The sequence below is a fragment of the Lithobates pipiens genome, unplaced genomic scaffold (genome assembly GCF_037356315.1).
Source record: "Lithobates pipiens isolate NorthernLeopardFrog02 unplaced genomic scaffold, aLitPip1_a1.2 Scaffold_16, whole genome shotgun sequence".
Classification (NCBI taxonomy): Eukaryota; Metazoa; Chordata; class Amphibia; order Anura; family Ranidae; genus Lithobates; species Lithobates pipiens.
Window position 1 is genome coordinate 375238259 of NW_027507748.1, and position 117094 is coordinate 375355352.

General features: G+C 44.6%; 1 protein-coding gene across 2 annotated transcripts; it reads right to left on the reverse strand.

Annotated features, from left to right (window-relative positions):
* Nucleotides 1-5487: 5487 nt before the first annotated feature.
* LOC143982972 (multidrug and toxin extrusion protein 1-like) lies at nt 5488-104198 on the reverse strand. 2 transcript variants are annotated; one of them, XM_077482155.1, is made up of 17 exons: nt 103898-104198; nt 82869-82970; nt 82618-82686; nt 73523-73671; nt 59613-59655; nt 55870-55914; nt 52685-52782; nt 47955-48052; nt 43896-44009; nt 43727-43794; nt 43521-43629; nt 36279-36354; nt 24474-24543; nt 21684-21816; nt 18028-18122; nt 8300-8363; nt 5488-5926 (listed from the first exon to the last, which is right to left on the reverse strand). In XM_077482155.1, the coding sequence occupies exons 1-17, from the start codon at nt 104009-104011 to the stop codon at nt 5724-5726; spliced, it is 1650 nt and encodes a 549-aa protein (XP_077338281.1). In that variant the 5' UTR covers nt 104012-104198; the 3' UTR covers nt 5488-5723. The 2 variants fall into 2 exon arrangements, with proteins under 2 accessions (XP_077338281.1, XP_077338282.1); XM_077482156.1 differs by lacking the exon at nt 103898-104198 and having other exon boundaries at nt 82618-82710.
* Nucleotides 104199-117094: the final 12896 nt, after the last annotated feature.

Genomic DNA, 117094 nt, shown 5'->3' on the forward strand with positions numbered 1-117094 from the left:
TTTGAATGACAATTGCACGGTCATGCAACACTATACTCAAACTACATTTTTAGCATTTTTTTTTTTCTCACAATTCAAGCTTTCTTTTGGTGGTATTTAATCACCGCTGGGGTTTTTTTTTTTTGCCAAATAAAGACCAAAAATTTTGGAGGAAAAAATGCCTATAACCGGCTTCTGTCGACATCCGTGATCCGCTGTGATTGGACACACCTGATCACGTGGTAAAAAGCCACTGATTGCTGATCACATATTGAGGTAAAGAGCCATTGTCCTCCAGATTACGTAGGCGTCATATGACGGTGTCACAGAACTAGCATGCGGCTCTGTAGCCGTCATTCAGCTATAGCGCAGTCAGCAATTGGTTAACCACTTAAGGACCGCCGTATTGCCATTATACGTCATCAGAATGGCACAGGCAGGCACAAGCACGTAGATGTACGTGCCTGCCTTCCAGCGGGTGGGGGGTCCGATCGGACCCCCTCCCGCTGGATACGGCGGTCCGTTTCCCTCCGGGAGCGATCCGTGATGAGGGGATGGCCGTTGGTTTCTGGCCACCCCCTCTCGATCGCTCCTGGCCAATGACGAACTTCCTCCCACTGTGTATTGTTTACACAGGAAGGAGGAAGTGATGTCATTCTCCTCGGGGCGGTCTTTTTGACCGGACTACGAGGAGAAGACTAAAAGTAAGTGCACCAAAACACTACACTGACTCATAGGTACACAAACCCCCCCCCCCCCGATCGCCCCCCCGATCCCCCCCAGTCACAGTGTCACTGATTGCATTGATCATTTCTTTACTGATCAATGCATTCAGTGTCAGTTGTAAAAGTAAAAACTGTCAGGGCAGTTAGTGTTAGGTCCAGGGTAGCCCCCTATCACCCCCCAATAAAGATTTAACCCCCTGATTGCCCCTAGAGTTAACCCTTTCACCCCCTTTTGCCAGTGTCACTAAGCGATCATTTTTCTGATCGCTGCATCAGTGTCGCTAGGTAGCTAGTTATTTTTTTAGGTTCACCGCCAGGTTTTTATATCGCTAGGTACCCCGATATACTACCCAATAATGGTTTTAACATCCTGATTGCCCCTAGTTAACCCTTTCACCCCCTTTTGCCACTGTCACTAAGCGATCATTTTTCTGATCGCTGCATCAGTGTCGCTACTGTCGCTAGGTAGCTAGTTATTTTTTTAGGTTCACCGCCAGGTTTTTATAGCGCTAGGTACCCCGATATACTACCCAATAATGGTTTTAACCCCCTGATTGCCCCTAAACCCTTTCACCAGCGATCACAGTAGAAGTGTCACTGGTGACACTGGTTAGCCAGTTAGTTATTTAGGTTCCCCGTCAGGTTTTTATATAGCGCCAGGGACCCCCATATACTACCTAATAAAAATTTGAACCCCCTGATTGCCCCTAGTTAACCCTTTCACCACTGATCACCGTATAAGTGTTACGGGTGACTCTGGTTAGTTTGCTTTTTATAGCATCAGGGCACCCACCATTTATTACCCAATAAAGGTTTAACCCCCTGATCACCCGGCGGGTGATATCAATTAGGTTTTAGGGTCAGGGTCTGCGTCGCCCCAGGCAGCGCTAGGTTAGTGCCAGTACCGCTAACACCCACGCGCAAAGCATACACCTCCCGTAGTGGTATAGAATCTGAACAGATCAATATCTGATCTAATCAGATCTATACTAGCGTCCCCAGCAGTTCAGGGTTCCAAAAAAACGCATTGTTAGCGGGATCAGCCCAGATACCTGCTAGCACCTGCGTTTTGCCCCTCTGCCCAGCCCACCCAAGTGCAGTATCGATCGATCACTGTCACTTACAAAACACTAAACACATAACTGCAGCGATCGCAGAGTCAGGCCTGATCCCTGCGATCGCTAACAGTTTTTTTGGTAGCATTTTATATTTAAATCCGGAAGGCGGTGATTGGATTTCGGGGTCCCGTACGCGGCTAGGCTCCCAAAAAGTCCCACACATGTGGTATCCCCGTACTCAGGAGAAGCAGCAGAATGTATTTTGGGGTGTCATTTCACATATAACTATGGCATGTGTGAGCAATATATCATTTAGTGACAACTTTGTGCAAAAAAAAAAAAGTTTGTAATATTCCCGCAACTTGTGGCAAAATATAAAATATTCCATGGACTCCGCATGTCTCTCAGTAAATAGCTTGGGGTGTCTTCTTTCCAAAATGGGGTCATTTTGGGGGGTTTTGTGCTATTTTGGCATTTTATGGCCTCCGAAACTGTGATAGGTAGTGAGGAGTTAAATCAAAAATTTGCACCCTTAGAAATCCTGAAGGTGGTGATTGGTTTTCGGGGTGCCGTGCGCGACTAGACTCCCAAAAAGTCCCACACATGTGGTATCCCCATACTCGGGAGAAGTAGCGGAATATATTTTGGGGTGCAATTCCACATATAACCATGGCATGTGTGAGCAATATATCATTTAGTGACAACTTTTTGTAAAATTTTTTTTTTTTTTGTCATTATTCAATCCCTTAGGACAAAAAAAATAAATATTCAATGGGCTCAACATACCCATCAGCAATTTCCTTGGGGTGTCTACTTTCCAAAATGGGGTCATTTGGGGGGGGGGGGGGTTGTACTGCCCTGCCATTTTAGCACCTCAAGAAATGAGATAGGCAGTCATAAATTAAAAGCTGTGTAAATTCCAGAAAATGTACTCTAGTTTGTAGACGCTATAACTTTTGCGCAAACCAAAAAATATACGCTTATTGACATTTTTTTTTTACTAAAGACATGTGGCTGAATAAATTTTGCCCTCAATGTATGACTAAAATTTAGTTTATTCGATTTTTCTTATAACAAAAAGAAGAAAATATCATTTTTTTTCGAAATTTTCGCTCTTTTTCCATTTATATCGCAAAAAAAAAAAAAAAAACGCAGAGGCAATCAAATACCATCAAAGGAAAGCTCTATTTGTGGGAAGAAAAGGACGCAAATTTCGTTTGGGTGCAATATTGCATGACCGCGCAATTACCAGTTAAAGCAGCGCAGTGCGAAATTGGAAAAAGACCTCTGGTCCTTAAGGTGTTTATTGGTCCGGAGCTGAAGTGGTTAAAATGGTTGTAAACGTTTTTATTTATTTATTTTTTCAAATAACAAAGGTGCCTATACTTACCTGCTCTGTGCAATAGTTTTGCACAGAGAAGCCCTGATCCTCTTCTTCTGGAGTCCCCTGCCGGCGCTTCAGGCCCCGTCTCTTTATCTGGTGCCCCCCCTCAGAAAGCTGCTTTCCATGGGGGCATCTGTGAGGGCTCACTCCCTAGCCCCGCTGCTGCGTTGTAGGACAAAGGCAGCGGGACTCTGCCCTGCCCCCTGCTTCTGTGGCACAGCTTTTTATTGACAGCAGCAGGCACTGTTATCAATCTGTACAGTAAGGAGAGGGACAGTGGCTGGAGCCACTGCGCTTGTGCACATCACTGGATTGGATCAGTGTCAGGTAATAAAAAGAGGGGGGAGAGGAAAGATCCCTGGTGCCACACATCCACAGACTCCTATGGTGGTATATGAGAGAACCTGAGCCTTGGCGCCTGCCAGGCCATGCCCTCAGCGTGTTTCACTCTTCCCCCAGGAGCTTAGTCATGGGGAGGCAAATTCTGGGACCCACACAAGGCTATGCGCTATGTTAATGTTGGGCAGTTCTGCCTATATGCGATCCTTGTGAGTGATTTTAAAAAAGAAAAGGGTTTCCCCTCACCATTTGGACAGTGCTTACAAGTCAGCCACTTTTCCTTTCGATTGGGTCCTAGGAAACAAATCACCATTCCACGCTTATGGACATGGGTGGCTCATCTATGGTTACTGGTGTGAGAGGGTGCATGGGTATGGGTATGAGTCATTTGCCATTTCTACTTGCTAAGCAACCATACACTGCGATTTTACTCTGTCTCTATTATACTTGACGAAGGAATCTACCCTGCACCTCCGAAACATGTTGGGAATCGCTGGGTGACCCTTTATGTATCTCGGGTTCATATCCACGTGAGACCGACCTATGGTTCCCTGTTGGAGTTCAGAGTATTGTATATCGTTTTCTGTATGATGATTCTTTATTTTTATTTACCATTGTACAAACTGACTACTCTTTTTTAACCTTTTGTAATGAAATTTGATTTTTTTTTTTACACTGATTACCTGGTTACCTACTGCCTTTAAAGTCCCATCGGGAGTCTTTCTTCTCTATATCTCATACCACCATAGGACTCTGTGGATGTGCATCACCAGGGATCTTTCCTCTCTTCCTTCCAGTGACTATAGGAGCTGGGACAAGCTCCATCCTTTGCTGGCACTCCTGCAGTGGTTGTAGCATCACTCACACTATTCCCCATAGTGATTGAGCCTGAGAGGCATACTAAACAAACCGTGGGTCACAAGAAAAAAAAGTGGGGGGGGGGGGGAGCTGCAGCACAGAAGGTTTTTCACCCTAATGCATTGAAGTGAAAAACCCATCCATAAAACAGTTTAATGTCCGTGCCGGAAATGTAACACTCCCATTGGTTACACTCTCAACCAAACTGTCATACTTACACTTTAAGGCTTTAGAGCCAATTTAACAGTCCCAATAGGTTTTGCTCAAGCGAACACCCTGTCAAGCTTCAACTAAACAGTTGATCATCAGCATGAAGTGATGGAGTGTATACCTCAAGTTTATGCAAGGGAGTGGTTCTCTAGTGATCGCAGGAGGCACTAAAGGACCTGAAAAGTGTGTAGTTTAGAAGACAGCCACAAGGGGGAACTCGGTCATAAGCAGTAAGGGTATTCCAACACTATGGTACAATAATGCTGATTGGCTAGTATTAAAATGAGAAGCACTTGCACACTGCTGCATTTTTCATATTGTACTGCATTTTAAATATATGACTAGTCACCTCTATGGAATAAGCTATTGCTGGAAACTGCAACAAAAATCATCTTTATTAGACCCCTTTTTACACTGAGGCAGTTTTCAGGCATTTTAGTGCAAGAAATGACGCGTGTAAAGCACCTCAAAACTGCCTCCCATTCATTGCAATGGGTCCTGCAAGCAGCATCTTTGGGGCGGTTTGGAAGTGCTGTATACAACACTCCTAAATTGTCCCTGCCCATTCCAATGAATGGACAGCACTTCTGTAGCACCTGGAAAGTGATTCGGAAACGCCGCAACACAGGAGTCTTTAACAACTTTTTTTTTTTTTTAGTTTAGTGAGTTAAAAGCACCACTTAAGCAGTGGTAAAGTGCTGCTGAAACGAGCAGTGCCTTACCATGAACACAAGGGTGGCCCCAGTGTGAAAGGGGTCTTAAGCAAAGAAGCACACAAGTTTCTGCAGTTAGCTTTACAAAGTCAATATTATTCTAAGTGTACAATGAATTAAATGGGGGGGGGGGGGGTCTATATTAGCCAAGTGCATAGAGTAGGCGTATATAGAATCATAGTTCATGTAGGCATTAGTGAAGAGCAGCAGGCAAAAATGTGTAAGGTTCCCAAACTTTTTTATTTTATTTGGCCATTGGTGCCTCAGAGTTTTGCTGTTATTTCTTCATTGGGTAGCGTCTAAGAGAGCCTAGTTTTGTTCCCAGACACCAAGAATTTTAGACAGCCAAGCTTTAGCTGTTATATATCCCATGGCTTTAATGCATAGCACTAGTATAAAAAGACCCTTACTATACAGTATGGCATGCATAACTACACTGTTGCTGGTGGAATTGCAGCTAGTGCTGTTTAACAGTGAATTTTATAATAAGTCCAATAAACAAAGTTGAAATAACCGCAAGTGCCTCTAAACTCCGTCGGATGATGAGCCACTTCAAAGCTTGCCGGTCCTCTTCTGCCACATCTGACGTATCTTTTTGTTGGAGCTCAGTTTCACTACTGCTGGAATGTAGGGCAGCATAGTTGGTCAGTTCCCTGTCATCTATCAGAAATAATGGAGACCATTAACTATATAATCTATGATGGTATTAAAGACTAAGCAGAAGGCATAATTACATACTTATTGTTTGCATGACTTCCACTACCAAAGCTGGACTGTGTATGCAGATCATGGATTTCTGTGACCTGGCAAATTTTCTATTGAATATCGTTGGACTGCAATCACATATTCAAACAATAGAATTGCCAACAAGTCAATTTAAATTTCTGTCCCTAATAGTTACAAAGTTATCTACCATAATATGTTTAGACTAGCACAACAAAGTCCAAATTGGGTGCAAAAACCACACTAAAATTTGCAAATCTTTACTTCAGAGGCAGCTCACAATATAGTTAGTATAAAAATCCTCAATATTGGAATGGCACTATATATCATGTTCGTTAGGCATTAATTAAAAGGAAACTGTTTTTTTTAACACCTTGAATAGTTACCAATAGGCCAGGTAGGTATGAGGATGCTTCCTCAGGGATGTGTCCATGATAACTTGGGCTCATTGAAAGGAAATCAAAGACACTGCATGCAGGGCCAGATTTGCCAAGAAAATATAAAAGGATTGATCCCAACTCGGTTGTTAAGGACAAAAAGTTGTGTGCCTCTAGGTTCCAGTGATGAAAATTCACCTCTGACTTGGTGGCATTCAACCAGAAAGAGGAGTGGTGCTGGAGCTTGGAAGGATGGGTCTGAAGAGGACAGCACCAGCAAAAAAAAAATAGTTTTCCAATGAAAGCTGTATCTTTTAAAGGCCAGATTCATCTTTATAAAAACACCACAAAAGACAAAACAATAAATGTACATGTTTTTGCAAGAAAAAGAATGTGCATTTATTTTCTTTTTCATAGGAGCCTGCAAAGCATTGTACCCACAATCAGTAGATCATGGGTGCAACATCAGGCTCCAGCAAACATCCTCCTGCTTTCTGTCCATGCCTCTGTATAGGTTTCCAATTGGAGAGCTGGAGGACGTGTCAATGGACTGGGTGCAGTGATCATTGCACTCCAGTCGCATTGAGTACTATTCTGTCCCGCATTGTGGCAGACGGGACTTGCAATTCATTCATTCACTCTGAGACCCCTTTCACACCAAGGGCGTTTTGCAGGCGCTATAGCATTAGAAATAGCGCCTGCAATCCGCCCTAAAACAGCTGCACCATTGTAGTGTGAAAGCCCGAGGGCTTTCACGCTGCAGCGGTGCGCTGGCCCGGACGTCAGGAAAAGTCCTGCCAGCAGCTTCTTTGGAGCGGTGTGTTTACTGCTCCTTCACTGCTGCTCCCCATTGAAATCAACGGGGCAGTGCTGTAATACCGCTGGCAAAATGCCACTATTGCGGCGTATTGCCAGGAGTTTTAACCCTTTCTCAGCTGCTATCTGGGGGTAAAAGCGTCCCACTAGTGGCCGAAATGCACCACAAACCCACAAATTATTGAATGCCTTTTTTTGTTGTTAATTGTTACTACTACCCAAACTCCATTTGCTTCTCTCTTTGAAATTCTACAAGGTGTTTTTTTTTCCAAGACAGGAGGCACTGGCATTTTACCACAAACAATACAATATTCTTTTTAAATTGACTTTTACATACAAAATCGATAATAAAGCAAGTGGGCTTGTACATATAGGGCTCACTGCTTGTGCTTTAACACAAACATTGTCCTGTATTTAGGAGCACTACATTTTCGCTGCGGATGCAGTGCACCACAATCCACAGAGCATTTACATCTGTGTGTTGTGGACATTGTTTCTACAGTAAATGTGTGCTGGGGTTCCCTTTAAAATAAATGGCAATACAATGCACTATATAATATTGAGTTGGCCCACCTTTTGCAACTATAACAGCTTCAACTCTTCTGGAAAGGCTGTCCACAAGGTTTAGGAGTGTGAGTCTATGGGAATGTTTGACCATTCTTCCAGAAGCACATTTGTGAGGTCAGGCACTGATGCTGCCACCCCTTCTTGTCTAAATCAGTGCCTGACCTCACAAAAGTGCTTCTGGATTAGGGTGCGCCCATGCACACCCCGTACACACACCTATACTGTTTGTCCTGCTTACCATTATATTCAAAAGTAAAAATAAAATAAAATCCCACATTTTGGGTTGCCCCCGGAAAAGCAATAGAGGACAAAATGTCCACTTGTGATGCTAGTTCTTTTGACAACCAGGGATTCCATCACTTTGGAGGATTTCCTCTCACTTCCTATTTGGCTTTGAGAAATGAAGGGAAATCTCCCCGATGAGACACAGATGGCAAAAAAAATCCTGACTGGGGTTATAACCCTCTGCTACTGCCTTTAGTTCTACTTTGAGTGCTTTGTTATGTATATTTTTGTTTGGCCCGTGTCAAAATATTACAAAGTTACATACCTGGGGCATCAATACTATGCTCAAAAAATCCAAGGTTCTTTCTCAAGCCTACACGTTCCTTAGCCTAAAAAGCAAAGAATGTATGCTATAGTAAAATATAAACTGACAATAATATTCCACATCAAGAAAGAAAGCTACAATGACAAGTCAGCCTATGGTTGAAATGATATTCGTTCTGGACCATACCATACTCCATCATGAAGTATGGTAGCAAAACAAGTCAAAAGGTGAGGTGAATACATTGAAATTGAAATTGGTGATGTGTGATTAATAAAGCATGTCTAAATGCAAGAACACAATTTAAATATATTGTAGTTTAACAGTCAAATAATATGGTGGATGCATTTATTTTATTTCTTCAGTTTTTTATTTTCACCTGGTGATCCTGCTAATAACACATTTCTTGTCCTGTACTGTATCTTTCACCCTAGGACATTACTACAGAACACCTATTCTCATAATTTCCATCTCTAGGGGGAAAGGTTCTGTATTCCTCAGAGATAGCTGTGAATAATATAAATGATGTGTAGCCTCACATGTTATAAACTCACAAGATTTCTGTAAGGTATTTTTCTGCATTAGGAAACAGAAATAATAAAACACTTTCCATAGTATATTTAACAGACCAATAAAAGGAGCAAATAAGAGAAGTTTAGTATTAAGATATGCATTTCATTTTGAAATTGCAGTGTAGGCCCTAGCCAGCCACACCAGCCATGCATTGGTGTGGCTTAGGTATATGGATAATATATTATTGTATGGACCAGCACACAACAAGCATTGGACAGATTTGTTGATCTCCTTAACAATACATACAATCTCAAATTTACTGTAAACAGTGATTTGCGTAAAATTTCATTTCTTCTAATTCTCAAAGACCATGACAACTGTCTAGCCTTTACACTCTACAGGAAGGAGACTGCTGGGAACACCATCCTCCGTGCCTGAAGTGCACACCCTACTACACTCATCCGTAGCATTCCCTGTGTCCAATACATCAGACTTAGTAGGAATTGTACCCGTGACAGCGATTTCACGCAGATCTACTGAGGGGGGCAACTCCTACTGCGTGGTTATTCAAAATTGCTCTTACACAAGGCATTTAATAAGGCACTTCAACAATCTAGAAATGCATTACTCTACAAAACTAGGGCCAAATCGCAATCTAACCCAACGGTAAAATGTATTACTCAATACTCCTATCAGCAGCATCAACTGAGAGAAGTCTTGGCCAAACATTGGCATATCTTACATGATGATCCAACTCTTAATAAATACATCTGTGATCGCCCTGAGATTGTTTTCAAACGCGCTGTCTCTTTACGCAACAAACTTACCAAGAGCCATTATGCCCCTACCTGCAGGCAGGGTACCCAGGAAAAAGGGATCCACCGATGTGGGTATCTACAGGCTTTAGATTTAAACTGCCCAATAGGGAACTTTTCTATCCCCATTTTTGGGCTGATTGTAGTACTCAGGGGGTTGTGTATCTCATGACATGTAAATGCAGGGTGTTTATTCTTTGGCGTAGTTGGCAGATAGTCTTACCAACGTTAAACAACCACATTTATTCTTCTACAAATGGTAAGATGCTGACCCCTATAAGCAGACATTTGGATCTATACCATACATTTAACACATCTCTGGTCACCTTTATAGTCCTAGCAGTTATACAGCAGGATCCCAGGGGAGTGGATTAGGATAAAAGAATATTGCAACAAGAAACTAAATGGATAGAACGTTTAAATGCTACACACCTGCTTGGAATTAATGAATTACAATGTTATAAATCATTCCTGTAAAGGCATTGGGTAGCTTTACCAGCAGTGATTGCTTTTTCTAGATACTGTGTATGCAATCCTGTATTGTTGCTCTATATACTGTATATATACATAGTTCTTGATTCATTCCCTCTGATGCGATTTCTGCTGTTGCAGCTGTTTCTGTTTGATGCTAAAAATCAATGTAATAATGTCCTTCTCTCTATGGCATTCCCTGCCTATGTACATTCAATGTCCGAATTTTATTTCAAATGTTTTTTCTGTATCAAGTTATTTACATTATGCATATGTTAAATTTTATTATATCTGCAGTTTCCACTTCTTTAAATTGTTCTCTAGTTAATTGGTCTCTACTATGCACGGGATTACCTGATGGCACCGATGGGCTGGCTCTGCATGGTGTGCTAGTGCCGCGGGTCATATGTGCGGCCAGTAAGCCGCAGTCTCTTCTCATCCCATGGGATGGTTCTGTGGCGTTTGTGGGCCTGGGCTTGTTTCTTCCCCTCAGCTGTTATTCCTGGCTTGCCACTATTCCACCCAGCAGTCCAGGGCATTTCCATGCTGACCCATGCAGTGCATTATTTGCACTGCTATTTCCAGAGGTCACACTGAGGGGAGCTCTCAGCCCTGTGGTTCCCACTAGGACACTCGCTGGAGCGATGTTGCGCACGCACCCTGTTATGGACGGTGATGCGGAAGTCCCACCACACACCTGATTGGGATGTGCATATAAGGCAACCATCTGAGCCTTATATCATGGCAACCACCCCAAACGCTGATCCCATTCTGGAATCATCCATACTCTATAATCCTATCTAGTCTGGTATGTACCCATGTTGTATACTTAGTATCTGATGGCACTTTTTATGACTTTTGAAGGACCTATGGGCGATACTCCTATTTTTTCAGATGGTATGGATTTGAAGCTCTTTTTGTGCTTTCTGTGCCGCTACAGCAACACAGTTTTTATTACTCCCTTATGATGTCATCTCTTTGGGTCTAATATTGGTCCATTTTTTGGTCCTGGCATCTCTTTTCTATACCAAATATAAGTATCAGGTGAGACTACATGATAAGATTTCCCTTAGTTATCATCTTTTGTGAACTTCTTTTGTATTGAGCTATTCCCAATGATACCTTTATATTTTTTTGGTGGCAATTTATTGCCACTAAGCACAGTTTAAGCCAAAAGTAAAGATCTCAGTCATACTTCATAGATACAACTTCTATTTAACCATGTCTTGTGCTAAGGTAGGCCTAGCTAGGATCCCTGTGCTTTTCAATTACTGTATTTGCTGGCGTATAAGACTACCTTTTACACTTAAAAAAAATGCCCAAAAATCGGGGGTCGTCTTATACTCCGGGTATACAGGTATACAATGCTGCCCGATGGATGTCAGCCCCCAAATGTCTGCTAATACTGTATGTGGCTTCAGCTACAAACTGTATACGCCGTTGAGCCTGGCTTTTAGGAAAAAACTCAAGACCTTCCTCTTTTAGCAGATGATCAAAGCTCGCCACAGCGCCTAGAGGCGATTCAGTTCGCATTGTGCGCTATACAAATATTTAATTCACTCATTCATTCATTCAATCCTGGCGAGCGATGTATTCTATTAATGAATACAGAGCCTGCTTGGATTGGAGTAACAACCTCTGCCAATCCGAGCAAGCTACATAGAGTAGCCTGCTCGGATTGGCTTTGAGAGAGAGAGAGGCAAGGGCTGATGATGCTACAGCCTCTGCCAATCCAAGCAGGCATTGTATTCATTAAAATAATACACTGCTCACCATACTTCCCTGGGTAAATCCATTCACTGATCTCCTACTACTATACATCCTGCTATTTGCCTTTGAGGTCCCAGGCACCCAAGAGGGACAGGTAAATCTGGGACATATGACAGGGGGGTTATTAAATGCATTTTGGTGGACAATTCCCATAGAATGTAACCCAAAAGTGGTATAGGTTTGGTTAGTGAAAAATTCTACTTTCCAGAGTTGTGGCATTCAATAGATCTCTGTTTGTGTTATTATTGTTTGATTTACTTTATGACATAACACAGCATGGCGGATGAGTAGTTGGCATTCTTGCTTTGTTTTTTTTAATCGTTCTAATGTTTTTTTTAAATGGTGTTGCCTCAGAAGGGGGGTAGTCTTATACCGTGAGTATTGCCCAAAACCTATGTTTTCACTTGAAAAATAGGGGGTTGTCTTATACGCCCAGTCGTCTTATACGCCGGCAAATACGGTACACAATACCATTCTGTTGTGGTGCTGATTGCCTAATTAATGTGTATAGTCTACACTCTTTTCTTCCTTATGCCTATTTAATTTGGGTATTGCACTCCTCTTTCTTGGTGCTTCTATATAGATACACATTTATAGTTTTCTATCTGGCACGTCCCTGCATATTGTCTGCTACGCACATTGCATGCCCTGTGGTTGGCCGCCCCTGGGTGCAGTCTTGGTGTTCTACACATATTTTGAGACTTTATACCCATGTTATACATCATTATAATTGTTACAATTACTGATTGCTTCTTTCTCTCCTTAGAATGTTTATCAATCTCCTGAAGAAGCGATTTTCGCAAAACATGTAGAGCTTATTTGAATGTTATAATCTATTGTAGTCATACATGTCTATTATGGCATGATTCTGACATTCATGATCCATATTGGAGAGGTTTAGTTGCTACTGCAATTATTTTGCAGTATTTTAAATGTTTTTTTTATTATCTCTATGTATTAATTTTTAATAAAAAGTTAGTTTATTTTCTATGATTGGTACCTGGAAAGTCCATTTTCCACTTTCTTTATTTAATTAATTGACGTTTAGGACGTGACACTGCGCTACCTTAGGCTCCCACAGTTCCATCCTGTGTTGGTGCTTTGCTAACTCTTTGATTCGTGACTGCACATTTTCATTCTTGAGGAGGGGGACTTGCTGTGTTTGAGGAAGAAAAATGCTGACCCTGATGCTAGGAACACCATCCCTACAGTCAAACACGCAGATGGAAACCTCATTCTTCAGGGCTGTTTCTCTTCTTAAGGTACAGACTGACTTTACTGACATTAATGGCTGTGTGTTGAGTTATTCTGAGGGGACAGCAAATTTACACTGTTATACAAGTTGTACACTACTTTAAAGTGTAGCAAAGTGTAATTTCTTCAGTGTTGTCACATGAAAAGATATAATAAAATATTTACAAAAATGTGAGGGGTGTACTCACTTTTGTGAGATACTGTGTATGTGTGTATAATATAAAATCTCTTATGGCTCATGAAGTTCTTGTGGGACTGATAGGATTTGTGCAATATGGAAGAAAAGGGTTGCCTAAGATTTGTTCTTGACCTGACTGGTGTTTCATAAATTTTACTATCAAAGTCATTAATAAAATTTAAAGGATAATAGCACTTTTATTATAACTAATGCATTTTTAGCCTAAAAAAAAATTAAATATAGTGGCTTAGCTTTACTGAAGTCCAGTGGTGGCCTGTCCATTGCCCCCCCCCCCCCCCCCATCTATGCGTCTGACCCCCCTGATCTACATACAGGGTGCCAGATTATGGATTTCAATGGGAGGGGGGGGGTGTTTTTTTGAATCACGTGAGTAGAGCCAGAGACTCTAATAGGCTTTAAAAAATGGTGGGCTCGGGGGGGGGGGGGGGGGGGGAAGAGCACTGCATCCTGACCCCACCCAGTTGTGTGATGATAGTAAATGAATAGTCGCTATTTTCACACTAAATTTCCTCCCCACTAATTAGGAGGCAGGTTTAAAACCCATTTCCTGATTGGCCAAAATATCAGGTGATCCTATTGGATGCCTAGTGCTTAGGAGGAAGAGAGTGTTAACAGCAGCTGGAGCCAATGAGGAAAGAGTGATCGGTGAGGGGTTCTGCTCTCATGCACAGTGCTGGATCGAGAGTTAGGCTCAGGTGTGTTCAATAATGATACAATGTTACAAATACAAAAATACATTGCTTACCTTAGTGATCTGTAAAGAGTTTCAGTGCAGTAAACTTATCAAACAACAGTGTTCCTTTACCTTAAACATTAGCTTCAGTGAGAAACTTGGTATTCACTTTCATTCACTTTTTTTTTCAGGCCTGGGGAGTAATTGATTACCCCTTACAAGTCTGGAGTTCTTTATGAAAGCAGAACATCTGGTACTGCAGGCTGATTTTCTTGACATGTTTCAGGCCTGGCTAGCTGCTCTAATTTCTGGTCAATATAAGCAATATGTAGGGCAGGGTCAACGGTGCATTAGTAGCTAGGGCAGTGTGCAGAGGTCAGTAGTATATAGGGTAGCGTACAAAGGTCAGTAGGATGTAGAGTAGCGTACAGAGGTCAGTAGGATGTAGGATAGCGTACAGAGGTCAGTAGGATGTAGGGCAGCGTACAGAGGTCAGTAGGATGTAGGGCAGCGTACAGAGGTCAGTAGGATGTAGGGCAGCGTACAGAGGTCAGTAGGATGTAGGGCAGCGTACAGAGGTCAGTAGAATGTAGGGCCGCGTACAGAGGACCGTAGTATGTAAGGCAGCATACATAGGTCAGTAGAATGTATGGCAGCATACAGAGGTCAGTAGGATGTAGGGCAGTGTGCAGGGGTCAGTAGGATGTAGAGTAGCGTATAGAGGTCAGTAGGATGTAGGGTAGTATACAGAGGTCAGTGGGATGTAGGGCAGTGTGCAGGGGTCAGTAGGATGTATGGCAGCATACAGAGGTCAGAAGGATGTAGGGCAGTGTGCAGGGGTCAGTAGGATGTAGGGTAGCGTACAGAGGTCAGTAGGGTGTAGAGCAGTGTACAGAGGTCAGTAGGGTGTCGGGCAGCGTACAGAGGTCATTAGGGTTGTAGAGTAGTGTACAGAGGTCAGTAGGATGTAGGGCAGCGTACAGAGGTCAGTAGGGTGTAGAGTAGTGTACAGAGGTCAGTAAAATGTAGGGCAGCGTACAGAGGTCAGTTGGGTGTAGAGTAGTGTACAGAAGTCAGCAGGATGTAGGGTAGCGTACAGAGGTCAGTAGGATGTAGGGCAGTGTACAAAGGTCAGTAGGGTGTAGAGTAGTGTACAGAGGTCAGCAGGATGTAGGGCAACATACAGAGGTCAGTAGGGTGTAGAGTAGTGTACAGAGGTCAGTAGGATGCCCTACAACAAGTATGAACTGACATTTCACACATATTACAAACTTTACGGGTATTATTTGTGATTTTTGCTCAAATACTGAGATATTCACAATACTTTCTTATATATAGACCCCTAAGTTAATAAAGATTGCAGTTATAGTGCTGGATATGTAATTACTTAACAATTTTACTTCATTTGGCACTCATTTTTGCATTACAGTGCTATTGATCTCCTTAAGTTTCTTTGCAGTTTCTTCCTGTATACATGCATACACTCTCTCAATGGCTGTATTGTGTTTCTGAAGGCAAGTTTCTTTATGGTGACAGCAGTGGACCATGCTTGCACAGTAAGCATTGGCATGACTGATTATGGTCACCACTGGGAGTGCACATGACAGGTGGACAGTGCATCAGAACAAATGGCAGACAGGAACAAGGACCTTAACTGCAGGATCACAAGATATTATGTTAATGAAAGCTGCAGATTTAACAATATTCAAAACGATTTTTGTAATGTAATGTATAAGTGTGGCCAATACGGCAATTGTATTTATAAATTATAACCCAGGGCACTGCAGAAACTTACACAAGTCACTGTAGGAATACAAAATGGACGCAGCCAGGGTTTTGCTTAATAATTATTGAGCCTATTTATTTGGAAAGAGCATTGGTAGGAGAAATACAATGATGCTGAAGTAGTCACATGTATATTTATTTTATCGTACTCTACAAAACATATGAATATTTTTTTTTTTTTACACTGCTGGTATTTAAAGAATTCATCTTATATACAGTGCCTTGAAAAATTATTCATACCCCTTGAAATTTTCCACATTTTGCAATGTTGCAACCAAAAACATAAATGTATTTTTTGGGGATTCTATGTGATAGACCAACACAAAGTGGCACATAATTGTGAAGTGAAAGGAAAATGATAAATGGTTTTCAATTTTTTTTTTTTTTTTTTTTACAAATAAATAACTGAAAGTGCGGTGTGCATTTGTATTCTGCCACCTTTACTCTGATACCCCATAACTAAAATCTAGTGGAGCCAATTGTCTTCAGAAGTCACCTAATTAGTAAATAGAGTCCAGAGTACACCTGTGTGTAATTCAATCTCAGTATATATACAGCTGTTCTGTGAATCCCTCAGAGGTTTGTTAGAGAACCTTAGTGAACAAACAGCATCATGAAGGCCAATGAACACACCAGACAAGTCAGGGATAAAACTGTGGAGAAGTTTAAAGTAGGGTAAGCTTATAAAACCACCAATCACAGGCTTTGAACATCTCACGTAGCAATGTTAAATCCATCATCCAAAAAAATGGAAAGAGAATGGCGCAACTGCAAACCTACCAAGACATGGCCGTCCACCTAAACTGACAGGTTGGACAAGGAGAGCTTTAATCAGAGAAGCAGCCAAGAGGCCCATGGTAACTCTGGAGGAGCTACAGAGACCCACAGCTCAGGCGGAAGAATCTGTCCACAGGAAAACTATTAGTTGTGCACTCCACAAATCTGGCCTTTATGAAAGAAAGAGTGGCAAGAAGAAAGCGATTGTTGAAAGAAAGCCATAAGAAGTCCTATTTTCAGTCTGCGAGAAGCCATGTGGAAGAAGGTGCTCTGGTCAGATGAGAGTAAAATTTAACCTTTTGGCCTAAAAGCAAAATTCTATGTGTGGCGGAAAACTAAAACTGCACATCAGCCTAAACACCAAACATGGTGGTGGCAGCATTATGTTGTGGGGATGCTTTTCTTCAGCAGGGACAAGGAAGCTGGTCAGAGTTGATGGGAAGATGGATGGAACCAAATGCAGGCCAATCTTAGAAGAAAACCTGTTAGAGTCTGAAAAAGACTTGAAGCTGGGGCAGAGGTTCACCTTCCAACAGAACAACGACCCTAAACATACAGCCAGAGCTACAATGTTATCATTTAGATCAAAGCATATTCATGTGTTAGAATGACCCAGTCAAAGTCCAGACCTAAATCCAATTGAGAATCTGTGGCAAGACTTGAAAATTGCTGTTCACAGACCCTCTCCATCCAATCTGATAGAGCTTGAGATATTTTGCAAAGAAGGATGGGCAAAAATGTCACTCTCTAGATGTGCAAAGCTGGTAGAGACATACCTAAAAGACTTGCAGCTGTAATTGCAGCGAAAGGTGGTTGTACAAAGTATTGACTCAGGAGGCTGAATACAAATGCACACCACACTTTTCACATATTTATTTGTAAAAAAAATTCAAACAAACATTTATCATTTTCCTTCCACTTCACAATTATGTGCCACTTTGTGTTGATCTATCACATAAAATCCCAATAAAATAGATTTACATATTTGGTTGTAACATGACAAAATGATACCCAAATAAGCACATTGGAAGTCCACTGTGATTTGTTAAAAACAGTGCGGCTGTGTGGGCAGAGCAATCCGTGAAAGAGAGAACTACAAGTCCTGTCTGTTACCATAGCAGACAGCATGTGGTTCGCAATAAATTGTGAGGCCACTGATGAGTGCTTCCGTAGTTCATTGACAAGGCTTCAGCTTTCAAACAGACAGCCAGTACAGAGTTACAGGCTGAAAGTTGTAGTGGTTGTCTGCAGGAGCCTGACATTGCACCAGGCTATGTTCCACTGATCACAGGTGCAATGCTCTGCATGCCCCTTTGTGGGAGGGGGGGTTAATAAAAAAAACAAATATTTTTTTTCTGCAAAAATATGTGCATTATTATTTTTTACCAAAAAGTGAACTTATCCTTTAAGAGACTGGAAGGTCTCTAATACAAAGTTTCTCTAAATACCATGTAAAGATATAAAATATAAATACCTTTTCTGTCGCAAGGTTCCAGTTTACTTTCCAGAAATATATAGAAAAGAAGAGATCAATACAAGCAAACCCAGAAATCATTCCAATCCAAAAACCTGTTGAAGCAAATGTTAACCTTTATTTTTATAATTTAAAAAAGGGAATTTGCAGTTATATTTCTGAATACATAACATATATAATAGACAAAAAATAGCAATACAACATGCTTGACCTCTTCATTTGGACTAAAACAAGTAAATACCACATTTTCACAGTCCATTAACCACTTCGGGCACTTATACACCGTCCTGCCCAGACCAATTTTCAGCTTTCAGTGCTGTCGCACTTTGAATGACAATTGTGCGGTCATACAAGGCTGTACCTAAACCATAAATAGAGCTTTCTTTTGGTGGTATTTGATCACCTCTGGGGTTTTTATTTTCTGCTAAACAAATAAAAAAAGAAAAGAAAGAAAGAAAGAAAAGAAAGAACATTTTGAAAAAAAAATGTTTTTTTTTGTTTTTGTTACAAAACTTTGCAAATAAGTACGTTTTCTCCTTCACTGATGGGCACTGATAAGGTGGCACTGATGGGCACCAATGAGGTGGCACCAATGAGGTAGCACTGATGAGGTGGCACTTATGAGGTGGCACTTATGGGCACCGATGATGGACACTAATATGAGGCACTGATGGTGCACTGATATGCAGAACTGCTGGGTACACATAGGTGCCATTGATGGGCACTGAAAGGTGGCACAGATGGGCACTGATAGATGGAATGGATGAGCACTGATAGGTGGCACGAATGGCACTGATAGGATGCCACTGATGTACAGTAATTGATGGTACGGATGGATGCCAATCAGTGCCAAATAATAATGCCTGCCAATCAGTGATGTCCATTGTGGGAACTGATTGGCATCCATTGTGGGCACTGATTGGCATTGCTGGTGGTCTAGGGTGGCATACCTGGTGGTCCTAGTGGCATCCCCAGGGTGGTCCAGTGTGGGCATCCTTGGGGGGGGGGGGGCTGCACTGATAATCAAGCTCTCCTTGCGTCTGACAGACGCGAGTGAGGAAAAGCCGATCAACGGCTCTTCCTATCTACACTGTGATCAGCCGTGACTGGACACGGCTGATCACTTGTAAAGAGTCTCCGTCAGAGACTCTTTACCTAGATCGGTGTTGCAGTGTGTCTGACTGACTTTCACACTGACTGTCAGACAGACTGTCACACCACCGATCGCCGCGATGCGCACCCCCACGGGCGCGTGCCAGTGGTTATCCTGCTGGACGTTATATGACGCCCAGTCGGCATATTGAAACCACTTTGCAGCCATCATTCTTCTAGATGGCGGGCGGCAAGTGGTTAATGTCCGTTTTTTATTGTACATAGTGATAAATGATCCATCGACCATAGATTTTATTTTTATGAGCAATCTTTCACTTGGAAATGATTAATCAACACAGAAGAAAAAGGCCGATTTGTTGAATTCTGATGCATTTTTCACAAAGACCAATTTAGTCCTTTTAAGTGAAAACAATAATTTACTGATTGAAATGATCATTAGTGCAACCAATTTTTGAAAGTAAGAAAGCACATTATGGGGTTTATTTACTAAAACTAGAAATTAGTCAAATTTCTGTATAGTGTATGTAATCGGCTTCTAACTTCAGCTTGTATAATTAAGCTTTGGCGATAAAACCTGGAAGCTGATTGGATTCTATGCAGAATTGTGACAAATTTTGCATTCTCTAGCTTTTGTAAATAAACCCCTATGTGTATCCAATTAATGCAGTAAGGCACATTCCTCATTTAGGAAAAGTACTGCATGTCCCGAGTCGTGCATGATTTCTTCTCTTTGAAGTTAAACATGCTGCACTACATCTAAATTCTTAATCAACTCTTGGCTGGAAATAAACTTCATAATTCCTATTGTCAGTGTTGTAGTCAAACTTTTATAGCTGTAAATAAGTCTTTCTTAAAGCCAATATGCTATCCAAGACACTTAATTAATTTCTTTGAATTTGAGAGCTATGGAACCTCTCGCCCATTTCTGGGTGAGAAAGGCTATGTAAAATGTTTGCTTTAGAAGGCTGTAGAGAAGAGATCATAGCAGATAAACAGGTACAGCGTATGTAAGCAGATTTGCTTTAACTCTGTTTATCACCGGAGGCTAGTCACTTCAATGGGTATATGCAAGGGTTTACAGTAAAACCTTGGATTGTGAGCATAATTCATTCTAGAAACATGCTTGTAATCCAAAGCACTTGTATATAAAAGCGAATCTCCCCATAAGACATAATGGAAACTCAGATGATTCGTTCCACAACCATTTATTCATAGGTCCTTCAGTTTATAGACCATAAAAAAAGATTTCAGCAATGTGATAGTTGTGTAACCATAAAATGTCCATCCACAAATAGCAGCCTCAACAAGGGGATTAGAAGCAAAATCCAGCAGGATCTACAGGGTATAAAAGAGAAGAGAGGCGCCTCTAAGTGTAGCAATATGGTTACATTTAATGAAGGTACAACATTTAGCAACTCACATGGTTGATAATTAAAAAAGGCACATCTAAGTATGCAGACATCCGGGGTAAAGCTGTCCACACAGACCATCCTCCTCACTGTCACCTCTGTCAGTCTGCAATCATGACAGGGAAGACTACCCTGCAGTAGAGCGTTCTGAAAGCGAGGCTTGAAGTGCTTGTGGAGCGCAGCGTGGAAGGAACAATGTCGACGGTGTGGGGGGAGGATGATCTATGTGGATATCTTTATCCCAGATGTCTGCATACTTAGATGTGCCTCTTTGAATCATCAATCATGTGAGTTTTTGTACCTTCATTAAATGTAACCATATTGCTACACTTAGAGACACCTCTCTTCTCTTTATTATATATAGTTGTGACATGATGCTACTCTTATATCAAGACATTGCTTGTATATCAAGTCAAAATTTATTAAAAAATGTTGCTTGTCTTGCAAAACACTCTGAAACTAAGTTACTCTCAAACCAAGGTTTTACTGTACAATGAATTTAATAAGGAATAAGTATACTCATTTAATGCTGTTGGTCTGTATCTTTACACTGCCATTCTACATTTACCTGGGTGTCACTTTAAGGCCTCATGCACACTGGACGTTAAAATAACGTTATAAAAATGCCAGTAGCTTTGCAGTGAGTTTTTCAACTTTTTTCAAAGTTTTTGCAATAGCGTTTTTAGCGCTTATTGGCGTTTTCTAGCGTTTTTCCGTGTTCGCAGGTTTTTTTTAACCGCTGGTGAGCGAAGTTGGAGCGTTTATCAATGTTTATCAGCGTTAGAGTGCTTTTACAGCTGAAAAAAGTCTCTTAGAACCCACTAGGTTTGGGGGGTTTTTTACTGCTCAAAAACGCCACTGCCCAAAATTGCCCAAATGATAACAGCCTATGTGTGCATGGACACATAGGATAACATGATGGAGAGTTTAACGACTGTAGAAAAAAAGGTCTACTGCCAAAAAAAGCTGCTGTAAAAACGTCCAAAAACGTCCTAAACGTTTTGTTCTGATCAGTAAAACCAAATGTTAATAAAAGAACATGAGCAATACCAGTTTACAGTTTCAAGTCACGTAAATACTGTTGCAAGTTACAGTAAAATGGTAATAGAATTAATAAAATTACTTTTTAATTACCTTTTATACCTAGTTTCAATGCAAACATGAGGGGTACACCAACTGTAAAACTGATAAGGCAGTAACCTACAGTAAGTGCAAATGCCCCAATCTCTGGCTTCCCGATGCCTCTAAGCAGTCCATTGAAAACAGTCTGTACAAAAGAGAACATACAGAGTTGAAAGAATGCTATATCAGGGAATATATATTATACATTATGGTTTTTGCAGTGGCCATAAAATACATATACAAGTGGCACATTCAAAGTGATACTATACACACACTGTTTAATTTACACTGTCCCTTCCATTTCTGTATGTGGATAATGGCACTGTAGTTATTTTAACAAAAAAAACCCCCATCTAAGTACCTTTTTAATAATTGACATACAGCTTTCACATGACCCAACTATTTCCCAGCCTGTCTGCTGGAAAAAAAAAAAAGCAAGAGGAGCTTCTAGTTCTCTGCTGCTGGTCACATGTTAAAAAAAAACAAAACAGCCTTTAGTCCTGGTTCACAACGATGTTACTTTGAAATCGTGCATCTTCACTTGAAGTAGCACGATTTCAACGTAGCAGGCCAACGTGATTTCAGGTACTACTTGAAAGACATCTGTGTGGCTTCATGCACAGATGTCTATTGAAGTCACACCCGAAATTGGCAAAAGTAGTGCAGGAACTACTTTTGCAAATTGGTGCGGTTCTGCAAAGTCAGCATTGCAACGATTTGGAACAGTGAAACAGGCCATTGTAATGCTTCAAAAATAAAACATCCATCAGAGAGATAGCAGCAAAATTAGGAGTGGCCAAATCAACAGTTTGGTACATGCTGAGGAAAGAAGAAAGCACTGGTGAGCTGAGCAACATTAAAAGGCCTGGCCATCCAAGTAAGACAACAGTGGTGGATGATCACAAAAAAAAAAAAAAAAAGACAGATCAGTTCTGGAAAAGCATTCTTTGGATGGATATAACTAAGATGAATCTGTACCAGAATGACGGGAAGAAAAAAAGTGTGAAGGCTTGGAACAGCTCATGATCCAAAGCACACGTCATCTGTAAAACATGGTGGAGGCAGTGTGATGGCATGGGCATGCTTGGCTTTCAGTTGCATTGAGTCATTGGTGTTTATTGATGATGTGACAGAAGACAGATGCAGCCGGATGAATTTTGCAGTGAGATATACTGTCAGCCCAGATTCAGTCAAATGTAGCAAAGTTGATTGGACGGTGCTTCACGGTACAGATGGACAATGATCCAAAATACACTGCAAAAGCAACACATAGGCTTTTGAAAGAAAAGAAGTGGAATATTCTGTAATGGTCAAGTTAACCACTTACGGACCACCCGCCACAGTTTTACTTCAACTGTTTGAATTTGGATATCGTTGTTATGGCAGCAGCTAGCTGCCATAACCCCGGTATCCTCTTCTTCAGTGGGCGGTCTGCTACAAGATAAAAGTGGTCTCTTTGGCGGATTCGCCACAAGATCACTTTTATCAGCAGCAGGAGAGGGCCCCCTCTCCCACCGCGATCTGGTGCCCACCGCCGCCGGCAGCGGTGGAGGCAAAACGCGTTTTGTCTCCTGCTTGGTATGGAGATGAGTGAGGGGAAGATGCCCCCCCCCCCCGTCTCCAAACATCTGCTGGGTGGAAGGGACTTCAAAACGTCACTTATATGTGAGGTTAAAATTTTTTACAGGTTGCTTGTTTTGAGGAGAAGGTCTAGGGCTAGAATTATTGCTCTCTCTCTAACGATCGTGGCGATAGCTCACATGTGTGGTTTGAAAACTGTTTTCACGTATGGCATTTGCTTCTGCATGCGAGCTCGTCTGGACAGGGTGCGTTTAAAAAAAAAATGTTCTTCTTATTTATTTTACCTTTTATTTTTTTTATTTATTTATTTTTTTAAATTTCACTTTTATTCCTATTACAAGGAATGTAAACATCTCTTGTAGTAGAAAAAAAAGCATGATAGTACCTCTTAAATATGAGACCTCAGATCTCATATTTACACTAAAATGCAATCAGAAAAAAAAAAAATTCTAATTTAAAAAAAAAACTTAAAAAAATGAAATTTGTTAACATTAGCATTTTCCCGTTCTTCCTCTCGTGAGGCGATCACTGGTATCCCCACAGACATGGAGTCTGCAAAACCCGCAGTCGGACTCACCGAGCTCGCGGCGGGCACGCGCACCTGCTATCCAGGCCTCGCAAGATCACGTACAATAATGTGATTTCGTGCAGCAGAGCCAACCTGCCGCTGGTCTGCAAGCGGTTAAACGTCGCCTATGGAGATTTTTAAGGGTAAAAGTTTGTCGCCATTCCACGAGCGGGTGCAATTTTGAAGCGTGACATGTTGGGTATTAATTTACTTGGTGCAACATTATCTTTCACAATATAAAAAAAAAATGGGCTAACTTTACTGTTGTCTTATTTTTAAATTTAAAAAGTGTCTTTTTTTCCCCAAAAAAAGTCCGCTTATAAGATCGCTGCGCAAATATGGTGTGACAGAAAGTATTGCAAGGACCGCCATTTAATTTTCTAGGGCGATAGAAAAAAAATTATAATGTTTGGGGGTTCTAAGTAATTTTCTAGCAAACAAAAAAAGTTTTTAACTTGTAAACACCAAATCTCAGAAAGAGGCTCGGTCCTTAATTGGTTAATCACCTAATCTCAACCCAATTGAGCGTGCATTTCACTTGCTAAAGGCAAAACTAAAGGCAGAAAGACCCACAACTGAAGACAGAAGAGAGAAGTGCATCTCACTCGTATGTACCCTAGAGGTAAAAATGTCAAAAATAAATATATACTTACAGCCGGTGAACAAATAACATAAAAGAAGGCACAGATAGGCATGGTTTGGGACACCAGAATAATAATAGCCCTACAAAATAAATACATGAAATAATGAAACCAGTATAATTTCAGGTCAAGGCAGGACAGATCAATTGTAAAAAAGGAAATATTTGTTATTTACAGGCAAAAAGTAAGAGTGGACAAATGTTTTAGAAAGACAACGACCAGTATATAAAGACACAGCTTAATAAACAGTGCTCTAATGCAATCTAACAGAGCATGGTATGAATTTCTCTATGGTAAATAGTATTTATAGTTGCACAAAGTGCAGGTCGGAACTTTACAGATATAGAGACAAATTTCTCTTCATGCTGAATCTACTGCAGTGTACTACAGTACTGACCTGAGGTACAATGTATTCATCCACCAGATACAATAGGTGAATAGAGGCTGTTTTTTATCTGCTGGCGTGCACCTAAGCACTAATTGTTGAGCTGTGTCACTTCACTCAAATATTTGCTTTCCCCAACATTTAATATTCCTGATATGTGTCTGTTGTACCATGTACTTGTGTTAAAAGTATCTCACACTTTATCTATTGATTTTTTTGCTTGAAATACCTAGTGTTCCTGCCAGTCCCCCTGTCTTCCTATTTCAAACTGGCCACACTAGGCATGACAGCGTATTCATTCATCTCAGCGTGGGCAGTTTTCTGGCTGCACAGAGAGAACAGTCTGCCTGTCCTCCAATGATTAGACTTGTGCTGATATGCCCCCACTGCACAGCCATTCACTGGGAAGATCAATGTGCTGCTGTTTATCCACCCTCACCTCTCCAAGCCCCATATGCAGCTGAGAACAGGGATTATGTGATTACTTAAAAAAAAGTGTTAGGCAGTTGTGAAGAAATGCAGTAAACTTACAATACTTAAAGAAATATATATTTTAATTGTAAATTTTTTTATCAATTTAGAAAAAGCAAAGTGAGTAAACAGAATAAAAATCTAAATCAAACCAATATTTGGTGTGACTACCCTTTGGCTTCAAACAAGCATCTGTTCTTACACTTGCACACCCTGTACATGTGCACAAAGTCAGGGATTTTGTTGGATTAGAGTCAGGTGCTTAATTAACCAATTATACCAATTGGTGCTAATGATTATCAATGTCATATGTTGGTTGAAACATAGTCATTAACTGAAACAGAAACAGGGTGCGAAACAGCCAAACTCTGCTACTAAGGTGAGGCTGTGGAAGACAGTTTCATGTCATAGGTCATACACCATGGCAAGACTGAGCACAGCAACAAGACACAAGATAGTTATCAGCAAGGTCTCTCCCAGGCAAAGATTTTAAAGCAGACTGGGGTTTCAAGAGGTGCTGTTCTAGCACAAAGAAATGGGCAATATTGAGGACTGTAGACACAGTGGTTGACCAAGGAAACTTAATGGAGCAGATGAAATGCGGACTTTCCTTCAACATTGGAAGATGTACAGCAGTGCCATCAACACAGAAGTAGGGCAAAACGGTGTGACTCAGGTACACCCAATTACTGTCCAGAGAAGTCTGGCTAGAAGTAGTCTTTATGACCCAGGTACACCCATCTATGTCCAAAGAAGTCTGGCCAGAAGTGGTCTTCATGACCCAGGTACACCCATCTACTGTCCAGAGAATTCTGGCCAGAAGTGGTCTTCATGGAAGAATTGTAACCGAAAAGCCATACCTCTGATGTGGAAAGATAGCTAAGCAACTCAACTATGCATGAAAACATAGGAACTGGGGTGCAGAAAAATGGCAGCAGGTGCTCTGGACTGATGAGTCAAAATTTGAACTATTTGGCTGTAGCAGAAAGCTGTTTTTTTTTTTGTCCAAGGGCTGGAGAGCAATAATGAGTGTCTGCAGGCAACAGTGAAGCATGGTGGAGATTCCTTGCAAGTTTGGGGCTACATTTCTGCAAATAGAGTTGTAGATTTGGTCATGATCAATGCTGTCCTCAATGCTAAGAAATAGAGGCAGATACTTAACCATCATGCAATACCATCGGGCCGGCGCGTGATTTGCCCCAAATTTATTCTGCAGCAAGACAACGACCCCAAATATACAACCAATGCCATCAAGAACTATCTTCAGTGTAAAGAAGAACAAGGAGTCCTGGAAGTTATAGTTTGGCCCCCACAGGGCCCTAATCTCAACATCAAGTCTGTCTGGAATTACATGAAGAGACACAAGGATTTGAGGCAGTCTACAGCCACAGAACATCTGTGGTTAGTTCTCTGAGATGTTTGGGACAACCTACCTGCCGAGTTCCTTCAAAAACTGTGTATATATGTACCTAGAAGAATTGATACTCTATCAAAGGCAAAGTAAGGTCACACTAAATATTGATTTGATTTCTCTTCTGTTACTTTCCATTTTGCTGATAAAAATAGACTATTAACACTTCTATTTCTGAAAGAATTTGTAATCGCTTGCCAACTGCATAACTTAGTTATACAATGGCTAGTACATGATCTGGCACTTCCAGTTATAGGACGTGCACACCGCTGGTGCCACAGCTGGGATTAGACACAGCATAAGCCGATCAGCGGGTGTCGGCCAATGGCTGTCCACCAGCACTCACTGATCGGACACAGACCTCTGAAAATAAGGCAGAGCTCTGTCCTGTCAGAAGAGATGTGATAGATTTTATTTCCCTGCTAAGCAGGGAATAAAATCCACCAGCTCTCTTAGTGAAAACAGCACATAGTAACCACAAAAACACTGGTTAGGTACACAGTTAACTCTTTGATCACCATAAATGTTTACTCCTTCCCAGCCAGTATCATTAGTGCAGTGACAGTGCATATTTTTAGCACTGATCACTGTATTAGTGTCACTGGTTCCCACAAAGTGTCACTTAGGGTCAGATTGTCCACCGCAATATCGCTGACCCACTATAAGTCGCTAATCGCCGCTATTACTAGTATAAAATAAATAAATAAATAAAAATTCCAGTATATATACCATATTTTGTAGACAATATAACTTTTGCGCAAACCAATCAATATACGCTTATTGTGATTTTTTCTTTTTCAAAAACATGTAGCAGAATACATATTGGCCTAAATGTATGAAGAAATTCGATTTTTAAATTGTTTTATTGGATATGATTATAGCAAAATGCAAAAAAAAAAGAAATATTTTTTAAACATTATCTGTATTTTTTTGTTAATAGCGGAAAAAATAAAAAAACTCAGAGATGCTCAAATACCACTAAAAGAAAGCTCTGCAAGTCTATCTATCTATCTATCTATCTATCTATCTATCTATCTATCTATCTCTATTTTCTATTTTAAACTGAATGGATTGTTGTACAAGGCAAGGGTTCACATACAGAATAGTTTAGGTCTAACTTGGAGATGAAAGACAATTCTTAAAAAAGAAAAGACAAAGGGGTCTCTTTATAAAAGGTTTGATGACTAATTTTGCCTGACATTCAACCAGAATTTTCAACCAGAATTCTTTGAGCAACTTTTTTTTTTGCGAAGCAAGATTTGTGAACATTCGTTTAGTGAAAATTAAATTCAGTGACATTCATCAACATCTGTTTGTCGACAGGAAAAGGCCTGTAACATTCACCCTCAACCTGTTTGGAAATAAAATAAATAAAATATAACCTGGTCAAGCTGCTGAAATATTTTATTTTCTACTTCTTGCTTTGGGGTCACCAGCCTGTATGCCTGGTGCATTAAGCTGGCTAGCTGTGGAAAGTGGGTCATGGTATTGATTTTTCTATTTCTTTTTTCTCTTTTTGCTTCCTTGATATTTTTATATGTTTGTTGTCCTAGGACAAAAACTGTTCTCAGTTATTGCATGTTGAAGAGTTACAATGAGCAAATTCATTTGCTGTCTTAAAAGCTGTGTACTTATGAAATTTGATGTCTGGCCATTCACCAGCTGCATGTTTTGTAAATGGAGCAAATGTCTCGTGGTATGCCAAGTAAATACCATTTGAATGTCACTTGGGTAAATAGCAGTAAGAGACTCACTGTGTGAACTTGTCAGTAAATCCTTTATAAATATACCCCAAAATGTCAACAAGGAAATCACATTTTTAAGGCTAAAATCTTTTAGAATGGCTTGGCTTTTGAGACATAATGCTGAATAATAAACATTATTTCTGTTTGAACTTTAGTTGATATAAAAGGGATCAGAAGCTTGGCAACAAAGGCTCCATTTACACCTGGTGTTTTTTGGGGTGTTTTTGTAAACTTTTTCTGCAGCTTTGTACAAGCTTATTTAAATCGTTTTAGAAGTGTAAGGCGCGATTCACATCTATGCATGTTGCTTTTGAGCGTTTCTGCAGTGCTTTTTGCTGTGCTTGCCGCGTTTTTGCCACGATTTGCATTTTTTTAGACTGTATATAACTGGTTGCTAAGGAGGGGGCCAGAAAGCCAATGCATCATCAGCTGTGGGCGGGCTTCCCCATTGTAAAAGAAAATAATTGCCGGCTAAAAAAAAATTGTGAAAAAAAACAAAACAGCATTGGGTCCCCCCCAGGTCCATACCAGGCCCTTGAGTCTAGTATGGATTCAGAGGGGACCCCCCATGCCAACATTTTTTAAAAAATGGCGTGGGGGCCCCCCCATCATATTTTTTACAAAAAATACCAGACCTTTATCCGAGTATGCAGCCAGGCAGGTCAGGAAAGGGAGGGGGGAGGGCGCATGCGCGAGGCTGTGGATGGCGGACGCCTGACTCTGCAGCTCCGCTCCACGCTGGCATAACTCCGCCGATCCCGGAACACAACAACCCTGTCTACGCTCGCAATAGCTCCGCAACGGCCCCCCGCACGATCGGGACCCGCCGAACCTGCTAAACGGGCAGTTTCTGTCCCTCCAGCACCCCTGGCAGGAAGTTTTCGGAGCATCCACGGGAGGCAAAGATGGCGCCGGCACCTCCGCTACCGCAACCTGCGCAGTCAGTGACACAGAAGGGAGGGAAGCTGGCAGTCACTGAGACAGGTGAGCTGGTGCACTACACCGCCCAGTATTCGGCACCATCCCCTACGGGAGACCTATTTTCATCCCAGAGCTCTGATTTGGATAAAGCACTGTGTGAGGCACTGCTCAGTCAGGGGAACGTGGAAGATAGCCCTCCCTCGCACCCCATCTCTCCACAGCTTCACCTATAGACTATCCCGGGGACCAAACCATAATAGCACGTTTCTCCTCGCTATTGGATCAGGGGCTAGAGAAGGCGACTAAACGCATTACGGTCGACTTGAAAAGTGAATTTCATGAGCTGGGCACCCGTATAGGGACTATAGAGACCAAGCTGGACGAGACCATCTCCAGGACCAACCAGAATACTAACTGTATTGAGGAGGTACAACAGCGACTAGACGAAGCCCTAAATAAACTTGACGATTTGGAAAATCGCTCACGGCGCTACAATTTTAGGGTACGGGGGATCCCCGAATCCTTTGCAGATGCAACGGCAGTGAGTAAAGAACTGATCTCTCATCTCCTACCAGACCTCCCCTCTCATAAACTAGAGCTGGATAGGGCCCACAGGGCTTTGGCTGCACCCCGCGCCGATGGCTTACCACGGGACATCATCGTGAAACCACACTATTATTCAGTTAAGGAGCAGGTGATGCTCAAAGCTAGAGAAATAACTGATCTACACCTTCGGGATCACCCTATCCAGATTTTCGCGGACATCTCTCCTGCTACTGTTCAAAAACGTAGGGCTCTTAAACCACTACTACAACCCCTCATAGCGAATGACATCAGATACCGTTGGGCTTTCCCGTTCCACCTAGTGTTTACTCACCAGCGTAAGAAATATTCTTTTGCAACCTTTCATGAGGGCGAAACATTACTGAAAAAGCTGGGCCTGATTTCCGTGGAGAATGTGGATTCTCCGCGCCCAACACAACAACGTACCCCTCCTGCCAAGTCACCTCAGTGTCCTCTTTCGCCAATCTGGCGCTCAACCAGAAGCAAGGCCAAGTTGAAACCCAAAAACTCTTGAAGTGATGGATGCCCTTCCGTTTTCTTTTACCATTGTGACGGCTGTCACCCTCCGAAACCTTTTGTCGTCCCGTAGGCGGGATCAAGAACTGGAACTTTTCAGTGGTTTTCGCTATAATGCCTGAGACTTTATAGTTATGGTTTTCTCTTAGTTTGATGGGAGGCTAACTTACCGGGAAGACCCCAAGAAAGTACTTTTACCCTACTTATGCAAGTAATAAGTTGAACTTCTTTATGCAACACTGATAGTTTACTACTTTGATGTTGGGGGCTCCCTCCCCTACCGTTACCACATGTTATGTTCATTTGTGTGATAGTTCTGTAGGGATTGGCAGAGGCCAGTAGTGGCGGTCATTCGCCCAGTTTGCTTTCGGCCCTCTCACGGTGTGACGGGACCGAAATCAGACGGAGTGCAGTGTCTTCCGACACTGTACCATTTCCGAAAGGAATTGGGGTAATTATCCCCTTTGATTTATGATGTTTCTACTGTTAAAACTGGTACAGTTTTACACAAACCTTTTGATTTTGTTAGGTGGCTCTCCCTTGGGCCACTTATTCTTCACTATTTCTTTTTCTAACCTCTTTACTGATCCTTTTGTGTTTGTTCCCCACTATGTTACGGCTCCGCGGCTCCGGGCTCTGGCCCCCCCATGGACTCCTCCTCACGGGAAATGCTGCCCCCTGCTCCTTGGGGATCAAGTAAGTGACAGTTTTTTTTTCCCTTGTGCACCATGGTGACCACTAATAGAAGTCAACCTTATGGATTCGTCTCCCACAATGTCCAGGGTATAAATGCCCCGGTTAAACGCAGAATGGCCTTCCAATATTACAAATCGTTAAAGGCTGATGTGCTGTTTCACCAAGAAACGCACTTTTCATCAACCTATAATCCCACCTTTTTGCACCACTATTACCCTCAATTTTATTTAGCAAATGGCCCGGGAAAGACGGGAGGGGTGGCCATTTGTTTTTCTAAACGGGTGACCTTTTCACTGGAAAAGCTTGTGACCGATCCGGAAGGTCGCTACCTGATGGTGGTGGGTAAATTAGATGGTAGCATGGTTTCATTACTATCATACTATGCCCCGAACAAGGGACAATTGCCCTTTTTCCGGAAACTCTTACACAAGATGACCCCAGACCTACAGGGTGCTGTTCTGTTTGGAGGGGATTCTAACGTAGCCCTAGATTCCATACTGGATAGAACGGGACGACCCTCGACCCCTCGGAGACACTTTCCAAAAATCGGTTGTAAATTGGCTAAAATGTTGCATTATCATAACCTGATTGACCTGTGGCGAGAGCTTAACCCATCCAGGAAAGATTATACATTTTACTCCCACGTCCATAATACCTATTCTAGAATAGATCACTTTTTCACGGTCCCAGCGACAACTTCTCTGTTCCAAGCAAGTAAGATTATAGACGTGACTTGGTCTGACCACTCAGCCGTTTGGACAGCTAGTGACTCTTTACAACGCTATTCAGGCCCGGCCCCTTGGAGATTAAATGACTCACTACTTAGCAACCCCTTGATCTGCTTTGAAATTGAACAAAAGCTCAAGGAGTATTTTGCTCAGAATGATCCTAGGGATACTTCTGTGGCGAATACTTGGGCGCCACATAAAGCGACCATTCGGGGGTATTTCATTCAGATCGCATCGAGGTTGAAAAGAACCTCTGAGTCACTGATCAACCAAAAGGATCGCAAACTGTCCAACCTGCTCGCCCAACACAAAGACAATCCTGACATGGACCTGAGGGCACAGATTAATTCGGTTAGACTGGAACTAAACCTTTGTCTTACAACCAAGGCGGAAAAAAATGTCAGATGGACACAGGCAAAATTGTACACACAAGTAGACAGACCGGGAACACTGTTGGCACGTAAGCTGACCCCCAGACCCCGCTGTAGGATGGTCCCAAAGATTAGGCAGCCTGATGGGTCCCTCACGCAGAGCCCACAAAAGATATTAAAACTCTTCCATTCCTATTTTACCTCCTTATACAAGGAGCCGGAGACTCTATCACCTGGTGCCATAAATGACTTTATCAGGGACTTGCCTCTACCGTCCCTTGCTGATCACCACAAGGAAATACTAGATGGTGCTATCACCACAGAAGAGGTATTGTCTGCAATAAAGCAAGCCCACGCCGCTAAAACACCGGGCCCTGATGGTTTCTCCGCCTCTTATTATAAGAAGTTTGCCCAAACCCTAGCGCCCCACCTATTGGAATTTTTCATGGACTTAAGAGAAGGAGATCATCTGGGGGGAGATCTAAATAGAGCTAATATATGTTTAATACCAAAGCCTGCCAAAGACCATAGTGACATAACAAATTATCGCCCTATATCACTTATTAATGTGGATTTGAAATTGTTAACCAAAATTTATGCTAATAGACTCAACACCTTCCTAGCACAATACATCCATGTGGATCAAGTGGGATTTGTCCCGGGTTGTCAGGCAGCGGATCAAATCCGTAGGGCAGTAGACATAATATCTTTGCTCCATTCTAATTGGGATGGCCTGGGAACAAGAAGAGGCATGCTGTTGTCATTGGACCTTCACTAGGCCTTTGATTCCCTTTCTTGGCCCTTTCTGTTCCACATTCTGAGACAATGGAATTTTGGACCTAAATTTCTCTCTTTACTATCCAAATTATATTCTACCCCTTCGGCTAACATCGTCGCCTTTGGGCACAAATCAGATTTAATACAAATAAGAACAGGAACCAGACAAGGCTGTCCCTTGTCGCCACTTCTATTAATAATTGCAATAGAGACATTGGCAATTGCTATCAGAGCCAATCACAACATACATGGGGTGACTAGCGGAGGCAGGGATCATAAATGTGCATTGTTTGCAGACGATCTCCTGCTGTTCGTTACAGACCCCATCACGACATTACCTAATTTGGCATCGCTCCTCTCGGAGTTTGGAACAGTATCGGGCCTGAAGGTCAATCAGTCCAAATCGGAGGCCATGAACATTAATCTAGCTGTTTCAACCCAGACCACTGTACAGGCCTCTTTCCCATTTCGATGGAGCAAACAGGCTCTCCCCTATCTTGGCATTAAACTCACTACAAATGTATCCACCTTGTACAAGGCTAATTACGCCCCTCTTCTCTCTTCCACATCAGAGGATCTACAGAATTGGCAGAACCATGGTCTTTCCTGGATGGGTAGGATAGGCACTGTTAAAATGATGACCCTCCCTAGGATTCTTTACTATTTTAGGTCCCTCCCGGTCCCAGTCCCCGCAACATTTTTTAAACAACTCCAATCACTAATCTTTCAATTTATTTGGAGCAGAGGGGGTTGCAGGGTGGCCCGATCTTCCCTGTATGCCGCAAAGGGGCAGGGGGGACTAGGGGTTCCACACTTCTTACACTACTATAGAGCGGCCCAACTGACACAGCTTTACCACATCTACTCTACCACCTACCGACCGGACTGGGTTAATTTAGAGGCTCAGGCGTGTTCTCCCCTCCCCATAGATCTTTTAATGTGGTTACCTTCTAGATAGCGTAGGGCCATTCTGAGCCCTTCCCTCTCCCACTCTTTGGACCTCTGGGATAGGATGTGCAAAGTATACCCTTTACGGTCACCGCATATCCCAGTGGCTCCTATTTTTGGTAACCCGCACTTTCCCCCAGGACAACACCCGCAACAGTTTTCTTGGTGGACCAATAAAGGCCTGTTCAGGATAGCACATTTCATAGACCATAGAGGCATCAAAAAACTTTCTTATTTTTGGGACACTCTTGAAATGCCTTTGACGGAGACATTTCGATTCTCTCAAATTATTCACTATATTCAATCACTTGGTCAAAGTCAGGGAGATATTAACGCTAGAACACTTTATGAAAATAAATGCCTCAAAGCACCTGGGGCACGGGGAAGCATCTCAGAGTTGTACGCCTTGCTAACAGTCTGAATTACAAAGTACTGTCGCAATGGTATCTGGTTCCGGCGCGGATAGCCAAAATACACCCAGAGGCTTCGCCCCTCTGCTTCAGAGGGTGCGGTGAAGAGGGAACAATGTTCCACATATGGTGGTCCTGTCCAAAAGTCAACAGATTCTGGATAAGAATTTTTAATTTGGTGTATTCGGTGACCGGAGCGAATATACCTAAAAATGTTAAAACAGCGCTATTTTCTGACCTCTCAAGTGACCTGTCTAAACACCTCAGATCCCTCATTTCTTAAATTTTTTTGGCAGCTAGGATTGCCATAGCGTGTGCATGGAAAACTCCTCAAATAAACCTAGCGCTTGTCAAAAATAAAATTTCCTGGATCATGATTAATGAAAAATTGACTAGTATTCTCCGAGACCAACAAAACCGATTTGAAAAGATATGGAATCCCTGGGTTAGATATCTTCAGTCACCGTGAGGAGGGGGGGGGGGGGTTAGTGGGCTGGAGCGTGGGGATCGTCTATACACTCTCTCTTTTCCCCCCTTTTACTCCCTTTTCTTTTCCCTTCTTCTTCTGTTCTACTTTTTTTTCTTTTCTTGTCTCCTTTGTTTCTTTTCTTCTTTTACTCTATCTTTTACGAAAAGGGCCACTTTGCTCCCATAGTTTGGATCTCAAATGTGTGAAAGTGGACTTTATGGAGCGTCTAAAACAGCAAGCGCTCACTATTACATGACTGTTACAACTCAGAGCTGGCTTACAGATCTCTAACTCACGACAATTTTCTATGGTAAACCACAAAGGCTTTTGTTAGTATTGTCTGATATTCATTGAATAGTCCTGGCAGGTGAAGGTTGGTTATTCTATAATTTTCCAATTTGTTGATATGTGTTTTAATATGAATACTTATGGCTTACCGTATTTTTCGGACTATAAGGCGCACCGGATTATAAGGCGCACTAGCAACGACCGGCTGATAAAATGGATATTTCCATATATAAGGCGCATCGGACTATAAGGCGCACCGGATTATAAGGCGCACTAGCAACGACCGGCTGATAAAATGGATATTTCCATATATATAAAGCGCATCGGACTATAAGGCGCACGGTCGATTTTGGGAGAAAATTTAGGCTTTTACGTGCGCCTTATAGTCCGAAGGTTTACGTCAAGATGACAGATACTGTTAACAAAGAACTCCAGCGATGTCAACAGGTCATATATAAGGCGCACCGGACTATAAGGCGCACGGTCGTTTTTGGGAGAAAATTTAGGCTTTTACGTGCGCCTTATAGTCCGAAAAATACGGTATTTCGTACGGATCTGAGACTCACAACTGTACTATGAACGTGAACTAAATATGTATAGAAGTGAACCCTTGTTATTGATGGAAAAAAAATAACTTCAATAAAAATCTTTGAAAGAGGAAAGGGAGGGGGTAAGAGCACCCCACCCCCCCCCCCCCCCCCCGAACCATACCAGAACGCATGTTCTCAACATGGGGAAATGGGTGCTTTGCATTAGTGTGAATCGAGCCTCACGAGCATTCTACAGCTGTTTTTGGAGGAGGAGAGGGACAGGAAATTAGTGGTGGAGAGCATTTTACGAGCGTTTTTCTGTTCAAGTCTGGCATTTCTATTGAAGTCTATGGGGCCAAAAAGAAGCTTACAGCGTTTTACTTGGGTGACAAAACACTCATATGTGAACAGGGTCCATTGAAATGAATGGGATTTTGCTTGTTGGCCGTTTTGGAGCTTCAGAGCTAAGCATTTTACAAACTGAAAAGCCCTCGGGTGTGAACAGGGCCGTGTTATTAAAACAAAAATAATAAAAACGCACTTAAAAACAGTATTCCTTTTTCTAAAATGATACCAGTATCACATACTTATCATTGGTAAATATTTCTCCAAGTGGTTTCTTCAGGACAAGGAGCAAAGTGAAGATTATCAGTGTAAATAAGGCTGGAAGAAACAGAAATTATACATATACATGAAGAGCTGGATTCTACACAGTCAAACAAGGATACACAAAATCTATAATATACAGCAGAGTTTAAGATGATCTGCCACAACAGAACTTTATAGAATTACAATTATTTCAGCATTTTATATATTGCTAAATGTATAGTTTTTTTTATTTCTTACCCACATAAAGACTAAGGCCTGGTTCACACCTATGCATTTTTTTGTGCGTTTTCAGTTTTTCAGAAACACACTACAGTCCATTTAACATGGTTTCCCAGGGGTCATGTTCACATCTGTGCATTTTATTGAACAGCCCAGGGACTGCTTTCTGGTTTTGGATTCCGTAGACTTTAATTGATCAAAAACTAATAGATTGTTACTTGCTGGGACCATACTTCATCTATTTGCACTTTGAAAAGGAGGTCATATTTTATGCTAGTATACTTTATTTTGGAGGTCAGTACTGTATGCAAAGTATAAGTGGCAGAATGTGGCAATCAGGGCTATTTAAATCCCAAATCCAGATAAAACATTTTATTTTTATTTTGTGAGGAAGAGGGTGGATTAGAGCCTCTGTTTGGTTTGTATTGCTCAAAAACACAAAGAATCCTGCGAGCCACCACTAGACAGATGCCCAGTAAATATATAGAGAAAGAAAAGCTGCTGGCGTTAAACACATCTTACAAATTGTGCAAACATAAATGAGTAAATACTACGCCGCACTATAAATATGATCTCATTAAAAATAAAATAAATATAAAAGGTTTAAAATACAGCAGCTAAAATCAAAATAAATAATTAAACTGGAAAGTGCTGTGCTAGTTATTATGCACGATACACCCAATAATTGGATACCAAATGCATACATAACATAAAAATACACAAATATTGACCAATGGTGAAGTGCCTGTAAATAATAATAAAAAAAAAAATGCTCATGTGAGAAAACATAAATTCATAAGATTCATAAAAGTCCATATAATGTATGTGAAAAAAAAAATTTGACAAGTATTAAAGTGCTCATGTGCAGACAAAGTGTCTTGCTGTGCTTCTAATCAATACGCTGAGTAGTCCAGGCAATCACAAAAACAACTTGGAAGGTGTTCAAATGTGCCAAGGTGCCTTCCCTTCAGTGATCCTCTAGGTCATTGATATGCAATTAGCGGACCTCCAGCTGTTGCAGAACTACAATTCCCATGAGACATAGCAAGATCTGACAGCCACAAGCATGACACCCAGAGGCAGAGGCATGATGGGACTTGTAGTTTTGCAACAGCTGGAGGTCCGCTAATTGCATATCCCTGCCCTAGGTAGTGAACGCTCACTTTAGCTTAATCACTAAGTCGCAAGCTCTAAGTCTAAACATGCATTGTACCTATAACATTTTTTCATTTTCGATAGAGCAAGGGAGGGTTATCACGTTTTTTGTTTTTGCTATCTGTGTCTGATAGGGGAGATTTTCCTTCACTTCCTTTTTCATAGTCAAAACAGAAAATAGAGAAAATCCCTTCAAAGTGAGGAAGTCCCAAGTTGTCACCAGAACAATTGTCCCCATTGGAAGCTTTCCCCTCTATTTTTCATTTACTGTATTTATTGGCGTATAATACGCACTTTTTGCAAATAGTGTGTATGTGTGCATTGATCAAGCTGCATTGATGGGCAATTGTGAGGCTGCAGATGGACATTGATTAAGCTGCATTGATGAGCATTTGGGAGGATGCAGATGGCATTGATCAGGCTGCAGATGGGCAATGGTGAGGCTGCATTGGTAGGCACTGACCGTTATTTTTCTTAAAAGTTCTTTATTCAAAATTATTTTTTTTCCCTGAAACTTCCCTCCTAAAATGATGGTGCGTGATATATGCCTGTGCATGTTATATGTACAGTATTTACGGTAAAATACATTATTTAAAAAAAAACTAGACTAAAGGTATAAAGTTAAAAAAAAAGAAAGCCAAGGGCGGCAAAAAGGGTAGAGAAATAGCGGGAGAGGAGAAAAAAATGGGTGGGGGAAGGAACTGGAGAGGGCTTCGGTCGTAGGATGTGCAAATGGGAGCCAGTCTAACATCCAGTACCTAAACTATGCCAGTAGATAACAATCCAAATAGGGATGAGCTTTATGTTTGGGTCGAACATGAGTTTGACTCGAACATTGGCTGTTCGCCCGTTCAACGAAAAATGAACATTATGGGGTCGTTCGTGCCAAATTCAAGTGCGGCATAACGCCCCATAATGCACTGCGGGAGCGCAGTGCATTTCTGTATGATGATTGGCCAAAGCATGCGCCATGACGTCAGCTAAGAGAGCCATAATTTGGCCAATCATGGCTCAGGGGGACTTAGTCCACACCCCACACTATATAAGGCTGCCTGCACGTCGACCCTGTGTAGTGTGTTGTTGGCGTGGAAGAAGAGAGTGTCATTTAGATTGAGCAGGCAGGCAGGTTATTCAGTTAGCTGCAGTGTATTTAATATATATATATATATGTATATATATATATATATATATATATATATATATATATATATATATATATATATATATATATATATACAGTGCCTTGCGAAAGTATTTGGCCCCCTTGAACTTTTCAACCTTTTGCCACATTTCAGGCTTCAAACATAAAGATATAACATTTAAATTTTTTGTGAAGAATCACCAACAAGTGGGACACAATTGTGAAGTGGAACGAAATCTATTGGATAATTTAAACGTTTTTAGCAAATAAAAAACGGAAAAGTGGTGCGCGCAAAATTATTCGGCCCCTTTAGTTTCAGTGCAGCAAACTCACTCCAGAAGTTCATCAGGATCTCTGAATGATCCAATGTTGTCCTAAATGACTGATGGTGATAAATAGAATCCACCTGTGTGTAATCAAGTCTCTGTATAAATGCACCTGCTCTGTGATAGTCTCAGGGTTCTGTTGAAAGCGCAGAGAGCATCATGAAGACCAAGGAACACACCAGGCAGGTCCGTAATACTGTTGTGGAGAAGTTTAAAGCCGGATTTGGATACAAAAAGATTTCCCAAGCTTTAAACATCCCAAGGAGCACTGTGCAAGCGATCATTTTGAAATGAAAGGAGTATCAGACCACTGCAAATCTACCAAGACCTGGCCGTCCCTCTAAGCTTTCAGCTCAGACAAGGAGAAGACTGATCAGAGATGCAGCCAAGAGGCCCATGATCACTCTGGATGAACTGCAGAGAACTGCAGCTGAGGTGGGAGAGTCTGTCCATAGGACAACAATCAGTCGTACACTGCACAAATCTGGCCTTTATGGAAGAGTGGCAAGAAGAAAGCCATTTCTCAAAGATATCCATAAAAAGTCTTGTCTAAAGTTTGCCACAACCCACCTGGGAGACACACCAAACATGTAGAAGAAGGTGCTCTGGTCAGATGAAACCAAAATCAAACTTTTTGCCCACAATGCAAAACGATATGTTTGGCGTAAAAGCAACACAGCTCATCACCCTCAACACACCATCCCCACTGTCAAACAAGGTGGTGGCAGCATCATGGTTTGGGCCTGCTTTTCTTCAGCAGGGACAGGAAAGATGGTTAAAATTGAGGGGAAGATGGATGCAGCCAAATACAGGACCATTCTGGATGAAAACCTGTTGGGAGTCTGCAAAAGACCTGAAACTGGGACGGAGATTTATCTTCCAACAAGACAATGATCCCAAACATACAGCAAAATCTACAAAGGAATGGTTCACAAATAAACGTATCCAGGTGTTAGAATGGCCAAGTCAAAGTCCAGACCTGAATCCAATCGAGAATCTGTGGAAAGAGCTGAAAACTGCTGTTCACAAACACTCTCCATCCAACCTCACTGAGCTCGAGCTGTTTTGCAAGGAAGAATGGGCAAGAATTTCAGTCTCTCGATGTGCAAAACTGATAGAGACATACCCCAAGCGACTTGCAGCTGTAAACGCAGCAAAAGGTGGCTCTACAAAGTATTAACGCAAGGGGGCCGAATAATTTTGCACGCCCCACTTTTCATTTTTTTATTAGTTAAAAAAGTTTCAAAAATCCAATAGATTTCGTTCCACTTCACAATTGTGTCCCACTTGTTGGTGATTCTTCACAAAAAATAAAAATTTTATGTCTTTATGTTTGAAGCCTGAAATGTGGCAAAAGGTTGAAAAATTCAAGGGGCCGAATACTTTCACAAGGCACTGTATATCCACATATATATCCACTGCATCCAGTTTAGCTAGATCTGACTGCAGGCCATTCCTGGTGTACTTTTTCAAATATACTTCAGGCAGGCAGATTATTCAGTTAGCTGCAGTGCCATAGTGCCAAAGCGGCCTATTCCATAGGCTCCAGTCACTCCTAGCCCCACCATCATGCACGGAGGTGTCCCCCAAACTATTCGGCCAGGTTGGGTACATGCTGCAGGAGGATGTGCAGCGATTTGAAGGCTCCGATGAAGGTACCCAGGATGAGGAAGGGAGTAACATGAACCTAGAGAGAGGGGTTGCCCAAGAAGGTCAAGAAACTGGAAGTCATGTTCCCCCAGTTTCGCAGAGGGAGCAGAGGATGAAACATCTTTGGGAGGCCTTGCAGAAAAGTTTGTCCAATGCGTTTCCAGAGCCTGGGAGGTTACAGTTTCCTTGTACTGGACAACGGGTTGCTGAGGCTTCATTCAGTCACAGAAAGAGTGGTGGAGAAGGTGGCCAGCTGACCGATGCCTTCAGACATTTCTTCAGTCCTCAGCACCAAGGTCTAATCAGTTCCAGCAACCATCGCCAGCATCTGAATTACATGGTGCAGGAATATCTAAGGCAGTGGTCATCAACCCTGTCCTCAGGGCCCACTATGCAGACTAGAATACTGCAATCCCTGAGCAGCAAATTATATCACCTGTGATGTATTTCAGTTATTTTGCAAACCTGGCCTGTTAGTGGGCCCTGAAGACAGGGTTGATGACCACTGATCTAGGGGCAAGATCAGACTTGGAGACCTTTACAACAGAACATCCACTGGGTTACTGGGTCTTGAGGATGGACCACTGGCCAGAGCTTGCTCAATATGCAATTGAGCTGCTGGCCTGTCCTGCATCCAGAATTCTTTCTGAACACACATTCAGTGCTGCTGGAGGCTTTGTAACTGATCACACAGTGCGTCTTTCCATAGACTCTGTTGATCAGCTCACATTCATAAAAATGAATCAATCTTGGATCACCAGCTACCAAGCACCTGATGTTGATGTAATGGATTGATTTTTCTATGGATGTGGGATCCCTTGAAAACTGCATATGCTGAGTGACCATCCTATTATTCTGAGTGACTATCCTATTCCTCCTCAAGCTTCATGATCATAGCTTCTAAGAATATGTTTGGTTCAGGGCACCACCACCACCAATGCCCAAGGCCCAAGGCCCAATTTTTCTGCCCCTGTTTAACAGGGGCATGCAATTACAATTTTTGAACAAATATTTAACATCAGGGCTCGTTCCTGTGCTCAACAACAGTATCTGTGAGGGGTTGCAGTGTTGTGGCACCACCACCACTACCTAAGGCCCAATTTTTCTGCCCCTGTTTAACAGGGGCATGTAATTAACATTTTTTAACAAATATTTAACAGCAGGGCTTGTTCCTGTGCTCAACAAGAGTATCTGTGAGGCTTTACAGCGTTGTGCCACCACCACTACCGGCTAAGGCCCAATTTTTATGCCCCTGTTTAACAAGGGCATGTAATTACAATTCTTGATATAATATTTCACAGCACATTCCAGTGCCCACCAAGAGTAACTGTGAGTGCTTACAGTGTTCTGGTACCACCAACACCTAAGGCCCAATTTTCTGCAGAGTGTATAGGGCAGGCCGTATAGTATATACAGATGGTCCCCGATTTTCAAACATCCGACTTACAAACGACTCCTACTTACAAACGGAGGGAGACAACAGGAAGTGAGAGGAAATCTATGGCCGCTTTTAAAACTTTTGTTTGCATTGATACATGTCCCCTGGGGCAGGACCCGGGTCCCCAAATACTTTTTATGACAACAACTTGCATATTAGCCTTTAAAATGAGAACTTTTGATTTTTCACATTCGAGTCCTATAGACTTTAACAGCGTTTGCAGAACTTTTTTGCCTGTTCGCATGTTCTGCAGCGAACCAAACCGAGGGGTGTTCGGCTCATCCCTATTTCCAAATAACCATAGGCATTTCACTGGGAAGATACCTGTGGAATGTATGAAGCGTAATCCCATGAGCACTATAAATCATGCCAATAAATCTATGTTTTATTAAATATATTTACTTTATGTTTCATAGCCACCAACAGGCGCTCCATTGTCATTGATTTTGTTTACCACTGCAAGCCACTAGGCAATAGTAGGGGGGTCAGTACTTTCCCCTTTATTACTGTTCCAGTGGCCATTCCAAAATTTGGGACTTTCTTTTACATTCAATTTCAATGATAACGGTAAACAGGACAATGAGGAGGGGTGAAACCCACTGCAATAAAAACTAAAAGGTGTTCTAATCACTCTCTGCTCTATCCAAAACTAAAAAGAAAATTACCTTTCATTACACTTTAATGGCCTTTCATTACACTTTAATGGAATGGGTAGTAACAAACAGGGAGGCACTGCCACTGGAGATAAATAACATAAATTTGTATTTTTAGCAGCAGCAATGTTAGCACATACTTTTTTTTTCAAAAAAGTCATGCTGAAGTTACACTGTTGTTCCATGTGCATGCAGCCCACATGCTAACAGATGGGTGTGAGGGTGAATGGGCCCATATAGCAGGGATATGCAATTAGCGGACCCCCAGCTGTTGCAAAACTACAAGTCCCATCATGCCTCTGCCTCTGGGTGTCATGCTTGTGGCTGTCATAGTCTTGCTATGCCTTATGGGACTTGTAGTTCTGCAACTGCTGGAGGTCCACTAATTGCATATCCCTGCCATATAGTTTAATATAGGTAGGTATAATAACTTGTTTACAGGCTGTATATATACATATGGCTGTCCGCAAGTGGTTACAGCCCAGTCTATGAAGATGACTGTTAATGGAACACTCCATCCATTTATTGCAATCGATTTCTGAAAGGTATAAGTGATTTGTAGAAATGATTATTATATCAAATTGCTACATCACTTCATACAGTGTATGGTCAACATAAGGACCATCATAAAAACATACCTACTAAAACCATGCTCAATTTAGCAGACCTCTTTGCTTGATCCGTTTCTCCAGCTCCTAAGAAAATGCCAATCCTGATGCTTGCAGCCATCCCAACAGAAATTGGAATCTGAAAAGTGCTATATATTAATATATATATTGTATAGAAATAGGCAATATGAACACAGACTTCACCGTTCAGATTTACATAAATGTAGGTATTTTACCTTGTGGATTAGGCATATTAACTGAGACAGAATGGATTGTCCTCCAAGTTCCACTAAATTAATAAGACCTAGATGTATAGAGAAAATAAGGATAACGTATCTTCATCTCTGTAAGGGATTGTGTTATCTTCATCACAAAGCATGCAAGTGAACAAAACTGTTTGGTTACCTGCTAATATCATTGCAATTTGATAAGCCCAGAATTCAAAGCCCATTACCAGAATACCAGGGATGCCCAATGCTAGGAAAGGCCACCAGTCTTTCAAACATTCTGTTGTCCAACCTGTAAATAAAAATAAAACACGAAAATGTAAATCCTGCTTATGAAGTAATGAAGATGATACACATACAAAAGAAACTCAGTGTATGATTAAATACAGTGTCTTGAGAAAGTATTCATACCCCTTGACATTTTCCACATTTTGTCATCTTACATTAAAAAATGTAAATGTATTGTATTGGGATTTTATGTGATAGACCAACACAATGTGGCACATACTGTAATTGTGAAGTGGAAGGAAAATGACAAATGGTTTTCATTTTTTTTTTTTACAAATAAATATCTGTGCAATTGTATTCAGCCCCTTACTCTGATCTCCCTAACTAAAATTGAGTGCCTTTAGAATTGCCTTCAGAATCAACTGCCTTCAGAAATCACCTAATTAGTAAATACAGTCCACCTGTATGTAATTTAATCTCAGTATAAATACAGCTGTTCTGTGAAGCCCTCAGAGGGTTGTTAGAGAATCTTATTGAACAAAGAGCACCATGAAGGACAAGAAACACACAAGACAGGTCAGGGATAAAGTTGTGGAGAAGATTAAAGCAGGGTTATGTTATGAAAAAATATCCCAAGCTTTGAACATCCAACAGAGCACTGTTTAATCCATCAGCTGGAAATGGAAAGAGTATGGCATAACTGCAAATTTACCAAAACTTGGCTGTCCACCTAAACTGACAGGCCGAGCAAGGAAAGCATTAATCAGAGAAGGAGCCAGGAGGCCTATGCTAACTCTGGAGATCCACAGCTCAGGTGGGAGATTCTTGTCCACAGGACAACTATTAGTCGTGTACTCCACAAATCTGGCCTTTATGGAAGAGTCGCAAGACGAAAGCCATTACTGAAAGAAAGCCATAGGAAGTCCTGTTTGCAGTTTAGGAGAAGCCACGTGGGGGACAGAGCCAACATGTGGGAAAAGGTGCTCTGGTCAGATGAGACCAAAAATTAACTTTTTGGCCTAAAAGCAAAACTCCATGAGTGGCAGAAAACTAACATTACACATCACCCTGAACACACCATCCCCACCGTAAATCATGGTGGTGGCAGCATCATGTTGTGGGAATGCTTTTCTTCAGCAGGGACAAAGAAGCTGGTCAGAGTTGATGAAAAGATGAATGAAGCCAAATACAGGGCAATCTTAGAATAAAACCTGTTAGGGACTACAAAAGACTTGAGACTGGGGCAGGATTTCACCTTCCATAAGGACAACAACCCTAAACATACAGAGAGAGCTACAATAAAATGGTTTAGATCAAAGCATATTCATGTGTTAGAATGGCCTAGTCAAAGCCTGGACCTAAATCCAATTGAGAATCTGTGGCAAGACTTGAAAAATTGCTGTTCACAAACGCGCTCTATCCCATCTGTCAAAGCTTAAGCAAATTTGCAGTAGTATACACTTGGAAAATGGGCAAAGAAATTATCACATCACAACACAAAGAAGAATGGGCAAAATGTCACTCTCTAGATGTGCAAAGCTGGTAGAGACATATCTAAAAAAAACTTGCAGCTGTAATTGCAGTGAAAGGTGGTTCTACACAGTATTGACTCGGGGGGCTGTCAGGGAATCCCTGTGAGACATCTGGCACATAAATATGCGCATAGAGTTTCCCAAAGAATGGCGCGCGCATGAGTCCACGATCTCAGGCTCAAATCCTCTTGGCGCCAGATGGCCTATTTAACCACTTGCTTACTGGGCACTTAAACCCCCCTCTTGTCCAGACCAATTCTCAACTTTCAGCGCTGATGCACTTTGAATGACAATTGCACGGTCATACAACACTGTACCCAAATGAAAGTTTTATAATTTTTTCCCAAAATTTAAATAGACCAAATCTTTAAAAAAAAAAAAAAAAGATTTTTTTTATATTTTGTTATAAAATTTTGCAAACAGGTAATTTTTCTCTTTCATTGATGTACGCTGATGGGGCTGCACTAATGGGCACCGATGGGCTGCACTGGTGGGCACTGATAGGCAGCACTGAGAGATGGCACTGAAGGGCATTGATAGGTGGTATTGGTGGGCACTGAGAAGGGGCACTAATAGGTGGCATTGATAGGTGTCACTGATAGCTGGCAGTGATGGGCACTGATCGGTGGCAGTGATGGACACTGATAGGTTAAACTGAAAGGCAGCACTGCTAGGTGGCACTGATGAGGCACTGATTAGCACCACTGGTGGGCATTGATAGGTGGCACTTGTGAGCTTTGATAGGTGGCAAACATTCATGGGCACTGATAGGTGGCAGTGGTGGGCACTGTGGGAAATGGCAGGTAGCACTTGCAGGCACAGAGGAGGAGGCAGATGTGCATCCTTCCTCTTCGGGACCGATGTCCCTTGAGCTTAAGCCAGTGATCGGCTTTTTTTTCTCCTCACGCTGTCAGTGTGAGGAGAAAAAAAGCAGATTACCGAGCTTTTGTTTACACATGTGATCAGCTGTCATTGGCTGGCAGCTGATCACGTGGTGACTCGGAGATCACAGCCCACATCATGCGCGCTCTGCAGGGGGTGCCCAAGGATCGCGCAAAGTGAAGGACGTCCTATGACGGCCTCCTGGAAATTCAGGTCCGCACTGTGGCCGTCATTCGGCTATAGGGCAGACCTCAAGTGGTTAAAGCGAGTCTAGCCTCCTATCCTTTGCTGACTGATCTTCAGCTGTGTTCTGTATCCTGATCTGATCATGTGTGCTCTCCTAGTTGCTGACCTGGCTTGTTCTTTGACCTTGGCTGTGTATCCTGTTCCTGTTTTGCTGCTCACCTCTGACCCGGCTCCATTCCTGACTCTGGCTCTGTTTATGATTTAGTACCCCGCTGCACGCCTGCTGATGACCCTCTTCCTGAGACTCTGCTTCTGTCTATGATCCTGGCTTCTGTTAACCCTCGGATGCCTGCCTGGCTGTCTCCTGCTTCCGTTCTGCACACCGATGCATACTCCAGTCTCCATAACCCTGACAAGCTGCCGGCCTGGAATCATCCACATCAGGCACTCTGTCCCTCTTGTCCTTCGGCTTCCTCTGTCTCAGCCTTAGTGGGGCCAGCATAGGAGATATAAGGGAGGCCGACCTCATTAACTCAGTCTCCTATCAGATACATGACAAGGGCTGAATAAAAATTGACTTGAGGGGCTGAATACAAATTCATACTTTCACACTGGGGCAGAGGGGCATTAGCGGTAAAGTGGAGTGAAGAAGGTTATCGCCGTGAAGGGATGGGTGCCACAACTAAAACTGATCCCCTATGGCGATCCCAGCAGCATCTGCAGCTGGCAGGAGGGAGAGGAGAAGAAGGGAACACTGCAGGGGGGGACACATGGGGGATCAGAGGACAAGGAGGGTGGCAGTAATCTGAGCGGCAGAGGGAGGGTGCTGTGTGCAGATACAGGAACTGATCCCCCTGCAGTGCAGCCAGCAGGTGGAAGACGAGGAAAAGCCAGCTGCACTGCAGGAGGATTAGTGAAGCCTGGTGCTGGAACTCATTCAGTCACTGGGCTCCAGAATTCAGCTTGTATGTATCCGTGGGACACTAAGATTTCAATTAAATCTCTGAACAGGCTAGCCCATTTCTGGATGGTTGGGAGGTATGCATTAACATGTACTTTTTATTTTTTTCAAAGAATGCTTACTTTTTCTGATGCTCATTTCATTGGCTTTTTATTTCTCTCCTGCAGATGGCAGGATTTACCCAGCATTGGATGCATGGCCACAGAAACGCATACAGTCCACTCTCTCTTGCAGCTCTGCATTCTGTGAGAGTGAAAGACTGTGCATGTGTTGGTAGGAAACAAAGCTAAGTGCTTGTTTGTGAGTTTTTGGGGTTACAGATTCCATCATGTTAATTTATTTATGATGCTGTAATGCATAGGGAGCTTTTGGGCAAGAATCAGCAGAACTAACCCTTTCATTTTTATTAATATAATATAACTGTGTACATATATGAGACATGGCTTACCTGGCCAGGATTCAACATGCAGCTTTTTTACTTGAATATAGATAAACAACAAGATGCATTCAAGAAATGCTCCTATAGTTAGTGTCAAAGCAGCACCCCTAAAAGATTGGAATCACAAACAGGAAGTAAGCTTTCGCTGTGAAAAAAATAATTTTATAATAAAATCCATTGTTAAATAAGTGCCAAACCTTTTGGTTTTACTAGTCTGTGGATGTATAGCCAACAAATGATATTTGATTGTATACAGTAATGTGATTTCCAAAAATGTGAGAGGGAGTCCAGTTGCCTTTCTAGTGTATTTACCCCACCCAGAAAGCCTAAGCCCTTGTACACATGGTCGGAGAATCTGTCGGAATGAGTCTTATCGAACGGTGTCGTCAGATAATCCGACTGTGTGTGGTATGCATCGGACTGATTCCGTCCGAATCTCCGTCCGACCCAATTTTCCAACATGTTGGAAATATTTTCCGACCAACTGGGCCGGACGGACCTAATCCGATCATGTGTAGAGCATTTTCATCGGACCAAGTGCCACGCATGCTCAGATCAAATTCCTACATCAAAGCTATTGGCTACTAGCCTGAATGTAGTCCCATCGTAACGAAATTACGTCATCACGTTCTGAAAGATCCGATTTTTCGCCAACTTGGCCCGACCGTGTGTATGTAACAGTTTCGGACACAATCCGTCGGACTAAATCTGACGGGCAAAATCCGGCGGATTTGGTTGGCAAAATCTCCGACCGTGTGTACGTGGGCTAAGAGCCGTGTGCCTATGCCAATACATTGCTGTGAACCCTTGTACTTGGGTATATGCCAGTGTTTGTGTAGACATGAATACAGTATACAGGCATATGCAAAAAAATTGAAAATTCTCTATTTTATGCATACTACTGTACGCTATACTTATCTGTACATGAGCACTAGCATATACCCAAGTACAGCTAAGTACAGCTATTCATATCCATGGGTGGGTGTGCACAGCACCCAAGCTTTCTGGGAGGGAAATGCATCAGCATTTACATTGCACAGGCTCACTCGCCCATGTGCAAGAGGCTTAAAGGAACAGTAGCATACTGGTATACTTGTAATCTTAAAATAGGTGTAACACAATCAGCGCAACCTTTTCCACTCAAATAATAAATCAATATGTGACTCCCAATTGAACCAAATGACAATAACATAGCAAAAACAATACAAATAAATAAAGTGCCTATTACTAAAAAAGGGGGAGAACCATAGTGAACCCTGTATAACCTTTTTATTCATGTAAAACCAGGGGATAAACACACTTACAAAAAGACTTTTAAAACTCACTTTACAAATCCTCATCTCACTGCTGATGCTGGAATAACATTGGTATGATGTCACGGGCTCAGCTCCTCCCACCTGTATGTGTTATGCCCTCCTATTGGGCTTCCTCAGTAGGCCTGCTAGTGAATAAAAATGTATACAGAGAGCACCATTGTTCTCCCCTTTTTTTATTCCATGGCACATTCTATGGAGGATAAGTAGGAGTATACTCTGACTACTCAAAATTAAATCACGGAGAAGGAAGAGAGACACGGATATACCCAAAGGAGGAGTGCAAAAGGCATATTAGACTCTGCAGTGGGGTCTGATGCAAGAGGTGAGCTGGCACTTCATATAGAGGTGGAGGTTCACTTAACACAGTTGGGAAGATTGCTTGATTTGTCACAAGTTTTATGCATATTGCTGTTACACAGGACGCTCTCATCAGGACCGCCAGACATTTTGGGGCCCCTTACACAGATTTAGCACTGGGCCCCCCCCCCCCCCCCCGGGCCTGACCTCAAACATTCTCCAAGATCCACCCACTGGCCATCCCACCGAATCCACTGTAAATTGAGAGGGATAGAATTTACAGCTTACCAATACTTAGATGTGGTGCCTGCATTCATTTTATTTTATTTTAGGCTTTTTTTATTTTCTGTTTTCCCCTTTTGATCTGGTCAGTAACACACTTGTATTAGAGTGCCCCCACTCTGGATGGAGGAGCAAGAGACACCTTTGGACAGCAGTCTGAGGGGCAGGGGGAGGAGAGTATTAGATGGTCTAGCAGAGTTAGGTAAACTAAACAAATAAAGCCAAACTCCAACTCACACTTTATAATCAGTTACAGCAAACATTTTTTTTCCTTTTGGGATAAAGGTGAATACATGGAAACTGATTATTGTAAGCACCTCTCCCAGTATTAAATGTTTTATCTCCAAGACAGCTTGTTCTTTAAAAAAAAACAACAGACTTGCTAGCAGGATCACCAGGTGAAAAAAAAAAAAAAGGAAACCCCTAAAAAGAAAACGAATGCGGCCATCACATCTAAGAATTGGTAAGCTGCTATATAATAAATGTTAGCTTTGGGGTTTAATACTGCTTTAAATGGATAAAGTTCATAAAGTGCTGACAGGGAGAGAGAGAAGGGGGGTATAGAGAGAGTTAGAGGGGAGGGCATAGAGAGAAAGGAGGGGTGGTCAGGGGGTTAGAGAGGGGGGGGGGATCAGCGAGAGAGAGGGGGGTCAGGGTGAGAGAGAGAGAGGGGGGTCAGTGTGAGAGAGAGAGGGGGGTCAATGGGAGAAAGAGAGGGGGGTCAAGGGGAGAGAGAGGGGGGTCAGGGTGGTCAAGGAGAGAGAGAGGGGGTCAGAGAAAGAGAGAGAGGGGGGTCAGGGAGAGAGAGAGGGGGGTCAGGGAGAGAGGGGGCCAGGGAGACAGGGAGAGGGGGGCTCAGGGAAAGAGGGGGGCCAGGCAGAGTGAGAGGGGGTCAGGGGGAGAGAGAGAGGGGGTCAGGGGGAGAGAGAGAGGGGGTCAGGGAGAGAGAGAGGGGGTTCAGGGGGAGAGAGGGGAGGGTCAGGGGGAGTGAGGGGAGGGTCAGGGAGAGAGAGGGGAGGGTCAGGGAGAGAGAGGGGAGGGTCAGGGAGAGAGGGGGGCCAGGGAGAGAGGGGGCTCAGGGAGAGAGAAAGAGGTGGGCCAGGCAGAGAGAGAGGGGGTCAGGGAGAGAGAGAAGGTCAGGGAGAGAGAGAGGGGGTCAGGGAGAGACAGAGAGGGGGGGTCAGGGATAGAGAGAGAGAGGGGGGTCAGGGAGAGAGAGAGAGGGGGGGTCAGGGAGAGAGAGAGAGGGGGGTCAGGGAGAGAGAGAGGGGGGGTCAGGGATAGAGAGAGAGAGGGGGGGGGTCAGGGATAGAGAGAGGACAGGGTCTGGTCACAGTGCTCACTTACTTGGAAGGTCCCTGGGGACCCTCGGTCAGCGGCTTCTTTCACTGTGGCTGTCGGCTACTCAATCTTCTCTCCCCCACATCCCCTTAACAGATACATTAGCACATGAGCAGGGAGAGAGGGTTGGGAGAATGTCTGTATGTGTGAAGCTCAGGCATGCTGGACGGGTCAGAGCAGTGTTTAATTCCAGGAAAGCCGAACCTCCCAAGCTGCCTGTCACTAAACACTGAGGCCAGAAAATGGTTAGGAGGACGGAGCATCTTAGCGGCCATCAAAGGAGGGGGAGAAGAGGATCAGGTGGATGGAACCACGGAATTCTGGGGGGTGGGCACTCATTTCTGCACCCCTCGAGCACATCGGCTAACTGTGAGTCAGAAGCTAGTGCAGTGGGCAGCACCAACGGGAGTTGGGACTAGTGTAGGGAGGGCAAAAGAACAAAGGGGAGGTGCCAACTTGGAGCCCGAGACTCATACATAATATAGTCAAGAGACTCATGCCGCATACACACGATCGGACTATCCGGCGGACGACCTGCTGGACTTTGCAGTGGAGGTCCGTCGACTGCCAAGTCCTGTGGACAATTTTGAGTCAAAACTTCTTTCTAAGCCCACACACGGGCGGATAATTTGATCGTGTGTACGCGGAATCAGAGAGACTTTTATTATCTATTAGGTGTATGTTATTTTGTTCAAAGGATATATAAGTTATGTTACATATATGAATTGCGCTGCACTGTTTTATATATATATATATATATATACATATATATATATATATATAAAATCTTCTAATCATGTCATCTTGTAAGCATGTTTAGACTGCCCCAAGCTAAGCAACAGCGCCCTGATTGGTTAAACCCGTTAACCCTTCCTTTTCCACTCTGAGTGCTGTTGTGCAGAGGAGCTCAAATAGCTGAAGCTAAAGCTAAACTCCAGGCAGATTTGAAATACATACTTACCTTTTATAAATGTATGGAGTCCCCCCCTGTGTTTGTCACAACCACAGAGGGTGCATTTTTAGTAATGAATTCTCCCTCACCATTCCTCCTAAAGATGTGGATTATCCACAAAATGTATCAAAGTGTTTAGTGGCCCAATAGAGGTCCACATATTGTAATTATACTGTTTGGATTTGTATAATCATTATAGTGTAGGTGTGGCCAGGTCTAATTTTGAGGTAGTAGCATTGTGTTCCTTGTTATACGATTATATAGGTATAATGCACTAATTTATGTGTTTTTTTATATATATAAAACATTTTTTTTCATGTACTTAATAAAAATCTTGAATTTTAATATTCAAATATCTATTATTGTTTATATACCTAAAAAGGCCAATTGAATGGTTTGTTTTTTCTGTTGGGAAAAAATTTACAAATAGCATGATATATTGCAATATTTCATTACATAACTATACAAACCAGCGTTCTTTTCTGGCTATGTAAGCCTCACATTTTTGTACGCTATAATGAACTGCAGAAAACAGTAGTAAAAGCACTTACATGACTCCAATATTTAGAACAAAAAGCATCAGGTAATTCAGAATGGCATTGACAATAACTCCCAATAAGCTTATTAGGATTTGAGGCCACATGATCTCCTATAAAAAGAGTAAGAAAAACAGAATCATATACATTAGAAATAATCCTAATGCAAGCAATATTACAATACTATGCAGGAGAACTTGTCTGTGTTTAGAACAAAGCCATATTTGTAGTACATAGCAATCCTTATATCAAGACTGTAGTAACGGCACCTTATTAAAGGTCCTGCTTGCTACCTACAGTAAATGCCTCATCCCTTGTCTATAATAACACTACATTTGATCAGCCCATCCCTGGGTCGTATGCTGTCCCTCTCTTTCAGGTGTGTGCAGATGGGCTCTCTATGGAAGTCCAAATTACAGACTCAAACATGCACAGTACAGTGACTGTAGAAAGAGGTGACCAAAACTGGACCAAGTAGTAGATTACAGCATTGGGACACAATGATCAAATGACCTGAGGAAAACAGAATTGCTCAGAATGATGGGGGGCTTGCATGAAAGTTGCACCAAATTATACTGTAACTATCAATGTTGTTTTTGCAATTTACAACTTGCTATTTCACATTCTTGGGAGGACACTTGTGTGCCTAAGTTTCAGTTTCAGCTATTGATCTCTGTAAACCAACTTTTTACAACAGCAGGTAAAGAGATACAGTTAAACATGTTCTCACAACCTAAAGCAATAGTTTATGTTTAAAGTGATTCTAAAGTCTCAATATTTTTCCTATAAACATAACAAACATGTTATACTTACCTGCTCCGTTGCAGTGGATTTGCACAGCACAGCCCAGATCCTCCTCTTCTCTGTTCCCTCTTCTGTGATCCTGTCCCCTCCCTCCTGTTCAGTGACCCCACAGCAAGCAGCTTGTTATGGGGGCACCCAAGCTGAGTCACAGCTCCCTGTGTCCATTCAGACATGGAGCCCCAGCTCAACCCCACCCCCTCTCTCCCCTGATTGGCTAGCTGACTTTGATTGGCAGCCACGTGAGCCAATGGCACCGCTGCTGTGTCTCAGCCCAACAAGAAGGAGAATCTCAGACAGCTGAGACACTCGTGGACATCGCTGGACAGAGGGGCCTCGGGTAAGTGTTAGGGGGCTGAAGGGGGATGCTGCACACAGAAGGCTTTTTATCTTAATGCATAGAATGCATTAAGATAAAAAAATCTGCTGTTTCAACTCCTTTACATATAAGAAAGTGAACTGTAAATAAACAACGTATCCTCTTTCCCTCAACGCTCAGAGATAACTCAAAAAAGCTAAAAGACCCATTAGCTGCTGCTATAAAATAAACATTATAATAACGATGCTAGAACCTCCAAAGGAAATACCCTCATTAGCAGTGTTATACAGTTTAATAATGTAATAAAGCCACAATGTCCTTTGGATCTAAACCAGGAAAGGTGAGTGATAAATAATATGGCAAATCATCCAGGAAACCAAGGTTTTGTAGAGTGATCCTCCTATCACCACACCTCGTGCAGCACCGCTCCTTTAGACGCCCTTGAAGTTGTTGAAAAACACATTAGGGCATGTCTACCTATCTACACAGCTACTCTGCCCGTCTATCAAGCGTGGAACTCGACCCAGATATCACCGCTATCTTTCAATCCAGAGGAGCGATGAGTGTTACACACGCTAGCAGACGTTTATCTGTTACATGCTTTTGCTTTTTATTCAGTTTGTAAGTGCAATATGTAGGGTTTTTTTATGGACAATAAATCTTTTTTAAATCAACAGGTTTTATTTTGTTTACAGTGCATACATGCTACAGTGTACATTTTCAGGTATGGATACATTTCATACATAACTTCAAACAACAGTAGTGTCCACATCTCAGGTCTTTATCATCACACCATGGCATATCCATGGAATACATGGAATAAATAAGTACATGGTTTAAGTATTTTGTGACTCGCTTTGTTACCCATGGGCTTGGTGATCCACATGCCATCGACCTAACCGTGCGTAGTGCGAGGGTCAAGTTATGAGCAAGTGTCTGACTCCTGCAGCCACCTGTCCCAAATTTTATAGTATTTCTCAGGACATCCTCTATTGGTGTATATAAATTTTTTTATATGGGAGGGTATTGTTTATTTCGGACTTCCAGTCTGCTAAGTTTGGGGGGCAAATCCTCATCCATTTCGTAGCTATTACCTTACGCGCTATGAATGGTGTCTCATGCAGAAATACCTTTGTGTACCTGTCAGTCGAGTCTGGCATGAGTCCTAGGAGGCACATTTTTGGGTCAAGTGTGGCTGGAGAGCCCATATCGCCATGAAGGAATCTCACTGTGTCCAAAGTCCCTGTATTTTGGAGCATGACCATAAGAGGTGGATGAACGTGCCCGTCTCCCTCCCACACATTTGGCACAGAGTGGACTGAGAGTTTCTGTATCTGGCTACCCTAAGAGGTGTAAGGTATGCCCGATGGATGATATAGGTTTGGGTCAGTATGTCCGAGAGCTTTGGCGAAACCTCCTTGCAAAGTTCCAAGGCTTCCCCCATTCCTCGTCCTCTATGGGTCCCACAGCCCTTTCCTAGCGAGGTTTAAGGCAACAATAAATCTTTTAAATGGAATTATGCTATGAAATCAATCCTTTCCTTTGGTATCACCATTGATGAGTTGGATCTGCACTAGTTTTCAACCTTGGAGTTTAAGAGGTAGTCCTTGGAGCTTAAGAGGTAGCATTAATCTGAAGGCTTGCTTACATTTGAATTTGGTGAGTTTAATATCCTAAGGGAGCGGTGCTGCACAAGGTGTGGCGATGGGAGGATCATTATACAACCTTGGTTTCCTGGATGATTTGCCGTATTATTTATCACTCAACTTTCCTGAATATTGTGGCTGTCACAAAGATTTTATACCCAAGGACTTTATTGAACTGCATTTATTTTTAGTGCTGCTAATGCGAGTATTTCCTTTGGAGGTTCTAGCATCTTTATTATAATAGTTCATGTTACATGACCCAAAAAAAGGTTAAAATTAATTTGCAGTCATGACCTTAGTAAAGTAAGGAAATATGATAGGCAATTCTTCACAAATTCCTTATGAATTGCAGTGGAATTATTTTTTGTACTCTGTTAAGATGCGAACCGTACTTGGTGGCATCAGGAAAAAATAAATCTACTTTATACATTTACCTGGTTTTGCAAGTAACGTAGCTCAAGTTGTACAAAGAAGAATGCCTGCATTAAAAAAAAAACAACAGGTAAGTGTTGTCTAAACATACAGTATTCTTATGAAAGGTATAGTCAAGACCAATGGTACTCAACTTTATTGAGACTAGGGCCCAGTTCTTCCAAAAAAAATAAAATAAATATGTGGATGCTAAATATGTATTGAAATGCTGGAAGGCTCTGGATTTGACTATATGGGGATGAAGGTTCTAGAGGGGGTTAGGGGACTCTGCAGCAGACTTAGTGGTCCTGTAGGGGGTGATGATTCTGGGGGGGGGGGGTAGCTGGGGGCAACTGTGGGGGATAGGATACCTAGATGGAACATGGGTTCTCTCCAAGAGGCTGTGGGATTTGCAGGTGCAATGTGGGATACTAGAAGGCACTTCTAGGAGGAGGCTTGGGGACACTGTTGTGGACACTATAGTGGGTTGGAGGCTCTGCAGTCAGCTAGGGAGTGCTGAGGGGGGTACTTTGTGGCATTGGTGGGCACTGGGAAAAATCAATGACAAAAATACATTTTTAGTAGAAAGAGAAAGAGTTAGAATTTCTGGCAATTTTTAATTGTCACCTGTGTCTTCTCATCCCAGTAACTATCAAAGCCCCAATTCACTGTACAGACCTCACAGGGACAGGAGCTAAGGAACAATGGAGTCACTCACAGTGTAACGTGAATGGAGACGTAACATATAAATGTAAGAGCAAGATAGTTTTGCCAGTAGCTGAGATGTGAGGTGATCTGTAGAAGTATTGTACACATAGTTTAATTCTGGGTTATTAAAGATATAGGAGGTTCTTTACAAAAGGCAAATCCACTTTGCACTACAAGTGGAAATCACAAGTGCAAAGTGCACTTGAAATTGTACTGAAAGTGCACTTGGAAGTGCAGTAGCTGTAAATCTGAGGGGTAGATCTGAAATGAGGGGAAGCTCTGTTGATTTTATTATCTAAAACGTTGTTTTTTATTTTCTTTGCATGTCCCCCTCAGATCTACAACGACTGCACTTCCAAGTGCACTTTCAGTGCAATTTCGAGGGCACTTTGCACTTGTAGTGCAAAGTGAATTTGCCTTTGGTAAATAACTCCCATAGTATTCACAGTAATCAGTCAAACACATATGTCCCTCTATTAGCATGTGAAAAGGACAGGGCCAGCTTTTAGGATAAAGGTGACACCTAGATGCCAATAAACATCCCCCATCCGAGTTAACAAAAATTGTCAACTTTCTGAAGCCTCAAAGAAGAGTCCTAGCCATGTTGGCTACAAGGATCCAAAGGGGGCATTCACAAGGCAAGCTTTGATTGGTATGAACAGATCTAAGGAATCTATTTTATTTCTCATAAAAGCTAAAATATTGGTGCCAGAGAGATGAAAATGATGCCTTCTGATTGTACACTCGTTGGGCTACAAGTACATGAAAATCTGTACTTGTAGAGTGTGTAGAATCCTAGAAAACACACAAAACCGTTATATGGCACCTGATTGTGGCTGGCAGGCAGTGATTGGTACTTTATCGATTGGACCCATGCGCTGGTGTCAGAAATCTTATCCATGACTTAGCGATCGGCGCCGTTCTGGAGAAATTCGACTCTCAAGACTGAGATATGGGTGCTAATTTTCCAGCAAAGCCGGTTCAAAACTGGGGATTCCCACATGGTTTTCGACATGCTTCTGTCAAAGGATAAACTTCAGTAAAGTTTATTTCTTTTTTTTATCCCTTTTTATTTTAATAGCTTATAGCCAATTGTTTGTCTTTTTGTTTATTTTTTATTTTTTTGTAACTCCTTTTCCTTTGTATATATTTTATGCAGTGCCCACTTTTGGGATATTAAATTATAAAATTAATACATGACTAAGCTAGGGCTCATATATCTGGAGAGATTGTTGCATTTTTGTGCCTTGGTGCTTGGTCTAAGTTACGTTCCCATCTGTATGTAATTGCACTGTGTGTTGGCAGATTGCATGCAGATTGTAAACTAGCAGATCTGCCAAAGATGTGCGTGTGTGGTGGCTCAGCAGACCAGTCTGCGGACAAACTGTTGGGTAGTGGCAGGCTATAGTTTTTGGGTCTGGTGTGTGGACAGTGGGAAGAGTAATTAACACCGGGGTTCTAGCTTGTAGGATAGGAGGAACCCTAGAAGTGTGTGCTAATTGCTAGACTGCTCCCCAACCATTAGAGTGCACCATATTGTATGTAAGATTTGTATCTAATTGTGTGGTCGGCCATCTGGATTGGAGTGGAGTCTCTCTCTAGTGATGACCAGAAGAAGTGCCAGCTGTGAAAGAGTATCACAGCCAGTCTTTTTTGCTTAGTATAAGTTCCCCCTTATTCCTTTATACCTCCAGTCACAGAACCATGTCCCGGTTAGCTAGACAAATAAAAAAGCTTACATTTCTGCCCATCACATGCAGCCTCTGTTCCCATCATACAGCATGTGTGCCCATAAGATGCAGCCACTGTGCCCATCAGATGCAGCCGCTGTGCCCATCAGATGCAGCCGCTGTGCCCATCAGATACAGCCGCTGTGCCCATCAGATACAGCCACTGTGCCCATCATATGCAGCCACTGTGCCCATCATATGCAGCCACTGTGCCCATCGTACAGCCTCTGTGCCCATAATATGCAGCCTCTGTGCCCATAATATGCAGCCTCTGTGCCCATAATATACAGCCTGTGCCCAAATGTGTTGGAGGCGCTTGGGGGGGTCAGATATGTGCTGGGGGGGCACTTTGTGAGAGAAGAGTGCCAGATGCAAGGGGGAGGGGTAGAGGGGGTAAGATATGTGCTGGAAGGGTCCTTTGGGAAGGAAGAGAGATAGTGCGGGGAAAGGTTGTCAGATTTCAAATCCAATCCACAGTTCTAGCATTGTCTTCCCCCTGCCAAATTCCCCCCCCCCCCCAGCACCCCTTGATCACTCCACATATTTTCCACCTTGTCCTCCATTCCAGCTGCTCTGACCCCTCCCTTCACAGAGCATAATAAAAACTTTCTACAGACCTGATATCACTAGTCCCTGCTCCTCCTGTGTGTACAGAACTGAGAAGGAGGAGGAGGGGAGGACCTTTGATACACTAACACTCTGCTCTGCTGAACCAAGTTGCTGTCAGGGAGAGCGGAGACATGTCACTCTCGGTGCAGTCCTTGTGAATGATGTGTCTGGGTCTGGGGCAGAAGTAAACCCAAAAACATCATTCAAAAACTGTACTGTCCAGGAGACCGTATAGGTGGCAACCCTTCATATGAGTAAAAGTCCTGATTTTTAAGCATCAAAGGGCCAATCAAAAATGCATCAGGGTATATTTATAAAGCAGTGAATGTGACATTAATCAAGCATTTATTGTAGGTATATCTTCCTGATACATGTGGTTTCTTCCTACAATCCAAAGACATGCTGGTAGGGCAATTGCCTTCTAACTTATCCCTAGCGTATGTGTTTGTGTATGTACATTGTAAGCATGTGAGATAGGGACCTTGACTGTGCTTGAGGGCAGGGACTGATGCCAATATCCTGTATATAAAGTGCAGCATCAATGCCAAAAAATGCCTGCAATAATAAATGTTTGTCACATTTACTGCTTCATAAATATTCCCCCAGGTCTTGCTGAAATATAAAATTTTGGGCCAAGTCTTGGAAAGATTTTGGAAGGTGTAATTGTTAACAGCCTTTATGTCAGTATTTAAATATAAATGATATCAATTGATACTTACTGGAAGGGCTGGAATTAGAACCAAAACACACAATTCAGTCTCCCTGTTAGGATAAAGATGTATTAAATAGTTTATATTCAAATATTCAAAAAGTTTAGTTTCAAGAGCAAAAACTAACCCCAGCAGATGTAATTAAGAACATAGAAATCTCACCCTCAACTTTCAAATGTGTTAAAAAAAAAAAAAAAGAAACTACTGAGTATTCTATCTGGCTGATGTCACATTGGCTAACCCTACTTAAAGGCCAAGTTCAACTTTTCCAGAAATAGCCTATGCAGTCAAAGGGCCTCAGTAAATAATTAAAATCTGTGCAGCTTTGTAAAATGATCATTCATTCATTGTTTTATCTGTAGGCCATTTGGGTCCCCTCAGAAGCGTGGCTTATTAAGTCCTAGTTATCAACCGCCACGCATCCAACAGTTTTCACATCCTAGCAACAAGTCGTGATGCAAGGGTTGGCAACAAGGAGTTTATAAGCTCGGCTTCTGAGGGGATCAAAATGACCTGCAGGTAAACCAATGAAATTGATGATCCTTTTTTGCTGCACAGATTTTTAACATTTACTGGGACCCCTTAAAAGTATAGGCTATTTTCTGGAAAAGTTGAAACTAGCCTTTAAAGCTTAATTAGTTTATTCTATTTACTTAAAGGAGTTGTAAAGTAAGAAGGTTTTTTTATCCTGATGCATTCTATACATTAAGAGAAAAAGCTTTTTTGTATAGCAGCCACTCCAGCACCCCCTACCTGAGCTCCATCTCTCTCCGGCGATGTCTTGAGTGTCTTAGTCATCTGGGACTCTCCTCCTGATTGGTTGAGACAGCAGCGGCTCCATTGGCTCCTGCGGCTGTCAATTAAAGTCAGCCAATCAGGGGAGAGAGGGGACGGGCCAGGCCGGGGCTCCATGTCTGAATGGACCCAGGGAGCTGTGACTCAGCTTGGGTGCTCCCATAGCAAGCGGCTTGCTGTGGGGGCACTCGATATGCCTGAGAAGAGGAGGATCCGGGCTGCTCTGTGAAAAAACCAACTGCACAGAGCAGGTAAGTATAACATATTTGTTTTTTTTTTTTAAAAAGTGAGATTTTACAATCACTTTAAGTCAGAGATGCCCAAACTTTTGAGGAGCGAGGGCCACTAAAGTGACTTGGGAACCAGTTGCTGGCCACAATGAGCAGAGCGGGTAGATGACAGGTTTGTGTCCACTTTGCATATGCAGAGCAGACAGGGACACAGCCCCCTCTACTCTATGGGCCCTCTGATCCGATCTTCCCAGACAGAAGGGGGCAGATCACCTTCTGTTTTTTTAAGTGGATCGAATTGGAGATAGGTGGTTGCAGGGGCGTTACTAGGTCTTCAAAAGATCTGGGGCTAGAGCCCACAGCAGCGACGTAAAGAAAGTCATACGCTTGGGTGGCCATACACATGTATATAATATAAGCGAGTGTGTGTGTGTGTATATATATGCACGGCCACATTAACAATTAATTTATTCCCCTTTATAATTTTTTAACTTTGACTTATTCTAGTGTGAATTTTGATTGTTTATGTATAGAAATAATCAATTGGATACTATATTCCCCTTTTTCTTGCTAGTTTGATCATTTGCATTATATGTGTGCATTGGTGGCATTGGACGTTGTTTGTCCTGTGGCTGTGCTCTTCTTTGTCATGTCCCTAGGTTGCGATGCGCACTGGGGATTTCCCCCCGCCTGTTTTGACGTAGGGTGGGCGGGGTCTCCTCTACTGTGCATTGACGCCATGTTTCTGGCGCCAGATATTTGCCGTCCTCGTGGCGTGCATGTACTGGCTGCCGGGTCTTTCATCTCCGACCATCGGGGGGCTCGGTCTGATGCTTGCACCGGCTTAGCTTGGTTGGTATGGCAGGCAGCTGTGTGGTGCCTTCCTCACCTCCTTGGATTCTCGGGTTCATGACGTTGTGGGCAGGTCTATGGCGGCGCCCTCCGAATGAGTTTTCCCCCCTCTGTAGGGTCTCATATCCCGGTTTCCTTTTATCACTCCCCCATTGCAACCACATGCTTATTGGCTTCCTTGCCTTCATCCACGTATTTTTAGGTACTCATACATTTGCATCTCCTTTCTCTTTTTTATTGTTATTATTTCATTTCTTTTTCTTGCTCTTTGTTTTTTCTCACTGGCTGTTTTTTCTATCACTGTGATTTTGTTTTCTTTTCTATTAGTTTTTTTATTCTTTCTTCTCTTATTTTTCAGCCTTTCCTCGCACTTTCGTTACTCTTTTCTCCTCCTTAGTTCTACACTTTCCTCACCTTTGCATTCATTTTTTACACTCAGACTTTTGTTTGTTTATTTCTTAGAGGTCCCTTCATTATGAGCCACTCCACTTTCAACACTGAATTAGTGTCACATCCCACACTCTGACCTCCTTGGGGTGTTATTTGTGCTCTCTGGGTGTCGCCTGGGCTGTGCCCCCTCAACCCCGGTTTATGGCATTTTTGGCTGGCCTTTCAATGTGCTGTACCACTTATGCGCAGATATACATGTAAGTCTGTGGGTCAAGTGTACATATGTGGGGGTTTTTCATATTGTACATTTGTCCACCTCTTCCCAGACCATTCAAAATATGGTTGTTTTTTCCTTGTTGGAATGTATATCTCAATGAAATTGAAAATATTAATATATAGTTATGTGCAATAACATGTAAATATATGACTATTTGAATTTATTAAACCTGTTTTTTACCTAAATTTATGCTTCTGCTTCCGTGTGCCTCATATAAAGTCCCGCCCCTTGCTCTCTTTTATATATATATATATATATATATATATATATATATATATATATATATATATATATATTATCATTACATCAGGGTTCCCAGAGAGCCACCCCCTTTCATCATGGTCCCCAGAGAGCCTCCCCCTTTCATCATGGTCCCCAGAGAGCCCCTTCCTTACATCAGGGTTCCCAGGGAGCCCCCACTTACATCAGGGTTCCCAGGGAGCCTCCCCCTTACATCAGAGTCCCCAGAGAGCCTACCCCCTTACAGCAGGGTCCCCAGAGAGCCTCCCCCTTACATAAGGGTCCCCAGAGAGTCTCCCCCAGAGAGCCTCCCCACTTGCATCAGGGTCCCCAGAGAGCCCCTTCCTTACATCAGGGTCCACAGAGAGCCCCTTCCTTACATTAGGGTCTACTGCGAGCCTCTTTCTTACATCAGGATCACCAGAGAGCCTCCCCTTGCACCAGGATCCCCAGAGAGCCCCCTTACATCAGGGTCCACAGAGAACCCCCCACCTATGTCAGGGTCCCCAGAGAGTGCCCCCACTTACATCAGGCTTCCCAGAGAGCCCCCCCACTTACATTAGGGTCCCCAGAGAGCCCCTCCTTACCTCAGAGCCTCCCCCACTTACATTAGGGTCCCCCAAAAAAAACTCCTTACCTCAGAGTCGCCAGACAGCCCCCCTTGCCTCAGTGTCCCCAGAGAGCCCCCCCACTTACATCAGGGTCCCCAGAGACCCCCCTTACATCAGGGTCCCCAGAAAGCCCCCCCTTACATCAGGGTCCCCAGAGAGACCCTCCTATTTACATTGGGGTCCCCAGAAAGCCTCCTATTTACATTAGGGTCCCCAGAAAGCCTCCTTACATTAGGGTCCCCAGAAAGCCTCCCCCTTACATCAGGGTCCCCAGAGAACCCCCTTACATCAGGGTCCCCAGAGAGCCTCCCCCTTACAACAAGGTCCCCAGAGAGCCTCCCCCTTACATCAGGGTCCCTAGAGAGCCCCTTCCTTACATCTTTCAGCTCTCTCACCCGCCCGGCTCTCCCATACTGCCTACCCACTCTCTGGTGCTGCCCGCCGCACTTGCAGCCCGGCTGCAGAGAGGTCACGACCATGGCCGTCTCTGAGAGACTCGGGGCTATGGGCCCCAAATTCGGGGCAATAACCCCAAAAGCCATCCCCTAGCAACACCCCGGGCGGGTGTAAACAGACATCAGTCCGTTTACATCTGCCATTTAACAGAGCAGCCTGAGTTAGGAATTAGGGATGTAGGAAAAAACAATTTCTTGTGTAGCGCCCTGGAGTTTAGTCAGGAAGCTCCTCACTAAATTCCTTGTCAGGAGTAGCTACTGTAGTTAATTACTGGGGATCCATTGACATCTCCCTATTTTTGTGCTGGTTGTACTTTCCTCTTCTACCATCAGGTGGCTGGGCACTTGGAGGTATTAGATTGAGAAAGACCTCAAAGTCAGGTTATGGGTATATGGGTTATCTCAGCCAATGGGCAGGGATTTTGTTGAATCTCTTGGCCTGCTGGGAGAGCCAATATATTTGGGTGAGGTCAGGTGATCCAGGTTCTTGTACATGTGTCATCTGCCCCGGGCTGCTAGGCCAGAGATTGGGTCTATCCCAGGGGCATCAGGCTGCCAGGCTGTGTGAGGGCCTATCCAGAAGTAAGAGGGCAGCGCAGGGTTGGGACTGCGGCTTGCTGCCCAACCAAAAGTGATAGTTCTGACGGTCAGAGAATCTGTCGTGGACAGAGGTAGAGGGGAAGCTGTCGCCACGAAGAGACCAATCACCTTTACCAGGGACCACAGTGAGTAACTGAGGCAAGTACCAGAGCAGTATTCTCCCCGAACAATCACAGTGGAGAATCGGGAAACTTCAGGCGGGGATCAAGTCAGGGACCCAACCAGTGGAGGTGACGCTTGCAGAGCAGCCTTGTGTGCCAAGCTAGAGAACGAGCCGGTCAGCAGGGGTAAAGCTTGAAGGTATCTAAAGTACCAAGCTAAGGACCCAGCAGGGAAGCGTGGGTGACGCTTGAGGGAGATACCACCGGAAAAGCCTTGAGGAGCTCACGGGATACAGAGTCAGTGAATCAGAGAGTCCATTCAGAGACCAGGAGCTCAAGAGGCTGAAGAACTACAATGAGAAGTTGTAGTACAGCTGAGAGAACTGTTACTTTGAGTTAGGAACTGTTTAAGTACTGTTGCCATAGGAGACCTCAATCCTGCATGTGCAGAAGTGGCGCCTTGCTGGGGCCTTTCCCTGTACGGCTGTGTTCCTGTTGAAGTCTCTGAGTCTGCCATTTGAAATTGCAACTGTAAGGGTGTACTGGCCCTAACCCTCTTCCCCTTGCAAAATATTAAAAGGACTGTCAAAGAAATAAAACCTCTTTTACATCCAAGAAGTGTCTGGCACCCCATGACTTTTAGCACCTTTGCACCCACTATGCCTCACAACCCACCACATACAGTATTGAAGGATGTCAGCTATTCTTGGCCCTGGAGGTTTTCATTAGATCAAAGGAGGCCTTGGACCTTGCTACACTTGTGCATGGGAACTTTGTCATGGTTGCACCTTTTTCTAAGTAAAGCTTTGAAAGTTTGCCTTCTGTCTGGTCTGAAGTTATTAAAGGAGTGTAATGCAATTAACCGGCACACATAGACTCCAGCTTTGGGTCACTAGACACATACGGGTATGACGATAGCACTTAAAGGGATATTCTTTTGCAGTACTACATGTGTTTGTCATGGGCAATGGAAGTCTAGAGTCAGTAAAAGCAGCCTGTCGGTAGCAAGTACCTGTGTCAAGTAGGACAGCCTCTAACTGCGAGGGAGATGTCTGTACTCCTTCTGCAAGCGGTCCGTCTCCCATAGCAACAGAAGCAGACTCGCACCGCCAAGGCCCCCATGCTGTACTGTGGTACAGGAAGTCAAGAGTTAAGTGAGTGCACCTGCTAGCCACATGGCGGGGACCCATTTTGCTACCGAGAAGAGGTAACGGCAAACGCTGAACAGGTGGATGTGGACATAAGGGGCCAGTAGAAGGAGCTGTATGCTCCGAGCATGTAGTTTTGCTTCCTGTCTTTCCTGTCCTCCCTATACCCAGGTCGGCCCTCTGGGTGACATCATTTCCCTGCATGTGGTCCACCTTAAGCTGCCTGAATCTTCTTCACCTCCTGGTTTGGAATCAGCGCCCTACACAGTTCCTGACATCATCTGGATGCCTGGGAAACTGGATTGCTAGCACTCCTCGAGGGGGGACATCTTTTATCAAGAAATTCCCTTGATTTTTGCTTTTATCTAAGTGCATTACTTTGCACATTAAAAATGCTATTCTAATACTACACTTAGGTGCGCCTCCCTCCTTTTTTCTTTTTGCATTCTCACTGAGTTCTGGCATCTGAATTATTTGTTACACACCTAAGTTGGCATGGACTAGTTCCACCATACTAAGGACCAATACCACGCATATATATATATAGAGATATATATATATATATTTTTAACTAATTGTGCAGACTCAGTATTGTTGTGCACTAAGTGACTTTCTTCTTTGGACATCAGTTCAGTGTGTCCCTCCTAAATGCAAGCTACAGTGAGAGGTGTACGTCCATCTCTGGGAGTGGAGGCCCACTTTAAGGTTAAGTATTCTCCCATGGCAGCTTCAGCCTTGTCCCATAGCATTGATGGAAACGCCGCAGAGTAAAATGTACAAGGGATCGTGGTGATGCTTAATACATCAAGAGAGTTTGCTAGAGTTGGTTCATGTTTATCATCTGCTGGGTCGTTAGCGTGGCTCAAGTAAAGGTACCCCATGTGTGAGGAGAGTGACCCTGGTACAGGTGTCTAGAGTAGCCCAGAAGAACGCACCCCAGGGGTAGTCCTCTCATGTGACCCAGAACTTGGTGCCCAACATGTTAATGGGAAATATTGATGAAGGTCCGCCATCGCTTGCCTACACCTTACATACTCACAATTTATTGCATAGGGAAAATTTAAAATCTAAGGTAGTAAATGAGTTGGGCTCTTCACAAAGTACAGTAAGTTTACAAACATCACAGTAAGTTTACAAAAACTTTCTAAACAAATGGCCAGTTTACTGTCATTCAGACTTTAGGGTGGGGCCAGTCTGTGCCCAGTGAGAATAAAACAATGCCCCATTTTTGGTATTAGGAGGAGAAATAGTGGGTGTCAGTGGGAGGAATAATTCCCCCGTTGTTGGTGTCAGTGGGAGGAATAGTACCCCATTGTTGGTGTCAGTGAAAAGGAATTTTGCCCCATTGTTTGTGTCAGTGGAAGGAATAGTGCCCTGTTGTTGGTGTTAGTGCTGGAATTGTGCCATATTGTTGGTGTCTGTGGCAGGAACATTGGCTCAAGGGCTGGATAAAGGCAAGCGATCTGGCCCCAGGTCAAGATCATTCAGATTAATAGAAGAAGGCTAGAAATAATCGTACACTTTGGAAAATAATATATGATTGTACAGTTTGACACCATAAATATGCTTTAATTACTTATTGCGCATTTTCCTATACTGGAGGATACCCTCCATGTAGCAAAATTAGGGAACTGTGTAAATTAGATTAGATTGGTGTGCTATTTAGACTGGAAACTAAAGTCATGACTCATATTCTTCAAAATCAGGAGGGGTCCAACCTTTTAACTTTCCTGGACCACATTGAAGGTAGAGGAATTGTCTTTGGCCACACATAAGATACACTAACAATAAGAGTAGCTCACGGCAAGAAAAAGTTGGGCAGATGACAAGTTAATTATCACTGATATAGATAATGTACCTATCATCAGTAATAAAACTTCGTTTTTTTTTTTTTTTTTTTATATTTTTTTATTATAAAAGTAAAAGAGGGCAACAAAAAACTAGATAATAAAATATTTGACACTGTTTTTTTTTATAGACTAACACATCAATATCCGCTCTGATGGATGTAATAGAAATTCTCTATGATCTCATAAGGTGTTCATCAGATATTTTGGTTTTAATTTTGCTCTTCATGTGCATTATCCTTGGAAATAGTTGCTCACAAATATAAATGCTGCTGAAAACAAATGACGAGTGATTGTAAAGAGTGGGATGTTTTTCTTTGGGATGATAAAACTCCGGTAAAGAGACTCTTCAGCCACATGTTTGCTAAGTGTAAAACGGAAAATTTATGTCAAATACTTACCGTAATTTTCCTTTCCTGATGGACTCCATGGCAGCCTACGTGTGGGTTTAGTCCCGCCTCCATTACCCTATAGGACGATACTCCCATAAATCTTTGCTCCCTGCCAGAGGCCGTGTTCGGTAACTATCCTACTCCAGCCATTTGGGAGGGAACTCCTGCTGCCATGGAGTCCATCAGGAAAGGAAAATTACAGTAAGTATTTGACATACATTTTCCGTTTTCCTGACAGACTCCATGGCAGCCTACGTGTGGGAAATAACTCGCCAAGACACAGCCGGGTGGGCAAAAAATGCTGCTTAACAAAGATTTATTTGACACCATCAACTGACAAAACTCTAACTCCAAAGTCAACTGAGGATAGAGCCGCCGGCTCAACACAATAATGAGACATAAAGGTGTGAATTGAAGACCATGAGGCCGCCCTGCATATCACGTCAGGAGCCACATGGCGAGATGCCGCCCACGAGGTAGAAAGACTTCTGGTCGAATGCGCCGTCACCGCCTGAGGAGGAGCCAAGCCCTTTTCTCTGTATGCCCACTGGATCGCTTGAACTATCCATGCTGCAATTGACCAGACTGATGCTCTAGTGCCCTTGTTATTCCCACAGAACAGAACGAACAGAAAGTCCGACTGCTGGAATGGAGCTGTAGCTTCCAAGTAGAGCTTTAATGAGCGTCCAACGTCAAGAGGATGAATTTCCGAGGAATCCGAGGATCTGAATAAGGGTAGAGAGATTTTCAGATTTTCATGAAAAACCGAAGTGACCTTAGGGTTTGACCCCAACATTGGAACTAGGACCACTCTGTCCGGAAAAAAGTTAGAAAAGGCTCCTTGACTCCTAGAGCTTGAATCTCTAACACTCGTTTCGCCGAGGTGACCACCACCAGGAATGCAGTTTTCAGGGTGAGTTCTCTGATGGAAAGAGCCTTACTGAGAAGAGAAAAGAAGTCCAGAACTAGAGGCAGATCCCATTTAGGGAATCTGTTTTTTTTCTGGGGTCTCAATCTTACTGCGCCCTTGAAGAACTGCTGGATAAGGGCATGCTTGGCCCACTGAACCCCTGTAAATGCGGAAATAGCCGAGACCTGAACCCGAAGGGAGCTAACTGACAAGGGTAAATCCAAGCCTGATTGCAGGAACCCCAAAACGTCTTGAACTGTGGGTGAAACGTAGGAACTGGTTCTGGAGGACACATAAGATACAAATTTGGCCCAGATCCGTTCATACACCTTATTAGTGCTTCTTCTCCTCGCACTTAAGAGGGTGGAAATGGCTTCCTTAGGACACCCTAGTGCTTCCAGCCTTCCCCTCTCAAGAACCAGACCTTCAACTGAAGGTGAGCCGGACATGGATGGAGAATCGACCCCTGGGAGAGCAGGTCCCGTCTGGATGAAAGAGGAAACCAGGGCCTGTTGGGCCAATGCGGAATTATTGCCAACACTTCTACTTCTTCCCATCTGAGTCTCTTCAGGAACTGGAAGATAATTGGAATTGGAGGGAAGGCGTATGCCTTGTGGAACCGCCACTGCTCTGTTAGGGTGTCTATCCCGTAGGCCTGCGGATCCTTGAACCTTGAATAGAACCTGTTGAAATGGGAGGCGAATAGATCAACTTCTGGAGACATCCCCAGGGATAGAACCCACTGAAACACATCTTCGTGAGGGGTCCACTCGTTGTTGTCCAAGTGGACTCGTGATAGAAAGTCCGCTTGGACATTGAGGACTCCAGGAACATAGGCTGCTGTTAGGTTGGCCAGATTCCTCTGGGCCCAACGCATTATTGGATCCACTTCCCTCAGCAGAGACTGACTTCTGGTGCCCCCTTGCTTCCTTACGTATGCAACCGCAGTCATATTGTCCAGCCTGAGGACTACGGATGCACCCACTATCAGATGCGGAAATGCCAACAGCGCTAGGAAGGCTGCTCGTAGTTCTAACACATTTGAAACTATTCCCCGAGAGGGAAAGTCCCAAATGCCCTGAGCCACTTCCGATAGACAATGTGCCCCCCAGCCCTTGTTGCTGGCATCTGACGTCACTGAGATCCATTTGATTGGAAGAAAAGAGTGGCAATTCAATAGGTTCTCCCGACGAAGCCACCAGAGGAGGGAACCTTCTCATGGTCTGAGTAATCTCGATGGACTGGGCCTTTTCTCCCGACCATTGGCGAAGAAAACCCATTTGAAAGGGGCGCATCCTCCACTGTGCCCACTTCACCATCGGTATAGTAGACACCATGGTGCCTATGATCTTTAGGCAATGAAGAGCACTGAGACGAGATGAAGAGAGAGCAAGGTGGATCCTGTCCCGTACTACTGCAATCTTCTCCTCGGGCAGAGAGATGGTACCTTTTGCCATATTGAACAGGGCACCGAGGAACACGAGAGACTGTGTAGGAACTAACTGGCTTTTCTCTAAATTCAGGAGCCACCCGAATTCCTTGAGGGTTGCGATGACTTGATCCCTGTGATTCAAGAGACAATCCTTGTCCTGAGCGAGAAGAAGCAAATCGTCCAGATAATGATGAATCCGGATTTTTCTGACTCTCAACAATGCTACGACTGCTAGAAGGACCTTCGAGAATGTGCGAGGGGAGGTTGACAGACCGAAAGGAAGGCAAGTAAACTGTAAATGAAGCTGGCCAATGGAAAAACGAAGAAACTGTTGGAACTCTGTGGCCACTGGGACGTGAAAATAGGCGTCTTTGAGGTCTATTGAGACAAGCCAGTCCCCTGGCTGCACTGATTGTTGAATCGTGGACAGCGTTTCCATTTTGAATTTTTTCTTTCTTATGAAGCAATTTAGACGCGTCAAGTCTATTACGGGTCTCTATGTACCGTTCTTTTTCTGGACCAGGAAAAGAGGAGAATACATTCCCATGCCGCGTTGATTGTCTGGAACAGGAATAGGATTTTATGTAGGTTAGAAGAATTTGTCTTTTTTCTTCCGACTTTGGAATGGATGTGGGAACACACTTGAGTTTGGGGACACTGCTGAACGACCAAGTGTGCCCGGAGGAAACCGTCTTGACGGTCCAAAAGTCCTGGATCAAGGCCACCCAAACGTGCCGAAAGTGGAACAAATGTGCTCCTACCCGGACCGCCTGGACGGGCTCGATCTCAAAAGGACTTAGTAGGCTCCTTTTCCCCCATCGCACTGCCCTTTGCAGATTTTTTGAGAGATGTCTGTCTGGACCTCCAAGATCTGGAAAATTCCCGTCCAGGCCTGTAAGTGCGTGCCTCCCTGGCACGATCTTGACCCTGCTTTCTTGGGAACGATCTTCTTTGATTCTGCAGGCGTCTATCCTGGGGGAGAAACCCCGACTTACCCCCGGTGGCTCGAGTTATAGCACTATCCAGCTTATTGCCGAAAAGGGAAGAACCATCAAAAGGAATATGGCACCAAACCTGCTTAGAAGAGGGATCGGCTAGCCAAGGACGGAGCCACAGGGCATGCTTGGCAGTTACAGACGAGAGCATAACTCGAGCCACCAGACGGATAATATCGATCGAGGCCTCTCCTAAGAAGGCTGAAGCCAGTCTTAGTTCTTGAATGGGAGAACTCTTGGCCAGATCTTCAGAAACATTCCTGAGTGTTTCATCAACACTATCGGACCAAACTTCCATCGCTCTAGATAGAGCCGCTAAGGCCAGGGCCGGCTTACAGGCCATGCCAGCTGTAAGATAGATCCTCTTCAGGTCAGAATCAATTCTCCTATCCAGAGCGTCCTTAAAAGAGACTGTGTCTTTAAGAGGAAGGGTCACATGTCTGACCAATCTCATTACCGCTGCATCCACTAGAGGGGAAGACTCCAAGTTTTTAACTTCTTCCTCCTTAAAAGGGTAAAGTCTCTGAATCTTAGATAGAAGAGAATTCTTTTTCTTTACCTTACTCCACTCATCCGAGATCACTTCTCCCAACTCTGAGAGGAAAGGGAAGCTAATACGCTCTTTCTTCAATTGCTTAAAAAACTTTCTTTGTTTTGCCGGGGCCACTACCAGCTCTTCTCAGTTCAGTGTTTCCTTAATGGCTTTGACCAAGGGAGGGAGCAGGGCAAAGGCAAAACCCGAACCAGACTCTTCTTCCTCAGACTCACTCTCTGAGAGGACAGCAGACGGATGGCTAGGCAACGAGGAATCCCATGTGTCCTGGGCCTGAGCATCCCTCCCCGGAGACCTTGGAGACTCTATGGGGGACAACTGGGGGGCTTCAAATTTCTTAAGACTGTCCTTGACCAATCTTTCCACCATAGACTTCAGCTGTTGGTCAGAGTCACTCATTTCACCCGTTGCTTTAACATAACAGGCATCACAAAGGGACTTGTCAGCAGGAACCTGCGTCCTGCACCCCCAGCATAAACCTTCAGCTACGTGACTTGGGCAAGCTGTTGAAGGGCGGGAAGATTCCCAGCTACGGAGACTGGTTCTCGCAGGAGAATCATGTCGTCTGGATCTGGAAGAGGAATGCCGGCGGTGGGACTTAGACGAGTCACTTCCTCGGTGAGAACTATGTCGCTGAGTAGGCCTAGAAGGGCTGAAAAGGGAGAAAATCCAGCAGTGTTAGTGGAACATTCCCTAATGTTCCACTGCCCCCCCCCCCCCCCCGGCAGGTAACCCAAAAAAAGTACCTTCTCCGAGAGGGCTGGCCACTAGCAGGCGGTGAGGCATCCAAAGGATCCATCAGGGCTGGAGATAAAACAGCCTCAATTAAACACAGAAAACAGCTAAGGAGGCAGAGATAAACAGACCTTATCAAAGACACATACCTAATGCTGAAGAACCAGGGCTCAGGAATGGCGCTGCAGGCTTTACAAGCATCCCAGAAACACTGCAAGCTGTTTTCTGTTTTTAAAATTGCCGCCTTAATGATGTCACGAATTTCGTCATGAAAATGCTAGTGCGCATGCGCAAAGCCCGCAACGCGCATGCGCGAACCAAGCCTCGTCCTCGCGCCAGTCTCGTGCATACGCAGAACGACCGAGCGGCGAACGAGGAAGTAACTGTGCGGTGTATCTGGCTTGCTGGGCGGCTGGTTTCCTTGCGTTCCAGCCACCCAGCAAGCCAGATACACCGCACAGCGCTGTATGGGGAACGAAAAGGCACTGCAAAAGAAAGAAAACACACAGAAATGACACAGAAAGGCTGCCATGGAAAAGAAACAGCTCACCACTCCTGTAGACGGACATCAGCCGAGGTAGGTCCCCAAACACATGCCGGGCTTCTGGGAGGAGGGGGGGGGGGGCGAAAGTCACTTGCTAGTAGCTAGGCTCACGACTAATCACCCGGCTTCACCTGTCAGTGACCAGGCATACACCTCTTCAGCGCCTCTTCCATATGCCCCTTTTCCATACTCCGCTAGTAGCTAGAGCTTATTGGAAATATGCGACTCCAAGTCGCTCGGCCGGTCACAGAAAAAAATGCAAGTCTTCAGGGTAAAAAGACACATGCTAGGTCCTATGGAGGAGGACAAAAAAAGAACATGGCCTACTGGCAGGGAGCAAAGATTTATGGGAGTATCGTCCTATAGGGTAATGGAGGCGGGACTAAACCCACACGTAGGCTGCCATGAAGTCTGTCAGGAAACACATTTTTACACATTTTTACAAAAAATTCCCCCCCAAAAAATCAAAAATTTTTAAGTAAGTTTACAATTTTGTGTTGCGCCACATTTATAACCATCTTGGGCCATCTGCAGCACTCAGGCTGAAGGTTATACAACTTTGCTTATACTGTATAACATCAGAAGCTGTTTCAGGACACTCACTTTTATTCTACCTCTAATTCCTTTTTATATATGAACACTAATAGATCCTTTTATATAAAGCTCATTTATGCAACATTTGAGTAAGCCTATGAGGGCATAACATTTTTCCAGCCAACTTATGCTATATTGGAGATGTTTTTAAAGAAATAAAGCATGTATTGTTATATTTGTAATACTCTACCATGCCCTTCTAAAGTAAATGACAGTACCTTGCTACGTCTTTGTCCTGTCCACAAAGCAGAAGGATGTTCTCGGTATTGATATAGAAGGCCCAGCACGGAAAACATGCCAGAGACAAGATGAGAATTGCTCGCTGGACTATGACCCCAATGTCTTTCATTTTTTTTCCTCCATAAATCTTAAAGACAGTTAAAAGGTTAGTTGTATAAAAATGTTATGCACAAACAGTTCATGTTTTAATTTAGAACACAAGATGGGCATCTTGAGGTGTTATTTGCATTTATTTTCTTTATATGAATGCCAAGGGTACCTGTATTATCAGGCCTTTCGGGATTCATAAAAAGCAAAGTGTTGAGATGGGAAGTACCTGGTAAACTGTATTACTGTACTCAGTTGGAAATGATTAATTCATAGTCCACAGGAAACTGCTATCAGTAAAAAATATTTTCTTTGACCAGCTGCAGGTGTAAAGCTCTGACGGGGCCAGACCTTTTTCTATAGAGGGTCCAACCAGTGTGCAGGTGAAGGAGTGAAGTAAAAGTCAGGATAAATTATAAATTATAAATATATATAATTATAAGGTCAAAAAATTTCTGTCACTGACTGCCCCCCCCATTTTACTCATCGGAGTCCTGCAATTTACACACCAGAGACACACTCTTCCCCTCTGCCCATTGTCTTGGCTCTTGATTAGATAGATTGACAGCAGCGCAGCCATCGGCTCCCGCTGCTGTCAATTAAATCCAATGACGCAGGCGCCGGGAAGCGGGGCCGAGTCTGGCATTCTGCATCTATGGACACAAATGCTGGACTCGGGAGCATGCCCGCAAGGTAACCCCCCGGAGGAGCGATTCTCCTAGGGGGTTATAAGATGCAGGGAGGAACTACCAGCGCCGCCGGGGGACCCCTGAAGTCAAGGATCAAGGCCACTCTGTGCAAAACGAACTGCACAGTGGAGGTAAGTTTGACATCTTTGTTCTTTAAAAAAAAAAAAAAAGTCTTACAATCACTTTAAGTGAAGTAAAATTGGTCTCAAGTTTTTTTAAAGCCCGACTTCAGCTAAATGTTTTAGGGATATAATTGAGTGGGTAATGCCCCGTACACACGATCGGAAATTCCGCCAGCAAAAGTCCGATGTGAGCTTTTGGTCGGAAATTCCGACCGTGTGCATGCTCCGTCGCACTTTTGCTGGTGGAATTCCTGCCAGCAAAAGATAGAGAGCAGGTTCTCAATTTTTCGGTCGGAAAAAGTTCTGATCGGAAATTCCGTTCATCTGCACCAATTCCATGAAAAATTAATACGCATGCTCTGAAGCATTGAACTTCATTTTCTCGGCTTGTTGTAGTGTTTTACATGGCCGCGTTCTTGACAGTCAAAAGTTCAGAGAACTTTTGTGTGACCGTGTGTATGCAAGCCAAGCTGGAGGGGAAATCCGTTGGAAAAAACCATCCAAGTTTTTTCCGACGGAAAACCCGCTCGTGTGTACGGGGCATTAGAGTAAGCCCTTGTACACACGGTTGGACATTCCGACAACAAAATCCGTTGGATTTTGTCCGACGGATTTTGTCCGAAACTTGTGTTGCATACACGCGGTCGGACAAAGTTGTCGGAAAATCCAATCGTACGTAACGTGACAAAGTTATTTCGTTACGACGGGACTACGTTCAGGCTAGTAGTCAATAGCTTTGGTCTAGGTATTTGATCTGAGCATGTGTGCCACAAAAGTCCGATCGGATCATGTTGTCGGAAAGTTTTATAGCCCAGCTCTAAAACTTTGTCCGTCGGATATTCTGACGGAAACAGTCCGATGGAGCCCACACACAGTCGGATTATCTGACAACACAGTCCGATCGGACATTTTCCGTCGGAATGTCCGACCGTGTGTAGAAGGGCTAAGAGAGCAATTTAAAGCCCAACTCCAGCTTTGCTATCATTTTAAATAGTTTGGGCCAACTTTTTCCTTTACTAAGTTATGTGACCTTGTCAGCGCTGTATAAACTGTATATAGCATCCACTACATACAGTATACATTGCTGTGTTCTGGCAGCAGAACAGAGACTTTCCATCTGCTGCTGGAGCAAAAGCAAGTCAGGCTCAGCCAAGTTTTCTTTTTTTGTCTCTTTAGTAACTTTGGAATGTATGGCAGATGTCCCTGTGTGGGCTTATTGCATGTGCCACAGTTTTTGTATTGTATTACATTGCAAAATGAAATAAAAAAGATAAAAAAAACAAAGCAAAAAAACCCCCTCTAATTGGTTGAGGTGGAGATCGTGATGTCATCTGTCAGCCTCTCCACCTGCGCAGTGCTCATCCCGACTCAATATTTTGTTCAGGGAATTTGGATGGGAAGTCCCTGCACTGCTGCAAGAACACACCACTGAATATCTTATATAGCTGATGCTACATACTGTTTATACAGCACTGACAAGGAATGCAACATTTACCAAAGGTAGTGTTTTGTTTGGACCACCTTGACCCAAATGAACTATTAAAATAATAGCTAACTGGAGTTCAGCTTTACATTGTTGGTGTCCATGTCTTTATTTAACCACTTGCCGCCCACGCACCGTCAAATGACAGCTGGGCGGCGCGGCGCTCGATCGGGGTGGACATCATATGACGGCCTCTCAGAACGACCGCTCTCATGCATCCCCGGGGGAACGTAGTGTGGCGATCGTGGCTGCGTCATGTTGCTTTAACACGGCACCACACCGATCTATGTAAAGAGCCACGGCTCTTTAACTATGTGATCGGCTGTGTCCAATCACAGCCGTTCACCTGTAAACACAGATGCCAGTAATCGGCTCTCCTTGCCTCACTCTGACAGAGTGTGAGGAGATGAGAGCCAATTCGGCGGCATCTCTACAGCTAGGTATGTAATCAGGGCACTGGTCATAAGTGCCCTGATAACAATTAAGTGCCCACCAGTGCCAGCAATGATTGCCCACCAGTGCAGGAGAACTTGCCATAATATGACATTATAAATGATATTGCAAGTTTAACCACTTGCCGACCGCCGCACGACGATATACGTCGGCAGAATGGCACGGGCAGGCATATGGGCGTATATATAAGTCCCTGCCTGCCCGCGGGTGGGGGGCCCGATAGGGCCCCCCCCCGGTGCCTGCGGCGGTCGGCATTTCTTCGAGAGCGATCCGGGATGAGGGGGCGGCCATTCATTCATGGCCACCCCCTCGCGATCGCTCTCGACGAATGGAAATCCCCCGTGACATCACTTCCTCTCCTGTAATGTAAACACAGGAGAGGAAGTGATGTATTCTCTCCTCCGTGTCGGTATTTTCCGTTCCGACACGGAGGAGAGCGGATCGGTGAGTTGCACCAACACTCTACACACACAGTAGAACATGCCAGGCACACTCACACCCCCCCTTTACCCCCCGATCACCCCCCCAATTACCCCTGCCCCCCAGTCACAGTGACACCAATGTCATTTTTTTTTTTTTTTTGCATTGGTGTCATTTGTGACTGTAATAACTGTTAGGGCAGTTAGAGTTAGCCCCCTTTAGTTCTAATGTACCCCCCTAACCCCCCCAATAAAGGTTTAACCCCGTGATCACCCCCCGTCGCCAGTGTCACTAAGGCTGGGTTCACATTGCAGCGGTTTATGAGAACGAATGTGATTCGCACCGCACTGCAGTGCAAATCACATCCGATCTCTGTGCGATTCGAGTTCAGCCATTCGCCGCACCCGCCGCACCCGCCACACCCGCCGCACCCGCCGCAAATTCGCACGGGACCCTTTTTTTGGCCCGCAGCAGAATCGGATCGCATGGGTGTTCACACCATGCGATCCGAGTTTGCAGATCGCACTGCGATATGCGAACTGATCTGGGGGTGTCAGTAACATTTCACTGACACTCCCAGCAGTTCGCATAGGGCAGTGTGAACTGCCGCCGGGAGGCATGCGATGCGGGAACCCGCCGCGGATTCGCGGCGTTTCCGCATCGCTCCAGTGTGAACCCAGCCTAATAAGCGATCATTTTTCTGATCGCCGTATTAGTGTCACAGGTGACGCTAGTTAGGCAGGTAGGTATTTAGGTTCGCCGCAGCTTTTTATAGCGCCAGGGACCCCCATATACTACCGCATAAAGCCCCCTGATTGCCCCCTAGTTAACCCTTTCACCAGTGATCACCATATAACTGTTACAGGTGACGCTGGTTGGTTAGTTATTTTTTTATAGTTTCAGGGCACCCGCCATTTATTACCTAATAAAGGTTTAACCCCCTGATCACCCGGCGGGTGTCATTTGTGACTAATAACTGTTAGGGCAGTTAGGGTTAGCCCCCTTTAGTTCTAAGGTACCCCCCTAACCCCCCCAATAAAGGTTTAACCCCGTGATCACCCCCCGTCGCCAGTGTCACTAAGGCTGGGTTCAGATTGCAGCGGTTTGAGAACGGATGTGATTCGCACCGCACTGCAGTGCAAATCACATCCGATCTCTGTGCGATTCGAGTTCAGCCATTCGCCGCACCCGCCACACCCGCCGCACCCGCCGCAAATTCGCACGGGACCCTTTTTTTGGCCCGCAGCAGAATCGGATCGCATGGGTGTTCACACCATGCGATCCGAGTTTGCAGATCGCACTGCGATATGCGAACTGATCTGGGGGTGTCAGTAACATTTCACTGACACTCCCAGCAGTTCGCATAGGGCAGTGTGAACTGCCGCCGGGAGGCATGCGATGCGGGAACCCGCCGCGCATTCGTGGCGTTCCCGCATCGCTCCAGTGTGAACCCAGCCTAATAAGCGATCGTTTTTCTGATCGCTGTATTAGTGTCACAGGTGACGCTAGTTAGGCAGGTAGGTATTTAGGTTCGCCGCAGCTTTTTATAGCGCCAGGGACCCCCATATACTACCGCATAAAGCCCCCTGATTGCCCCCTAGTTAACCCTTTCACCAGTGATCACCATATAACTGTTACAGGTGACGCTGGTTGGTTAGTTATTTTTTTATAGTTTCAGGGCACCCGCCATTTATTACCTAGTCTCACTAGTGTACCCCTAAATTTAGGGGTGTCTACTTTCCAAAATGGGGTCATTTGGGGGGGTTTGTGCCATCTTGGCATTTTATGGCCTTCAAAACTGTAACGCCCTTAGAAAGCCTGAAGGCGGTGCTTGGTTTTCGGGGCCCCGTACGCGGCTAGGCTCCCAAAAAGTCCCACATATGTGGTATCCCCGTACTCAGGAGAAGCAGCAGAATTTATTTTGGGGTGTCATTTCACATATGCCCATGGCATGTGTGAGCAATATATCATTAAGTGACAACTTTGTGAAAAAAAAAAAAAAAAAAAAAAAGTTTGTAATTTTCCCGCAACTTGTGGCAAAATATAAAATATTCCATGAACTCAACATGCCTCTCAGCAAATAGCTTGGGGTGTCTACTTTCTAAAATGGGGTCATTTGTGGGGGTTTTGTGCCATCTTGGCATTTTATGGCCTTCAAAACTGTAATAGGTAGTGAGAAGTGAACTCAAAAATTTACGCCCTTAGAAAGCCTGAAGGCGGTGCTTGGTTTTCGGGGCCCCGTACGCGGCTAGGCTCCCAAAAAGTCCCACATATGTGGTATCCCCGTACTCAGGAGAAGCAGCAGAATTTATTTTGGGGTGTCATTTCACATACGCCCATAGCATGTGTGAGCAATATATCATTTAGTGACAACTTTGTGTAAAAAAAAAAAAAAAAATTTTTTTTTGTCATTATTCAATCGCTTGAGGCAAAAAAATAAAATATTCAATGGGCTCAACATGCCTCTTATCAATTTCCTTAGGGGGTCTACTTTCCAAAATGGGGTCATTTGGGGGGGTTTTGTACTGCCCTGCCATTTTAGCACCTCAAGAAATGAGATAGGCAGTCGTAAACTAAAAGCTGCGTAAATTCCAGAAAACGTACCTTAGTTTGTAGATGTGACAACTTTTGCGCAAACCAATAAATATACAATTATTGACTTTTTTTTTACCAAAGACATGTGGCTGAATACATTTTGGCCTAAATGTATGACTAAAATTGAGTTTATTGGATTTTTCTAATAACAAAAAGTAGAAAATATCATTTTTTTTCAAAATTTGCGGTCTTTTTACGTTTATATCGCAAAAAATAAAAATCGCAGAGGCAATCAAATACCATCAAAAGAAAGCTCTATTTGTGGGAAGAAAAGGACGCAAATTTTGTTTGGGTACAACATTGCATGACCGCGCAATTACCAGTTAAAGCAGCGCAGTGCCAAAGTGTAAAAAGACCTCTGGTCATTTACCAGCAAAATGGTCCGGTCTGAAAGTGGTTAACTTGTAGTTTCCATGTTCCAGCACTTACAGTTTTGCACTCTCCCTTCTGTCTAAAGCAGACAGTACTCATTCAAAAAACATTTACTAGTAAAAAAGAAAAATAAGAGACACAGAATGTATGTCAAAAACTGCAATCTTTAATTGGCACTGATCAGGCTACATTTAATTGGGGGGAGGGGGGCGCCGGCGTGTCACCTCCCTGAAATTCGTTTTTGCAGGTCGGTATGTCTGTATGACCTACATAACAAACATTTTAGTCTGTATTGAACCAGTTACAAAAAATAAAACTTATGTTTGACATGTTGACATATATATTGACACAATAGAGTGACTGTACTAAAATCAGCAAATATTGGGTTACTATATTTTGTTTGCCATCACTATATTTTAAAGTGACTTTTGTTAATATGTTAAAAAAATTGAAAAAATGGCATACTTGCAAACAATGCAGTCAGTTCTTGGCTACACCACTGCCTGTACTTTGTTGAAGATCCAAGCTTACTAAAGAAGGTTCTGCATTGCATTCTTCCTGGAGTGTCATATGCAGGCAGTCCCTGCACTGTTCTGTGATTTCCTATGCTGTCACTGCAGGTAATGACATAGGGGCAGGTGGTGTAGGCAGCAGGACAGGTAGCAGGGCTGGCCCAAGATATTGTGCTACCTGGGCACAAGAATTAAATGCTGCCTCTCCCCCCACCCCCCCCCCCTTTTATGCAACTCCCCCCCACCCCCTTTTACGCAAACCAATCAATATACGCTTGTTGCGATTTTTTGTAACCAAAAATATGTAGAATACATATTGGCCTAAAGTGGTGTAGACATTATTTTTATAGCCAATATCTATAGGAAGGGTTTTCCACCATCCCTGCTAAGTTTCAATTTATACAGTATGTCTTATTTTCATTTGATGTGTATTATAAGTGAAGTTGCGTATCAGAGGCCGGTATTGTCGTAATATTGAAGCCTATTGAGATTTCCATACATTAAAGGATTCCACCATTATTGTTAAGTTATTGATCAGTAAGTTAGCACTGCACTTTTTTTTTTTTTTGTGGTGTGGGAGCACATAACAGTGCTTAGCAGCAGGTCTTTTACTGACACTTTTTAAATTTTACCTATAGTAGTTTATTGTAAATAGTAGTGTGGTGATTACCTATTATACTAAAGATCGGCATTTGGAATTAAAGGGGTTGTAAAGGTAAATATTTTTTCACTTTAATGCATTCTATGCATTAAGGTGAAAAAACATCTAACAGTGCTAGCATCCCCAGCCCCCCGTTTTACTTACCTGACCCTTTGAAAGTCCAGCGCTCGCCTCCAACATCCTCTTCGCCGCTCAGCCTGGCCGCTGATTAGCTAGAATGGATGGATTGAAAGCAGCGCAGCCATTGGTTCGCGCTGCTGTCAATCACATCCAATGGCGCGGCGCACCGGGGGCGGGGTCGAGTGATACAGTGAGCGACTATAGCCGCCAGGCTGTATCACGGGGCCGCACCCACAAGTGCTTCTCACCATGTGAGGGAGCTTGCATGAACGTGAGAAGTACTTGCTGGGGGAAGCTGAGACAGCCGCTGAGGGACCCCAGAAGACCAGGTTCGGGGGCCACTCTGTGCAAAACGAGCTGCACAGTGGAGGTAAGTATAACGTTTGTTATTTAAAAAAAATAAAATTACTTTACAACCCCTTTAATAAACTTCAACAGATTTCAGTTGTGCCCCACCAGGCCGGCCCCCATGGACAATGTGCCTGGCTGCTGAGTTTATCGCCCCATCCCTGCACTCAGTGCACTGATTGGCACTGATTGGCAGCACTGACAGGCAGCAATGATTGGCACTGATAGGTGGCACTGATTGGCTTTGATAGGCTGCACTGATAGGCAGCACTGATTGGCAGCATTTAGTGGCACTGTTTGGCAGCACTGATAGGCGGCACTGAAGGACACTGATTGGAAGCACTGGCTGACGGCACTGATTGGAAACACTGATTGACACTGATAGGTGGCATTGGTTGGCAGTGATATTAGGTGGCACTGATTGGAAGCACTAATTGGCACTGACAGGTAGCACTGATTGTAAACACTGATTAGCATTGACTGGCACTGACAGATGGCACTCATTGGAAGCACTGATTGGAAACACTGGCACTGACAGCTGGCACTGACTGGAAACACTGATTGGCACTGATAAAGGAGAGGGAGTTTCACACTGAGCCGATATCGACACTTAGTGAATCTGTGTGACACTGTCATGTAATGTAACTTCATGCAGAGAGAACAGCTGTCAAAATTCAGCGGTGATGTCAGGGGTGGGCGGGACCCAGCAGCTATCAAACACCAGCCAATGATTGGGCTGCTAAAGAAAGGGGGTGGGGCCACATACATGTAGTGGCCCACCTAGATACCATTTCATTGGCTGGCGTTTGATAGCTGCTGGGTCCCGCCCACCCCCGATATCAACGCTCAATTTAGATAGCTGGTCTTTCTCTGCATTCAGTTACATTACATGACAGTGACACACTCAGCAGGTCTTACAAGCAGAACGATCTGCTCAGTGTGAAACTGTCTCACAGGCAGCAAGGGCTGTACACTCACTGGATGCAGCTTTTCACAGCAGTGACAGTCCCACAGGCAGATCTCGGGAGACCCTCTTAAAATGCTGCCTGGGACCATGGGCCCACTGGGTCCCATGTTAGGGCCGGCCCTGACAAGTAGTATCATTATTTTTTACAGGTGTTGCTTATTTTTAGTAATTTTTAAGATGGTGACAAAAATGCTTTAAATTGCTAGTCACTTATGTTTACAGGTTACAATATATTTTCATTTACCTGGGAAATGAGTGTATCGCAGGCTGCATTTAAACCGAATCCCACCGCCATTCCAAACACTGAGATATACTAATGGGGATGAGAAGAAGATGGCTATAACAGAGATTTGTTTCCATAAATCACCTTGCTTAAAGTATTTTGATATATTGTATAAAATGATATGAAAATACTAAAACACAGATTTAAAAGCATTTTTTTTTTTGTCAATCTTCTTGCTAAAGAGAAAGGCATAGATAGTAATTTAAACTTACCCCTAGTGCTAGCATGATGGCATCCAGCTGTAATTTTCCAATATGGCCAACAAACATGGCAGTTACCATGATTGGTACATAATCCAAAGCACTCATAATGACCTTTAAAATAAATAGCAACATTGTGATTAAATTACATTACATATAGCAGCTTCTAATGGGAATTTACTGAATATTCTTCATTTTTCAGGTTTGTACTACATAGTAAATGCCTTTTATATATATATATATATATATATATATATATATATATATATATATATATATATATATACTGTCTATATACCGCAGTTCATCCAAAAGTTTTTTTCCTTTTCTCCGACTCCCGTATGAGTGTCAAGCCATCAATAGCCATTTTTTGTATTTTTATTAAACTGACTGCTTGTTTTCCCTGAGACAAGAACAGTGACAGATGTCTGCATACGCTCTGCCAACTGCAAAACCTTTTATCTTGGTATTTTTTTTTTTATAAAGCACTTGCACATGTAATACAACTAAATAAGTGCAGTTTTCACTCATGGATGAACAATGATACAGTTTGGATGAACGAGGATACGAAAGGTAACCACTATAGGTTTTGTCACTACACAATCATGACCATGACCAAACTGTGAAATTTCAAGTGATCATCTAATCCAGTGACTTTTCTTTGTGAGAAATAGGGGAGGGAGTTAAGGTTTCAGGAGTGACTTCTATGTTACAAATCAAGAAACCACTCAAAGCCCGGTGGACGAAAACAGGGTGCCATAATCTAATCGATCACATGATAATCTGATCGTTAGTACACAGCTTTCAAGAGCCAAAATTATCTGAAGGGACAAACAATGCCATATTGTATGATTTTTGTTTAATCGGTACAGTGTTCGTCCTAAAAAATTTAGAACAGCAAGACTACGCAGGCTCAGAAATGACAGAATACAATAAAATAAAATATTGTACATTACATTGCTTCCGAAGTTGTATTCTGTTGTATGATAATTTTTGTAGGTTTAGTAAATTCTTCATTTTTGATATGAGACTAGCATACAAAAAAATAACCGGATTATCATTCATCTGATATTCTTATTGTTTGTATGAGGATTAAGTGTTTATGAATCACATGTGAAATCTTGACCTTGATTTGTTCATGCAGCACTTATTTGCAGTAGAGAAAAGTTGGTTCAAGTCTGACTGTGCTGTCTGTCAGGACTATCTAAGATCCCTTTCACACTGTGGCATTTTTTAGGCACTTTTGGGCTAAAAATAGCGCCTGTAAAGCGCCTGAAAAACACCTCCCCTGCAGTCCCAAGTGTGAGAGTCTGAGTGCTTTCACACTGGGGCGATGCGCTGGCAGGACGTTAAAAAAAAGCCCTGCAAGAGGGGGCGTGGCTTAGCGGCAGATGTAGACAGTTGCATCTGTCTCCCTCTCCGCCGAGAATCTGAATAAATCATCCTGCAGAACATTAATACCAGTCCCTCCTGGACCTTTACCATTTGGAACCGATACAGTCACGATCGCAAACCTGAACAGCCGCTATCCAGCTGCAGATATTAGCATGGCAAAGAGAAATAAAGAATCCAGAAGCCTCCAGCCAAGATGGCACCTGCGCACAGCACTCCTCAAAAGAGAAATACAAGGAGGCAGCACAGAGACTTTTCTTTGGTGGTGAGCCTCCCAAACACCCTCAGCCCTCTCCATCTGCTCAAGGGGAAGCTACATGAGGCCAATATGAAACAGATGACAGGGTCCCACTGGAGGATGCAGGTGAATTGTCCCGGGGTGTTGGGATTGGGTGCCACAGACCTCAGAAAAAAAAAGTTGTTAGGGGGGCGCGGGGGTGCCGATCGCCGAACATAATTAACCAAGTTGTTGAAGTTGCCGCAGACCTCCGTTTGTTGAGAGGGGGGGGGGGTTATCACCGAATATGGTGGGGGGTTCGGCCGCTGAGAAAACCACAATTTTACACATCGGGCATCGGGTTGTAAATCATGACTGTGCCACAGAGCGATTTTTTTGGGGCAAATGAAGCACCTCGTCTGCAATCTCGTGACTGCACAGACGTGGTGCTTCCCATATTACCGGCACAAGGACACAGTGCACAGAGTATATAGGACTCCCATATGGCTTCACAAATGGAGGATTAGGGATACTCCACTTTGTCTGAAATGTGAAGGTGATCATGGAGACCTAATCCACATGATGTGGAAGTGCCCCAAACTTTTCCATTTTTGGAAGGAAGTTCTAGATGTTATAAATATTAAATCATAGTGTAGCGCTAAAAGAAGCAAACAAAAGTGACCTAATACATGACGATACGTGATCATACAATATTTAACCAAACATTAAACACAAAAATCATAAAATGTGCAAAAAATACACCTTAAGTGCATAATTCATAAGTGTATATAGTAAAAAAGTCCAAGGAAAAAATAAGAGTCTCTATATAAATGTTGATCCAATCCAAACGTGAGATAAAGGTCACCATCCACCTTCTTTAAATGAGGCTAACATGCAGACACCCTGTGGTATTCCCGTCACCTTTTAAGATAGAGGCTTACCAGATGTAATAGATCCAAACGAATGTACATTCGAAGGATCATACGGGCTTGTGCACTCGAATGCGAGATTTCAGACGTAAATTATCCAGGGAAGTAACGAATCAAACTATTCATACAGGTGCCCCGGCTAGTTGTTATATCCTCAGCGGTAAAATCCAACTCAAAATGTTGAACCCATACAAAGAGAAATAGGGGCCACAATAGTGTAATTCCGTTTAAGAGAAAAATTTAATAAAAAAGTAATAAACTTACATGTAACCAAAGAATCAAGCGCTTATTCAATAAAAACAGTGCTACAGTAGGAGTCCCGACGCGTTTCGTCCTCCAAAGACGTCATCTGGGGTAACACTCCACTGTAACACACTTACTTTTATATCCAACCTTCAATCTGGGCAAAAATTCCATCTGCCTGTGTCACCGCATATTACTTCCGGTTTAAGATGGTGCCCGGCGTGCGTTCCACGCCTCATTCTAATGCTATAACATAAATCTGCCAGCGATTCCATGCCATAACATATATAAAGTAAACCGATATGTGAAACAAGCATTAGCCCACCTAAATGAACGAAATATTAAAACTATTCACGTTACACCGTAAACGTCATTTCCGGGTCATGGCTGGGGAGTTAACCAATAAAGTTGAAAAACGTAGGTGTGGCTCCAATAATCACCTATCTAGCCTATCACGTCGACGAGGAAGGAAGTTCTAGATGTTATAGCACAGGTTTATATGATAACTATTCTACGAGAACCAGTTGTATGTCTATTGGGTGCACTGGACGTGGAGACTTTGACCCCCTCGGCTCATATGGCAGTCTTACGATTACTGTATGTTGCGCACAAATAAATTGCACAACTATGGATCACCCCCAGGGTGCCCACTAGGAAACAATGAGTGGAACAAGTTAACAAATTACTAATAAGTGAGAAACTAACATACCAACACAGAAATGTCCCACGTAAATTATATTCATTAGGGGAGGCCTGGTTAGATGTCCCAGGATTGGCACCACATCAGCTGATTAAGTACAGGCTCTTACAAGGATAGGGGCTCGTGGAATATGAATTTGTGTCTATCAATGCTTGGTGAGGTGTAAAATCCCAAGGGATAAAAAAAACCCTGGTGGGACAGGGTAACGTATTTGTTCTGGTATATCACACCCTCAGGGTTCTGAGGGAGTTTAATTACCCGCTTGTTTCTTTTTCTTTTCTGTTCCTTTTTTTTCTGTTTTGCTATTGTATATGGAATCTCATATACCATGTACTGTGAAAGTCAAAATAAAAACTCTTTTCTGATAAAAAAAAAAAAAAAAAAAGAAGTCCTGCAAGCAGTATCTTTGGGGTGGTGAAGGAGCGGTATATACAGTGGTGTGAAAAAGTGTTTGCCCCCTTCCTCATTTCCTGTTCCTTTGCATGTTTGTCACACTTAAGTGTTTCGGAACATCAAACCAATTTAAACAATAGTCAAGGACAACACAAGTAAACACAAAATGCAATTTGTAAATGAAGGTGTTTATTATTAAAGGTGAAAAAAAATCCAAACCATCATGGCCCTGTGTGAAAAAGTGATTGCCCCATAAACCTAATAACTGGTTGGGCCACCCTTAGCAGCAACAACTGCAACCAAGCGTTTGCGATAACGTGCAATGAGGCTTTTACAGCGTCCTGGAGGAATTTTGGCCCACTCATCTTTGCAGAATTGTCCTAATTCAGTTACATTAGAGGGTTTTCGAGCATGAACTGCCTTTTTAAGGTCATACCACAACATCTCAATAGGATTCAGGTCAGGACTTTGGCTAGGCCACTCCAAAGTCTTCATTTTGTTTTTCTTCAGCCATTCGGTGGTGGACTTGCTGGTGTGTTTAGGATCATTGTCCTGCTGCAGAACCCAAGTTCGTTTCAGCTTGAGTACACGAACAGATGGTCGGACATTCTCCTTCAGGATCTCTTGGTAGACAGCAGAATTCATAGTTCCTTTTATCACGGCAAGTCTTCCAGGTCCTGAAGCAGCAAAACAGCCCCAGACCATCACACTACCACCACCATATTTTACTGTTGGTATAATGTTCTTTTTATGAAATGCAGTGTTCCTTCTACGCCAGATATACTTGGACACACACCTTCCAAAGAGTTCCACTTTTGTCTCATCGGTCCACAGAATGTTGTCCCAAAAGTCTTGGGGATCATTAAGATGTGTTGTGGAGAAATTGAGACAAGCTTTGATGTTCTTTTTGCTCAGCAGTGGTTTTCTCCTTGGAACTCTGCCATGCAGGCCATTTTTGCCCAGTCTTTTCCTGATGGTGGAGGCATGAACGCTGACCTTAACTGAGGCAAGTGAGGCCTGCAGTTCCTTGGACGTTGTTGTGGGGTCTTTTGTGACCTCTTGGATGAGTCGTCGCTGCGCTCTTGGGGTAATTTTGGGCGGCCGGCTACTCCTGGGAAGGTTCACCACTGTTCCATGTCTTCGCCATTTGTGGATAATGGCTCTCACTGTGGTTCGCTGGATTCCCAAAGCTTTGGAAATGGCTTTATAACCCTTTCCAGACTGATAGATCTCAATTACTTTCTTTCTCAATTGTTCCTCAATTTCTTTGGGTCTCGGCATGATGTGTAGCTTTTAAGGATCTTCTGGTGGACCTTACTGTGTCAAGCAGCTCCTATTTAAGTGATGCCTTGATTGTGAACAGGTGTGGCAATAATCAGGCCTGGGTGTGGCTAGAGAAATTGAACTCAGGTGTGGACAACCACAGTTATAGTATGTTTTAACAAGGGGGGCAATCACTTTTTCACACAGGGCCATGATGGTTTGGATTTTTTTTCACCTTTAATAATAAACACCTTCATTTACAAATTGCATTTTGTGTTTACTTGTGTTGTCCTTGACTATTGTTTAAATTGGTTTGATGTTCCGAAACACTTAAGTGCGACAAACATGCAAAGGAACAGGAAATGAGGAAGGGGGCAAACACTTTTTCACACCACTGTATGGTGCCCATTGAAATGAATGGGCTCCGCTGCCAAAGCGCCTGCAAAGCACTTTGGTAGTGGCGATACACTGGCACATTTAACCCTTTATTCGGCCGCCAGCGGGGGGTAAAAGTGCCCCGCTAGCAGCCGAACAGCACCGCTAAAATGACGGTACAGCACCGCTAAAACTAGCAGCGTTTTACTGTCAACGCCCATCTGCCCCAGTATGAAAACCACAAAAAAAACAGGAAATCACCCGGGGACGTTAAAAGAGGTAAATGCAGTTAGCCAACAATTGACAGAAAAAAATGCAGTCTGAAAATTTATTAAAATAGTCATGCGAACATAAACATGAATCATAGCCAAGCCACTGAAATGATACATACAGTAGAAAATGTAATTACATGTATCAAGATATAAAATGTAAATTGCAGAGTACACATGCATAAAAAGTATCCCAATGCTTTTTGTAAGACCATGCTTGCTTCATCAAGGGTAGATACGTGTGTAGTACATCTGTAGAGGGTATAACGAACCAACAAGTATCAACACAGACATGGTATCATGATAATTAGTCAAGAGGGTCCAAAAACACATGGCCCTATACTCAGCAAAGGCTGGATCTGACTACCAATTGCTTGATACCCAGAGGCGGCTGTAATGAGCTTCTGGCTTGGGTGCTGAGGAGGCAGAGGAAAAACCAACCCAACAGAGTACAAACAGAGGGCAGACATGGCCAGGATGGGGGAATGTGCCACCAAAGATCTCCCAGATTTCCCAGTATCAATTAATTATGTCAACTGAAACATAAATGCATATGTATCAATAGGTGCTGCCATACCAGCATAGAAGTAAAGTAGTATATGATAAGAGTTCAATAATAGTATGAGCTAGGAATCTAGGGGACAATGTAGAAAAAAAATGATAGAAGTAAAATAGGACAAAAACTGTTTGATAAAGTGTGTGTCCCATATAGGTGTCCATTTATGAAGCAGTGATCCCGATGATCGCCGTTGATCACAGTCCATAAACGCTTTATGAACCAGAGATAATCGAGGGAGAAGTGTTTGAACATGTTCTCCCGCCGATGATCTCCGCACATGGAGAATCCTCATTGACTGACACAGGAAGGACCAGTTTATGAAGGTGCGATTTTAGCGCTTCACTGGCGATCTGAGTCAGAATTCACACTCCCCGATTCACCAGCTCAGAGGTGGAGAAACAGGGAGTGAATAGAGAATCTCGGGGGATCTGAGGAGGAAAGAGGAAGATTTTTAACATCCTTATACCTCGTTCAGACCCCCCAACACTGTAACCATGTCCCCCTGTCATATTTGTGTGTATACATACATTATATATATATATATATATATATATATATATATATATATATATATATATATATATTGTAGGGGGACTCGTTCGTTTTTTAACATTACCACACTGTCTGTCCATGTACTGAGCGGCGATAATTTATCACTGCTTATAAATTGACATCTCTGTGTTTCGGTGAATTTCTGGTGCTGTAATCTCAAAGTCTCACGAGATTCCAGTATCAGGGGCAGTTCTCCACTGTTGGAAGCGTGTCACGTACCTGGTGGTTGAGCCCACTTATGCAGGGAGTGGCTTCCCGTATTTCTCTGTCTCAAAAACCCCTGATAGAGCAGACAGGGACGCAAAGGGGCACAAGTGCCTGACAGGTTACAGGTGAAAGGGCTGATCCGGACTTCTAATGAGCTGTGAGGAACCCAGATGTGGACTGGAGCTGGGACCAGAATGAAGCAGGAACAGCAGGCAACTGGAAGCCGGAGTGGGAGTGGAGGTGTATTGTAGTCCAGGTGCGGGAGCTGGTAGCTGAGGACTGCAGACAGCAGGGTGGTGTAGCAGTGCAGCAGGATCAGCAGGGAGGACCAGACTGGAAGCTGGAGGCAGCAACAACCGGGAGGTGTTCTGTAGCCCGGGACACAAGCAGGTCACAGGCAGGCCGGGTCAAACACTGGGGGGCAGGAATGGCACCGAAGCAGAAGGAAAAGCATAGTCGTGTAGCAGGCCGGGTCATACACTGGTGGGCAGCGAGGTACCAAGGAGCAGGCAGAAGAAGCATCAAGACAGGCCGGGATCAGAGGTTGGCAGCAATCAGGCAATGGTCAAACACAAGCCGGGCAAACGGACTCAGATCAGCAGGCAGAACAAACAGCAGGGGGTCTCAGGAATGCTGTAGACCAGACAGCAAGATGGCAAGGTAGCAGTCCCCTTTAAATAGGCTTCTTGGGGGGCGTGGCCAAGCGCATGGAGGAGTAGGACGCATGAGAGCTCAGCTCCCGCTCCACCGTTCCCATCGGCACACAGCGCCGATACCTCGGGCTTCCCCGGACATCCCCATGAGCAGGAGAGGAGCCCCACACGCCCCCCGCACCTCGGGGACCCAAAAACCAGGGGACATCGACAGCTTTTTCCCCGCGAGGGGACCGAACAACAAGGCCGCGCCGGAATCCAAGATGGCGGCGACCCGCTCGGCGGCAGCACAGGCAGCTCACACTGCCTCTAAGGTACAGGAGGCCTCCCGGCCCCCTTCACCTCCGTCCTCCCCAGGGTGCCCCGAACCGCGGGATGGGAGCCCAGAGAGCCCTACACCCTCCAGAAGCCCTTCTCCAGCCACAGGCAAGCAGAGCAGAGGATGGGACATGGAGAGCTATATTAAAGCTCTCCCCACTAAAGGTGACATTGAAGCCTATATAACCAGACTAGAGAGGTCCTATAGAAGGGAACTTAAGGATTTGCGCCAAGACATTGGTCAGCGTTTTGAGGACATTGAGCTCCATGCTGAGGAGTCTGCGAATAGACTCAAGGAACATGATCATATTTTACAGCAACATACTAACCAGATTCAGCACTTAGGCCGCGTACACACGGGCGGACTGTTCGCCCAACCTTGTCCGCTGAACAGTGTTTGGGCGGACAGTCCGCTCGTGTGTGGGCTTTCAGCGGACAGTTTCAGCGGACAGTTGGACGGACAAAGTCTTTCGGAAATTCCGAAAAACTGTCCGCTGAAACTGTGTTTGAGCGAACAGTCCGCCCGTGTGTGGGCCTGTCCGCTGTACTTTCGAAATGAGCGGACTGTTCCCGCTCGGAAAGTCCGCCCATTTCGAGCGCGTGTACAGGTAGGCGGGGCCCGCGAGGGAGACGTCGCGGGCTCCGCCGCCTGGAATGGGCTTAAAGGGGAACCCCAACGGCGAAAAAAATCGGCGTGGGGGTTCCCCCCAAGTCCACACCAGACCCTTGTCCGAGCACGCTACCCGGCCGGCCAGGAAAGGGGGGCGAGCGAGCGCGCCCCCCCTCCTGAGCCGTACCAGGCCGCGTGCCCTCAACATGGGGGGGTGCCTTGGGGAAGGGGGGGCCGCGCGGCCCCCCCACCCCAAAGCACCTTGTCCCCATGTTGATGAGGACAAGGGCCTCTTCCCGACAACCCTGGCCGTTGGTTGTCGGGGTCTGCGGGCGGGGGGCTTATCGGAATCCGGGAGCCCCCTTTAAGAAGGGGGCCCCCGGATACCGGCCCCCCACCCTATGTGAATGAGTATGGGGTACAATGTACCCCTACCCATTCACCTGTGGAATAAAGTACAAAAAAAACACAACACATGGAAAAAGTATTTTATTGCACAGCTCCGGGGGTCTTCCGTCTTCGGGGGTCTTCTCGCCGGACTCCTCCGCTATGTGTGTGTAGCTCTTTTACTAGCGGAGGAGTCCGGCTTTCTTCCTCCCCGCCGCCGGCCTCTTCTCCCGACTTCGGGGGTCTTGTCCCCCTCTTCGGTTCTTCTGCCGGGCCACCGCGCCTGGTCCGGTGGCCCGGTCTTCTGTCGCCGTCTTCCGTTCTTCTGTCGCCGCCTTCGGTTCTTCTGCCGGGCCACCGCGCCTTCTTGTAGCTCTTTTACAGGCGGTGGCCCGGTCTTCTGTCGCCGTCGCCGCCGCCGCCGCCTTCCGTTCTTGTTCTTCTTCTTCTTCTCCTGGAGATGTTGACTCGACGATCTCTCCGGCCGGAATGCCAGGGACACGCTCCGCTGCCACTTATATAGTGACAATGGGGCGGTGTCACATGGTATATGTCACATGGGTTGGTCACATGGGTTGATGTCACATGGGGACTATGACATCGTAAGGGGGCGGGGTCACCATGTGACCAACCCATGTGACATATACCATGTGACACCGCCCCATTGTCACTATATAAGTGACCGCACAGCGCGGCTCTGGCATTCCGGCCGGAGAGATCGTCGAGTCAACATCTCCAGGAGAAGAACAAGAAGAAGAACAAGAAGAACAAGAACGGAAGGCGGCGGCGGCGGCGACGACAGCGGCGACAGAAGACCGGGCCACCGCCTGTAAAAGAGCTACAAGAAGGCGCGGTGGCCCGGCAGAAGAACCGAAGGCGGCGACGGAAGACGGCGACAGAAGACCGGGCCACCGGACCAGGCGCGGTGGCCCGGCAGAAGAACCGAAGAGGGGGACAAGACCCCCGAAGTCGGGAGAAGAGGCCGGCGCCGGGGAGGAAGAAAGCCGGACTCCTCCGCTAGTAAAAGAGCTACACACACATAGCGGAGGAGTCCGGCGAGAAGACCCCCGAAGACGGAAGACCCCCGGAGCTGTGCAATAAAATACTTTTTCCATGTGTTGTGTTTTTTTTTGTACTTTATTTCACAGGTGAATGGGTAGGGGTACATTGTACCCCATACTCATTCACATAGGGTGGGGGGCCGGTATCCGGGGGCCCCCTTCTTAAAGGGGGCTCCCGGATTCCGATAAGCCCCCCGCCCGCAGACCCCGACAACCAACGGCCAGGGTTGTCGGGAAGAGGCCCTTGTCCTCATCAACATGGGGACAAGGTGCTTTGGGGTGGGGGGGCCGCGCGGCCCCCCCTTCCCCAAGGCACCCCCCCATGTTGAGGGCACGCGGCCTGGTACGGCTCAGGAGGGGGGGCGCGCTCGCTCGCCCCCCTTTCCTGGCCGGCCGGGTAGCGTGCTCGGACAAGGGTCTGGTGTGGACTTGGGGGGAACCCCCACGCCGATTTTTTTCGGCGTTGGGGTTCCCCTTTAAGCCCATTCCAGGCGGCGGAGCCCGCGACGTCTCCTTCGCGGGCCCCGCCTACCTGTACACGCGCTCGAAATGGGCGGATTTGCCTCCTCCTTACGTGGGCGAGTCCGTTCATTTCAAAAGTTGAGCGAACTGTTTGCCCAACCTTGTTCGTCAAACAGTCCGCTCGTGTGTGGGCAAGTCCGCTCATGCAAATTTTGAGCGGACTGTTTGCCCAAACTGTTTGACGAACAAGGTTGGGCAAACAGTCCGCGCGTGTGTACGCGGCCTTATTCTATGGCGTTGATGACCAGGAAAACAGAAGCCGCCGAAACAATATCCGCATTCGCGGTATACCTGAAAAGATTGAAAACAAGGATCTGTTATCGGCTGCCACCGCCATGTTTAACCAATTGCTGAATAACCCTAAGGAGTCGCCGATTGAAATCGATAGGATTCACAGATCTCTTGGTCCTCGCAATCCTAGCCCTGATCACCCCAGAGACGTTATTTGCCGCGTCCATTTCTTTAATATTAAAGCTGAAATAATGCAAGCCGCGCGTGCACAGGACTCCATCTTGTTCAACGGCACACCGGTTATGCTCCTGACGGATCTCTCTAAGCAGACACTGCTGATGCGGAAGGCCCTGAGGCCAGTCACCGACGCTTTGCATGCCAAACAGATCAAGTATCGATGGGGATTCCCTTTTCACCTTTTCGCCTCCCATGAGGGTAAATCTGCGACATTCCGCACGCTAGGGGACTTGCCCAACTTCCTTGGCACTTTTGAACTGCCCCAAACCAGGATCCCGGATTGGCCCCTTACTGCCTTTACCCCTGGCCTGCCCAGCACCTCTGCATGGGAGAAGCAGACCAAGAAGAAGAGGTCCCGCTCCCGTACCACCAGATCTCCTCCAGGATGAACGTTCTCAGCCCCACTTGACAGTGGGTGACTACCTCTCCGTTCTCTACGGCTGCCTTATTGGACTCCTGGTACCCGGGTCGTCCCTTTACAACCTCTGACCTGAAAGTCAAACATCTGATCCCTTGTTTTTCTTTTTTTTTTCTCTCTTTTTGATCTTTTTTTAGGTTGACTGTTCGGTTCATATGTTTTTTATACTAAGCCTACTAACTTTGCTCCCCTGGCTTGATGTCATGTGCCCTTCAAACATTAGTGGACGGTTGCCCGTCCTGTAGTTTTGCTATTTGATTTCGGTAACGCACATCATCTATCACTTATATTTTCAGGCGCTGTGTGCTGTTTGTCTGTTTAGCATTTAGTACAGTTTATTGTAGGTGGGGCGGAGCCCCTGAGTTAACCTCACCCACGTTCCCCCACGATAGGGTGTACAGAGTCTTTAGTGACTTTGTTTCTGTTTAATTCTTTAGTCTCTTTTGTTGTAGTGTCTATCACTTTTACCCTCATATAGACACTAGAGGGAGCATTCTCCCTACAATTTTACATATTCTGCTATTAAGCGACCATCAAGTCATGCTGTTCCTGGACCATTGTTCACACTTTTACCTGCACTACATGTCCCTAGCCTTCCTAGGGCCTCACATTTCCTCTGTCCTCCTTCAGTGCTCTGACCTTCTTCACCTCTCTCCTTCCTGGCTCTTCTTCGTTTTTCCTCTCTTCCTCACCCCTGCTGCACAGCTCTTTTCCACACTCTTCTGCTTAGCCGCACTTGCTGAACCCATTTATCATGCCGCCTACATCCGTACGATATGTCTGCTGGGATAGATCTTAAGTTCTCCTCTCTTAATTGTAGAGGATTTAACACTCCTGAAAAGCGTAGACAGATATTACGTCACTTTCATAAAGCTGGTTCGAAAGTTCTATTATTACAGGAGACTCACTTTAGAACTGATAAAGTACCCTCTATCCCAGATAGACATTACACCACCTGGTTTCACAGCACGAACCCTCTTGCTTGCTCCAAGGGGGTTTCGATTGCATTTCATAGTTCTTTTACACCACAAGTGCTTGAGAGCGACATAGACCCTCATGGCAGGTTTTTATTTTTAAAATTGCAGTGTTTTGAAAATGTATTGACTATTGCCAATGTTTATCTCCCCAATCAGAATCAACTCCAGTTCCTGTGCTCCGTGACCGCTCGCCTCAAATCTTTCGGAACCACTAATCTGATCCTAGGGGGCGATCTGAATGTTCCTCTTGTGCCGAGACTCGACTCTTCCACTGGTAAGTCCCACCTGTCACCCACCTCGTTGACCAAGCTCAGAGCCACTCAAGCAGACATGACACTAGTAGACGCCTGGAGGCTATTACACCCATCTGACAGGGACTACACTTATTACTCCCCGGCACATAACTCTTATAGTAGGATTGATTACATTCTCCTCAGCCAAAACCTTTTGGACTTTGCCCCTCAATGTGAGATCGGGTTGCGGCTGTGGTCGGATCACGCTCCGGTACACTTGACCCTCGGGAACCTTCCTCGCTGCCTCCGTCGAGGCGCATGGAGGCTGAACGACAATTTGCTGACAGATACCTTATGTATCTCTGAGGTGTCCCAAGTCATCACAGACTTTACTACTGATCATGCCCATGATGAGACTAGCAACATGACCAAATGGGAGGCCCTGAAATGCGTCATCCGTGGTGTTTTTATAAAGCACGGCTCCAGGTTGAAGCGAGCGCGCACTGACGATATACGCCGACTTTTCTCCCTGATAGCTTCCCTGGAAGCCTCGCATAAACGCACTCTAGAACCGCGCACTCTCACGGAACTCTCGAATGCTCGTCGGGATCTACTTCAGATTTTCTCAGCCAAGTCATTGAACGCGTTCCACAAGGGCCGTCACATTCACTACTCGCAGGCGAATAAGTGCGGAAGGCATCTCGCGCGCATTCTCAGTCCCAGACTGCGGAGGCAACACATCCCCTACCTCTCTTCCTCTGCCCAACAGAAGAGGTTTCGGAACTCTGAGATTGTTTCGGAGTTCCGAGACTTCTATTCCTCACTTTACAATCTCCCCTCCCCGAGTACTCCCTCCCCCTCCGTCTCTCCACCCGATTTATCGCAATATATTCGGGACACGGCCTTACCTGCCATTTCCTCTGCTGATAGTTCTAATCTAGAACTGCCCCTGACTACGAATGACTTCCTTATAGCAATAAAAGGTCTGAAGAATGGTAAAAGCCCTGGGCCCGACGGATACTCTCCGCTCTTTTATAAGAAATTTGCCCCCCAACTCGCCCCGCTTATGGCCAAGACGTTCGAGGAAATAGACGACACGCATCCCCTTTCCCCTCAGATTCTCCAAGCCCAAATAGTGGTCATACCCAAACCAGGGAAGGATCACACACAATGTGGAAATTATAGGCCTATATCCCTATTAAACGTGGACCTCAAACTCTATTCCAAAATCCTGGCAACACGCCTAGCCCCCCTGCTCCCCGCGATCATTCATGGAGACCAGGTGGGATTTGTCCCAGGCCGTGAAGCCAGGGACAACACCACTAAAACCCTACACCTTATCTCGTACGCCAAATCACACAATATCCCCACTTGTCTTTTAGCTTGTGATGCCGAAAAGGCGTTCGATCGGGTGAACTGGAAGTTTCTCCAGGCCTCCCTATTGCAAATAGGTTTGGGTCCACGCATGCTCTCCAAAATTATGGCTCTATACGAGAATCCATCTGCCAGGGTCCTAGCTAATGGGGAAACGTCGGAAGCCTTTGGAATCCGGAACGGTACCAGACAGGGGTGCCCTCTATCGCCTCTTTTGTTTGCGATAACGGTCGAACATCTGGCTCAAGCCATCAGGAATAATAGTTCTATTCATGGGATCGACACCCCTTCGGCTCCCTGTAAGCTATCTCTCTATGCAGATGATTTACTATTGTATGTCACTCGACCCCGCATTAGCCTTCCTGCCATACTCGAGGAGCTTGATCGGTTTGGTGCTCATAGTAATTTTAAACTGAATCTACACAAAACGGAAGCTTTAAATGTATCTCTATCCCAGACCGACCTAAAATTTGTCCAGCAACGCTTCTCCTTCAAATGGCAATCTCGTTCGATCAAATATCTCGGTACGGAGATTCCTGCTAACCTTAACGACGTGTACGTGCTAAACTTTAGCCCTTTGTTGACTTCCATTAAGCGCTCTCTTGAAAAATGGCACACTCTCAAGCTCTCCTGGTGGGGGAGAATGAGTGTTATTAAAATGGATGTCCTCCCAAAGGCGTTATATTTGTTCCAGACCCTTCCCATCCTTCTACCGACATCCTTTTTTCTGGCCTTGCGAGCAATGGTGGGTAGGTTTGTGAGGCAACACCACCCCTCTAGACTCAAACATAAGGTTTTAAATGCCCCCAAACTCAGAGGGGGAGCAGGCCTCCCTGACTTCCGACTGTACCACACATCCGCGATACTATCCTGACTCTTGGACTGGTTCCCAAGACCTCGCCTTAAACCTTCCACCTTTATTGAACAAGATATGGCCGCAGTGGACCTACGGGCCCTTATGTGGGGACATCACGCCAGGTTCCGGATGATGCAGGGGATTTCCCCTCTAACAAGGGCAGCTCTCACAATATGGTATGCTAAAGCTGTCCCTTATGCCCTATCCACGGACCCTGGCCCGCTGACCCCCCTGTTCGACAATCCGGCCCTCACGGCCCTTGCTGCTAAGCAACACTGCGGGAACTATACCCATGAGCACTGGCCCACAGCCAATCAATTTGTTCATCCTACTACCGGTCATTTCCGCCCTCCTCCACATCCCCAGTCCATTGTAAAGACGGACTGGCTCACAACTATCTCGCTGACTCAGATTTGCAGAGATCTCCATCTTTCCGGAAAAACGCATAGACCGCTCACACCATTTGAGGATCTCTGCAACCTGACTCAAACCCCAAGACATACCCTGTCGTACATCTATAAAGACATCCAAACCCGATTGTATGCTACTCTCCCTGCATTCACGGACCACTGGTCTAGGGACCTGCACTTAGAGAACTCCCCCGCACAATGGTCCACCTCCTTTACTCATACGCATCAATCCTCCAGGTCAGGGTTTACACAGGAGAAAAATTATAAACTACTCTCGAGGTGGTACAGGGCCCCGGTCTCGGTACACAAGATGTTTCCGTCCACCTCTGATGTGTGTTGGCGCTGTCACGGAGCACAGGGATCATATGTTCATATCTGGTGGGAATGTGATGGAATACGCCCTTTTTGGGGTAAGATTTTTACGATTTACAATGACATGTATCAGACCTCTTTGCCTCCATCGCCTTTGTCTGCACTTTTATCCATTCTCCCTGGGTCGATACGGTCGCAGAAATGCAATCTCCTGAACTTTTTTCTCTCCGCGGCTCGTCACGCCATCTCTCTCTACTGGAAAAAAGATTCCACCCCCCCTGTTTCGGCGTGGGTGGCTATCCTTAATGACACAATGCTCATGGAGGAATTGCAGGCGAAGGCGGATGACGCTTATGAAAGGTTTACCATGTTATGGTCCATTTGGCGACACCACTCGCAGACGGAATCATTCCTTAACAACCTTACGATCTCATGAGCAGGCTGTTTGCCGGGTTTGGTTGGTGGGAGGTGTCGTTCTTATGACCATCTGTGGCCTAGCGGCCAAACCTTAACAACTTGATTACTGCCATCTTTTGTACTGAACATTTTTGTTGTAAAGTGAGTGCATAACAATAAGGTGTATTTTGCACAAGTTTGCTTCTATTAATACGAATGCTGTGCTTCTCCTTGTTCTTCCCCATCCTACTCTTCTCTCTTTCAGCTCTTACTGTCTATCTCTACCTCCCCCCCTGCCCCTTCTCTCCTTCTCCCTGGTATACCCGCTTCCTCTGCTTTCCCCCCCCCCCTTTTTTTTCTTTTTTCTCTCTTCATTCTGTTTATATTGCAATGCCTTATTCGGTGTCCAGGCTACGTATATGATGCAATTGCCTGTTTGTAACTGTATTATTTTTCTCTGTTTGGCACGCAATAAAAATATATTCAACCATAAATAGGCTTCTTGGCGCCAAGTGCTGTCACATGGTACGTGCGCCCATGCACGCTATTGCACACACGTGTGCGCTGGACGGCTCTTTTGATGGGAATTTTGTGCACAGATCTTCTACTGTTAGCCAGATGACTGGAACGTCTTCCTTGACAAAGTGTTTGTAGATCACTTCACTCCTCCTAAGGTGAAGCGATCTACCTTTCTTCATAAACAGGCACACAGAGGAGAAAGATCTCCTCTGTGAATGCCAGAGAATGAAGCAGTGAATAGATTTCACTGCTTCATAAACAAACACCATAGCATTTTTTTTTTTTTTACCATAGCATGTATCCAAGTCCATTTGGCAACAAGTGTTATTCACGTTCGCTTCCCTTGTCACACACACATGGCATTGGAGGCGGAGTTCATTGTGCCCTCTGGGGATATAAATTGAGGGCTAGTCATGGCTGGGATCTGTTTGTCACTTCCTGTTTCTTGTTTCACTCACACGCAGTAGTTTACTTCATTCAAGGTGAATACACACTCCTTGATGGATGCTAATCATCCATTCAATCCCTTCACATTTGAGCACTTGACTTTAACATGGTATGCTATATACATTGTCTCACACATTGTTATGTTTACTCACATGGTTCATTCATGCACACACCATTACACATTCATTCCATTCATTTCACTATCTCCGAGTTTCTAAATCCATCTAGCTTTGAACAACATTAGTTCATGTGTATATATATATTTTTTTTTCCATTACATTGCATACTCCATGGTTACTCTGTTGGTATAGTACTAACTGACATACATATATTTTTATTTTAGCTGACATATACAATGGACTTGGATACATGCTATATGGGACACACACTTTATCACACTGTTTTTGTCCTATTTTATTTCTATAATTATAAAAAAAAAATTCCCATTGCCCCCTAGATTCCTAGCATATACCATTATGGAACCAGTTTGGTTCATGCCTATACATACTCTTATCATATACTACTTTACTTCAAAGCTAATATGGCAGCACCTATTTATACATATGCATTTATGTTTCAGTTGACATTATTAATGGATACTGGAAGATCTTTGGTGACACATTCCCCCATCCAGGCCATGTCTGCCCCCTGTTGTCATGAGATTGCAAACGAGGTGCTTCATTTGTCCCAAAAAAACTTGCTCTGTGGAGGGGTCGATCGCACAGCAGGCTTCCGGTGTGATGGACTGGACGAGCGAGTCTCAGTTAGGACCTGAGCGGAGCTTCCGACGTCACTCAAGGAAGTGATGTTTCCACTCGGCTACTCAGCTCAAGCCCACTCTGCTGCTACTCCGCTGCTCATCAGGTAAGACCACAGAAGCCTAAACAGCAAGCACTTTTAGTCCTCGTTTTGGTCGGATGGCAATCCCCCCCCCCCCCTCCGCTTATCATTTATGCACGGCCGGCTTTGTGGTAGGCGAACGGCAGCAAATTATCAAAGTTTTGGTGGTTGGACGGCAGCAGCCCCCCTCCCCCCTCCACTTATGAACTTTAGTTTAATGTATGGTATGGTGCAGGTTGCAACACCTGCATCATACATGACGTGTAAAAATGAACTCCTACACATCTATTGATTTTAAAGCAAATTTTTATCAAAGACAAAAAATTTTTAAAGCACACAGCTGCCATGTGCCACTCTGCTAAATTGAATACAGCTGACAATATGATTTTTTATTTTTGTAAGAAATGTTAAGTTTGAAGGATAGACTGCCCCTAGGCAGTCAAAAAAAAAGTAAAAAAAAAAAAAAAGTTATTTAAACATGTCCCTTTAAGGCACCGGGCGCAGTGCAATATTGGAAGTGCCACGTTTATGCAATCACAAGGTTGCAGACGAGGCGCTTCATTTGCCCCAAAAAAACTTGCTCTGTGGCACGGTCGATCACAATCTTGTGATTGCATAAATGTGGCGCTTCCAATATTGCACTGTGCCCGGCACCGGGACACAATGCACATAAGGACCTTTTTTTTTTTTAATGTCTTAAAGAGACATGTGGCGCGGTCGATAGCGAATGCAGATATGTATCATTTACAGGTTGCAGAGTGCAGATATGTGCAATTTACAGGTTGCTTTAGTAGAGACCGGTGTATAATGTGCAGCCTGGTATATGATGTGCAGAGCCCGGTGTATAATGTGCAGCCTGGTATATGATGTGGATTATATAAGGGGTGGGGCTTATGAGAAGTGGGAGGGGCAAAACATGGAGGGGCAGGGTCTTGCGCCCCCCCCCATCCTAAAACTTCATCAGCCGCCACTGAGCTTTACATTGCATGGTTTTAGACTTCAAAGAGAAAAAAGAAAATTTACCATAAAAACCAAGACCATTAAGGTGTTGCAAGAAAGTTTGATATTATCTTTTAACAGGTATAGGGCACAGTTCATAAAGAGCTAAAAAGGCAAAAAGTAGGCCATACTTCCTAAATTCCTGTACCTTTTCAGAGTTCTTCCAATACACATCCCGGCCTATTTCCTTAGAATAATACAACAAAAATGTATAAAATTTACTTGGGGGAAATTCAAACCATGAATATCTAGAGAAACCTTATTCCTTCCCAAAATTCATGGTGGCCTAGGATTTCCAAACTTCTCATTATATTATAAAGCCGCTCAACTAGCACAATACATAAAATATCACTCCAAAACTGAAGTTCCCTTGTAGGTTACCATCGAAGCAATAGATCGTGACCCTCTCTCCATACACCATATTTTATGGTTATGTCCCATAGATTGTAAAACTTTAAAAAACCCAATCACTAAACAAGCTATCTGGGATAGACTCAAAATCTCTCATGGTCTGCAATCCAAACATAATCCACTTCAACCTTTTCTCAAAAACCCAGCATTCTATACAGCATGGACTTATCCCAGATCTATTCGGGCTTGGTCCAAAGCAGGTATAACTTGTTTACATCACATGATCCTAAATACAACAACCCGTCCCTTCCCAGACTTTTGGGCTCCCCCAATCAGAAATATTTTGTTACCTTCAAATTAGGAATTTTTTTATTCTTTTCCTAAACATTGATGACTCTGTAGATGATTTTACTAAGTTTGAAAATATACGCATGAAAGACTTTCATGCCAGAGGTCTCATATTAACAATATACTCCACATTGTTAGTTAAATCAGATGTTAAATTAGCATCTTTTGTGGTGAAATTGAAAAAAGATTTTGATCGAACTATAGATCAAACAGAATGGTCTGCAATCTGGCCCAATATCAAATCTTTTTCTCCTAATGTGATAAATATTGAAACCACCTACAAGGTACTCTCACACTGGTATTTGATTCCTGCTTCAATAGCTAAATTCATGCCTGATTACTCAAGTCTCTGCTTTTGCGGCTGTCCAAAACAAGGAACATATATACTCGCGTGGTGGAATTGTTCTATTATTAAAAAATTCGGAAAAAAGTTTTTTTTACTTGTTTCAGAAATGTTTGAAACAACAATAACACCAGATCCAGAAATTGCCCTTTTAAATATAAAACCTGATTACACGATTCATAAACAATTCAAGCTAGTTATACAGCTTATGATGGCCGCGAAACAGACAATAACTAAAGCATGGAAAACTCCCTTACTAAACATAGCAGAAAATCTGAGAGGATATGAAGGTCTATGGAAACAATGAATCACACATTGTTTACCTATAAACTTTGACCACCGGGTACTCCAGTCATGGTAACTAACATTTTTATATGCAACAATGATAAAACTATAAGAATAGATTATGCCTCCGAAACACCCTATGCCCTCTGTCCCCCACACCTTTCCCTAACCTTATTTTCTTTCTTTATTTTTTCTTCTCTTTCTTATTTCTTTCTTATTATCATTTCATAAGGTACCTAACAGCAACAGGTGATATGGAATATATTTAAAATATACCACTCAGTAGTTTTATTTATAATATTATATATATTATATATATTATTATATATTTTATTCAAATGTTTAACACACATTAGAACTCAGACACAAATAGACCTAATTTTTCATTAACTGATAACGATCCTCTAAATATTAATGTTGGCTAATATTGAAACGGTCTGAAAACTCTGTATCATTTTGATAAATATGGAACTTATCTAACATAAATTTTACCATCTGTGTGTTATATTAATATAATGCCTTAACCTGCTTCTTTATTCTACATGTAACTACTAATTGATACATTATACTTGTTACCATATGTTGATCTTTCAATAAAAACCTTTGAATGAGAAAAAAGGCAAAAAGTAAGGTGCTTGTAGCCTATATTCATTATATTCATGCTATTGCCAAATGTGGTGAAACTGATGGGCAGAACAACTTAACAGTCAAATAAAATATGATAATGAGGTTATTAAAAAAAAACAAAAAAAACTATAAATCATCATCATAAAATATCAGTACCTAAAAAAGTCAGTAATATAGCATTGACTTACCAGAGGCCCTGTAAATGATAACAGCATCTTGAGCTCAAAGCCATTTTCATGAAAATAATGCTTTACCCTCTGTGAGATGGTACTACAACAACCAAGGCACCAGCATTTGAACATGTTGGCCAGAGATATTTACTTCAGCGCTCCATCCTTTGGATTATACAGCCTTCTCAGTCCTAAAATCCAAAATGATGGAAATAAGCAGTACAGTTCCCAGAATGGTATCACCTCCTGCACAGCATTGTTAGCGGCAAGTCAGCACACTATGCAAGTGACACAGCAGCAAAGAAGAAGAGATTGTACATTTTTCTGAAACGGGAAAGACTGGTTTATTTGCGGTTGCACTCCCACTGCATTGTTCAATAAGAGGATTCTAGCCTAGTACAAGAAACTTGATTTTCCGGCTCGCTTATTTATAATAAAGCCACAAAAGTATATGTTTTCATAGTGAAGAGATTAACAAATGAAATCAGGTTCGTAACACCCTGTTTTATGTCAGGGTTAGGGATGAGCCGAACACCCCCAGTTCAGTTCGCACCAGAACTTTCGAACGGACCGAAAATTCATGCAAACTTTAGAACCCCATTGAAGTCTATGGGACTCGAACGTTCAAAATAAAAAGTGCTAATTTTAATGGCTAATATGCAAGATATTGTCCTAAAAAGGGTTTGGGGACCTGGCACCTGCCCCAGGGGACATGGGTCAATGGCATTTTTTTTTTTTAAACTGTTTTTTTTGGGAGCACTGATTTTAACCACTTGCCGCCCGCCCTATAGGCAATTGACGGCTGCAAAGTGGTTTCAAAATCCTGACTGGACGTCATATGACGTGATCAGGATTTTGAGCCGCTGCACGCCCCCGGGGGCGCGCATCGCGGCGATCGTTGTTGCGGGGTGTCAGTCTGACACCCTGCAACTTCGATCTCGGTAAAGAGTCTCCGACGGAGACTCTTTACCACGTGATCAGCTGTGTCCAATCACGGCTGATCACAGTGTAAATAGGAAAAGACGGTGATCGGCTTTTCCTCACTCGCGTCTGTCAGACGCAAGTAGAGGAGAGCCGATCGGCTGCTCCTCTGACAGGGGGGTCTGTGCTGATCGATTATCAGCGCAGCCCCCCCGAGAATGCCCACACTGGACCGCCAGGGATGCCACCAGACCACCAGGGATGCCCAGCACAAGGTAATCCTCCCTAGACCACCAGGGATGCCAGTCAGTGCCCACAATGGATGCCAATCAGTGCCCATAATGGATGCCAATCAGTGCCCACAATGGGCATCACTGATTGGCATGCATTGTTTGGCACTGATTGGCATCCATTAGTACAGTATAATATAATACAATGCCGCCTATCAGTGCCCACCTGTGCCGCCTATCAGTGCCCACCTGTGCCACCTATCAGTGCCCATCCATGCCACCTATCAGTGACCATCCATGCCCACCTGTGCCACCTATCCATGCCCATCTGTGCTGCCCATCCATGCCAATCCGTGCCAGCTATCAGTGCCAATTTGTGCCACTTATCAGTGCCCATCCATGTCGCCCATCAATGCCACCTATCAGTGCCCATCAGTGCCGCCTATCAGTGCCACATATCAGTGTCCATCAATGCCACCTCATCAGTGGCACTTCATTGGTGCCAAATCTTTGGTGCCCATCAGTGTAGTCCCATCAGTGCCCATCAGTGAAGGAGAAAACGTACTTATTTACAAAGTTTTTAAACTGAAACAAAAAAAAACATTTTTTTTTCTCGAAAATTTTCGGTATATTTTTATTTGTTTAGCAAAAAAAAAAAAACTGTAGAGTTGATCAAATACCACCAAAAGAAAGCTCTATTTGTGGGAAAAAAATGATAAAAATTTCATTTGGGTACAGTGTAGCATGACCGCGCAATTGTCATTCAAAGTGCGACAGCGCTGAAAGCTGAAAATTGGTCTGGGCAGCAAGGCATTTAAGTGCCTGGTATTGAAGTGGTTAATGACGATTAAAGTGAAAAAAAAAAAAGTGAAATATTCCTTTAAATATCGTGCCTGGGGGTGTCTATAGTATGCCTGTGAAGTGGCACGTGTTTCCCGTGTTTAGAACAGTCCCTGCACAAAATGACATTTAAAGGAAAAAAAGTAATTTAAAACTGCTTGCCGTTTTAATGTAATATCTTGTTCCGGCAATATGGATGAAAATCATTGAGAAAAATGGCATGGGTAGCCCCCACTGCCCATTACCATTCCCACTGGGTCTTGTACGGATATTAAGGGGAACCCCGTACCCATATTAAAAAAAGGAAAGGCGTGGGGCCCCCATGCCCTATATACTCAGAACAGCAGTATAAAGGCGGTGCAAACAAGACAGGGACTGTGTAGGTTTGTTGTGTGAAGTAGAATCTGTTTGTAATTTTGAACTGGTACATTTTTAAAGTGTAGCTCCAGTCAAAACATCTATTTTTAAGATTTTTGGAAAACATAGGGAAGGGTTATCACCCCTTTATAATTTCTTTTTGCCATCCGTATTTTTTCATCTCACTTCCTTTTGTCTCCTTCTGTTTGCAAGTAGGAAACTATTGTAAGTTGGATGTTTGAAAGTAGGGGCCTGCCCTATATGCTCTGCAGAAATGGGGGCCTAAGGTGTTGGTGTTGCCACAACACTGTAAGCCCTCAAAGTGACTCTTGGTGGGCGCTGGAGCGCCCTGCTGTGAACGATTATATCAAGAATTGTAATTACATGCCATTGTTGAACAGTGGTAGAAAAATTGGGCCTTTGGTGGTGGTGGTGCTGGTGCCACAACACTATAAGTCCTCAAAGTTACTCTTGGTGGGCACAATAACGGGCCCTGCTGTGAATTATTATATCAAGAATTGTAATTACATGCCCCTGTTACACAGGGGCTACCATATATCTAGTTGTAGTGCAGGAATGAGCCCTGCTGCAAAGCATTGCAAAGCATTGTATCAAAAGTTGTATTACACGCCCTTGTTAAACAGGGGCTGAAAAATTGGGCCTACACACTGCAACCTCTACCATATACTTTAGTTGGAGTGCAGGAATGAGCCCTGCTGCAAAGCATTGCATCAAAAATTGTAATTACGTGCCCCTGTTAAACAGGGGCTGAAAAATTGGGCCTTAGGCACTGGTGCTGGTGCCATTACACTGTAACCTCTCCCATATACTCTATTTGGAGTGCAGGAATGAGCCCTACTGCAAAGCATTGCATCAAAAATTGTAATTACACGCCCCTGTTAAACAGGGGCTGAAAAATTGGGCTGGTGGCATCACCCAGAACCAAAAATGTTCTTCCAAGATATCAGCGGGATCATTGAGGAAGAGGATAGTCAGTCAACATAACAGGAAAGTCACTCAGCATCAGCATAGCCAGTCTTGAAGGGATGTGACATTTCCCAAAAAATTATTCGGTTACATCAACTTCAGGTGCTTGGTACCTGGTGGTGATCCAAGACTGATTCATCTTTATGAAGGTCGATCAACTGAGTCAGTGGACAGGCGCACCCTGTGATCGGTTATAAAGCCACCAGCAGCACTGGAGGTGCGTTCCGAAAGAACGCTGGATGCAGGACAGGCCAGTAGCTCAATTGCATACTGTGCAAGCTCTGGCCAGTGATCCATCCTCAAGACCCAGTAAGCCAGAGAATTTTCGGTAGGAAAGGTGTCCAGGTCTGAACTTGCCCCTAGGTATTCCTGCACAATGTAAATCAGACACTGGCGATGGTTCTGAACCGATCATACCTTGGGGCTGCGGACTAAAAAATTGTCTGAACGCATCGGTCAGACGGCCACCTTCTCCTTCTGACCGAAGCCTCAGCAACACGTTGTCCAGGACCAGGAGTTTGTAACCTCCCAGTCTCTGGGAACACGTTGCACAGACCTTTCTGCAAGGCCTCCTGGAGATGTCTCATCCTCTGCTCCCTCTGGTATGGCAAGATACAGTAGGTGCCGCCAATATTGTGTTTCCAGCGCGATCCTGTTGCGCTGGTTCCCGGAGACAGGCTTCTCTAACCAGCGCGATCCCGTCGCGCTGGTTCTCGTGCTGGCTGCAATAGGAAAATGTAATTTTCCTTTAGTAGCGAGGGAGCGGCGATAATGTCGTCTCACTAATGAAGCCTGCATGCCTTCGGGGGCATACCAGGCACTTAGGTCCGGTAGGGATTTTAAGGGGAATCCCCTACGCCGAAAAAAACGGCGTGGGGTCCCAACAAAATCCATACCAGACCCCTATCCGAGCACGCAGCCCGGCTGGTCAGGAAAGGGGGTGGGGACGAGCGAGTGCCCCCCCCCCTCCTGAGCCGTGCCAGGCCGCATGCCCTCAACATGGGGGTGAGTAATTTGGGGGAAGGGGGGCCTCAGGGCGCCCCCTTCCCCCAAAGCTCCCACCCCCCCATGTTGAGGGCACGCGGCCTGGTACGGCTCTGGAGGGGGGGGCACTCGCTCGTCTCCACCCCCTTTCCTGACCGACCGGGCTGCATGCTCGGATAGGGGTCTGGTATGGATTTTGATGGTACCCCACGCCATTTTTTTTGGCGTAGGAGATTCCCCTTAAAATCCCTACTTTTTAATTTGGCGTGGAGTTCTCCCTTAGGATACATACCAAATACAGTGCCTGGTATTGGCGGGAATCCAATTCGGATCCCCGCACCAGTGTGAACCCGGCCAGCGATACTTATCGGGAAAGGAAAATAAAAATGTTTCCTTTCCCCTATGCGAGCCGGCTCGGCAATGGCTCCCGCGACGGGGCTCGCAGGGTTTCAATCTCGCTCATAAAAGCGGCGAGATTGACACAATATCGCGGTCACCTACTGTAAGGTCCGCAACATTACCCTTGTAACGTGGATCAAGGAGAGTGGCCAGCCAGTAATGGTCCCTCTCCTTGATCCGAAGAATACGAGGAACCTTCTGCAGGCTTTGCAGCGTAGGTTAGCTGAGGCATTCGGTTCCGGAGTCCTCTGGGTCACTAAGGACAACATGATCCGCAGCCACCTCCTCCCAGCCACGTACAAGTCTACGGGATTCTTGGGACTGTAAATCATCCCTACAAGACTGCTGCTGCTGATGCTGAGTGCCATGCTCCACCTCCCTGCCCTGCACAGGCGGAGCTCTGCGTTGTGATTCAGTCTGTGTGCTGCCCCTAAGCTGGCCCTCGGAGGGCATCCTGCCTCATTGGAGATGTGCCTCCTCCTCCTCTCTCCTATCAGACACCCACGTGGAGTCAGTGACCTCATCATCCCCTCCCTCTTCATCACTGGAGCAAACCTGGCAGCATGCTGCAGCTGGTGGAACATGACTGCCAGATTGCTGTGCTTCTTGAGCATCCCCTCTCTCTGCGCTCACGCTACTGCCTTCCTCTAGCTGAGTATCATCATCAGAGCCTTCAAAACACTGGGCATCCTCCTGGAGCATGTACCCAACACTGTGCTCAAACAGTTCGGGGGACTCCTCAGGAGGACATGGTGGGTCTAGGGAAGGAGTGACTGATGATGACATTGAGATGAGGGAAGAGGATGCGTTGGCAGCTGCTTTGCTAGTACCCTGAGCCTGGGTGAGAGAGGATGAGGAGGATGAAGAGGGCTTCGTCATCCACTCTACCAAGTCTTCGGCATGATGCAGCTCAACACGTCCAGCTGCCGAAAATAAGGACAAGCGTGTCCCATGGCCACGTGCTGATGACGATGCACCGCATCCACGACCAACACTGTTGTCTCTAGACACAGAGCCTGCTTGCCCTCTTTTATTGGCTCATGACAATCTGCCTCTCCTTGTTGGCCTTCCAGACATAGTAATGGCCTGCAGGGAGATGGGAAAACCAGCAATTGGGTAGTGTAAATTGTGCTGGAGGTACACAACACCCACTAACTCCTGCAGATGACTGTATGATAGAACACCAGCAATAAAGGGTAGATACAGGTGTATACTGTGCTGGAGGCACACAACACCCACTAACTACTGCAGATGCCTTTATTATAGAACACCAGCAATAAAGGGTAGATAAAGGTGTATACTGTGCTGGAGGCACACAACACCCACTAACTCCTGCAGATATCTGTATTAGAGAACCCCAGCAATAAAGGGTAGATACAGGTGTATACTGTGCTGTGCTGGAGGCACAAAACACCCACTAACTCCTGCAGATGCCTTTATTATAGAACATTAGCAATAAAGGGTAGCTATAGGTGTATACTGTGCTGTGCTGGAGGCACACAACACCCACTAACTCCTGCAGATGCCTTTATTATAGAACACCAGCAATAAAGGGTAAATACAGGTGTATATTGTGCTGTGCTGGAGGCACACAACACCCACTAACTCCTGAAGATGCCTCTATTAGAGAACAACAGCAATAAAGGGTAGATAAAGGTGTATACTGCGCTGGAGGCACACAACACCCACTAACTCCTACAGATGGCTCTATTAGAGAACAGAAACAAAGGGTAGATACAGGTGTATATTGTGCTGTTCTGGAGGCACACAACAACCACTAACTCCTGCAGATGGCTCTATTAGAGAACAACAGCAATAAAGGGTAGATACAGGTGTATACTGTGCTGGAGGCACACAACACCCACTAACTCCTGCAGATGGCTGGCGGCCTTATATAGTGTGGGGCGTGTACTAAACACCCTGAGCTATAATTGGCCACAGGCATCCTGCCTGTGGCCAATTATGGCTCTCCTCGCTGCCGGCACTGTGATTGGCCGAGCATGCAGGGTCACAGTGCATGCTTGGCCAATCATGAGCCTGCAATGCACTGCGATGGCGCAGTGCATTGTGGGCCATGAGCGCCAAATGAATTTGGCACAAACGGCCCACAGAGTTCTGGCTTCGCCGAGCTGGGCGAACAGCTTGGTGTTCGAGTCGAACATGCGTTAGACTCGAACACCAAGCTCATCCCTAGTCAGGGTCTTCGCTAAAAGAGGTACAGTGTTTACAACCCTGTAGAGATATCTATAAACATTAGCTAGCTAAAGCCCAACTGAGCTCTTGCTATATATTACTGTAACTTAGTCAGGTTGCATGTGCAGTAATATAAATGGGGCGCTTTTACTTTTTCTCATTTGCGAAATGCTGCAACAATGATTTCAATTCTGGCAGCATGTAGAAAAATTGGACCATTGCTTTCATCTCAAATACAAGCAGTGGGCCAGTTCTATAGTGGTCTGATATACAAGGGGCTCAGACCTCCTGAGAGTACCTGTCAGTCAGCTGCTTTCCTGCTGTGCTCATCCGCGCTCATTGGAGCGCCAAGCTGTGGAGGGGAAGGGAGTGGCCTTTTCGCTGAGACTGCCATCAGTCAAGACAGCTGGCGGATCCAGACTTTGGAAGTCGGGATGATGCGCTGCCTTGACTGATTGCCATGATGTCAGCAGAGAGCGGTCTGAAGTCCACTCTCCGCTGATGTCACTGCAATCAGTCTAGGCAGTGCGTCATCCTGACTTCCGAAGTCCAGATCCGCAAGCTGCCTTGACTGATGGCAGTCTCAGCGAGCCCCTGAGAAGGCCGCTCCCTGCCCCTTCACAGCTCAGCACTCACATGGGTCACAGGAGTGAAAAACTAACTGTGACGGATCTCGGATACCACTGCTGTGCATCTCCACCAGACCTGTGTCTCCTGTCCTCCAAATGCACCCGCAGCCTGCAGATTCGCCATAACCAGCCCTTAACCCCTCAATCATAAGACAAGCCACACAGGTGTTGAGGGTTAAACATCCAGAGCATAAACTGTTTATTAAGTTTCAAACATACACTTTAAACACAGTTAGGGACACTCCCCTTAGCCTTGTCATAGAGGGGGTGGGGACAAGGAAGAACCAATGGAAACTCAACACTTGTATATTCAAACAACTACAGTTGAAACCCATAAAGGGATTATGATAAACAGGCAGCCCCTCCTTACACATCCCCTGCTAGGATGTGTCTCCAATCCAGACCTTTTGTCTACATGCCATGACCCAACACAATTAAACACAGCAACAAGGGGGGGGGGGGGGGGGAAGAGAAGGGATGTAGCATTACATTATCTCAGTACCATTTTGTATCTGTCTTTATCAGCTAAAAGTACATTGTGGAATAAAAGTATTTGTAATCGGAGTCTTCAAGTGGGAAATGCAATATTACTTAAGAAACAAGGCCTGAGGTGTGCCATGGCCTGGATGGTCAGTATGCCTGAAAAGAGGGCATACCCTGAATGTAAGAATAAGAAAAATACTATGAGTATGAGTGAATAACCTGGGGGAAACGGGTGGGTGGGCACCTAGAAAACCCCAACCCTGGCCCTGACAGAGGAGGAGGGTTATATAGTCTCCGACTCCTCCCACAAATACAGGCTGGCCTACAGCCAGCCTTCCAACTTGTAATCGGAGTCTTCAAGTGGGAAATGCAATATTACTTAAGAAACAAGGCCTGAGGTGTGCCATGGCCTGGATGGTCAGTATGCCTGAAAAGAGGGCAAAAAGACACAAGTTTAGGTGGGAGAGGGAAGGTAGAGATCCCATCCCTAAAATGACGTATGCCCAAACGCCAACCGTAAGTAACCGGTAAGTATCCGCTGTGAGAGTAGAACCCACCGACTCCAGACCTGGAGATGAGAAGGAACCTCCTTAGAGCCTGCAAGCTACGCAAACCCAATTGAACGTCCCGTGAAGGATAGGATGAGCCTGATGCCCAAGGTGACCCGGACATGAGAATGAACTGCTATGAATGAGAGGATACGTGGGGAAAAGAGAGCAAGGGCTGACCCGAAGAACCCCTACAACAGACACCAGAAGAAGCACCGTGAAAACACCCCTTCCTATACCTGGTAAGAGGATGTGAGAGGGTGAGTGGCAAAAATACCAGTGATAGGAGAGGAAACCTGGCTGCCTGATGGATGTGATGGAGTAGATGCCATGGCAAGCATCATCAACATGGCGACACCAAGACAAACTGGTCCCACCGGATGCGAGCAGGTCATGCTACTGCCCGAGACCTCCCAACCGAGACCGAATCCTGAACCGAGAAAGGAGAAACAGACTCCAACCCAGGGGAATAAGTCCCATAGCATGAACCAGCCATGCCCAAAGTGACTAAAGCACCCCCCTCCCCACCTGGAACAAACCGGGGAGGAGCAAAGATGACTGGACCGACGTCCCTGAGCAGTACTCCAGGCAACCTCCTAGACAAGAGATCGGAGCTGAGAGTGGAATCCAGAATGGCGACGACGTCGCCCAACCTACCACCTAAGGACCGTGGCTTGGACACACCCTGAGAGTATGAATCCCAGGGCGGTAACCAGGGCCTCTATGCAACAGGATGTCCACTAAAGAAAATTGTTGTCTGCTTCCAACCTGAGGGTGCGCCCAGTGGCGAAAAGACATCTGTACGTGAGTGCAGGCATGGTTGATATTGGTATGGATGCCAAGACGGCCCAACCTGAAAACGCAACTAGAAGGAAAGACAGACAACCAGACATGAGAACAACAACAACGCCCCTCTGCCTACCTAAGAATGAGAACATGGCAGAAAAGTCAAGACCACAGCGCATGAATGAACCTAATGATGAACCCCCCCCCGTGTGTGAGTTGAGAAATAGTGAGTTAACCTGAGTAACCTGCAGCGCAGAGACAGGTAATTAACAGAAACTCAGGCCTAGAGTACCCACAGACCGTGGTGGGTAGACGTACAGGTGTGGTGAATGAACATGCATCGCATGACGTATGGTATACAGGCGAGAAGATTGTGGTCAACAATCATTAATAACGAAACCTCAGCCCGTATGGATCTGTAGACGTGACAGATCCCGATGTGCGAGCCCTAGCTAACTGACCCCGGTACAAACATGAACACAGATACGATAGGACATGACAATGAATGCAGACAAACCTAACCAGAATATGTCATAAGTGAACGCCCTTCTACGAACTCTGAAGCCAAACACAGAGGTTGAAACACCATGACAGAACCACTGAACAGAAACACTATGACAGAAATACTGACAGAAAAATGTCACGACAATGCCATGACAGAAATGCTAAAAGTTAACCTAGGTAGAACGATGACTGAAATCCCGGGGCAGAACGCTATGACAGACATGCTGGCAGGACGCTATGACAGAACTCCAGGGGCAGAACGCTGACAGATAACCTGGGGCGGAACGCTATGACAGACATGCCGGGCAGAATGATATGACAGGAACCCAGGGGCAAACCACTATGACCGCCATGCTGGACAGAGCGCTATGACGGAAATACTGGACCGAACGCTATGACGGAAATACTGGACCGAACGCTATGACGGAAATACTGGACTAAATGCTGTGACCGAACCTGGACAGAACGCTATGACAGGAAAGCTAGAAAGAATGCTATGACCGAGAATGCTGGACCAATCGCTATGACAGAATTGCTGGGCCGAACATTATGACAGAAAATGCTGGGCCGAACGTATGACAGAAAATGCTGGGCCGAACGTATGACAGAAAATGCTGGGCCGAACGTATGACAGAAAATGCTGGGCCGAACGTATGACAGAAAATGCTGGGCCGAACGTATGACGGAAAATGCTGGGCCGAACGTAAGACAGAAAATGCTGGGCCGAACGTATGACAGAAAATGCTGGGCCGAACGTATGACAGAAAATGCTGGGCCGAACGTATGACAGAAAATGCTGGGCCGAACGTAATGACAGAAAATGCTGGGTCGAACGTAAAGACAGAAAATGCTGGGCCGAACGTAATGACAGAAAATGCTGAGCCGAACGTAATGACAGAAAATGCTGAACAGAACGCTGTGACAGAAAACTGGACTAATGCTATAACCAAAACCTGGACAGAACGCTATGACAGGAAAGCTAGATCGAATGCTATGACAGAAATGCTGGGCCGAACGCTGTGACAGAAATGCTGGACCGAACGCTGTGACAGAAATGCTGGACCGAACGCTGTGACAGAAATGCTGGAACGAACGCTGTGACAGAAATGCTGGAACGAACGCTGTGACAGAAATGCTGGAACGAACGCTGTGACAGAAATGCTGGACCGAACGCTGTGACAGAAATGCTGGACCGAACGCTGTGACAGAAATGCTGGGCAGAACGCTGTGACAGAAATGCTGGGCAGAACGCTGTGACAGAAAATGCTGGGCAGAACGCTATGACAGAAAATGCTGAACAGAACGCTGTGACAGAAAAACTGGACTGAATGCTGACCGAAACCTGGACAGAACGCTGTGACAGGAAAGCTAGATGGAACGCTTATGACAGAAATGCTGGGCCGAACGCTATGACAGAAAATGCTGAACAGAACGCTGTGACAAAAAACTGGACTGAATGCTATGACCGAAACCTGGACAGAACGCTGTGACAGAAATGCTGGACAGAACGCTATGACAGGAAAGCTAGATAGAACGCTATGACAGGAATGCTGGGCCGAACGTTGTGACAGAAAATGCTGGGCCGAATGTTGTGACAGAAAATGCTGGGCAGAACGCTGTGACAGAAAATGCTGGGCAGAACGCTGTGACAGAAAATGCTGGGCAGAACGCTGTGACAGAAAATGCTGGGCAGAACGCTGTGACAGAAAAATGCTGGGCAGAACGCTGTGACAGAAAAATGCTGGGCAGAACGCTGTGACAGAAAATGCTGGGCAGAACGCTGTGACAGAAAATGCTGGGCAGACCGCTGTGACAGAAAATGCTGGGCAGAACGCTGTGACAGAAAATGCTGGGCAGAACGCTGTGACAGAAAATGCTGGGCAGAACTCTGTGACAGAAAATGCTGGGCAGAAAATGCAGGGCAGAACGCTGTGACAGAAATGCTGGACAGAACCTTGTGACAGAAATGCTGGATAGCCCGTTGTGACAGAAAATCGCAGGCAGGACGCTGTGACAGAAAATCGCAGGCAGAACGCTGTGACAGAAAATCGCAGGCAGAACGCTGTGACAGAAAATCGCAGGCAGAACGCTGCGACAGAAAATCGCAGACAGAACGCTGTGACAGAAAATCGCAGGCAGAACGCTGTGACAGAAAAACGCTGGCAGAAGGCTGTGACAGAAAAACGCTGGCAGAACGCTATGACAGAAAACGCTGGCAGAACGCTATGACAGAAAACGCTGGCAGAACGCTATGACAGAAAACGCTGGCAGAACGCCATGACAGAAAACGCTGGCAGAACGCTATGACAGAAAACGCTGGCAGAACGATATGACAGAAAACGCTGGCAGAACGATATGACAGAAAACGCTGGCAGAACGCTATGACAGAAAACGCTGGAAAAAACGCTATGACAGAAAACGCTGGCAAAACACTATAACAGAACGCTATGACAGAAAATTGCTGATGGAAGCTACCACAGACACCCGGGCTGACCCCAATATAACACCGACCAAAGAAACCACCAACAAGTAAAGCAGCAACCTGAGTGGACTGAGATCCTCCATCACTGCAGCAGAGAACAGCGGAGGAAGCAGAGCCAGGGCAGCTTAAGACTGAAGTGACATGCTGGCTGGAATGAATGGACGGGGGGCTCGGCTGCCCGAACGTGTCCGGAACGGACCCGTGCACCAAATGCCTAGCAGCACCATGTGGGAAACTGCCCGCCCAACCCCCACCTCCCACCATTACAGCGTGACATGTGTGAACAGCGTGACCACCGGGAAGAGCAGGCAGGTGGCGGCGGCGCCCCCCCCCCCAGGCCAGAAAGAACCTAGAGAAACGGGCGCCGGTCCCCTCAATGGTGCTCTGAAAGTGAGGATGGATGGCACCCCGCGTGAGCATGGAAGGGAACTACTGCCTCTGGCAAGTCAATGCAGGGAGAGAGGAGCAGGCGACCGCCCATCCCCCCCCCCTTCCCCGTGGAGCTCGCAGTACATGTACATGGGGAGGAGAGGAACAGGCTGATGGCCAAACATACACTCCCCCCCCCAGGCAGTGGGCGAAGTGTGTGCCAATACATACAGTGTCAATGTACTAGTGAGTGGCCCCATAAAGGTAAAGTTGCTACCTGCGTGCCCCCCACATCAGCAGCAGCACAAGGAGGGGAGAAAATGGGGCTGCACCTGGCGTGAAATAACCCCCCCCCCAAGCGGACATATTACCGCAATTGGGCTGACCACCACCCCGCGCTGACTCAGGCCAGCACCTGAGCGGGACGGGTGGCATCCGATATGGGCCCCCGTTGATGCCACCCGCCCGCACCTACCGGAACTGCAATCACTGGGAGAGGAACC

Coding starts and splice junctions, on each gene's coding strand:
- LOC143982972 (XM_077482155.1), bottom strand. CDS start 104,011: ATGTTCAAATGCTGGTGCCTTGGTTGTTGTAGTACCATCTCACAGAGG. Junction 52,783..55,869: donor TACGTTACTTGCAAAACCAG/GTAAATGTATAA, acceptor CTCTTTTTATAG/GAGATCATGTGGCCTCAAAT. Junction 21,817..24,473: donor ATGTTATTTGTTCACCGGCT/GTAAGTATATAT, acceptor TCTTTTGTACAG/ACTGTTTTCAATGGACTGCT.